The sequence below is a fragment of the Mobula hypostoma genome, chromosome 11 (assembly GCF_963921235.1).
Source record: "Mobula hypostoma chromosome 11, sMobHyp1.1, whole genome shotgun sequence".
In the NCBI taxonomy this organism is placed as follows: domain Eukaryota; kingdom Metazoa; phylum Chordata; class Chondrichthyes; order Myliobatiformes; family Myliobatidae; genus Mobula; species Mobula hypostoma.
This window is the reverse complement of record NC_086107.1, coordinates 114,014,337-114,158,515: the sequence shown is the minus strand read 5'-3', so window position 1 is coordinate 114,158,515 and position 144,179 is coordinate 114,014,337. Positions and strand designations below refer to the sequence as shown.

Genomic DNA, 144,179 nt, shown 5'->3' with positions numbered 1-144,179 from the left:
TGCCCTGACTGATTAAGAATCAATCAACCCCTGTCTTAAATATACCCAATGACATGGCCTGCCTAGCCATCTATGGCAACAAAGTCCACAGAGTCACCACCCTGTAGCCAAAGAAATTCCTCCTCATCTGCATTCTAAATGGACGTCCGTCTATTCTGAGGTTGTGTCCTCTGGTCTTAGATTCTCCCACCATAGGAAACGTCCTCTCCACATCCACTCTATCGAGGTCTTTCAAACATTTTATCAAAGGCTTCAATGTGATCATCCCTCATTATTCTGAATCCAGTGAGTAGAGACCCAGAGTCATTAAACGCTCCTCATATGACAAGCCTTTCAATCCTGGAATCATTTTTGTGAACCTCCTTTGAACCCTCTCCAATGTCAGCACATCCTTCCTTAGATAATGGGCCCAAAACTGCTGACACATACCTCGTGAGGCCTCACCAGTAATTTATTCAGTTTGAAATTTTAACAGAAGCAGAAAGAGGTGCATAAAGGGAGAGAAAAGTGAGAATTATGCAGAGGGAGAGAGAGGAAAGAGATATAGGTCGTGAGAGAGAAGGAGTAATGGAGGGAGAGGGACGGGGAGAGGAAGAGAGAATAAATATTGGATATGAGAGAGGGAGAGATGGGTGAGTTAGTGAGGCAGTGGAGTATTTTAAACATTGCTCGTCACAGTGTTTACAGCATTGACTGTGGGTCTAATGAGGAAAGGCGAGGAAGGTATTGGAAGGAGATTATTCCGGAGAGGGGAGAGAGAGGTTGAGTGATGGAGAGAAGGGGAGGGAGAGGATCGGTCCACACTAGGGTAGCATTGCCGAATGGACACCCTCCTACCCCTGAGACAGAGAAGTAGGCCTACCTGTCTCTGTTCTTCCAGGAACTTTCAGCTTCTCCCAGGTCTGCTCCAGCTGGGACCTGTCTCTGTGCCTCCCGCTGTCCCTTTGTGGCTGAGGTCTGTCTCAGCCCTGACTCCAGAGTCTGAGCTACTGAGAGAGTCACAGACCTTTTATTAAGGTTCAGAACATGTCGCCAGGAGGGGAGGGGCTGTCTTGAGGAATTCACACTCGTGGGCTACCTCAATCATGGAAGTGAGAAGTAACAATGGGAGGCTTAAAGACGAGACCTGTCCCTGTGGTGACTCTCCCCTCCCTCCTACTGTGGGTTTGGAAAGGAGAGAAAGGTGGGAACATGGGGAAGATGAGGTGTTGGATCTAAGAGTTGTTGGTTTCAAGCAGCATTTTATAAAATGGATGGAATGGTAAAATGGATGAAAGAGAGAGGGAGGGGAGTGGGAGAAAGAGGTGAGGGTGAGGGAGAGAGAGAGGGAAGGGGAGAAAGGGGGAAGAAGGGACGGGGAGAAGGAGAGGGAGAAAGGGAAGAAGGGAGACGAGGAGAGCCAGAGGGAAGGAGAGAGACAGAGGCAGAGAGAAAGGGAGAGAGAGGGAGGGACAGTGGAGGGAGAGCGAGAGAGGGATATGGAGAGGCAGGGAGACGAGAAAGGGAGGCAGTGAGAGATAGAGAGAGAGAGAATTGAGGATGAGATGCAGGAGTGTCTGGATGTTGAGGAAAGGGGAGAGGGGTCGAAATCACGGGACAGCACAAGAGATGGATGGGAGGATGTTGGTGAGTTGAGGAGTGGAGTGTGCTAGATGGAGAAGGAGGGGAGGGAAGGGATAAGGGAAGGATTGCCTAACACATCAATGCCCAAGACTGGTATCTCTCTGGATTGTGAGAGGGGGACGAGGTGTCTCCATCCAGCCCTGTCATCTGTCACTCTGGAGACTGCTTGAGATTTGAATGCTATGTCTCTACCTGATAACAAGGGAAGTCAAAGCCAACATAAAATCGAAAGAGAGAGCACATAATAGAGCAAAAATTAATGGGAAGTTAGAGGACTGGGAAGCTTTTAAAACCAACAGAAGGCAACTAAAAAGGCCATTAAGAAGATAAAGATGGAATATGAAAGTAAGCCAGCCAATAATATCAGAGAAAATACCAAAAGTTTCTTTGGACACATAAAGTGTAAAAGAGAGGTGAGAGTGAATATCGGACCGCTGGAAAACGATGCTGGAAAGTTAGTAATGGGGGATATTGAAAGGCCTGATGAACTGAATAAGAATTTTGCATCAGGCTTCACTGTGGAAGACACTAGCAGTATGATGGAAGTTCCAGGTGTCAGGGTCTTGAATGTGTGAATTTACCATAACTAGGAAAAAGGTTCTTTGGGAAACTGAAAGAACTGAAGGTAGATAAGTCACCTGGACCAGATGATATACACCCCATGGTTCTGAAAGAGGTGACTGAAGAGGTCTTGGAGGCATTAGTAATGATGTTTCAATATTTACTAGATTCTTGGAATGGTTCTGGAAGATTGGAAAGTTGCCAGTCCACTCTTCGAGAAGGGAGAGAAGCAGAAGAAAGGGAACTATAGGCCAGTTAGTCAGACCTCAGTGGCTGGGAAAATGTTGAAGTCGATTATTAATGACGGGGTCTGAGGGTCTCAGGAAATATCCGTAGTCAGCATGGTTTCCTCGAGGGAAAATCTAGCCTGACAGATTTGTGTACTTGGATTTTCAGGAGGCCTTTGACAATGTGCCGCACATGAGGCCACTTAACAAGCTCCGAGCCCATGGGATTAGAGGAAAGATTCTGGCTGACTGGCAGGAGGCAAAGACTGGGAATAAAGGGAGCCTTTTCCGGAGATTCACAAATATGATTCCAGAATTGAATGGCTTGTGATATGAAGAAAGCTTGATGTCTCTGGGCCTGTATTCACTAGAATTCAGAAGAATGAGGGGTGACCTCATTGAAACTTATAGAATGGTGAAAGAGCTTGATAGAGTGGATGTGGAGAGGACATTTCCTATGGTGGGAGAGTCTAAGACCAGAGGACACAGACTCAGAATAGAGGGATGTCCTTTTAGAATGGAGATGAAGAATTTCTTTAGCCAGAGCGTGGTGAATCTGTGGAATTCTTTGCCAAGGCAGCTGCTGAGACCAAGTCTTTATGTATATTTAATACAGAGATTGATAGATTCTTGATTCTTGGTCAGAGCCTGAAGGGATACACGGAGAAGGCAAGAGAGATTGGGGCTGAGAGGAAAATTGGATCAGACATGATGAAATGATGACAGAGACTTGATGGGGCAAATGGCCTAATTCCACTCCTATATCTTATGGTTTTATGATCTGAAAAACCTCACTGCCTCTCCCCTGCATTGTGTCTCAACTCCAGAAACAGCTTGTATATGTGAGACACAAAAACCTGGGGTCAAAGAATTATCACATCAAAAACCAGCCTTGACACTCTCCAACTGAGAATCTCATACCTTGTCTCACACCATCCTGGTGGACTGTGACCACTAAACCAGCTGAGCTTGGGCAGGAAACAGTGCAGACATCCTGTTGAAAAGGCAAGAGTAGGCCGAGGCCTACCAGGGTAGGCTTGATCTTCTCCAACCGGGTCAGGACCTGCTTGATCTGCCCTGTTACCCTGGGGCCCCAAGTCAATGTCAGTCACTCAGAGGGGCACACAGTAAGTTCATCAACATCTGGACAAACCACAGACAGATTCCACACTGGGGGTGAGATTGCTGGTGAGAGTCTAAACACAGTTCGATGAATCATGAGCCCCGGCCTTTGCAAAGAGAGTTGAGGAGGAGAACATAAACAGACTGTTCCGGCCACCCACACGTCAGTGCACAGCAAGATCAAAACACCAACTGCAAGGAACTGAGGCATGAGACACCAGTCAGTGGACCGAATATCCCTGGATGGCAGTGATATCGAGGGCCGGACAGTAGGTTTGGAGAAAGTCACAAATACAGGTCAGTTGACTGTGACTTTTGAGGTGGTTGCGATGGTGATTGTTGGCAGTGGACGTTGTCAAAATAGATTTCAGTAAGATATTTGCCAAAGTCCCTCATGATATTCAGAAGATTAAGATGTAGGTATTCTCCGGATTTATTGAGTATTCCAGTAAGAAGATGAATCTTAAGGTTGTCTATGGTGACACATATGTACTCTGATAATAAATTTACTTTGAACTTTGAGGTCTCCACTGTGACTTGGTCATTTGGATTCAGGATTAGCTTGCCCCTAGAAGGCAAAGGATGGCAATCTTTATATCTGCTCAGCTAGGACAGTACAGATGCCAGGTAGGATAGTGGAATGCTCCTCTTGCGGGAGGTGAGAAGGCAGGGAGACCTCCAGTGTCGCTGACGACTACAACTATGAGAAGAGCATCCAGCTGCAGCTTCCAACAATCCGCATTAAGGAGTTGGATCTGGAACCGGATGAACTCCGGATCATCCGGGAGGCTGAAGGGGAGATAGATAGGTAGCTACACCCAGGGTGCGGGACACAGGAAAGTGGGTGACAGTCAGGAGGAGGAAAGGGGTTAAGGGGGCCAATGCAGGGTATCCCTGTGGGCATCTCCCTCAAAAACAGGTAATACACTTTGGATACTGTCGGGGGTCAGGGGTGGTGACATATCAGAGGAAAGTCACAGTGGTCAGTTCTCTGGCACTGAGTCTGACTCTGTGACTCAGAGGGAAAAGGGGGAGAATAGGAACGCTGTGGTGAAAGGGGATTTGCTAGTTGGGGGAATGGACAGGAGGTTCCATGGGCAAGAACGAGATTCCTGGATGGTTTGTTGCCTCCCAGGTGCCAGGTTTTGGGATACTTAGATCCAGTCGTCAGTATTCTTAAGTGGGATTGTGAACAGCCAGAAGTTGTGGTTCATGTAGGTACCAATGACATGATTAGGACGAGTGATGAGGTTCTGCACAGATACTCAGGGAGTTAGGTGCGAAGTTGAAAGGCAGGTCCTCTAGAGTTGTGATCTTAGGATTGCTACCCATAACACGTGCTACTGAAGCCAGAACGAGGAAGATTATACAGTTTAATACATGGCTAAGGAGTTGGTTTAAGAGCGAGGGGGTAAGATTTTTGGATCATTGGTTTTTCTTCCAGTGAAGGTGGGATCTGTACGGAAGGGATGGTTTTCAAATGAACTGGAGGGGGTCTAATATTCTAGTAGGAAGGTTTGTTAATGCTACGTGGTGTGGTTTAAACTAGAGTTGCAGGGGGATGGGAACCAGAGGGCCAGAACAGTTAGTGGAGAGGTTTTGAAAGCAGATGTTGGTAAGACCTCAGGCAAAGTTATGATCAAAAGGTTGTGCACAGTGTGACTAGTATTCTGAGCTGCCTATTTTTCAATGCAAAAAGTATCGTAGGAAAGGCAGATGATAGTGCTGAAGATGAGGTAGCTGGTTTACAAACAGTGGCGATGTGTAGTGAGGAGGGGCTGTTGATAGGGCAACATTGCAGACAACAGGATGAGTTGCAACATAAAAGGTGGACAAAATCAAAAAGGATGAATACAGGACTGAAGGTGTTATATTTGAATTGCACAGTATACGGAATAAGCTGGATGAACTTGCAGCACAACTGCAGATTGGTGGTTATGATGTTGTAGGCTCGCTGAATCAAGGCTGAAAGAAGATTACAGCTGGGAGCTTAAGCTTCAAGGACACACATTGTGTCAAAAGAACAGGCAGGAAGGCAGAGAGGGTGACATTGCTCTGTTGGTGAAAAATGAAATCAAATCATTAGAAAGAGGTGACGTAGGGTCGGAAGGTATTAATTCATTGTGGATAGAGCTAAGGGACTGTAAGGATAAAGAGACCTTCATGGGAATTGTATACAGGCCCCCAAACAGTAGTATGGATGTGGCCTACAGATTACAATGGGAGATTGAAAATGCACGCCAAAAGGGCAATGTTACAATAGTCATGGGGGATTTCAATATGCAGGTAGATTGGGAAAATCAGGTTGGTGCTGGATTCCAGGAGGGGGTAGATGTTGGAGTTGATCATTAAGGATGAGGTCTGAGGGTACTTGGAGGCACATGACAAAATAGGCAGCAGTCAGCATGGTTTCCTCAAGGGAAAATCTTGTATGGCAAATCTCTTGGAATTCTTTGAAAAAATAACATGCAAGATAGACAAAGGAGAATCAGTTGTTGTCATGTACTTGGATTAACAGGAGGTAAAGAGTAGGAATAAAGGAAGCATTTTTGGTTGGCTGCCAGTGAGTCGTAGTGTTTCACAGGGGTCTGTGTTGGGACCGGTTCTTTTTCTGTTATATATCAATGATTTGAATAATGGAATTAATGTTTTTTTTGCACAATTTGCAGATGATATGAAGATAGATATGAAGGCAGGTAGTTCTGAGGAAGTAGAATGGCTACTGAAGGACTTAGACAGATTAAGAGAATGGACAAAGAAATGGCAGATGGAATACAGTGTCGGGAAATATACGATCATGCACTTTGGTAGAAGAAGTGAAAGAGTTGACTTTTTTCTCAATGGGGAGAAAATACAAACATCTGAGGTGCAAAGGGTTTGGGAGTCCCTAAAGGTTAATTTGCAGGTTGAGCCTGTGGTGAGGAAGGCAAGTGCAATGTTAGCATTCATTTGAAGAGGACTAGAATATAAAAGCAAGGATGTATTGTGAAACTTTATAAAGCACTAGTGAGGCCTCACTTGGTGTATTGTGAGCAATTTTTGGCCCATTGGCTTAGAAAGGATGTGCTAAAATTGGAGAGGGTTCAAATGAGGTTCATAAAAATGATTCCAGGTTTGAATGGCTTGTCATTTGAAGAGCGATGGATGGCTCTGGGCCTGTATTCGCTGGAATTCAGAAGAATGGGGGGTGACCTAAATGAAACCTATTGAATGGTGAAAGACCATCACAGAGTAAATATAAGACCAGAGATGAGGAGGAATTTCTGCCATCGGAGAGTGGTGAATCTGTGGAATTCTTTGCCACAGGCAGATGTGGAGTTCAGGTCTGTATGTATATTTAAGACAGAGGTTGATAGATTCTTGATTGGTCAGGGCATGAAGGAACACAGGGAGAAGGCAGGAGATTGGGGATGAGTGGAAAATTGGATCAGACACGATGGACCGGTGGAATAGAGTCGATGAGCCAAATAGCCTAATAGGGTCAAATTTTCCTGCAGAGGGTGGTGGAACGAGCTGCAAAGGAAGTGGTCGAGGTGGTACAATTATAACAAATAAGGATATTTGAACAGGAATAAGGATCCAAAAACTTTAGAGGGACATGGGCCAATTGAGGGGAAATGGGATTAAGTTGTGCAGGTAACTTGGTTAGGAACGATGTGCTGGGCTGAATGGCCTGTTTTAGTACTGTATAACATACTCCACATATCTATGATGTTGATGGGAAAAGGTTCTCCAAGCCCAGTGGTCCATTCAAGCGGACCACAACCACGTTGTAGGGTTTGGAGGATGCATGCCTCAATGATCGAGAGGGCTATGTTGGCTGGGGTCAGGGCTGGATGCTTTGATCTTGATAGGGTCGCCCATGCCAAACAGGTCAAAGGGTAGAGACCAGATGAAGAGTGGTCCACAGCTCCTCCTGGTTCGGGGGTTCAGCTCAGGGCTAACAACCCTGATGGGCAAAACAAAATTGTTGCAGAAACAGCAATGAAGAATCCTTCTACATCTGAGTGCGACGGTATTCCTGAGTCTCCACCCAGGGACTTGCATGAGTGACAGTAGTGAAAACCGAGAGGAAGCCACCGGCATGATGAAGGAAGCCCTGAACACCACCAGAGATGGAGAATCTTCATTGCTGCCTGAAACACCAGTGGTGTAACGGGCAGTCGGTAAGTAAGAAAGACTCTGACCATGTATCCCACCTACTCTTCCGATGATTTTATATATTTCTATCAGGTCACCTGTCAGCCTGTTACACTCCATAGAAGACAACTCAGTTTGTCTAACCTGATCTCGCCAACCCAGGCTGCATTCTGGGGAACCTCTTCAGCGACCTCTCCAAAATCTCCACACACTTCCTGAAAATTGGGGCACCAGCACAGCACACCAAATGTGGCCAAACCAAGGCTTTCTATATTTCCTCTGGTGTTTGAGTGTAAGATCAGAGGATGCAGTCTTAGAATTGAGGGACATCCATTTAGAATGCAGATGAAGAGGAATTTCTTTAGCCAGAGAGTGAGTGAAACAGTGGAATTTGTTGGCACAGGCAGCGGTGGAAGCCAAGTCTTTATGTATATCAAAGGCAGAGGTTGACAGAGTCCTGACTGGTCAGGGCATGAATTGATACGGAGAGAAGGCAGGAGATTGGGGCTGAGAGGGAAAATGGATGAGCCATGAAGAAAAGGTGGAGGCGACTCAATAGGCCAAATGGCCTAATTCTGCTCCTATATCTTATGTTCTTATTATATTCCATCTGCCAATTCTCTGCCCATTCTCCCAATCAGTCTAAGACCTTTTTCAGACACCCTGCTTCCTTCACACTACCTGCCCTTCCACCTGTCTTCATATCATCTGCAGACTGGGCCACAAAGCCATCAATTCCTTCATCCAAATCATTGCCATAACATGTGAAAAGTAGCTGTCCCAACACTGACCCCTGTGGAACATCATCAGTTACCAGCAGCCAACCAGAAAAGGCTCCCTTTATTCTAACTCTTTGCCTCCTGCCAGGCAGCCAATGTTCTATCCATGCTAATATCTTACGGGTAATACCATGGGCTCTTACCTTGTTAAGCAGCCTCATGTGTGGAACCTTGGGCACAGGCCTCCGTGGTATCGAGGTGCGGTGTCCATTATTAAGGACCCCCATCACCCAACACATTTCCTCTTCTCATTGTTACTGTCAGGAAGGAGATACAGAAGCCTGAAGCAGACACTCAGAGTTTCAGGGACAACTTCTTCCCCTCTGCTCTCTGATTCCTAAATGGACATTGAACCCATGAACAGTTCCTCACTGCTTAAAATACATATTATTTCTGTTTTTGCACTATTTTAAATTTAAATTTTAAATTTGTTTAATATACATCTATACACGATCCACCCAGCCAACACACTTTTCGTCCCTCTTCCCTCCAGGAGAAGGCTCAGGAGCTTGAAGACTCATACGGCCAGATTTGGGAAAAGATATTTTCCAACTGTGATAAGACTGCTGAATGGATCCTGACCCGGATCTGGGCCGTACCTTCGAAATATCTGGACCTGCCTCTCAGTTTTTTTGCACTACCTTACTTCCCATTTTTCTATTTTCTATTTATGATTTATAATTTAAATTTTTATTATTTACTATCGATTTGTACTCCAGGGAGTGAGAAGCACCAAATCAAATATTGCTGTGATGATTTTACGTTCTAGTATCAATTGTTTGGCGACAATAAAGTATAAAGTATAAATTATATACTTACTGTCATTGATGTACTTATTTTTCTCTGAATTGTCATGTTTTACATTGTACTGTTGCTGCTAAGTTAAAAAATTTTGTGACATATACCAGTGATAATAAACCTGATTCTCCTTTGTCTATCCTGCCTGTTATATCCTGAAGGAATTCTAATGGAATTGTCAGACAAGATTTCCCCTTAAGGAAACCATGCTGTCTTTGGTCTATTTTATCATGTGCCTCCAAGTACCTCGAAACCTCGCCCTGAATAACAGACTCAAATATCTTACCAACCACTGAAGTCAGGCTAACGGGCCTATAATTTCCTTTCTTCTGCCTCTCTCCCTTCTTGAAGAGTGAAGTGACATTTGCAATTTTCATGTCCTCCAGAACCATTCCAGATGCCAGTGGTCTTTGAAAGATCATTATTAATGCCTGCACAAACTTTTCACTAAATTCTTTCAGAACCCTAGGATGAAGTCCATCTGGTCCAGGTGACTTACCTACCTTCAGAACTTTCAGCTTCGCAAGCACTCTCTTCTGTCCCTTGACACTTGCATTTTTGGCATTCTGCTAGTGTTTGCCACAGTGAAGACTGATGCAAAATCCTTATTAAGTTTGTCAGCCATTTCTTTGTCTCTCATTACCAATATTCCAGCATTATTTTCCGGTGGTCCAATATCTGCTCTTTCACTCTTTATATGTATGAAAAATGCTACAAGCCTTTTCTATTTCCTGTTGAATTTTGTATTTCCTGTTGAATTTTGAAGATTGCAGAGTAAATATAACGTACAGAGTGTTGATGGGGACGTGGTAGCAGCAGTCGTCACAGCCCAGAGTTGTACTTTGTGATGAGCTGCTTCTCATCACCTTCACTGTGTGTGTGTGTGTGTGTGTGTGTGTGTGTGTCTGTGTCAGTGTGTTTGAACATCTACACACATTTCTCTGCCAATGTTTGAGTTTGTATACCCAGGTCTCTCTGGAGCTCTCAATCTGAGTGAATGTGTACTTTTTGGGTCCTTATGAAAATTATATTTCAATGTTCAATTCAAAAAACATTCTAGGGAAGAGATGTGCTCCTGTTACCAAGAGCAGTGTTAGACCACAGAGAGTGAGCGATAGAGATTGTGATGAGATATCACACTTGCCTGGACTCTGTACAGACTGGGTTCTTGTATCACAACACTCAAAGTATCACACATCAGTGTCCTGGCTGAAAGATCAGAAAACTCTTGATTGAAACAATCTCCACATCAAACCCCTTGCACAGAGGTTTAAACTCAGTAACAAACCCTGTTTAGCCGGGGCTTCACATCAGAAGATATCCCGATTAAAGATGAGAACTCTCATTAACAGAGACCCCATTTAAAGAGACGCCTCCCACATTAAGAATCCCAATGAAAGAAGACATTGTTCTATCCGGAACTCCTACAGAATCCACCTCTACCCATCCAGAAACTGTGAGCCTGCTTTAAAGATGAAATGGCTCCACATGAGACACCAATTTTAAAGACAAAGCCTTTCAAAAATGAAAAGTGATGGAGAAATCCCAGCGGCGACTGGCAGCACTTAGACTACCAAACATTCACCAGTGTCTCTCAGTCTCTCTCTCAGGGGGAGATCTGTACACTGACCGGTGTCTCTCAGTCCCTCTCTCTCAGGGGGAGATCTGTACACTGACCGGTGTCTCTCAGTCCCTCTCTCTCAGGGGAGATCTGTACACTGACCGGTGTCTCTCAGTCCCTCTCTCTCAGGGGGAGATCTGTACACTGACCGGTGTCTCTCAGTCCCTCTCTCTCAGGGGGAGATCTGTACACTGACCAGTGTCTCTCAATCCCTCTCTCTTGGGGGGAGTTCTGTACACTGACCGGTGTCTCTCAGTCCCTCTCTCTCAGGGGAGATCTGTACACTGACCGGTGTCTCTCAGTCCCTCTCTCTCAGGGGGAGATCTGTACACTGACCGGTGTCTCTCAGTCCCTCTCTCTCAGGGGAGATCTGTACACTGACCGGTGTCTCTCAGTCCCTCTCTCTCAGGGGGAGATCTGTACACTGACCGGTGTCTCTCAGTCCCTCTCTCTCAGGGGGAGATCTGTACACTGACCAGTGTCTCTCAATCCCTCTCTCTTGGGGGGAGTTCTGTACACTGACCGGTGTCTCTCAGTCCCTCTCTCTCAGGGGAGATCTGTACACTGACCGGTGTCTCTCAGTCCCTCTCTCTCAGGGGGAGATCTGTACACTGACAGGTGTCTCTCAGTCCCTCTCTCTCAGGGGGAGTTCTGTACACTGACCGGTGTCTCTCAGTCCCTCTCTCTCAGGGGGAGATCTGTACATTGACCAGTGTCTCTCAGTCTCTCTCTCAGGGGGAGATCTGTACACTGACCGGTGTCTCTCAGTCCCTCTCTCTCAGGGGGAGATCTGTACACTGACCGGTGTCTCTCAGTCCCTCTCTCTCAGGGGAGATCTGTACACTGACCGGTGTCTCTCAGTCCCTCTCTCTCAGGGGGAGATCTGTACACTGACCGGTGTCTCTCAGTCCCTCTCTCTCAGGGGGAGATCTGTACACTGACCGGTGTCTCTCAGTCCCTCTCTCTCAGGGGAGATCTGTACACTGACCGGTGTCTCTCAGTCCCTCTCTCTCAGGGGGAGATCTGTACACTGACCAGTGTCTCTCAATCCCTCTCTCTTGGGGGGAGTTCTGTACACTGACCGGTGTCTCTCAGTCCCTCTCTCTCAGGGGGAGATCTGTACACTGACCAGTGTCTCTCAGTCCCTCTCTCTTGGGGGGAGTTCTGTACACTGACCGGTGTCTCTCAGTCCCTCTCTCTCAGGGGGAGATCTGTACACTGACCAGTGTCTCTCAGTCCCTCGCTCTCAGGGGGAGATCTGTACACTGACCGGTGTCTCTCAGTCCCTCTCTCTCAGGGGGAGATCTGTACACTGACCGGTGTCTCTCAGTCCCTCTCTCTCAGGGGAGATCTGTACACTGACCGGTGTCTCTCAGTCCCTCTCTCTCAGGGGGAGATCTGTACACTGACCAGTGTCTCTCAATCCCTCTCTCTTGGGGGGAGTTCTGTACACTGACCGGTGTCTCTCAGTCCCTCTCTCTCAGGGGGAGATCTGTACACTGACCAGTGTCTCTCAGTCCCTCTCTCTTGGGGGGAGTTCTGTACACTGACCGGTGTCTCTCAGTCCCTCTCTCTCAGGGGGAGATCTGTACATTGACCAGTGTCTCTCAGTCTCTCTCTCAGGGGGAGATCTGTACACTGACCGGTGTCTCTCAGTCCCTCTCTCTCAGGGGGAGATCTGTACACTGACCGGTGTCTCTCAGTCCCTCTCTCTCAGGGGAGATCTGTACACTGACCGGTGTCTCTCAGTCCCTCTCTCTCAGGGGGAGATCTGTACACTGACCGGTGTCTCTCAGTCCCTCTCTCTCAGGGGGAGATCTGTACACTGACCGGTGTCTCTCAGTCCCTCTCTCTCAGGGGAGATCTGTACACTGACCGGTGTCTCTCAGTCCCTCTCTCTCAGGGGGAGATCTGTACACTGACCAGTGTCTCTCAATCCCTCTCTCTTGGGGGGAGTTCTGTACACTGACCGGTGTCTCTCAGGGGGAGATCTGTACACTGACCAGTGTCTCTCAGTCCCTCTCTCTTGGGGGGAGTTCTGTACACTGACCGGTGTCTCTCAGTCCCTCTCTCTCAGGGGGAGATCTGTACACTGACCAGTGTCTCTCAGTCCCTCGCTCTCAGGGGGAGATCTGTACACTGACCGGTGTCTCTCAGTCCCTCTCTCTCAGGGGGAGATCTGTACACTGACCGGTGTCTCTCAGTCCCTCTCTCTCAGGGGAGATCTGTACACTGACCGGTGTCTCTCAGTCCCTCTCTCTCAGGGGGAGATCTGTACACTGACCAGTGTCTCTCAATCCCTCTCTCTTGGGGGGAGTTCTGTACACTGACCGGTGTCTCTCAGTCCCTCTCTCTCAGGGGGAGATCTGTACACTGACCAGTGTCTCTCAGTCCCTCTCTCTTGGGGGGAGTTCTGTACACTGACCGGTGTCTCTCAGTCCCTCTCTCTTAGGGGGAGATCTGTACACTGACCAGTGTCTCTCAGTCCCTCGCTCTCAGAGGGAGATCTGTACACTGACCGGTGTCTCTCAGTCCCTCTCCCTCAGAGGGAGATCTGTACACTAACCAGTGTCCATAGAACCATAGAACCATAGAAACTACAGCACAGAAACAGGCCCTTTGGCCCTTCTTGGCTGTGCCGAACCATTTTCTGCCTCGTCCCACCGACCTGCACACGGACCATATCCCTCCATACACCTCCCATCCATGTATCTGTCCAATTTATTCTTAAATGTTAAAAAAGAACCCACATTTACCACCTCGTCTGGCAGCTCATTCCATACTCCCACCACTCTCTGTGTGAAGAAGCCCCCACTAATGTTCCCTTTAAACTTTTCCCCCCTCACCCTTAACCCATGTCCTCTGGTTTTTTTCTCCCCTTGCCTCAGTGGAAAAAGCCTGCTTGCATTCACTCTATCTATACCCATCATAATTTTATATACCTCTATCAAATCTCCCCTCATTCTTCTACGCTCCAGGGAATAAGGTCCTAACCTATTCAACCTTTCTCTGTAACTGAGTTTCTCAAGTCCCGGCAACATCCTTGTAAACCTTCTCTGCACTCTTTCAACCTTATTTATATCCTTCCTGTAATTTGGTGACCAAAACTGAACACAATACTCCAGATTCGGCCTCACCAATGCCTTATACAACCTCATCATAACATTCCAGCTCTTATACTTAATACTTCGATTAATAAAGATCAACGTACCAAAAGCTCTCTTTACGACCCTATCTACCTGTGACGCTACTTTTAGGGAATTTTGTATCTGTATTCCCAGATCCCTCTGTTCCATTGCACTCCTCAGTGCCTTACCATTAACCCTGTATGTTCTACGTTGGTTTGTCCTTCCAATGTGCAATACCTCACACTTGTCAGTATTAAACTCCATCTGCCATCTTTCAGCCCATTTTTCCAGCTGGTCCAAGTCTCTCTGCAGGCTCTGAAAACCTTCCTCACTGTCTACTACACCTCCAATCTTTGTATCATCAGCAAACTTGCTGATCCAATTTACCACATTATCATCCAGATCATTGATATAGATGACAAATAACAATGGACCCAGCACTGATCCCTGTGGCACACCACTAGTCACAGGTCTCCACTCAGAGAAGCAATTTCTACCACCACTCTCTGGCTTCTTCCATCCAGCCAATGTCCAATCCAATTTACCACCTCTCCATGTATACCTAGCGACTGAATTTTCCTAACTAACCTCCCATGCGGGACCTTGTCAAAGGCCTTACTGAAGTCCATGTAGACAATATCCACTGTCTTCCCTTCATCCACTTTCCTGGTAACCTCCTCGAAAAACTCCAACAGATTGGTCAGACATGACCTACCACGCACAAAGCCATGTTGACTCTCTCTAATAAGCCCCTGTCTATCCAAATGCTTGTAGATTCTGTCTCTTAGTACTCCCTCCAATAGCTTACCTACTACTGACGTTAAACTCACCGGCCTATAATTTCCCGGATTACTTTTCGATCCTTTTTTAAACAACGGAACAACATGAGCCACTCTCGAATCCTCCGGCACTTCACCCGTAGACAGCGACATTTTAAATATTTCTGCCAGGGCCCCCGCAATTTCAACACTAGTCTCCTTCAAGGTCCGAGGGAACACCCTGTCAGGTCCCGGGGATTTATCCACTTTAATTTTCCTCAAGACAGCAAGCACCTCCTCCTTTTCAATCTGTACAGTTGCCATGGTCTCACTACTTGATTCCCTCAATTCCATAGATTTCATGCCAGCTTCCTTAGTAAATACAGACGCAAAAAACCTATTTAAGATCTCCCCCATTTCCTTTGGTTCCACACAAAGCCAACCACTCTGATCTTCAAGAGGACCAATTTTATCCCTTACAATCCTTTTGCTCTTAATATACTTGTAAAAGCTCTTTGGATTATCCTTCACTTTGACTGCCAAGGCAACCTCATGTCTTCTTTTAGCCTCCTGATTTCTTTCTTAAGTATTTTCTTGCACTTCTTATACTCCTCAAGCACCTGATTTACCCCCTGTTTCCTATACATTTCATACAACTCCCTCTTCTTCTTTATCAGAGTTGCAATATCCCTTGAGAACCAAGGTTCCTTATTCCTATTCAATTTGCCTTTAATCCTGACAGGAACATACAAACTCTGCACTCTCAAAATTTCCCCTTTGAAGGCTTCCCACCTACCAATCACATCTTTGCCAGAACAACCTGTCCCAATCCACGCTTTTTAGATCCTTTCTCATTTCTTCAAATTTGGCCTTCTTCCAGTTCAGAAACTCAACCCTAGGACCAGATCTATCCTTGTCCATGATCAAATTGAAACTAATGGCGTTATGATCCCTGGAACCAAAGTGCTCCCCTACACAGACTTCCGTCACTTGCCCTAATTCGTTTCCTAACAGGAGATCCAATATTGCATCCCCTCTAGTTGGTCACTCTCAGTCTCTCTCTCTCAGGGGGAGATCTGTACACTGACCAGTGTGTCTCAGTCCCTCTCTCTCAGGGGAGATCTGTACACTGACCGGTGTCTCTCAGTCCCTCTCTGCCTCATGGGCAGACCTGTGCCCTCACTGCTGTCTATGTTACTCTGCAGTGGGCTATTTTGATTTTTCTGTGCCCTGGTTAGTGTTGTGGCCTGGGCTGTTTCGCCCCACACTCTCTCCTCTCCCCCTTGCTCGTTTTTGTTTATTTATAACTTTTCTGGTGTCACGCTGTAGTTTTTGTGACTTCAGACGTGCTAACTACTCCCTGTGAATTATTGCACCCCTCAGCACTGCCACTGATGCTGGTAGAGATTAGTTTGAGGCTGAGCAAATAACTTGTTTTATTTTGAATTTTGCTTTTAAGTCAAACATTGACTACAAGCTGGTTCTGGGCCCAGGTCACAGGCTTCGGCCTTCTTTGCTGCTCATTCTCTGCACCCAAGTACACCAGTTGGCAGAACGATCTCCCCTTGAGACTGCTCAGAGCTCTTGTTCTACTCTCAGCCTGACAATCTCCAACATAATCACCTCTTGGCAGTCTCATGTCTGGGCTCACAGCCGTTGTTCTACCCTGAAGCTGACTGTCTCCAGCTCAGCCCAAGTGCTGTTGGGCTGCTCTACCCAGCTCTCAGTTTTCACTTTATTCGCTTAGAACCCAAAACCTGGATTGGCCGTTGCTGTCTCTGCTGGCCTCGGGACACAGGACTGAAAGTTCCAGTACTGATCTCCGGCTTGATCCCCAGTTTGGTCATCAGCCAGCTTTGGGCCTAGTGTCCAACACGAGACCTCAGGCACAGGTCACCTTCAGCCAGGTGTCTGTCTTGTTTCCAGACCGAGCTGAGCCCACCTGCTCGAGCGTCAAGTCCTCAGTGAGAGAGTGTGTAGTGGGGTCTGGGCTGTCCATTCATGGTGCTAATTTCCGAACCCCAGCCCGTTTCCCCACACTCAGAAGGTCAGAAACATTGGGAAAGTCAGAGTCCTCTGGAACCCAGTGGGCAATGCGTCGGGGTGGGGTTGCTCTGTTGGTATAAAATGAAATCAAAGTCTTAGAAAGAGGTGACTTAAGATCGGAAGATGTAGACTTGTTGTGGGTAGAGTTAAGAAACTGCAACGGTGAAAAGACCCTGATGGGATTTATACATATATAGGCCTCGAACAATAGCAATAAAATTCAACAGGAAATAGAAAAGGCTTGTAGGAGCACCTTGAGGGAGGAGTTGGCCACATTTGTCTGGAAGGGGACATTAGCAGGGATGATGCCAGAACAACAATGTCTGGAGTTTCTGGGGGCAATTTGGAAGGAGCAGATCAATCACAAAGGTGAAGAAGTATTCTGAACGGAATATAATGCAACCATGGCTGACAAGGGAAGTCAAAGCCAAAAAGAGGACATATAATATAATAAAAAACAGTGGGAAGCTTTTCTGAGGATTTGGAAGATTTTAAAACCAATAGAAAGCAACTAAAAGAAAGTATATATATGGAGCAAAAAGATTAAATATGAAAGCAAGCTAGACAATAACATCAAAGAGGATACAAAGGTTTTTCATACACATAAAGAGTAAAAGAGCAGATATTGGACCACTGGAAAATAATGCTGGAGTAGTGGTAATGAGAGACAAAGAAATGGCGAACGAACTTAGTAAATATTTTGCATCAGTCTTCACTGTGGAAAACACTAGCAGAATGCCAAAAATGTGAGTGTCAAGGGACAGAAGAGAGTGCTTGCGAAGCTGGAAGTTCTGAAGGTGGCTAAGTCACCTGGACCAGATGGACTTCATCCCAGGGTTCTGAAAGAATTTAGTGAAAAGATTGAGGAGGCATTAGTAATGATCTTACAAAAACCACTGGAATCTGGAATGGTTCTGGAGGACAGGAAAATTGCAAATGTCACTCCACTCTTTAAGAAGGGAGAGAGGCAGAAGAAAGGAAATTATAGGCTTGTCAGCCTGACCTCAGTAGTTGGTAAGTTATTTGAGTCTGTTACTAAACATAGAACATAGAACATAGAACATAGAATAGTACAGCACAATACAGGCCCTTTGGCCCACAATGTTGTGCTGACCCTCAAACCCTGCCTCCCAAATAAGCCCCCACCTTAAATTCCTCCATATACCTGTCTAGTAGTCTCTTAAACTTCACTAGTGTATCTGCCTCCACCACTGACTCAGGCAGTGCATTCCACGCACCAACCACTCTCTGAGTAAAAAACCTTCCTCTAATTTCCCCCTTGAACTTCCCACCCCTTACCTTAAAGCCATGTCCTCTTGTATTGAGCAGTGGTGCCCTGGGGAAGAGGCGCTGGCTATCCACTCTATCTATTCCTCTTATTATCTTGTACACCTCTATCATATCTCCTCTCATCCTCCTTCTCTCCAAAGAGTAAAGCCCTAGCTCCCTTAATCTCTGATCATAATGCATACTCTCTAAACCAGGCAGCATCCTGGTAAATCTCCTCTGTACCCTTTCCAATGTTTCCACATCCTTCCTATAGTGAGGCGACCAGAACTGGACACAGTACTCCAAGTGTGGCCTAACCAGAGTTTTACAGAGCTGCATCAGTACATCGTGACTCTTAAACTCTATACCTCGACTTATGAAAGCTAACACCCCATAAGCTTTCTTAACTACCCTATCCACCTGTGAGGCAACTTTCAGGGATCTGTGGACATGTACCCTGAGATCCCTCTGCTCCTCCACACTACCAAGTATCCTGCCATTTAGTTTGTACTCTGCCTTGGAGTTTGTCCTTCCAAAGTGTACCACCTCACACTTCTCCGGGTTGAACTCCATCTACCACTTCACAGCCCATTTCTGCATCCTATCAACGTCTCTCTCGATCTTTGACAATCTTCTACACTATCTACAACACTACCAACCTTTGTGTCGTCTGCAAACTTGCCAGCCCAACCTTCTGCCCCCACATCCAGGTCGTTAATAAAAAACACGAAAAGTAGAGGTCTCAGAACAGATCCTTGTGGGACATCACTAGTCACAATCCTCCAATCTGAATGTACTCCCTCCACCACCACCCTCTGCCTTCTGCAGGCAAGCCAATTCTGAATCCACCTGGCCAAACTTCCCTGGATCCCATGCCTTCTGACTTTCTGAATAAGCCTACCGTGTGGAACCTTGTCAAATGCCTTACTAAAATCCATATAGATCACATCCACTGCACTACCCTCATCTATATGCCTGGTCACCTCCTCAAAGAACTCTATTAGGCTTGTTAGGCACAATCTGCCCTTCACAAAGCCATGCTGACTGTCCCTGATCAGACCATGATTCTCTAAATGCCTATAGATCCTATCTCTAAGAATCTTTCTTTCTTTTTCAATCTTTTTATTAATTTTGAAATATAGAAACGAAACAGCAATAATACAAATAGTAGGAGATATATTGTTACAGTTAAGAAAAGTAATTGTAAAATCAAATAGTGTAAGTTAACAAAGCTCCCAATCATGTAGAACTAACAACGGATAATACAAATCAAAAAAAAACTGAAAAAAAATCATGAAAAAGAAAAAAAAACAAAACCAAAAAAAAACAAACCCCATCCCCCCCCAAAAAAAACAAAATTAATCAACTAAACTAAAAGACTTGGGCAAAACTAACAACTTAAAAATGGAAAGGAAGAAAACCTTAGTGTCGACGACTCCATTCCCCTCCAACAACAGTACAGAGAGATAAAACAAGTTTGGAAATGATCAAATTACATCAAGTGAAAATGCTGAATGAATGGCCTCCAAGTTTTTTCAAACTTAATGGAAGGGTCATAAACTGCACTTCTAATTTTCTCCAAATTCAAATACACCATAGTTTGTGAAAACCAATGAAATACCTTAGGAGGGTTGATCTCTTTTCAATTCAACAAAATGGACCTTCTAGCCATTAAAGTAAGAAATGCAATCATCCTTCATGATGAAGAGGTTAAATTATTTCAGTCTATCATTGGTAGTCCAAAGATAGCAGTAATTGGATGAGGTTGTAAGTCTATATTTAAGACCGTTGAAATAATATCAAAAATATCTTTCCAATATTTCTCCACCAGAGGACATGACCAAAACATGTGGGTTAAAGAAGCTATCTCGGAGTGACATCTGTCACATATTGGATTAATATAAGAGTAATAACGAGATAGTTTATCTTTGGACATATGAGGCCTGTGCACTACTTTAAACTGTATCAACCTATGCTTAGCACATACAGAGGATGAATTCACCAACTGAAGAATTTCTTCCCATTTATCAGTCGGTATATTAATCTCAAGTTCTCTTTCCCAGTCAGCTTTAATTTTATTAGAAGCATCAGGACATAAATTCATAATTATATTATATATAATTGCTACTACACTTTTCTGAGAGAGATTTAAATCTAAGATTTTTTCCAAAATGTCCATTGGATATGGGTGTGGAAAATTAGGGGAAACAGTAATTAAAAAGTTTCTAATCTGTAAATATCTAAAAAAGTGAGATCTGGGTAAGTTATATTTATTAGAGAGTTGATCAAAAGACATAAAACAATTATCCAAAAATAAATCGTGAAAAGATATTATACCTTTGGTTTTCCAATCAAAGTAAGCTTGATCCATCGTGGAAGGTTGAAAAAGAAAATTTGATATAATGGGGCTTGCTACAATAAATTGATTAAACCCAAAAAATCTTCGGAATTGAAACCATATATGTAAAGTATGCTTAACTATTGGGTTATTCATTTGTTTATATAATGTAAAAGAGTAAAAGGAAGTGAAGTTCCTAAAACCGAACCCAAGGAAAACTCTTGTAATGAATTAGATTCAAGATTTACCCAATGAGGGTTTAAAGATACTTCCAGATCTCGTAACCAAAATTTTAAATATCGAATATTAATTGCCCAGTAATAAAATCTAAAATTCGGGAGGGCGAGCTCCCGCTCCTTTTTAGATTTCTGTAGATACCTTTTACCTAACCTAGGATTTTTATTCTGCCAAATATATGAGGAAATTTGTGAATCTACATTATCAAAAAAAGATTTTGGGATGAAAATTGGAACCGATTGGAATATATACAAAAATTTGGGCAAAATGATCATCTTAGTAGCATTAATCCGACCAATCAAAGATAAAGAGATTGGCGACCATTTGGTAAATAAAAGTTTAATCTGATCAATTAAAGGTAAAAAATTAGCTTTAAATAAATCTTTATATTTTTTCGTAATTGTTATCCCTAAATATATAAATGAATCAGTAACCAATTTAAATGGTAAACGTCCATAAGTAGGTACATGCTTATTTAAAGGGAATAATTCACTCTTATTAAGATTCAATTTGTAACCAGAGAAGTTACTAAATTGAGCTAACAGATCTAAGATAGCAGGAATTGACTTCTCCGGGTTAGAGATGTATAACAACAAATCATCTGCATATAATGATAATTTATGTATTTCGTTTCCACGGGTAATACCAACAATATTTGGCGAGTCACGAATAGCAATTGCTAAAGGTTCAAGAGCAATATTGAATAGTAAAGGACTAAGAGGGCAATCTTGCCTAGTGCCATGAAAAAGACGAAAAAAAGATCTATAATTATTTGTACAAACCGAGGCTACCGGGGAGTAATATAACAATTTAATCCAAGATATAAATGTCAAATTAAAATTAAATTTCTCAAGAACATTAAATAAATAAGGCCATTCAACTCTGTCAAAGGCTTTCTCAGCATCTAAAGAGATAATACATTCCGGGGTAGTAAATGAGGGGGTATAAACAATATTCATTAACCTCCTAATATTAAAGGATGAATAGCGATTTTTAATAAATCCAGTTTGATCCATAGAAATAATTTGAGGTAACACCTTCTCCAATCTAGTTGCTAGAATTTTTGAAAAAATTTTAGAATCTACATTCAGAAGAGATATCGGTCTGTATGATGCACAATCAGTAGGATCTTTATTCTTTTTAAGAACTAAGGAAATAGAGGCTTCGTAAAACGATTGTGGTAATTTACCTAAACTGATTGCTTCCTTGAATACTCTAGACAACTTAGAAGAAAGAATGGAGGAAAAAATTTTTAAAAATTCCACTGTAAACCCATCCGGACCGGGTGCTTTACCGGAATTCAATGATGAGATTGCAGTTATTATTTCTTCCTCTGAAATGGAAGTTTCTAATGATAGGGACTCTTCAGGTGATAATTTCGGAAAACTCAATTTACTTAAAAAATCATGCATGAAATTAGAATCATGAGGAAAATCAGAGTGATATAAAGAGGTATAAAATTCTTGAAAGGTTTGGTTTATCCCAGCATGATCAACTGTGAAAGTATCATCCTGTTTGCGAATCTTAGTAATTTGATGTTTAACCGAATCAAATTTCAATTGGTTAGCCAGTAATTTACCCGATTTATCGCTATGAATATAAAAATCACTTCTAGTTCTCATTAATTGATTTTCGATGGAGGATGTTAATAATAAGCTATGTTCCAATTGGAGTTCAACTCTGTGTTTGTACAGCTCCTTACTGGGAGAAATAGCATATTTTTTATCGACTTCTTTAATTTTATCAACCAACAAAAGTATTTCATTGTTAACACGTCTTTTCAAACCAGCCGAATAGGAAATAATCTGACCTTGGATATAAGCTTTAAAGGTGTCCCAAACAGTTCCATTGGAAACTTCTTCCGTAGCATTAGTTGAAAAGAAGAAATCAATCTGCTCCTTTATAAATTTGACAAAGTCCTGATCGTGAAGCAAAATAGGGTTAAATCGCCATTGTCTGCTAGTACAAGAGGTGTCCATTAACTTGATGGAAAGTTTCATTGGAGCATGATCTGAAATAACAATACTGTCATAATTACAATCAACTACATATGGAATCAAACGAGAGTCAATCAAGAAATAATCAATTCGGGAAAAAGAATGATGAACATGTGAAAAAAAGGAGAATTCCTTATCATTTGGATGTAGAAATCTCCAAATTTCTGAAATCCCAGAATCCAACATAAAAGAGTTAATAATAGTAGCCGACTTATTCGGTAAAGCCGGACTAGCTATGGATCTGTCCAACATGGGATTCAAACATAAATTAAAATCACCGCCCATTATCAACATATGCTCGTTTAAGTTAGGAAAGGAAGTGAATCAGTGTTTAAAAAATTCAGGATAATCCACATTCGGAGCGTAAACATTAACCATAGCGACCTTTTTATTAAAAAGTACCCCAGTAATGAACAGAAATCTGCCATTAGGATCCGAAATAATGTCTTGATGAATAAATGTAATTGAAGGATCAATAAAAATTGAAACGCCTTTAATTTTGGCTTGAGCATTTGAGTGGTATTGTTATGCTTTCCAAAACTTAAAGAAGCGTTGATTGTCCTCTTTCCTTACATGAGTCTCTTGTGCAAAAATAATATGAGCATTCAGTCTTTGGAACACATTGAAAACCTTTTTCCGTTTTATTGGATGGTTTAAACCATTTGTATTCCAAGAGACAAAATTAATAGTATGAGCTATAATTGAGAATTAACCCTTTGGTGAGTAAGGGGTTAACCATAATGTGTTCTCATGAAATCGGAAGAGGAATACATGATTAGAGAGGAACCGAAAATCTTGACGCTGTGGACATCTTTGTAGTTCTAAATCAGCCCAACAGAAAAAATTAGAAAAGAAAAAGACTATCCCATCCCCCAACCCCAAGAACCCCAAATAAGCCAAAGAAGGCTGAAGAAAGCTCTAACTAAAACTAACTCTAACCCCATTTCTTCAGGGGGCAACTCCAAAAATAAATGTTAAATAGGTGACCTCCCAGAGACTAATATATGTAAAAAATAACCAGTATATTAATTAGTCTACATAGTAAAAATTACTAAAATATATGAAATAAAAAAAACTTAGTCAATACGTATAATTAGTTATAGACGAGTAAATAAAAAATCGCTTCTAAAAGGGAAAAAGGACTATGGGAAGAAGAAGCATAAGAACATGGCGTCCCGAAAAAAAACAAAGGAGGTTATACAAAAAGAAAGACAAGTGGCCATTTTAATTATGCGAAAACCAAAAATAGGAAACATACAACCAAAAATGATCGTCAGATCAGATCATTAATGATAATGAAAAAGGAAAAGTTAAAACAAAAGGTTAACTAAAGGAAAATGATGTTATTCACAGGAGATAAGTATTCTATACAAGTAATAGAATAACAACTACAGTAATAAACAAAGAACAAAAATCTTGGACTTATAAAAAACCTTCATCGCACGATAGTAAAAGGTTTATTTTAAAAAAAAACACCAGAAAGAAAAAAAAAATTGGTGCTGGAAGCACCCGACACAGATTAAGAGAGGGTGTCTGTATCAGATGGGAAATTATCATCCAAAAAGCTTCGAGCGGCAGTTGTAGAGTGGAAGACACGACGATTTCCATCGGGAAGAGAGATTCTGAGTCGTGCAGGGTACAATAGTGCCGGTTTGAGATTTTTTTGATAGCATTCCGACATTAGAGGTTTAAAAGTCAGTCGTTCCTTCATCACTTCGGGACTGTAATCTTGAACTATCCTGAAGGAATGTTGGTGATACTTGATCATCCCTTGTCGACGAGCAGTCTGGAGAAGTTGTTCTTTAACATTGACATAATGGAACCGAAGAATAACTGGTCTGGGTTTAGAAACAGCCGCTGTGGACTTTATCCACGGTATACGATGGGCGCGGTCGAGTAATGGAGGATCGTTGGGAAAAACTGAACCGAACGAACCTTTTAAAAGTTGAGCAAAGAATATTGCAGGGTCTCCAACCTCAACATCCTCGGGTAAGCCAATTGCTGACTGTCCCTGATCAGACCATGATTCTCTAAATGCCCAGAGATCCTATCTCTAAGAATCTTATCCAACAGCTTTCCCACCACAGACGTAAGGCTCCCTGGTCTATAATTACTCAGACTATCCCTACTATCTTTTTTGAACAAAGGGGCAACATTGGCCTCCCTCCAATCCTCCGGTACCATTCCCGTGGACAACGAGGATATAAAGATCCTAGCCAGAGGTTCAGCAATCTCTTCCCTCGCCTCGTGGAGCAGCCTGGGGAATATTCCGTCAGGGCCAGGTTTCGAGGTACTTGGAAGCACATGATAAAATAGGCAAAAGACAGCATGGTTTCCTTAAGGGGAAATCTTGTCTGACAATTCCATTAGAATTCCTTAAGGGAATAACTGGTAGGATAGACAAAGGAGAGTCAGGTTTATTATCACTGGTGTATGTCACGGAACTTGTTAACTTAGCAGCAGCAGTACAATGCAATACATGACAATTCAGAGAAAAATAAGTACATCAATGACAGTAAGTATATAAAAGTATATTAAATAGTTAACTTTAAAATAGTGCAAAAACAGAAATAATATGTATTTTAAAGAGTGAGGAACTGTTCATGGGTTCGATGTCTAGTTAGGAATCAGAGAGCAGAGGGGAAGAAGTTGTCCCTGAAACTCTGAGTGTCTGCTTCAGGCTTCTGTATCTCCTTCCTGACAGTAACAATGAGAAGAGGAAATGTTTTGGGTGATGGGGGTCCTTAATAATGGACACCGCACCTCGATACCACGGAGGCCTGTGCCCAAGGTTCCACACATGAGGCTTCTTTACAAGGTAAGAGCCCATGGTATTACAGGAAAGATATTAGCATGGATAGAACATTGGCTACCTGGCAGGAGGCAAAGAGTTAGAATAAAGGGAGCCTTTTCTTAAAGGGTGCTGAAGAGGTTCCCCAGAATGCAGCTTAGATTGGTGAGGAAGACAAACTTGGGTTGTTTTCTACCGAGTGTCAGAGGCTGACAGGTGACCTGATAGAAATATATAAAATCATCGGAAGAGTAAATGGGATACATGGTCAGAGTCTTTCTTACTTACTGACTGCCCGTTACACCACTGGTGTTCCAGGCAACAATGAAGGTTCCCCATCTCTGGTGGTGTTCAGGGCTTCCTTCATCATGCCGGTGGCTTCCTCTCGGTTTTCACTACTGTCACTCATGTAAGTCTCGGGGTGGAGACTCAGGAATACCGTCACAGTCAGATGTAGAAAGGCTCTTCACTGCTGTTTCTGTAACAGTTCTGTTTGATCAGCCAGGGTTGTCAGTGGACCACTCTTAGTCTGGCCTCTACCCTTTGACCTGTTTGCTATGGGTGACCCCACCAAGAGCCAAAGCATAAAGCCCTGACTCCAGCCAGCGTAGCTCTCTGGGTCATTAGGGCACGCAAGCTACCAAACCCTTCCACAGGGTCGTGGTCGTCTTGGAGGAGAGTCTTTCTTCCCCTTGATGGAAATGTCAGGTACTAGAGGGCATAGGTTTAGGGTGAGCGGGCAAAACTGATGGATCGAAGCACCTGTTCCTTCTGTGTTCTTAAGAAACTCTCTCAATCGGGAGAGTGGAACAGAGATAATGCTTCAGACCAGGTACTGAAGGGCCTTTAACCGGTAATATTACTTCTGTTACTTCGATGGGGGCACTGAACTTGTGAAATTCAGTCTAGATTGCAGAGTAAATATAACGTACAGAGTGTTGATGGGGACGTGGTAGCAGCAGTCGTCACAGCCCAGAGTTGTACTTTGTGATGAGCTGCTTCATATCACCTTCACTGTGTGTGTGTGTGTGTGTGTGTGTGTGTGTGTATGTGTGTGTGTGTGTGTGTGTGTCTGTGTCTGTCTGTGTGTTTGAACATCTACACACATTTCTCTGCCAGTGTTTGAGTGTGTACACCCAGGTCTCTCTGGAGCTCTTAATCTGAGTGACTGTGTAAATTTTGGGTCTTTATGGGTCCTTATGAAAATTATATTTCAATGTTCAATTCAAAGAACATTCTAGAGAAGAGATGTGCTCCTGGTAGCAAGAACAGTGTTACACCACAGAGAGCGAGCGATGGAGATTGTGATGAGATATCACACTTGCCTGGACTCTGTACAGACTGGGTTTCTTGTATCACAAGACCCAAATTATCACACATCAGTGTCCTGGCTGAAAGATCAGAAATCTCTCATGGAAACAATCTCCACATCAAATCCCTTGCACAGAGGTTTAACCTCAGTAACAAACCCTGTTTAGGCAGGGCTTCATATCAGAAGATCATATCAGACCCCATTGAAAGAGACGCCTCCCACATTAAGAATCCCAATGAAAGAAGACATTGCTCTATCCGGAACTCCTACAGAATCCATCTCTGCCCATCCAGAAACTGTTAGCCTGTTTTGAAGATGAAATGACTCTACATGAGACACCAATTTTAAAGACAAAGCCTTTCAAAAATGAAAATTGAAGGAGAAATCCCAGTGGTGACTGGCTGCACTCAGAGTACCAAACATTCACCGGTGTCTCTCAGTCTCTCCCTCGGGGACAGATCTGTACACTGATTCTGGTGCTCCCGATGTGGCCTCTTATATATTGGCGAGACCCGACGCAGACTGGCTTTGCTAGTGACTCCCTTGTCCATTCGTCCCCCCATCCCTCCCCACTGATCTCCGTCCTTGCACTTATCTGTGTAAGCGGAACAAGTGCTACACATGCCCTTACACTTCCTCCCTTACCACCATTCAGGGCCCCAAACAGTCCTTCCAGATCAGGCAACACTTCACCTGTGAGTCGGCTGGGGTGATATACTGCGTCCAGTGCTCCCGATGTGGCCTCTTATATATTGGCGAGACCCAATGCAGACTGGGAGACCGCTTTGCTGAACACCTATGCTCTGTCCACCAGAGAAAGCAGGATCTCCCAGTGGCCACACATTTTAATTCCACATCCCATTCCCATTCTGACATGTCTATCCACGGCCTCCTCTACTGTAAAGATGAAGCCACACTCAGGTTGGAGGAACAACACCTTATATTCCACCTGGATAGCCTCCAACCTGATGGCATGAACATCGACTTCTCTAACTTCCGCTAATGCCCCACCTCCCCCTCGTACTCCATCTGTTACTTATTTTTATACACACATTCTTTCTCTCTCTCTCCTTTTTCTCCCTCTGTCCCTCTGACTATACCCCTTGCCCATCCTCTGGGTTCCCCCCGCACCTGTCTTTCTTCCCGGACCTCCTGTCCCATGATCTCCTGGTATCCCTTTTACCTATCACCTGTCCAGCTCTGGCTCCATCCCTCCCCCTCCTGTCTTCTCCTATCATTTTGGATCTCCCCCTCCCACTCCCACTTTCAAATCTCTTACTCACTCTTCCTTCAGTTAGTCCTGACGAAGGGTCTCGGCCTGAAACGTCGACTGCACCTTTTCCTAGAGATGCTGCCTGGCCTACTGCGTTCACCAGCAACTTTGATGTGTGTTGTCTGTACACTGACTAGTGTCTCTCAGTCCCTCTCTCTCAGGGGGAGATCTGTACACTGACTAGTGTCTCTCAGTCCCTCTCTCTCAGGGGGAGATCTGTACATTGACCGGTGTCTCTCAGTCCCTCTCTCAGGGGGAGATCTGTACACTGACCGGTGTCTCTCAGTCCCTCTCTCTCAGGGGGAGATCTGTACACTGACTAGTGTCTCTCAGTCTCTCTCTCTCAGGGGGAGATCTGTACACTGACTAGTGTCTCTCAGTCCCTCTCTCAGGGGGAGATCTGTACACTGACCGGTGTCTCTCAGTCCCTCTCTCTCAGGGGGAGATCTGTACACTGACTAGTGTCTCTCGGTCCCTCTCTCTCAGGGGGAGATCTGTACACTGACTGGTGTCTCTCAGTCCCTTTCTCTCAGGGGAGATCTGTACACTGACCGGTAATGTTCCGTCTAATTTTTAGTAGTCAGTGTGCACAAAAATATTATGTTTTGCAAATGTTTTTCCTGTGACAACAGTATGTGCGCACTGAATGCACACATGGTACAGTTTATGCAGGTTTACAAAATATTTGACATAAAACTGCACGGAATAACTACAAAATAACTTACATATTTAAGTCACTCAGTTACTTTTTCTCTCTCCTGTCTTTGGCATTTACCCATTCTTTGTAAACTCTATCTCGACTAATCGAAATTCCAACCAATTGATAGCTTTTGATTGTCATTAACATATCCAAATGACATTCACCTAAACGGTTTCTCAGCTTGTTTTTGAGTTGATTCATTAGGCTGAAACCAGGCTCACAGTCAGCACGAGACGTAAATAAGGTTCCCCCAATGTCCATCAGCTGTGCAAGGTCACAAAACTGTTCATTTTACAGTACAAATGCCACTATTTGAGCAAAGTTTGAAATCGGTGTGGATTTAATTTTTTCTTGCACGGAAAAGTTGAAATCATTAAACTGTCTAACTATTACAATATTTTTAGCTAGAAAATCATGATGTTTTAGACATAAGGCATTAACTTGTTCATCGCCAAATGTGAAGTCACAATCTGCAATTGTGAAGAAATCAAAAGCTGACCATTCTTATACCTCAACTGTGATCTCCTCTGGGTTTCATCGTTTTCGCTCTCGCTCATCTGCACTCAACCGTAACATGCGTAGCACTCCAGTAACGGGTAATGACAGGTTCTGTTGCCTGAGCTTTTGTACACCGTCCAAATGCGATTTACTTGCCAAATGATGCTTCAAAAAGTCAACTTTCCAAATAACATCCCACTTCTTTCCACTAGCAAATTCCCAGCAACTTTCACATCACGATAATACAAACAGATAACTCCAGTTTCAGAACTATACGTAAATATTTCTCGTAGCTGAATGTTCATGACCTCATGAGCTTTTGGAGTAGCAGTTTCTACTATTTTGTGAAGCCATTCAACTTTAAATAAATTTGCGGTTCTTTTGCGCTTCACTCCCTTTGCTTCTTTTGCATTCGACTTTGTGAATCAATATTTTTTCAGGTAAAGACTTAGTAAGCTATCTACAGGATTTGAAACAGACCTTTGTAAACTTTACAATATGAACACTGTCCGCCAAACATGGCTGCCGCCGTGATGCAGCTGTACAAACCAGAACAGGAAAGGTAAGGTGACGTAAATTAGTGACGCACATTGTGGTATTTGAAAAACCAACTAACTACCTAACAGAAACAGTCATCTAAAAGATTATTCTAAATAAGTATAATTATTAATTACGACATTATTTTAGGTAACAAACCTTTTGTGCGCACATTAATTTCCTTTCTGCGCTGGTTGAAAAACGTGTGTGCGTGCGCACAGCTTGGAGGGAAATATGCTGACCGGTGTCTCTCAGTCCCTGTCTCTCAGGGGGAGATCTGTACACTGACCGGTGTCTCTCACTCCCTCTCGCTCAGGGGGAGATCTGTACACTGACCGGTGTCTCTCACTCCCTCTCTCTCAGGGGGAGATCTGTACACTGACCGGTGTCTCTCAGTCCCTCTCTCTCAGGGACAGATCAGTACACTGACCGCTGTCTCTCAGTCCCTCTGTCTCAGGGGAGATCAGTACACTGACCGCTGTCTCTCAGTCCCTCTCTCTCAGGGGGAGATCTGTACACTGACTGGTGTCTCTCAGTCCCTCTCTGCCTCATGGGGAGATCTGTACACTGACCATGTCTCCCAGTCCCTCTCTCTCAGAGGAGATCTGTACACTGACCGGTGTCTCTCAGTTCCCCTCTCTCTCAGGGGGAGATTTGTACACTGACCGGTGTCTCTCAATCCCTCTCTCTCAGGGGAGATCTGTACACTGACCGGTGTCTCTCAGTCCCTCTCTCTCAGGGGAGATTTGTACACTGACCAGTGTCTCTCAGTCCCTCTCTCTCAGGGGGAGATCTGTACACTGACCGGTGTCTCTCAATCCCTCTCTCTTAGAGGAGATCTGTACACTGACCGGTGTCTCTCAGTTCCCCCCTCTCTCAGGGGGAGATCTGTACACTGACCGGTGTCTCTCAGTCCCTCTCTCTCAGGGGGAGATTTGTACACTGACCGGTGTCTCTCAATCCCTCTCTCTCAGGGGAGATTTGTACACTGACTGGTGTCTCTCAATCCCTCTCTCTCAGGGGAGATCTGTACACTGACCGGTGTCTCTCAGTCCCTCTCTCTTAGGGGAGATCTGTACACTGACCAGTGTCTCTCAGTCCCTCTCTCTCAGGGGAGATGTGTACACTGACCAGTGTCTCTCAGTCCCTCTCTCTCAGGGGGAGATTTGTACACTGACCGGTGTCTCTCAATCCCTCTCTCTTAGGGGAGATCAGTACACTGACCACTGTCTCTCAGTCCCTCTCTCTCAGGGGGAGATCTGTACACTGACTGGTGTCTCTCAGTCCCTCTCTGCCTCATGGGGAGATGTGTACACTGACCATGTCTCCCAGTCCCTCTCTCTCAGAGGAGATCTGTACACTGACCGGTGTCTCTCAGTTCCCCCCTCTCTCAGTGGGAGATCTGTACACTGACTGGTGTCTCTCAGTTCCCCCCTCTCTCAGGGGGAGATATGTACACTGACCGGTGTCTCTCAGTCCCTCTCTCTCAGGGGGAGATCTGTACACTGACCGGTATCTCTCAGTCCCTCTCTCTTAGGGGAGATCTGTACACTGACCGGTGTCTCTCAGTCCCTGTCTCTCAGGGGAGATCTGTACACTGACCGGTGTCTCTCATTCCCTCTCTCTCAGGGGAGATCTGTACACTGACCGGTGTCTCTCAGTCCCTCTCTCTCAGGGGGAGATCTGTACACTGACCAGTGTCCCTCAGTCCCTCTCTCTCAGGGGGAGATCTGTACACTGACCAGTGTCTCTCAGTCCCTCTCTGCCTCATGGGCAGACCTGTGCCCTCACTGCTGTCTATGTTACTCTGCAGTGGGCTATTTTGATTTTTCTGTGCCCTGGTTATTGTTGTGGCCTGGGCTGTTTTGCCCCACACTCTCTCCTCTCCCCTCCTGCTCGTTTTTGTTTATTTACAGCTCTTCTGGTGTTACGCTGTAGTTTTTGTGACTTCAGACCTGCTAACCACTGCCTCTGAATTATCGCGCCCCTCAGCACTGCCGCTGATGCTGGTAGAGATTAGTTTGAGGCTGTGCAAATAACTTGTTTTATTTTGAATTTTGCTTTTAAGTCAAACATTGACTACAAGCTGGTTCTGGGCCCAGGTCACAGGCTTCGGCCTTCTTTATTGCTCATCCTCTGCACCCAAGTACACCAGTTGGCAGAACGATCTCCCCTTGAGACTGCTCAGAGCTCTTGTTCTACTCTCAGCCTGACAATCTCCAACATAATCACCTCTTGGCAGTCTCCTGTCTGGGCTCACAGCCGTTGTTCTACCCTGAAGCTGACTGTCTCCAGCTCAGCACAAGTGCTGTTGGGCTGCTCTACCCAGCTCTCAGTTTTCACTTCAGTCGCTCAGAACCTAAAACCTGGATTGGCCGTTGCTGTCTCTGCTGGCCTCGGGACACAGGACTGAAAGCTCCAGTACTGATCTCCGGCTTGATCCCCAGTTTGGTCATCAGCAAGCTTTGGGCCTGGTGTCCAACATGAAACCTCAGGCCCAGGTCACCTTCAGCCAGGTGTCTGTCTTGTTTCCAGGCCGAGCTGAGCCCACCTGCTCGGGCGTCAAGTCCTCAGTGAGGGAGTGTGTGGTGGGGTCTGGGCTGTCCATTCATGGTGCTAATTTCCCAGCCCCAGGCGTTTCCCCAGACTCACAGGCTGTTTCTGGGGGTAAAGGCACATTGGGAAAGTCAGAGCCCTCTGGAACCCAGTGGGCAATGGGTGGGGGTGGGGGGGTTGCTCTGTTGGTCAAAAATGAAATCAAAGTCTTAGAAAGAGGTGACATAAGATCGTAAGATGTAGAATTGTTGTGGTAGAGTTAAGAAACTGCAACGGGGAAAAGACCCTGATGGGATTTATAGGCCTCGAACAATAGCCAGGTTGTGGGATATAAAATTCAACAGGAAATAGAAAAGGCTTGTAACAGCGCCTTGAGGGAGGAGTTGGCCACATTTGTCTGGAAGGGGACATTAGCAGGGATGATGCCAGAACAACAATGCCAGAACAAATACTGGGAAGCTTTTCTGAGATTTGAAAGATTTTAAAACCTATAGAATGCAACAAAAAAAATATATGTATATGGAGCAAAAAGATTAAATATGAAAGCAAGCTGGACAATAACATCAAAGAGGATACAAAGGTTTTTCATACATATTAAGAGTAAAAGAGCAGATATTGGACTACTGGAAAATAATGCTGGAGTTGTGGTAATGAGAGACAAAGAAATGTCCAATGAACTTAATAAGTATTTTTCATCAGTCTTCACTGTGGAAAACACTAGCAGAATGCCAAAAATACAAGTGTCAAGGGACAGAAGAGAGTGCTTGCGAAGCTGGAAGTTTTGAAGGTGGATAAGTCACCTGGACCAGATGGACTTCATCCCAGGGTTCTGAAAGAATTTAGTGAAAAGATTGAGGAGGCATTAGTAATGATTTTTCAAAAACCACTGGAATCTGGAATGGTTCTGGAGGGCAGGAAAATTGCAAATGTCATTCCACTCTTCAAGAAGGGAGAGAGGCAGAAGATAGGAAATTATATGCCTGTTAGCCTGACCTCAGTGGCTGGTACGTTATTTGAGTCTGTTATTAAACATAGAACATAGAACATAGAATAGTACAGCACAGTACAGGCCCTTCGGCCCACAACGTTGTTCCGACCCTCAAATTCTGCCTCCCATATAAGCCCCACACCTTAAATTCCTCCATATACCTGTCCAGTAGTCTCTTAAATTTCACGAGTGTATCTGCCTCCACCACTGACTCAGGCAGTGCATTCCACGCACCAACCACTCTCTGAGTAAAAAACCTTCCTCTAATTTCCCCCTTGAACTTCCCACCCCTTACCTTAAAGCCATGTCCTCTTGTATTGAGCAGTGGTGCCCTGGGGATGAGGCACTGGCTATCCACTCTATCTATTCTTCTTATTATCTTGTACACCTCTATCATGTCTCCTCTCATCCTCCTTCTCTCCAAAGAGTAAAGCCCTAGCTCCCTTAATCTCTGATCATAATGCATACTCTCTAAACCAGGTAGCATCCTGGTAAATCTCCTCTGTATCCTTTCCAATGCTTCCACATCCTTCCTATAGTGAGGCGACCAGAACTGGACACAGTACATAGAAACACATAAACATAGATAATAGGTGCAGGAGTAGGCCATTCGGCCCTTCGAGCCTGCACTGCCATTCAGTATGATCATGGCTGATCATCCAACTCAGAACCCTGTACCAGCCTTACCTCCATACCCTCTGATCCCTTTAGCCACAAGGGCCATATCTAACTCCCTCTTAAATATAGCCAATGAACTGGCCTCAACTGTTTCCTGTGGCAGAGAATTCCACAGATTCACCACTCTCTGTGTGAAGAAGTTTTTCCTAATCTCGGTCCTAAAAGGCTTCCCCTTTATCCTCAAACTGTGACCCCTCGCTCTAGACTTCCCCAACATCGGGAACAATCTTCCTGCATCTAGCCTGTCCAATCCCTTTAGGATTTTATACGTTTCAATCAGATCCCCCCTCAATCTTCTATATTCCAACGAGGATAAGCCTAGTTCATCCAGTCTTTCATCATATGAAAGTCCTGCCATCCCAGGAATCAATCTGGTTAATCTTCTTTGTACTCCCTCTATGGCAAGGATGTCTTTCCTCAGATTAGGGGACCAAAACTGCACACAATACTCCAGGTGTGGTCTCACCAAGGCCTTGTACAACTGCAGTAGTACCTCCCTGCGCCTGTACTCGAATCCTCTCGCTATTAATGCCAGCATGCCATTCGCCTTTTTCACCGCCTGCTGTACCTGCATGCCCACTTTCAATGACTGGTGTATAATGACACCCAGGTCTCATTGCACCTCCCCTTTTCCTAATCGGCCACTATTCAGATAATAATCTGTTTTCCTGTTTTTGCCACCAAAGTGGATAATTTCTCATTTATCCACATTAAATTGCATCTGCCATGAATCTGCCCACTCACCTAACCTATCCAAGTCACCCTGCATCCTCTTAGCATCCTCCTCACAGTTAACACTGCTGCCCAGCTTCGTGTCATCCGCAAACTTGGAGATGCTGCATTTAATTCCCTGATCCAAGTCATTAATATATATAGTAAACAACTGGGGTCCCAGCACTGAGCCTTGCGGTACCCCACTAGTCACTGCCTGCCATTCTGAAAAGGTCCCGTTTATTCCCACTCTTTGCTTCCTGTCTGCCAACCAATTCTCCATCCACATCAATACCTTTCCCCCAATACCGGGTGCTTTAAGTTTGCACACTAATCTCCTGTGTGGGACCTTGTCAAAAGCCTTTTGAAGATCCAAATATACCAGATCCACTGGTTCTCCCCTATCCACTCTACTAGTTACATCCTCAAAAAATTCTATGAGATTCGTCAGACATGATTTTCCTTTCACAAATCCATGCTGACTTTGTCCGATGATTTCACCGCTTTCCAAATGTGCTGTTATCACATCTTTGATAACTGACTCTAGCAGTTTCCCCACCACCGATGTTAGGCTAACTGGTCTATAATTCCCTGGTTTCTCTCTCCCTCATTTTTTAAAAAGTGGGGTTATATTAGCCACCCTCCAATCCTCAGGAACTAGTCCCGAATCTAAAGAGTTTTGAAAAATTATCACTAATGCATCCACTATTTCTTGGGCTACTTCCTTAAGCACTCTGGGATGCAGACCATCTGGCCCTGGGGATTTATCTGCCTTTAATCCCTTCAATTTACCTAATACCACTTCCCTACTAACATGTATTTCCCTCAGTTCCTCCATCTCACTGGACCGTCTGTCCCCTACTATTTCCGGAAGATTATTTATGTCCTCCTTAGTGAAGACAGAACCAGAGTAATTATTCAATTGGTCTGCCATGTCCTTGCTTCACCTGTTTCTGTCTGTAGGGGACCTACATTTGTCTTAACCAATCTTCTTCTTTTCACATATCTATAAAAGCTTTTACAGTCTGTTTTTATGTTCCCTGTCAGTTTTCTCTCATAATCTTTTTCCCCCTTCCTAATTAAGCCCTTTGTCCTCCTCTGCTGAACTCTGAATTTCTCCCAGTCCTCAGGTGAGCCACTTTTTCTGGCTAATTTGTATGCTTCTTCTTTGGAATTGATACTATCCCTAATTTCCCTTGTCAGCCACGAGTGCACTACCTTCCTTGATTTATTCTTTTGCCAAACTGGGATGAACAATTGTTGTACTCCAAGTGTGGCCTAACCAGAGTTTTATAGAGCTGCATCAGTACATCGCAACTCTTAAACTCTATACCTTGACTTCTGAAAGCTCACACCCCATAAGCTTTCTTAACTACCCTATCCACCTGTGAGGCAACTTTCAGGGATCTGTTGACATATACCCCCAGATCCCTCTGCTTCTCCACACTACCAAGTATCCTGCCATTTAGTTTGTACTCTGCTTTGGAGTTTGTCCTTCCAAAGTGTACCACCTATCACTTCTCCGGGTTGAACTCCATCTGCCACTTCACAGCCCATTTCTGCATCCTATTAATGTCTCTCTCAATATTTGACAATCTTCTACACTATCTACAACACCACCAACCTTTGTGTCGTCTGCAAACTCGCCAACCCACCCTTCTACGCCGACATCCAGGTCGTTAATAAAAATCACGAAAAGTGGAGGTCCCAGAACAGATCCTTGTTGGACACCACTAGTCACAGTAATCCAATCCGAATGTACTCCCTCTACCACGACCCTCTGCCTTCTGCAGGCAAGCCAATTCTGAATCCACCTGGCCAAACTTCCCTGGATCCCATGCCTTCTGACTTTCTGAATAAGCCTACCGTGTGGAACCTTGTCAAATGCCTTACTAAATTCCATATAGATCACATCCACTGCACTACCCTCATCTATATGCCTGGTCACCGCCTCAAAGAACTCTATCAGGCTTGTTAGACACGATCTGCCCTTCACAAAGCCATGCTGACTGTCCCTGATCAGACCATGTTTCCCTAAATGCCCATAGATCCCATCTCTAAGAATCTTTTCCAACAGCTTTCCCACCACAGACGTAAGGCTCACAGGTCTATAATTACCCGGACTATCCCTACTACCTTTTTTGAGCAAGGGGACGACATTCACCTCCCTCCAGTCCTCCGGTACCATTCCCGTGGACAACGAGGACATAACGATCCTAGCCAGACGTTCAGCAATCTCTTCCTTCGCCTCATGGAGCAGCCTGGGGAATATTCTGTCAGGGCTAGGTTTCAAGGTAATTGGAAGCACATGATAAAATAGGCCTAAGACAGCGTGGTTTCCTTAAGGGGAAATCTTGTCTGACAATTCCATTAAAATTCCTTCAGGAAATAACAGGCAGGATAGACAAAGGAGAGTCAGGTTTATTATCACTGGTATATGTCACGAAACTTGTTAACTTAGCAGCAGCAGTACAATGCAATACTTGACAATTCAGAGAAAAATAAGTAGATTAATGACAGTAAGTATATAGTTGTATATTAAATAGTTAACTTTAAAATAGTGCAACAAACAAAAATAATATATATTTTAAAGAGTGAGGAACTGTTCATTGGTTCAATGTCCATTTAGGAATCAGAGAGCAGAGGGGAAGAAGTTGTCCCTGAAACTCTGAGTGTCTGCTTCAGGCTTCTGTATCTCCTTCCTGACAGTAACAATGAGAAGAGGAAATGTGTTGGGTGATGGGGGTCCTTAATAATGGACACCGCACCTCGATACCACGGAGGCCTGTGCCCAAGGTTCCACACATGAGGCTGCTTAACAAGGTAAGAGCCCATGGTATTACAGGAAAGGTATTAGCATGAATAGAACATTGGCTGCCTGGCAGGAGGCAAAGAGTTAGAATAAAGGGAGCCTTTTCTGGTTTGCTGCTGGTAACTGATGGTGTTCCGCAGGGGTCAGTGTTGGGACAGCTACTTTTCACACGTTATGGCAATGATTTAGATGAAGCAATTGATGGCTTTGTTGCCCAGCCTGTGGACGATATGAAGACAGGTGGAAGGGCAGGTAGTGTGAAGGAAGCAGGGTGTCTGAAAAAGGTCTTAGACTGATTGGGAGAATGGGCAAAGAATTGGCAGATGGAATATAATAAGAACATGAGATATAGGAGCAGAATTAGGCCATTCGGCCTATTGAGTCAACTCCACCTTTTCTTCATGGCTCATCCATTTTCCCTCTCAGCCCCAATCTCCTGCCTTCTCTCCCTATCAATTCATGCCCTGACCAGTCAGGACTCTGTCAACCTCTGCCTTTGATATACATAAAGACTTGGCCTCCACAGCTGCCTGTGCCAACAAATTCCACAGTTTCACTCACTCTCGGGCTAAAGAAATTCCTCTTCATCTGCATTCTAAATGGATGTCCCTCAATTCTAAGGCTGCATCCTCTGATCTTACACTCAAACACCAGAGGAAATATCGAAAGCTTTGGTTTGGCCACATTTGGTGTGCTGTGCTGGTGCCCTGATTTGCAAGAAGGGTGTGGAGATTTTGGAGAGGTCGCTGAAGAGGTTCCCTAGAATGCAGCCCGGGTTGGCGAGATCAGGTTAGACAAACTTGGGTTGTTTTCTACGGAGTGTCAGAGGCTGACAGGTGACCTGATAGAAATATATAAAATCATCGGAAGAGTAGGTGGGATACATGGTCAGAGTCTTTCTTACTTACTGACTGCCCGTTACACCACTGGTGTTCCAGGCAGCAATGAAGGTTCTCCATCTCTGGTGGTGTTCAGGGCTTCCTTCATCATGCCGGTGGCTTCCTCTCGGTTTTCACTACTGTCACTCATGCGAGTCTCGGGGTGGAGACTCAGGAATACCGTCACAGTCAGATGTAGAAAGGCTCTTCACTGCTGTTTCTGTAACAGTTCTGTTTGATCAGCCAGGGTTGTCAGTGGACCACTCTTAGTCTGGCCTCTACCCTTTGACCTGTTTGCTATTGGTGACCCCACCAAGAGCCAAAGCATAAAGCCCTGACTCCAGCCAGCGTAGCTCTCTGGGTCATTAGGGCACGCAAGCTACCAAACCCTTCGACAGGGTCGTGGTTGGCTTGGAGGTGAGTCTTTCTTCCCCTTGATGGAAATGTCAGGTACTAGAGGGCATAGGTTTAGGGTGAGCGGGCAAAGCTGATGGATCGAAGCACCTGTTCCTTCTGTGTTCTAAAGAAACTCTCTCAATCGGGAGAGTGGAACAGAGATAATGTTTCAGACCAGGTACTGAAGGGCCTTTAACTGGGAATATTACTTCTGTTACTTCGATGGGGGCACTGAACTTGTGAAATTCAGTCTAGATTGCAGAGTAAATATAACGTACAGAGTGTTGATGGGGACGTGGTAGCAGCAGTAGTCACAGCCCAGAGTTGTACTTTGTGATGAGCTGCTTCGCATCACCTTCACAGTGTGAGTGTGTGTGTGTGTGAGTGTGTGTGTGTGTGTGTGTGTGTGTGTGTGTCTGTGTGTCTGTGTGTGTTTGAACATCTACACACATTTCTCTGCCAGTGTTTGAGTGTGTACACCCAGGTCTCTCTGGAGCTCTCAATCTGAGTGACTGCGTACATTTCAGGTCCTTATGAAAATTCTATTTCAATGTTCAATTCAAAGAACATTCTAGAGAAGAGATGTGCTCCTGGTACCAAGAACAGTATTAGACCACAGAGAGTGAGCGATGGAGATTGTGATGAGATATCACACTTGCCTGGACTCTGCACTGACTGGGTTCTCGTATCACAACACTCAAAGTATCACATATCAGTGTCCTGGGCTGAAAGATCAGAAAACTCTTGATTGAAACAATCTCCACATCAAACCCCTTGTACTCAGTAACAAACCCTGTTTAGGCGGGGCTTCACATCAGAAGATATCCCGATTAAAGATGGGAACTCTCATTAACAGAGACCCCATTGAAAGAGACGCGTCCCACATTAAGAATCTCAATGAAAGAAGACATTGCTCTATCTGGAATTCCTACAGAATCCATCCCTCCCCATCCAGAAACTGTTAGCCTGTTTTAAAGGTGAAATGACTCAACATGAGACACCAATTTTAAAGACAAAGCCTTTCAAAAATAAAAAGTGACGGAGAAATCCCAGTGGCAACTGGCAGCCAAATATTCACCGGTGTCTCTGAGTCCCTCTCTCTCAGGGGAGATCTGTACACTGACCATGTCTCAGTCCCTCTCTCTCAGAGACAGATCTGTACACTGTCCGGTGTCTCTCAGTCCCTCTCTCTCAGGGGAGATCTGTACACTGACCGGTGTCTCTCAGTCCCTCTCTCTCAGGGGGAGATCTGTACACTGACCGGTGTCTCTCAGTCCCTCTCTCTCAGGGGAGATCTGTGCACTGACCGGTGTTTCTCAGTCCCTCTCTCTCAGGGGGAGATCTGTACACTGACCGGTGTCTCTCAGTCCCTCTCTCTCAGGGGAGATCTGTACACTGACCGGTGTCTCTCAGTCCCTCTCTCTCAGGGGGAGATCTGTACACTGACCGGCAATGTTCACTCTAATTTTTAGTAGTCAGTGTGCGCAAAAATATTATGTTTTGCAAATGTTTTTCCTGTGACAACAGTATGTGCGCACTGAATGCACACATGGTACAGTTTATGCAGGTTTACAAAATATTTGACATAAAACTGCACAGAATAACAAGAAAATAACTTACATATTTAAGTAACTGAGTTACTTTATCTCTCTCCTGTCTTTGGCATTTACCCATTCTTTGTAAACTCAATCTCGACTAATAGAACTTCCATCCAGTTGATAGCTTTTGATTGTCATTAACATATCCAAATGACATTCACCTAAAAGGTTTCTCAGCTTGTTTTTGAGTTGATTCATTAGGCTATAAACTCGCTCACAGTCAGCACTAGACGTAAAAAAGGTTCCCCCAATGACCATCAGCTGTGCATGGTCGCAAAACTGTTCATTTTGAAGTACAAATGCCACCATTTGAGCATAGTTTGAAATTGGTTTGGATTTAATTTTTTCTTGCACGGAAAAGTTGAAATCATTAAACTATATAACTATTACAGTATTTTTAGCTAGAAAATCATGATATTTTAGAAATAAGGCATTAACTGGTTCATCGCCAAATGTGAAGTCACAATCTGCAATTGCGAAGGAATCAAAAGCTGACCATTCTTGAACGTCAACTTTGACCTCCTCTAGGTTTTCGCTCTCGCTCATCTGCACTCAACTGTAACATGCGTAGCACTCCAGTAAGGGGTAATGACAGGTTCTGTTGCCTGAGCTTTTGTACACCGTCCAAATGCGATTTACTTGCCAAATGATGCTTCAAAAAGTCAAGTTTCCAAATATCATCCCACTTCTTTCCACTAGCAAATTCCCAGCAACTTTCACATCATGATAATACAAACAGATAACTCCAGTTTCAGAATCACACATAAATATTTCTTGTAGCTGAATGTTCATGACCTCATGAGCTTTCGGTGTAGCAGTTTCTACTATTTTGTGAAGCCATTCAACTTTAAACAAATTTGCGGTTCTTTTGCGCTTCATGCCCTTCGCTTCTTTTGCATTCGACTTTGTGAATCAGTATTTTTTCTGATAATGAGCTATCGACAGGATTTGAAACAGATCTTTGTAAACTTTACAATATGAACACTGTCCGCCAAACATGGCTGCCGCCGTGATGCAGCTGTACAAACCAGAACAGGAAAGGTAAGGCGACGTAAATTAGTGACGCACATTGTGGTATTTGAAAAACCAACTAACTACCTAACAGAAACAGTCAGCTAAAAGATTATTCTCAATAAGTATAATTATTAATTACGACATTATTTTAGGTAACAAACCTTTTGTGCGCACATTAATTTCTTTTCTGCGTTGGTTGAAAAACGTGTGTGTGACGCAGAGCTTAGAGGGAAATATGCTGACCGGTGTTTCTCAGTCCCTCTCTCTCAGGGGGAAATCTGTACACTGACTGGTGTCACTCAGTCCCTCTCTCTCAAGGGGAGATCTGTACACTGACTGTGTCTCTCAGTCCATCTCTCTCAGGGGGAGAACTGTACACTGACCGGTGTCTCTCAGTCCCTCTCTCTCAGGGGGAGATCTGTACACTGACTGGTGTCTCTCAGTCCCTCTCTCTCAGGGGGAGATCTGTACACTGACCAGTGTCTCTCAGTCCCTCGTTCACGGGGGAGATCTGTACACTGACTAGTGTCTCTCAGTCTCTCTCTCTCAGTGGGAGATCTGTACACTGACTGGTGTCTCTCAGTCCCTCTCTCTCAGGGGGAGATCTGTACACTGACCCGTGTCTCTCAGTCCCTCTCTCTCAGAGACAGATCTGTACACTGACCATGTCTCTCAGTCCCTCTCTCTCAGGGGGAGATCTGTACACTGACCGGTGTCTCTCAGTCCTTCTCTCTCAGGGGGAGATCTGTACACTGACCCGTGCCTCTCAGTCCCTCTCTCTTAGGGGAGATCTGTACACTGACCGGTGTCTCTCAGTCCCTCACTCTCAGGGGGAGATCTGTACTCTCACCAGTGTCTCTCAGTCCCTTTCTCTCAGGGGGAGATCTGTACACTGACCGGTGTCTCTCAGTCCCTCACTCTCAGGGGGAGATCTGTACTCTCACCAGTGTCTCTCAGTCCCTTTCTCTCAGGGGGAGATCTGTACACTGACCATGTCTCTCAGTCCCTCTCTCTCAGGGGGAGATCTGTACACTGACCGGTGTCTCTCAGTCCCTCTCTCTCAGGGGGAGACCTGTACACTGACTGGTGTCTCTCAGTCCCTCTCTCTCAGGGGGAGATCTGTACACTGACCCGTGTCTCTCAGTCCCTCTCTCTCAGAGACAGATCTGTACACTGACCATGTCTCTCAGTCCCTCTCTCTCAGGGGGAGATCTGTACACTCACCGGTGTCTCTCAGTCCCTGTCTCTCAGGGGGAGATCTGTACACTGACCATGTCTCTCAGTCCCTCTCTCTCAGAGACAGATCTGTACACTGACCGGTGTCTCTCAGTCCCTCTCTCTCAGGGGGAGATCTGTACACTCACTGGTGTCTCTCAGTCCCTCTCTCTCAGGGGGAGATCTGTACACTGACCATGTCTCTCAGTCCCTCTCTCTCAGGGGAGATCTGTACACTGACCGGTGTCTCTCAGTCCCTCTCTCTCAGCAGGAGATCTGTACACTGACCGGTGTCTCTCAGTCCCTCTCTCTCAGAGACAGATCTGTACACTGACCATGTCTCTCAGTCCCTCTCTCTCAGGGGGAGATCTGTACACTGACCGGTGTCTCTCAGTCCTTCTCTCTCAGGGGGAGACCTGTACACTGACCGGTGTCTCTCAGTCCCTCTCTCTCAGGGGGAGATCTGTACACTGACTGGTGTCTCCCAGTCCCTCTCTCTCAGGGGGAGATCTGTACACTGACCGGTGTCTCTCAGTCCCTCTCTGCCTCATGGGGAGACCTGTGCCCTCACTGCTGTCTATGTTGCTCTGCAGTGGGCTATTTTGATCTTTCTGTGCCCTGGTTATTTTTGTGTCCAGGTGCTGTTTCGCCCCACACTATCTCCTCTCCCCCTTGCTCGTTTTTGTTTGTTTATAACTTTTCTGGTGTCATGCTGCAGTTTTTGAGACTTCAGACCTGCTAACCACTGCCTCTAAATTATCGCGCCCCTCAGCACCAACACTGATGCTGGTCGAGATTAGTTTGAGGCTGTGCAAATAACTTGTTTTATTTTGAATTTTATTTTTAAGTCAAACTTTGACTACAAGCTGATTTTGGGCCCAGGTCACAGGCTTCGGCCTTCTTTACTGCTCATTCTCTGCACCCAAGTACACCAGTTGGCAGAACGATCTCCCCTTGAGACTGCTCAGAGCTCTTGTTCTACTGTCAGCCTGACAATCTCCAACATAATCACCTCTTGGCAGTCTCATGTCTGGGCTCACAGCCGTTGTTCTACCCTGAAGCTGACTGTCTCCAGCTCAGCCCAAGTGCTGTTGGGCTGCTCTACCCAGCTCTCAGTTTTCACTTTATTCGCTCAGAACCCAAAACTTGGATTGGCCGTTGCTGTCTCTGCTGGCCTCGGGACACAGGACTGAAAGCTCCAGTACTGATCTCCGGCTTGATCCCCAGTTTGGTCATCAGCCAGGTTTGGGCCTAGTGTCCAACATGAGAGCTTAGGCCCAGGTCACCTTCAGCCAGGTGTCTGTCTTGTTTCCAGGCCGAGCTGAGCCCACCTGCTCGAGCGTCAAGTCCTCAGTGAGGGAGTGTGTGGTGGGGTCCGGGCTGTCCATTCATGGTGCTAATTTTCCAGCCCCAGGCCGTTTCCCCAGACTCACAGGCTGTTTCTGGAGGTCAGAAACATTGGGAAAGTCAGACACCTCTGGAACCCAGTGGGTAATACGTCGGGGTGGGGTTGTTCTGTTGGTATAAAATGAAATCAAAGTCTTAGAAAGAGGTGACATAAGATCGGAAGATGTAGAATCGTTATGGGTAGAGTTAAGAAAGTGCAACGGGGAAAAGACCCTGATGGGATTTATACGTATAAGCCTCGAACAATAGCCGGGTTTTGGGATATAAAATTCAACAGGAAATAGAAAAGGCTTGTAACAGCGCCTGGAGAGAGGAGTTGGCCACATTTGTCTGGAAGGGGACATTAGCAGGGATGATGCCAGAACAACAATGTCTGGAGTTTCTGGGGGCAATTCGGAAGGAGCAGATCGATTACAAAGACGAAGAAGTATTCTAAAAAGAATATAATGCAACCATGGCTGACAAGGGATGTCAAAGTCAAAAAGAGGACACATAACGTAACAAGAAATAGTGGGAAGCTTTTCTGAGGATTTGGAAGTTTTGAAAACCAATAGAATGCAACGAAAAACAAATATATATATGGAGCAAAAAGATTAAATATGAAAGCAAGCTAGACAATAACATCAAAGAGGATACAAAGATTTTTCATACATATGAAGAGTAAAAGAGCAGATATTGGACTACTGGAAAATAATGCTGGAGTAGTGGTAATGAGAGACAAAGAAAAGGCGAACGAATTTAATAAATATTTTGCATCAGTCTTCACTGTGGAAAACTCTAGCAGAATGCCAAAAATACAAGTGTCAAGGGACAGAAGAGAGTGCTTGCGAAGCTGAAAGTTCTGAAGGTAGATAAGTCACCTGGACCAGATGGACTTCATCCCAGGGTTCTGAAAGAATTTAGTGAAAAGATTGAGGAGGCATTAGTAATGATCTTACAAAAACCACTGGAATCTGGAATGGTTCTGGAGGACAGGAAAATTGCAAATGTCACTTCACTCTTTAAGAAGGGAGAGAGGCAGAAGAAAGGAAATTATAGGCTTGTCAGCCTGACCTCAGTAGTTGGTAAGTTATTTGAGTCTGTTATTAAACATAGAACATAGAACATAGAACATAGAATAGTACAGCACAGTACTGGCCTTTCGGCCCACAAATGTTGTGCTGACCCTCAAACCCTGCCTCCCATATAAGCCCCCACCTTAAATCCTCCATATACCGGTCTAGTAGTCTCTTAAACTTCACTAGTGTATCTGCCTCCACCACTGACTCAGGCAGTGCATTCCACGCACCAACCTATCTCTGAGTAAAAAACCTTCCTCTAATATCCCTTGAACTTCCCACCCCTTACCTTAAAGCCATATTCTCTTGTATTGAGCAGTGGTGCCCTGGGGAAGAGGTGCTGGCTATCCACTCTATCTATTCCTCTTATTATCTTGTATACGTCTATCATGTCTCCTCTCATCCTCCTTCTCTCCAAAGAGTAAAGCCCTAGCTCCCTTAATCTCTGATCAGCATGCATACTCTCTAAACCAGGCAGCATCCTGGTAAATCTCCTCTGTACCCTTTCCAATGCTTCCACATCCTTCCTATAGTGTGGTGACCAGAACTGGACACAGTACTCCAAGTGTGGCCTAACCAGAGTTTTATAGAGCTGCATCATTACATCGCGACTCTTAAACTCTATCCCTCTACTTATGAAAGCTAACGCCCCATAAGCTTTCTTAACTACCCTGTCCACCTGTGAGGCAACTTTCAGGAATCTGTGGATATGTATCCCCAGATCCCTCTGCTCCTCCACACTACCAAATATCCTGCCATTTAGTTTGTACTCTGCCTTGGAGTTTGTCCTTCCAAAGTGTACCACCTCACACTTCTCCGGGTTGAACTCCATCTGCCACTTTTGCATCCTATCAATGTCTCTCTGTAATCTTCGACAATCCTCTACACTATCTGCAACACCACCAACCTTTGTGTCATCTGCAAACTTGCCAACCCACCCTTCTACCTCCACATCCAGGACGTTAATAAAAATCACAAAAAGTAGAGGTCCCAGAACCAATCCTTGTGCGACACAACTAGTCACAATCCTCCAAACCGAATGTACTCCCTCCACCACCACCCTCTGCCTTCTGCAGGCAAGCCAATTCTGAATCCACCTGGCCAAACTTCCCTGGATCCCATGCCTTCTAACTTTCTGAATAAGCCTACCGTGTGGAACCTTGTCAAATGCCTTACTAAAATCCATATAGATCACATCCACTGCACTACCCTCATCTATATGCCTGGTCACCTCCTCAAAGAACTCTATCAGGCTTGTTAGACATGATCTGCCCTTCACAAAGCCATGCTGACTGTCCCTGATCAGACCATGATTCTCTAAATGCCCAGAGATCCTATCTCTAAGAATCTTATCCAACAGCTTTCCCACCACAGACGTAAGGCTCACTGGTCTATAATTACTCAGACTATCCCTACTACCTTTTTTGAACAAAGGGGCAACATTGGCCTCCCTCCAATCCTCCGGTACCATTCCCGTGGACAACGAGGACATAAAGATCCTAGCCAGAGGTTCAGCAATCTCTTCCCTCGCCTCGTGGAGCAGCCTGGGGAATATTCTGTCAGGGCTAGGTTTCGAGGTACTTGGAAGCACATGATAAAATAGGCCAAAGACAGCATGGTTTCCTTAAGGGGAAATCTTGTCTGACAATTCCATTAGAATTCCTTAAGGGAATAACAGGCAGGATAGACAAAGGAGAGTCAGGTTTATTATCACTGGTATATGTCACGAAACTTGTTAACTTAGCAGCAGCAGTACAATGCAATACATGACAATTCAGAGAAAAATAAGTACATCACTGACAGTAAGTATATAGAAGTATATTAAACAGTTAAATTTAAAATAGTGCAAAAACAGAAATAATATGTATTTTAAAGAGTGAGGAACTGTTCATGGGTTCAATGCCCATTTAGGAATCAGATAGCAGAGGGGAAGAAGTTGTCCCTGAAACTCTGAGTGTCTGCTTCAGGCTTCTGTATCTCCTTCCTGACAGTAACAATGAGAAGAGGAAATGTGTTGGGTGATGGGGGTCCTTAATAATGGACACCGCACCTCGATACCACGGAGGCCTGTGCCCAAGGTTCCACACATGAGGCTGCTTAACAAGGTAAGAGCCCATGGTATTACAGGAAAGATATTAGCATGGATAGAACATTGGCTGCCTGGCAGGAGGCAAAGAGTTAGAATAAAGGGAGCCTTTTCTGGTTTGCTGCTGGTAACTGATGGTGTTCTGCAGGGGTCAGTGTTGGGACAGCTACTTTTCACATGTTATGGCAATGATTTAGATGAAGCAATTGATGGCTTTGTTGCCCAGCCTGTGGACGATATGAAGACAGGTGGAAGGGCAGGTAGTGTGAAGGAAGCAGGGTGTCTGAAAAAGGTCTTAGACTGATTGGGAGAATGGACAGAGAATTGGCAGATGGAATATAATAAGAACATAAGATATAGGAGCAGAATTAGGCCATTTGGCCTATTGAGTCAACTCCACCTTTTCTTCATGGCTCATCCATTTTCCCTCTCAGCCCCAATCTCCTGCCTTCTCTCCCTATCAATTCATGCCCTGACCAATAAGGACTTTGTAAACCTCTGCCTTAAATATACATAAAGACTTGGCCTCCACAGCTGCCTGTGCCAACAAATTCCACAGTTTCACTCACTCTCTGGCTAAAGAAATTCCTTTTCATCTGCATTCTAAATGGATGTCCCTCAATTCTAAGGCTGCATCCTCTGATCTTACACTCAAACACCAGAGGAAATATCGAAAGCTTTGGTTTGGCCACATTTGGTGTGCTGTGCTGGTGCCCTGATTTGCAAGAAGGGTGTGAAGATTTTGGAGAGGTCGCTGAAGAGGTTCCCTAGAATGCAGCCTGGGTTGGCAGGATCAGGTTAGACAAACTTGGGTTGTTTTCTACGGAGTGTCAGAGGCTGACAGGTGACCTGATAGAAATATATAAAATCATCGGAAGAGTAGATGGGATACATGGTCAGAGTCTTTCTTACTTACTGACTGCCCGTTACACCACTGGTGTTTCAGGCAGCAATGAAGGTTCCCCATCTCTGGTGGTGTTCAGGGCTTCCTTCATCATGCCGGTGGCTTCCTCTCGGTTTTCACTACTGTCACTCATGCGAGTCTCGGGGTGGAGACTCAGGAATACCGTCACACTCAGATGTAGAAAGGCTCTTCACTGCTGTTTCTGTAACAGTTCTGTTTGATCAGCCAGGGTTGTCAGTGGACCACTCTTAGTCTGGCCTCTACCCTTTGACCTGTTTGCTATGGGTGACCCCACCAAGAGCCAAAGCATAAAGCCCTGACTCCAGCCAGAGTAGCTCTCTGGGTCATTAGGGCACGCAAGCTACCAAACCCTTCGACAGGGTCGTGGTTGGCTTGGAGGTGAGTCTTTCTTCCCCTTGATGGAAATGTCAGGTACTAGAGGGCATAGGTTTAGGGTGAGTGGGCAAAGCTGATGGATCGAAGCACCTGTTCCTTCTGTGTTCTAAAGAAACTCTCTCAATCGGGAGAGTGGAACAGAGGTAATGTTTCAGACCAGGTACTGAAGGGCCTTTAACTGGGAATATTACTTCTGTTACTATGATGGGGGCACTGAACTTGTGAAATTCAGTCTAGACTGCAGAGTAAATATAACGTACAGAGTGTTGATGGGGACGTGGTAGCAGCAGTCGTCACAGCCCAGAGTTGTACTTTGTGATGAGCTGCTTCACATCACCTTCACAGTGTGAGTGTGAGTGTGTGTGTGTGTGTGTGTGTGTGTGTGTGTGTGTGTATGATGTGTGAGTGTGAGTGTGTGTGTGTATGTGTGTGTGTGTCTGTCTGTTTGTACGCGCGTGTGTGTGTGTGTCTGTCTGTTTGTACGCGTGTGTGTGTGTGTGTGTGTGTGTGTGTGTGTGTGTGTGTCTGTGTCTGTGTCTGTGTGTTTGAACATCTCACACATTTCTCTGCCAGTGTATGAGTGTGTACACCCAGGTCTCTCTGGAGCTCGCAATCTGAGTGACTGTGTACATTTTGGGTCCTTATGCGTCCTTATGAAAATTCTATTTCAATGTTCAATTCAAAAAACATTTTAGAGAAGGGATGCGCTCCTGGTACCAAAAACAGTGTTAGATCACAGAGAGTGAGCGATGGAGATTGTGTTGAGATATCACACTTGCCTGGACTCTGCACAGACTGGGTTTCTTGTATCACAAGACCCAAATTATCACACATCAGTGTCCTGGCTGAAAGATCAGAAAGCTCTTCATGGTAGCAATCTCCACATCAAACCCCTTGTACAGAGGTTTAACCTCAGTAACAAAATGAAATCACAGCCTTAGAAAGAGGTGACATAAGGTCAGAAGATGTAAAATTGTAGTGGGTAGAGTTAACCAATTTCACCCAGGATTAATAAATTATGACTATGACTATGACTAAGAAACTCCAACGGTGACAAAACCCTAATGGGATTTATACATTCAGGCCTCAAACAATAGCCAGGTTGTGGGATATAAAATTCAACAGGAAATAGAAAAGGTTTGCAACAGCGCCTTGAGGGAGGAGTTGGCCACATTTGACTGGAAAGGGACATTAGCAGGGATGACGCCAGAACAACAATATCTGGAGTTTCTGGGGGCAATTCGGAAGGAGCAGATCAATCACAATGATGAAGAAGTGTTCTAAGCAGAAGATAATGCAACCATTGCTGACAAGGAAACTCAAAGCCAAAAAGAGGACATATAACAAAAAATGGTGAAAAGCTTTTAAAACCAACAGAAGGCAACTAAAAATATTTATATAGAGAATAAAAAGATTGAATATGAAAGCAAGCTAGACAATAACATCAAAGAGGATACAAAAGCTTTTCATACATATAAAGAGTGAAAGAGCAGATATTGGACCACTGGAAAATAATGCTGGAGTAGTGGTAATGAGAGACAAAGAAATGGCCAATGAACTTAATAAATATTTTTCATCAGTCTTCACTGTGGAAAACACTTGCTGAATGCCAAAAATGCAAGTGTCAAGGGACAGAAGAGAGTGCTTGGGAGCTGAAAGTTCTGAAGGTGGATAAGTCACCTGGACCAGATGGACTTCATCCCAGGGTTCTGAAGGAATTTAGTGAAAAGATTGTGGAGGCATTAGTAATGATCTTTCAAAAACCACTAGAATCTGGAATGGTTCTGGAGAACTGGAAAATTGCAAATGTCACTCCACTCTTTAAGAAGGGAGAGAGGCAGAAGAAAGGAAATTATAGTCCTGTTAGCCTGACTTCAGTGGTTGGTAAGATATTTGAGTCTATTATTAAGGGTAGGTTTTGAGGTACTTGGAAGCACATGATAAAATAGGCCAAAGACAGCATGTTTTCCTTAAGGGGAAATCTTGTCTGACAATTCCATTAGAATTCCTTCAGGAAATAACAGGCAGGATAGACAAAGGAGAATCAGGTTTATTATCACTGGTATATGTCACGAAATTTGTTAACTTAGCAGCAGCTGTACAATGCAATACATGAGAATTCAGAGAAAAATAAGTACATCAATGGCACTAAGTATATAGATGTATATTAAACAGTTAAATTTAAAATAGCGCAAAAACAGAAATAATATGTATTTTAAAGAGTGAGGAACTGTTCATGGGTTCAATGCCCATTTAGGAATCAGATAGCAGAGGGGAAGAAGTTGTCCCTGAAACTCTGGGTGTCTGCTTCAGGCTTCTGTATCTCCTTCCTGACAGTAACAATGAGAAGAGGAAATGTGTTGGGTGATGGGGGTCCTTAATAATGGACACCGCTCCTTGATACCACGGAGGCCTGTGTCCAAGGTTCCACACATGAGGCTGCTTAACAAGGTAAGAGCCCATGGTATTACAGGAAAGATATTAGCATGAATAGAACATTGGCTGCCTGGCAGGAGGCAAAGAGTTAGAATAAAGGGAGCCTTTTCTGGTTGGCTGCTGGTAACTGATGATGTTCCACAGGGGTCAGTGTTGGGACAGCTACTTTTCACATGTTATGGCAATGATTTAGATGAAGCAATTGATGGCTTTGTGGCCCAGTTTGCGGACGATATGAAGACAGGTGAAAGGGCAGGTAGTGTGAAGGAAGCAGGGTGTCTGAAAAAGTTCTTAGACTGATTGGGAGAATGGGCAGAGAATTGGCAGATGGAATATACTAAGAACATAAGATATAGGAGCAGAATTAGGCCATTTGGCCTATTGAGTCGCCTCCACCTTTTCTTCATGGCTCATCCATTTTCCCTCTCAGCCCCAATCTCCTACCTTCTCCCCGTATCAATTCATGCCCTGACCAGTCAGGACTCTGTCAACCTCTGCCTTTGATATACATAAAGACTTGGCCTCCACCGCTGCCTGTGCCAACAAATTCCACAGTTTCTCTTACTTTCTGGCTAAAGAAATTCCTCTTCATCTGCATTCTAAATGGATGTCCCTCAATTCTAAGACTGCATCCTCTGATCTTACACTCAAACACCAGAGGAAATATAGAAAGCCTTGGTTTGGCCACATTTGGTGTGCTGTGCTGGTGCCCTGATTTGCAAGAAGGGTGTGGAGATTTTGGAGAGGGTGCTGAAGAGGTTTTCCAGAATGCAGCCTGGGTTGGCGAGATCACGGAAAAGGCGAGGTTATACTTTATACTTTATTGTCACCAAAAAATTGATACTAGAATTGAGCGTGTGGTGTCAAGTGAGTCCAAGGATGGAAGATTGGTTTGTGTGATGTGTTGCGCCGTGTTCACGATCTTCTGCAGCTTCTTCTGGTCTTGGACAAGGCAACTTCCATACCAGGTTGTGATGCACCCTAGAAGAAGGCTTTCTACGGTGCATTTATAAAAATTAGTGAGGGTTTTAGAGGACAGGCTAAATTTCTTCACTTTCCTCAGGAAATAAAGGCGCTGGTGGGCCTTCTTGGCAGTGGACTCCGCTTGGTTGGACCAAGTCAGGTCATTTGTGATATTGACCCCGAGGAACTTAAAGCTTTTGACCTGTTCCACTTGCGCACCACCGATGTAAATTGGGTTTTGTGGTCCGCTATTCCTTCTGAAGTCAACAACCAGTTCCTTTGTCTTGCTGACATTGAGAGATAGGTTATTGTCTTCGCACCATGCCACCAGGTGCTTAATTTTCTGTCTGTACCCAAATTCATCATTACCCGAGATACGGCCTGCAATTGTTGTGTCATCAGCAAAGTTATATTTTGAGTTTGATGGAAGCTTGGCTACACAATCATGGGTGTACAGTGAGTACAGCAGGGGGCCGAGTACACAGCCTTGTGGGGCGCCGGTGCTCAGAGTGATTGTAGAGGAGAGCTTGTCCCCTATTTTTACAGCCTGGGTCCTGTGTGTGAGGAAGTTGAAGATCCAGCTGCAGATCTGAGTGCTAAGGCCCAGGTTCCAGAGGTTAGGAATCAGTTTATTTTGAATGATGGTATTAAAGGCAGAGCTGTAGTCAATGAAAAGGAGCCTTATGTATGCGTCTTTATTCTCCAGGTGTTCTAAGGAGGAATGTAGGGCCAGAGAGATGGCATCTGCCGTTGACCCATTGCTCCGGTAGGCGAATTGCAAAGCGTCGAGGTTGACTGGTTGGCTGTGGTTGATATGTGCCATAACCAGTCTCTCGAAGCATTTCATAGCAATTGATGTCAGAGTCACAGGTCGATAGTCATTCAGGCATGCCACCTTGCTCTTCTTCGGCACTGGGATTATCGTTGCCTTCTTAAAACACGAGGGGATCTTAGACTGAAGCAAGGAGCAGTTGAAGATGTCAGCAAACACTCCAGCTAGCTTGCTTGCACAGGCCCGGAGAACCCGTCCCGGGACGCCATCTGGGCCCGTCGCCTTCCTTGGATTTATCTTCAGGAAGGTCCCTCTAACGTCCTCCTCGGTGACGATGAATCTCGATGCCACCAGGTCCTGTTCATCTGGAGGGAGGGGAACGCTCCTCTTCTGTTCAAATCTTGCGTAGAATACGTTAAGTTAATTAGACATCCTTGGGTTGTTTTCTACGGAGTGTCAGAGGCTGACAGGTGACCTGATAGAAATATATAAAATCATCGGAAGAGTAGATGGGATACATGGTCAGAGTCTTTCTTACTTACTGACTGCCCATTACACCACTGGTGTTCCAGGCCGCAATGAAGGTTCCCCATCTCTGGTGGTGTTCAGGGCTTCCTTCATCATGCCGGTGGCTTCCTCTCGGTTTTCACTACTGTCACTCATGCGAGTCTCGGGGTGGAGACTCAGGAATACCGTCGCACTCAGATGTAGAAAGGCTCTTCACTGCTGTTTCTGTAACAGTTCTGTTTGATCAGCAGGGTTGTCAGTGGACCACTCTTAGTCTGGCCTCTACCCTTTGACCTGTTTGCTATGGGTGACCCCACCAAGAGCCAAAGCATAAAGCCCTGACTCCAGCCAGCGTAGCTCTCTCGGTCATTAGAGCACGCAAGCTACCAAACCCTTCAACAGGGTCGTGGTCATCTTGGAGGTGAGTCTTTCTTCCCCTTGATGGAAATGTCAGGTACTAGAGGGCATAGGTTTAGGGTGAGCGGGCAAAGCTGATGGATCGAAGCGCCTGTTCCTTCTGTGTTCTAAAGAAACTCTCTCAATTGGGAGAGTGGAACAGAGATAATGTTTCAGACCAGGTACTGAAGGGCCTTTAACTGGGAATATTAATTCTGTTACTTCGATGGGGACACTGGACTTGCGAAATTCAGTCCAGATTGCAGAGTAAATATAACGTACAGAGTGTTGATGGGGACGTGGTAGCAGCAGTCGTCACAGCCCAGAGTTGTACTTTGTGATGAGCTGCTTCACATCACCTTCACAGTGTGAGTGTGTGTGTGTGTGTGTGTGTGTCTGTCTGTCTGTCTGTGTGTTTGAACATCTACACATATTTCTCTGCCAGTGTTTGAGTGTGTACACCCAGGTCTCTCTGGAGCTCTCAATCTGAGTGACAGTGTACATTTTGGGTCCTTGTGCGTCCTTATGAAAATTATATTCCAATCTTCAATTCAAAGAAGATTTTAGAGAAGGGATGCGCTCCTGGTACCAAGAACAGTGTTAGATCACAGAGAGTGAGCGATGGAGATTGTGTTGAGATATCACACTTGCCTGGACTCTGCACAGACTGGGTTTCTTGTATCACTAGACCCAAAGTATCACACATCAGTGTCCTGGCTGAAAGATCAGAAAGCTCTTCATGGAAGCAATCTCCACATCAAACCCCTTGTACAGAGGTTTAACCTCAGTAACAAAATGAAATCACAGCCTTAGAAAGAGGTGACATAAGGTCAGAAGATGTAAAATTGTTGTGGGTAGAGTTAACCAATTTCCTCCGGGATTAATAAATTATGACTATGACTATGACTATGACTAAGAAACTCCAACGGTACTAGAGGGCATAGGTTTAGGGTGTGTTCTTGTGTGTGTGTGTGTGTGTGTGTGTGTGTGTGTGTGTATGTTTGTGTGTGTGTGTGTGTGTGTGTGTGTGTGTGTGTGTGTGTGTATGTGTGAGTGTGAGTGTGAGTACGTGTGTGAGTGTATGTGCGCATGTGTTGTGTGTATTTGTGTAAGTGTGTGTGCATATGTGGTCTGGATGTGTATGTATGTGTCGGGCTCTCAGTAATACCAGATGGACTGTTAACTATTAATCACTTATTACCAAAATGGCTTCTCTGAGGTGTTATATTAAAATGGCTTCTCGTACTGTTAACTGCTGAGCAAGGGGTTCTCTGTAACAGCAATGTTTGGGTTATAGAGGAAGATAATGGAAATTGTATTCATTTGTTAGCCAATGGAAGTCATGTTCTGTTATCTTGTATGTGTGTGCTGAGTTGAGGAGCGTGGGCTTTTTCGGGAGGCGAGCGGAGAGGACGGATGTGTGAGGAACGGACAGCGGTTCCAGGGCAGCAGATACCGGACCTCGGGGTTTCGGAGGGTGGCCGGAGTCTCGGAAGGACATTGTGGACGGAATTGGAGGTGTGAGCTCCAATGTATTAAAATATTATGTGCACAAGACTGATAAGTTACTTTCGTGGTGCCTTTTCTTTTAGTTGTTGCTACTAACCCATCACCAAAAATTTGCTATAAAGTATAATTCTTTACTCGCACTTTGTATATTGTTTCATATTTGTGTCGTGGCTGATCATTGGGCGACTCACACCTTATCCGCACCAAAGCATTTGCACTGTTTGGTGGGGTCGACAGCTGTTCACCCTAGGCAACAGGAGTCAGTGGGGCAAAGACCGTGTGGTAAACCATATATGTATGTTGTAACTGTGTTACCTGTCTGGACACGCCCCTCTGCTGACTGCTCCTGTGGCTCCTCGCACAGAGCCCTGAATAAAGGCGATTGTACCACTGCTCCTCCCTCAGTCCAGGACAGATACTCAGCATGGACGTTGGTCCATTTACTGCTAATAAAAGCCTTTCAGTATTTACTCTACTTCCAGTCTTTTGGAGTAATTGATAATGCATCAGACCGTTACATATGTTTGTCTGTGAACAACAGGAATTCTGCAGATGATGGAAATTCAAGCAACACACATCAAAGTTGCTGGTGAACGCAGCAGGCCAAGCAGCATCTATAGGAAGAGGCGCAGTCGACGTTTCAGGCCGAGACCCTTCGTCAGGACTAACTGAAGGAAGAGTGAGTAAGGGATATGAAAGCTGGAGGGGGAGGGGGAGATGCAAAATGATAGGAGAAGACAGGAGGGGGAGGGATAGAGCCGAGAGCTGGACAGGTGATAGGCAGAAGGGGATACGAGAGGATCATGGGACAGGAGGTCCGGGAAGAAAGACGGGGGGGGGGGTGACCCAGAGGATGGGCAAGAGGTATATTCAGAGGGACAGAGGGAGAAAAAGGAGAGTGAGAGAAAGAATGTGTGCATAAAAAAGAGTAACAGATGGGGTACGAGGGGAAGGTGGGGCCTAGCGGAAGTTAGAGAAGTCAATGTTCATGCCATCAGGTTGGAGGCTACCCATACGGAATATAAGGTGTTGTTCCTCCAACCTGAGTGTGGCTTCATCTTTACAGTAGAGGAGGCCGTGGATAGACATGTCAGAATGGGAATGGGATGTGGAATTAAAATGTGTGGCCACTGGGAGATCCTGCTTTCTCTGGCGGACAGAGCGTAGATGTTCAGCAAAGCGGTCTCCCAGTCTGCGTCGGGTCTCACCAATATATAAAAGGCCACATCGGGAGCACCGGACGCAGTATATCACCCCAGTCGACTCACAGGTGAAGTGATGCCTCACCTGGAAGGACTGTTTGGGGCCCTGAATGGTGGTAAGGGAGGAAGTGTAAGGGCATGTGTAGCACTTGTTCCGCTTACACGGATAAGTGCCAGGAGGGAGATCAGTGGGGAGGGATGGGGGGGACGAATGGACAAGGGAGTTGTGTAGGGAGCGATCCCTGCGGAATGCAGAGAGAGGGGGAGGGAAAGATATGCTTAGTGGTGGGATCCCGTTGGAGGTGGCGGAAGTTACGGAGAATAATATGTGGACCCGGAGGCTGGTGGGGTGGTAGGTGAGGACCAGGGGAACCCTATTCCTAGTGGGGTGGTGGGAGGATGGAGTGAGAGCAGATGTACGTGAAATGGGGGAGATGCGTTTAAGAGCAGAGTTGATAGTGGAGGAAGGGAAGCCCCTTTCTTTAAAAAATGAAGACATCTCCCTCGTCCTAGAATGAAAAGCCTCATCCTGAGAGCAGATGCGGCGGAGACGGAGGAATTGCGAGAAGGAGATGGCGTTTTTGCAAGAGACAGGGTGAGAAGAGGAATAGTCCAGATAGCTGTGAGAGTCAGTAGGCTTATAGTAGACATCAGTGGATAAGCTGTCTCCAGAGACAGAGACAGAAAGATCTAGAAAGGGGAGGGAGGTGTCGGAAATGGACCAGGTAAACTTGAGGGCAGGGTGAAAGTTGGAGGCAAAGTTAATAAAGTCAACGAGTTCTGCATGCGTGCAGGAAGCAGCGCCAATGCAGTCGTCGATGTAGCGAAGGAAAAGTGGGGGACAGATACCAGAATAGGCACGGAACATAGATTGTTCCACAAACCCAACAAAAAGGCAGGCATAGCTAGGACCCATACGGGTGCCCATAGCTACACCTTTAGTTTGGAGGAAATGGGAGGAGCAAAAAGGAGAAATTATTAAGAGTAAGGACTAATTCTGCTAGACGGAGCAGAGTGGTGGTTTGTCTGTGTCTGTGTGTGTATGTTTTGTGTGTATTTGTGTGTGTGCATGTATGTGGTCTGTGTGTGTGTCTGTGTGTATCTGAGTTTGGGTCTCTGTATATGTATGAGACTCTATGTGTGTGTATGTGTTGTGTGCATTTGTGTAAGTGTGTGCATGTGTGTGCCTGTGTGACTGTTGTGTGTGTGTGTGTGTGTGTGTGTGTGAGACTGTGTGTATATGTGTTTGTGTGTGTTTGCGTGTGTCTGTCTGTGTGTGTGTCTGGGTCTGTGTGTGTGTGTGTTGTATGTGTGTGTGTGTGTGTGTGTGTGTGTGTGTGTGTGTGAGTGTGTGTGTGTGTGTGAGTGTGTGTGTGGTGTGTGTGAGTGTGTCTGTGTTGTGTGTGTGTGTGAGTGTGTGTGTTGTGTGTGTCTGTGTGTGTGTGTGTGTGTGTGTGTGTGTGTGTGTGTGTGTGTGTTGTGTCTGTCTGTCTGTCTGTCTGTGTGTGTGTTTGAACATCTACACACATTTCTCTGCCAGTGTTTGAGTGTGTACACCCAGGTCTCTCTGGAGCTCTCAATCTGAGTGACTGTGTACATTTTGGGTCCTTATGGGTCCTCACAAACATTTCACTCCCTGACGCCCAAGCAGGTGGGCTCAGCTCAGCCAGGAAACAGGACAGACACCTGGCTGAATGTGACCAGGGCCTGAGGTCTCATGTTGGACACTAGGCCCAAACCTGTCTGATGACCAAACTGGGGATCAAGCCAGAGATCAGTACTGGAGCTTTCAGTCCTGTGTCCCGAGGCCAGCAGAGACAGCAACGGCCAATCCAGGTTTTGGGTTCTGAGCGAATAAAGTGAAAACTGAGAGGTGGGTAGAGCAGCCCAACAGCACTTGGGCTGAGCTGGAGACAGTCAGCTTCAGGGTAGAACAACGGCTGTGAGCCCAGACATGAGACTGCCAAGAAGTGATTATGTTGGAGATTGTCAGGCTGAGAGTAGAACAAGAGCTCTGAGCAGTCTCAAGGGGAGATCGTTCTGCCAACTGGTGTACTTGGGTGCAGAGAATGAGCAGCAAAGAAGGCCGAAGCCTGTGACCTGGGCCCAGAACCAGCTTGTAGTCAACGTTAGACTTAAAAACAAAATTCAAAATAAAACAAGTTATTTGCACAGCCTCAAACTAATCTCTACCAGCATCAATGGCAGTGCTGAGGGGCGCGATAATTCAGAGGCAGTGGTTAGCAGGTCTGAAGTCTCAAAAACTACAGCGTGACACCGGAAAAGTTAAAAGTAAACAAAATTGAGCAACAGGAGAGAGGAGATAGTGTGGGGCGAAACAGCCCAGGCCACAACACTAACCAGGGCACAGAAAAATTAAAATAGCCCACTGCAGAGTGACATAGACAGCAGTGAGGGCACAGGTCTGCCCATGAGGCAGAGAGGGACTGAGAGACACCGGTCAGTGTACAGATCTGCCCCTGAGAGAGAGGGACTGAGAGACACCGGTCAGTGTACAGATCTGTCTCTGAGAGAGCGAGACTGAGAGACACCGGTCAGTGTACAGATCTCCCCCTGAGAGAGAGGGACTGAGAGACACTGGTCAGTGTACAGAAACTGCCCTTCCACCTGTCTTCATATCATCTGCAGACTGGGCCACAAAGCCATCAACTCCTTCATCCAAATCATTGCCATAACATGTGAAAAGTAGCTGTCACAACACTGACCCCTGTGGAACACCATCAGTTACCAGCAGCAAACCAGAAAAGGCTCCCTTTATTCTAACTCTTTGCCTCCTGCCAGGCAGCCAATGTTCTATCCATGCTAATATCTTTCCTGTAATACCATGGGCTCTTACCTTGTTAAGCAGCCTCATGTGTGGAACCTTGGGCACAGGCCTCTGTGGTATCGAGGAGCGGTGTCCATTATTAAGGACCCCCATCACCCAACACATTTCCTCTTCTCATTGTTACTGTCAGGAAGGAGATACAGAAGCCTGAAGCAGACACTCAGAGTTTCAGGGACAACTTCTTCCCCTCTGCTATCTGATTCCTAAATGGACATTGAACCCATGAACAGTTCCTCACTCTTTAAAATACATATTATTTCTGTTTTTGCACTATTTTAAATTTAACTGTTTAATATACTTCTATATACTTACTGTCAGTGATGTACTTATTTTTCTCTGAATTGTCATGTATTGCATTGTACTGCTGCTGCTAAGTTAACAAATTTTGTGACATATACCAGTGTTAATAAACTTGATTCTGCTTTGTCTATCCTGCCTGTTATTTCCTGAAGGAATTCTAATGGAATTGTCAGACAAGATTTCCCCTTAAGGAAACCATGCTGTCTTTGGCCTATTTTATCATGTGCTTCCAAGTACCTCGAAACCTACCCTTAATAATAGACTCAAATATCTTACCAACCACTGAAGTCAGGCTAACAGGACTATAATTTCCTTTCTTCTGCCTCTCTCCCTTCTTGAAGAGTGGAGTGACATTTGCAATTTTCCTGTCCTCCAGAACCATTCCAGATTCTAGTGGTTTTTAGAAACATAGAAACATAGAAAATAGGTGCAGGAGTAGGCCATTCGGCCCTTCGAGCCTGCACCGCCATTTATTATGATCATGGCTGATCCTCCAACTCAGAACCTCGCCCCAGCCTTCCCTCTATACCCCCTGACCCCCGTAGCCACAAGGGCCATATCTAACTCCCTCTTAAATATAGCCAATGAACTGGCCTCAACTGTTTCCTGTGGCAGAGAATTCCACAGATTCACCACTCTCTGTGTGAAGAAGTTTTTCCTAATCTCGGTCCTAAAAGGCTTCCCCTCTATCCTCAAACTGTGACCCCTCGTTCTGGACTTCCCCAACATCGGGAACAATGTTCCTGCATCTAGCCTGTCCAATCCCTTTAGGATCTTATACGTTTCAATCAGATCCCCCCTCAATCTTCTAAATTCCAACGAGTACAAGCCCAGTTCATCCAGTCTTTCATCATATGAAAGTCCTGCCATCCCAGGAATCAATCTGGTGAACCTTCTTTGTACTCCCTCTATGGCAAGGATGTCTTTCCTCAGATTAGGGGACCAAAACTGCACACAATACTCCAGGTGTGGTCTCACCAAGGCCTTGTACAACTGCAGTAGTACCTCCCTGCTCCTGTACTCGAATCGTCTCGCTATAAATGCCAGCATACCATTTGCCTTTTTCACCGCCTGCTGTACTTGCATGCCCACTTTCAATGACTGGTGTATAATGACACCCAGGTCTCGTTGCACCTCCCCTTTTCCTAATCGGCCACCATTCAGATAATAATCTGTTTTCCTATTTTTGCCACCAAAGTGGATAACTTCACATTTATCCACATTAAATTGCATCTGCCATGAATTTGCCCACTCACCCAACCTATCCAAGTCACCCTGCATCCTCTTAGCATCCTCCTCACAGCTAACACTGCTGCCCAGCTTCGTGTCATCCGCAAACTTGGAGATGCTGCATTTAATTCCCTGATCCAAGTCATTAATATATATTGTAAACAACTGGGGTCCCAGCACTGAGCCTTGCGGTACCCCACTAGTCACCGCTTGCCATTCTGAAAAGGTCCCGTTTATTCCCACTCTTTGCTTCCTGTCTGCTAACCAATTCTCCACCCACACCAATACCTTACCCCCAATACCGTATGCTTTAAGTTTGCACACTAATCTCCTGTGTGGGACCTTGTCAAAAGCCTTTTGAAAATCCAAATATACCACATCCACTGGTTCTCCCCTATCCACTCTACTAGTTACATCCTCAAAAAATTCTATGAGATTCGTCAGACATGATTTTCCTTTCACAAATCCATGCTGACTTTGTCCGATGATTTCACCGCTTTCCAAATGTGCTGTTATCTCATCCTTGATAACTGACTCCAGCAGTTTCCCCACCACTGACGTTAGGCTAACCGGTCTATAATTCCCCGGTTTCTCTCTCCCTCCTTTTTTAAAAAGTGGAGTTACATTAGCCACCCTCCAATCCTCAGGAACTAGTCCAGAATCTAACGAGTTTTGAAAAATTATCACTAATGCATCCACTATTTCTTGGGCTACTTCCTTAAGCACTCTAGGATGTAGACCATCTGGCCCTGGGGATTTATCTGCCTTCAATCCCTTCAATTTACCTAACACCACTTCCCTACTAACATGTATTTCGCTCAGTTCCTCCATCTCACTGGACCCTCTGTCCCCTACTATTTCTTGAAGATTATTTATGTCCTCCTTAGTGAAGACAGAACCAAAGTAATTATTCAATTGGTCTGCCATGTCCTTGCTCCCCATAATCAATTCACCTGTTTCTGTCTGCAGGGGACCTACATTTGTCTTTACCAGTCTTTTCCTTTTTACATATCTATAAAAGCTTTTACAGTCCGTTTTTATGTTCCCTGCCAGTTTTCTCTCATAATCTTTTTTCCCCTTCCTAATTAAGCCCTTTGTCCTCCTCTGCTGAACTCTGAATTTCTCCCAGTCGTCAGGTGAGCCACTTTCTCTGGCTAATTTGTATGCTTCTTCTTTGGAATTGATACTATCCCTAATTTCTCTTGTCAGCCACGGGTGCACTACCTTCCTTGATTTATTCTTTTGCCAAACTGGGATGAACAATTGTTGTAGTTCATCCATGCAACCTTTAAATGCTTGCCATTGCATATCCACCGTCAATCCTTTAAGGGTCATTTGCCAGTCTATCTTAGCTAATTCACGTCTCATACCTTCAAAGTTACCCCTCTTTAAGTTCAGAACCTTTGTTTCTGAATTAACTATGTCACTCTCCATCTTAAGGAAGAATTCCACCATATTATGGTCACTCTTACCCAAGGGGCCTCTCACGACAAGATTGCTAATTAACCCTTCCTCATTGCTCAATACCCAGTCCAGAATAGCCTGCTCTCTAGTTGGTTCCTCGACATGTTGGTTCAAAAAACTATCCCGCATACTTTCCAAGAAATCCTCTTCCTCAGCACATTTACCAATTTGGTTCACCCAATCTACATGTAGATTGAAGTCACCCATTATAACTGCTGTTCCTTTATTGCACACATTTCTAATTTCCTGTTTAATACCATCTCCGACCTCACTACTACTGTTAGGTGGCCTGTACACAACTCCCACCAGCGTCTTCTGCCCCTTAGTGTTACGCAGCTCTACCCATATCGATTCCACGTCTTCCCGGCTAATGTCCTTCCTTTCTATTGCGTTAATCTCTTCTTTAACCAGCAACGGCACCCCACCTCCCCTTCCTTCATGTCTATCCCTCCTGAATATTGAATAGCCCTGAACGTTGAGCTCCCATCCTTAGTCACCCTGGAGCCTTGTCTCTGTGATCCCAACTATATCATAATCATTAATAACAATCTGCACTTTCAATTCATCCACCTTATTACGAATGCTCCTTGAAAGATCATTACTAATGCCTCCACAATCTTTTCACTAAATTCTTTCAGAACCCTGGGATGAAGTCCATCTGCTCCAGGTGACTTATCTGCCTTCAGAACTTCCAGCTTCGCAAGCACTCTCTTCTGTCCCTTGACACTCGCATTTTTGGCATTCTGCTAGTGTTTTCCACAGTGAAGACTGATGAAAAATATTTATTAAGTTTGTCAGCCCTTTCTTTGTCTCTCATTATCACTTCTCCAGCATTATTTTCCAGTGGTCCAATATCTGCTCTTTTATTCTTTATATGTATGAAAAACCTTTGTATCCTCTTTGGTTTCATATTTAATCTTTTTGCTCCATATATATACTTTTTTTTAGTTGCTTTCTATTGGTTTTAAAATCTTCCAAATCCTCAGAAAAGCTTCCCACTTTTTTTATTATATTATATGTCCTCTTTTTGGCTTTGACTTCCCTTGTCAGCCATGGTTGCATTATATTCCGTTCAGAATACTTCTTCGTCATTGTGATTGATCTGCTCCTTCCAAATTGCCCCCAGAAACTCCAGACATTGTTGTTCTGGCATCATCCCTGCTAATATCCCCTTCCAGTCAAATGTGGCCAACTCCTCTCTCCAGGCGCTGTTACAAGCCTTTTCTATTTCCTGTTGAATTTTATATCCCACAACCCGGCTATTGTTTGAGGCCTGAATGTATAAATCCCATTAGGGTCTTTTCACCGTTGGAGTTTCTTAGTCATAGTCATAGTCATAGTCATAATTTATCAATCCTGGGGGAAATTGGTTAACTCTACCCACAACAATTCTACATCTTCTGACCTTATGTCACCTCTTTCTAAGGCTGTGATTTCATTTTGTTACTGAGGTTAAACCTCTGTACAAGGGGTTTGATGGGGAGATTGCTACCATGAGAGTTTTCTGATCTTTCAGCCAGGACACTGATATGTGATACTTTGAGTGTTGTGATACAAGAACCCAGTCTGTACAGAGTCCAGGCAAGTGTGATATCTCATCACAATCTCCATCACTCACTCTCTGTGGTGTAACACTGTTCTTGCTACCAGGAGCACATCTCTTCTCTAGAATGTTCTTTTAATTGAACAGTGAAATATAATTTTCATAAGGATGTTTAAGGACCCGAAATGTACACAGTCACTCAGATTGAGAGCTCCAGAGAGACCTGGGTGTACACACTCAAACACTGGCAGAGAAATGTGTGTAGATGTTCAAACACACAGACAGACCGACAGACACACACACACACACGCACACACGTACAAACAGACAGACAGACAGACACACACACACACACACACACACACACACACACACACTCACACACACACACACACTCACACTGTGAAGGTGATGTGAAGCAGCTCTTCACAAAGTACAACTCTGGGCTGTGACGACTGCTGCTACCACGTCCCCATCAACACTCTGTACATTATATTTACTCTGCAATCTAGACTGAATTTCTCAAGTCTAGTGCCCCCATCGAAGGTACAGAAGTAATATTACCAGTTAAAGGCCCTTCAGTACCTGGTCTGAAACATTATCTCTGTTCCACTCTCCCAATTGAGAGAGTTTCTTTAGAACACAGAAGGAACAGGCGCTTCGATCCATCAGCTTTGCCCGCTTACCCTAAACCTATGCCCTCTAGTACCTGACATTTCCATCAAGGGGAAGAAAGACTCTCCTCCAAGACGACCACGACCCTGTCGAAGGCTTCAAAGAGATTCCCCCTCATTCTTCTAAACTCCAGCAAGTACAGGCCCATATCTATGAAATGCTCCTCATCTGGTAACCCTTTCCTTTCTGAGATCATTCTCACGAACCTCCTCCTGAACCTCTCCAATGCCAGCAAATGTTTTCTTGGATATGGGGGCTGAAACTGCTCACAGTATTCCAAGTGTGGTCTGACCAATGCCTTATAAAGCCTCAACATTACATCCTTGCTTTTATATTCCAGTCCACTCAAAATGAATGCTAACATTGCATTTGCCTTCCTCACCACTGACTCAACCTGCAAGTTAACCTTTAGGGAACCCTACACGACGACTCCCGAGTTCCTTTGCAATTCTGAGTTTGGAATTTTCTCTCCATTTTGCCTTTATTCCTTATGCCAAAGTGAATGACCACGCACTTCCCTACGTTATATTCCATCTCTCACTTCTTTGTGTATTCATCCAAGCTGTTTGACACTGAGATACATCCTGGGATGTGCTGGGACCTATCAACAGTGATGTAATCTGGGGTTATCATTTGTGTTGGGTCTTTCAACATCAGACACCCCTGCCCAGGTGACCCAGACAGGGGTGATCAGACCTGGCTTGTGTCCCAGTGGCACTGGTCCACGGATCTTACCTCTTGATCCATAGACACCTGGAGGCTTGCTCAGCAGTCTCTGTGACCATTTTGATGGCTCTTTTTAAAGTCCGTATGCAGACATTCATCACCTTCGGTACCTGTCTTTCAAATTCCATCATCCAAATTGTTGGCAAGTAACCTGAAAAGAAGCAGTCCCAACACTGATCAATTCAGCAGCCAACCAGAAAAGGTTCTCTTTATCCCCACTATTTGTCCCCTGCCAGTCAGCCAATCTTCCATCCATGCTAGTACTACGGGCTCTTATCTCGTTAAGCAACTTCATGTGCAGTACGTTGTCAAAGGCCTTGTGAAAATCTTTCTTTTCAAATCTTTTTATTGTATATAGGAAAAATAACATGAGTACATCGAGTAACAACACTTACAATGCCTCAAAAAACCCATCATCTTAAAGATTGAAAACAAAATTTTGTGATAACAAAAAAAACTTACTAAGCAGAAAAGTGAGGAAAAAAGAGAACCCATTAGGTGTACAACCCCGGAGCCATGCGTCATACAAAAAGCTTCTAAAAATAAACATCAAACCGCCAGCAAGAAAAGAAAATATACTAAAAAAATTTACAATTAGATCGTGGAAAAATTATATCAATTAACTCAAATGATAATAACAAGCAAATGAGCCCCATCTTTTCTCAAAATCAAATAAAGTTTGAAAGGTTCGACTTCTAATTTTCTCCAAACTAAGACATAGCATCACTTGAGAGAACCATTGTGACAAAGTGGGAGCTGATGTATCCTTCCACTTCAACAAAATGGCCCTCCTAGCTATCAATGTAACAAATGCAATAACATGTTGGTCAGACACAGAAATACCATGAATATTTTGAGGAACTAATCCAAAAAGCACAGTTAATTTATTAGGTTGTAAATTAATTTTAAGTGCTTTAGAAATTGTTGAGAAAACCGACTTCCAGAACTGTTCCAATATAGAACAAGACCAAAACATATGTGTCAGTGTAGCTATCTCAGTTTTACATCTATCACAATGACTATCAACATTAGGAAAGATTTTAGAAAATCTCTCCTTTGTCAAATGATAACGATGTACAATTTTAAATTGAATCAATGAATGGCTGGCAGAAATTGAAGAAGAGTTAACCAACTTCAATATCCGCATCCAATCCTCCGTCACAAAAGTCAAATTAAGTTCCTTTTCCCAATCCTGTTTAATCTTAGCCAAAGGATGCTTATCCCATTGTAATAGTAAATTATAAATTCTTCCAATAGAACCCTTAATCAAAGGATTCATACTCATAAATAGTATCTAACAGGTCAGCCTCCAATATGTAAGGGGAATTACTTAAATATTTTTGTAAAAATGATCTAACTTGAAGGTATTGCAGAAAGTGTGAGTATGAAAGAGAATATTTATCAATTAATTGTTCAAAGGACATCAATCTATCTTCTTTAAATAAATCCAAAAAAGAATTAATACCTTTATTTTTCCAAAGTAAAAAAATTGGATCACTCAAAGAAGGCTTAAAAAAGTAATTTCGGTAAATTAAACACCAAAGTTTAAATGTTTTAAGATTAAAAAATTTGCGCAACTGGAGCCAAATTTGTAAAGAATACTTAATCACAGGATATAGGCTTAAATTAACAACTTTACCTAATTGCATAGGTAAAGGAACTCCCAATAAGGAGGTTAAATAAAACTGTTTTACAACTTTTAGTTCCTGGTCTACTCAAATTGGCTGATCACTCTTATCAACCCAGTATAACCAAAAAGACATATATCGCAGATTAACAGCCCAATAATACATTCTAAAATTAGACAAAGCAAGACCTCCATCCTTTTTCAATTTTTGTAAATGACATTTACTAATTCTTGGTCTTTTATTATTCCAAATAAAATATAAAATAATAGAATCAATCCGATCAAAAAACTTCCTAGTCAAAAACAGGAATAATCTGAAATAAATATAAAAATTTCAGTAAAATCATCATTTTAACTATATGAATACGACCAACAAGTGAAAATGTAAGTGGACTCCATCTACTAAATAAATACTTCATAGAGTCTACTAAGGGAACAAAATTAGCTTTATAAAGATCCTTATATTTTTTAGTAATTATAATACCTAAATATCTAAAAGAATCTGAAACTTTAAAAGGAGTATTATCATATATAGAAACAGAATCATTTAAAGGAAACAATTCACTTTTACTAAAATTCATTTTATATCCTGAGAAACCTCCGAGTTCATTAAATAATTTTAGCAGGGCAGGAATGGATTCGTCAGGGTTAGATATATAAACCAATAAATCATCAGTGTAAAGAGAGATCTTATGCATGGTCTCATTCACAAATATCCCATGGATATTTTTAGCCTCACGAAGAGCAATAGCAAGGGGTTCTAATATTAAATTAAGCAACAAAGGACTTAATTGATAGCCTTGCCTTGTCCCCCGTGAAAGCTGGAAAAAAAGGAGACCTACGATTGTTAGTGACAATAGTAGCAATAAGGGCTTTATATATCATTTTAATCCAATTATTAAAATTAACACCAAAGCCAAATTTCTCTAAAACATTGAATAAATATTTCCATTCGACTCGGTTGAACGCTTTTTCAGCATCCAAAGATACAACACATTGTGGAATTTTACATGAGGATGAATATATAATGTTAAATAGTCTCCGAACATTTGAAAAGGAAAAGGAATAGCAACCCTTTATAAAGCCTATTTGATCTTTACAAATAATTTTACCCAAAATATTCTCCAACCAATCGGCCATTATCTTTGTCAAGAGCTTAGCATCAACATTCATTAATGAAATAGGTCTATATGAAGCACAGTCAGTAGGATCTTTATCTTTTTTAAGAATTAAAGAAATAGAGGCCTCATTAAAAGTAGAGGGTAAGTCACCTTTCACAAAAGAATCTTTAAACATTTCCAACATATACAGAGAGAGCAACTTTCCAAATTTTTTATAAAATTCTACGGGATAGCCATCAAGTCCTGGGGACTTACCAGATTGCATTGAAAAAATAGCTTCATGAATTTTGGCTTCAGTAATTTGAGCATCGAGAATCTTTTGATCCTCAGCCGAGATTTTAGGAAAAACAATCTTTCGTAAAAAAGCATTCATTTTAGAGGAATCTAACGGACATTGAGATTTATATAGCTCAGCATAAAAATCTTGAAAAATCTTATTAATTTCCTCATATTCCTGAGCTAAGGTACCATCTTTCCTATGAATTTTCATGATTTGCCTTTTGGCTGCAGCCATTTTTAATTGAGACACAAGCAGTTTATTATTTTTATCTCTAGACATATAAAATTGGCTCTTTAACTTAAGCAAATAACCTTCAATGGGATGAGTTGATAGCAGGTTATATTGTGATTGAAGTTCCACCCTTTGTTTAAATAAATCAGTATTGAGGGAAATTGCATAAATATTATCTAAATCTTTAATTTGTTTTGAAATTCTATCTAATTCTGCTTTAGTTTGTTTTTTAAGTTTAGCTGAATAAGAAATAATCTGACCACGTAAAAATGCTTTAAATGCATCCTGTATAACTAATTTAGACATGCTCCCTATATCATTAAAAAGAAAAAATTCTTTTATCTGAGTTTCAATGAAAGTGACAAAGTCAGAGTTTTGCAATAATGTCTGAGACATGAGCCAAGGTGGGCGGGCAAGAGTGACATCATCAAATTCAAAAGACAAACTCAGAGGCGCATGATCAGATGTAGCAATAGCGTCATATTCGCAAGTTTTAACACTAGGCAAGAAGCGGGGATTGATTATAATATAATCGATCCTCGAATATTTTTTATAAACGTGTGAGAAGAAAGAATATTCTCTATTATCGGGATGAAGATACCTCCACAAATCAATCAACCCAAAATCAATCAAAAAGGAATTAATAAATGACACGGATCGATTTGGAAGTCGCTGATTGGTTGAGCTCTTATCAATCATATGATTTAAACAACAATTAAAATCCCCAGCCATTATGAGCATATATTCATTTAAGTCAGGCAGTAAAGCAAATACCTTTTTTAAAAAAGAAGGATCATCTAAGTTAGGACCATACAAATTATCCAAAACAACTTTTCTGTTACAGATTGTTCCTTTAACAATTAAAAATCTACCATTAGAATCTGATTCAATATCATCTTGAATAAATATATTAGGTTTAATGAAAATAGACACGCTTTTTGTTTTACTCTGAGAAGTAGAGTGGAATTGCAAGCCATTCCTCCATCTAAAAAATCTATTTTGATCTCCCGCTCTGATATGTGACTCTTGAGCAAAAATTATGTCAGGTTGGAATTGTTTAATAATTTTAAAAGTCTTCTTTCATTTACTGGGATGATTCTAACCACGTACATTCCAACTTATTGTGTTAATCCATTTGAACAGCATACTATAATTTCATTCTACTTTATACATGCACAAAGCACATACCAATGCAGGATGATCAAAGATGGCGGTGATGAAGAATACAACCAAATAAAAATCATGCATGCTCCAGAACCACCCAATGGGAAAAAACTAACTCTAAACCCACCCACCCACACCCCGAAACCTGAAAGAGGCAAGCGAACTACGATAGAATTCAAAGCTGCTGACTGCTCTGTCTGTGTTTTCTTTCCCTCCCCCCAGTTAGTAAAAAAGTGGAGTGACCTTGTGAAAAAGACAATAAAGTCTCAGCAAAAAAGGTATTTACATTCCATCGACTGATAAACAAGAAAGAACCAAAATAATGTTATCTCTTAGCGAGAAAAAACAGCGCCATGTTTAAGTTTAATATTAATTCCCTAAAAAAGCTTTAAATTCAATCATAAAATGTTATAATAAAACAGAAAAAAATATATAAAAAGCCCTATTAGTAGGAAAAAATCTACCAATTAGCTACTAAGTATTAAATTAAAGGAACAAATCGCCTTATCTTCTTCCCTCAGTCATAAAATGTCCATGGGATCTTTGTGAATGAGACCATGCATAAGGTCTCTCTTTATGCTGATGATTTATTGGTTTATATATCTAACCCTGATGAATCCATTCCTGCCTTGCTAAAATTTTTTAATGAATTTGGAGGTTTTTCAGGGTAGAAAAAATTTTAGTAAAAGTGAATTGTTTCCTTTAAATGATTCTGTCTCTATATATGATAATACTCCTTTTAAAGTTTCAGACTCTTTTAGATATTTAGGTATTACAATTACTAAAAAATATAAGGATCTTTATAAAGCTAATTTTGTTCCCTTAATAGACTCTATGAAGTAATTATTTAGTAGATAGAGTCCACTTACATTTTCACTTGTCGGTCGTATTCATATAGTTAAAATGATGATTCTACCGAAATTTTTATATTTATTTCAGAATATCCCTGTTTTTTTGACTAGGAAGTTTTTTGATCAGATTGATTCTATTATTTTATCTTTTGTTTGGAATAATAAAAGACCAAGAATTAGTAAATGTCATTTACAAAAATTGAAAAAGGATGGAGGTCTTGATTTGCCTAATTTTAGAATGTATTATTGGGCTGTTAATCTGCGATATATGTCTTTTTGGCTATACTGGGTTGATAAGAGTGATCAGCCAATTTGGGGGACCTGGAACTAAAAGTTGTAAAACAGTTTTATTTAACCTCGTTAATGGGAGCTCCTTTACCTATGCAATTAGGTAATGTTGTTAATTTAAAGCTATATCCTGTGATTAAGTATTCTTTACAAATTTGGCTCCAGTTCTGCAATTTTTTTAATCTTAAAACATTTAAACTTTGCAGTTTAATTTACCGAAATTACTTTTTTAGGCCTTCTTTGAGTGATCCAATTTTTTTACTTTGGAAAAATAAAGGTATTAATTCTTTTTTGGATTTATTTAAAGCAGATAGATTGATATCCTTTGAACAATTAATTGATAAATATTCTCTTTCATACTCACACTTTCTGCAATACCTTCAAGTTAGATATTTTTTACAAAAATATTTAAGTAATTTCCCTTACATATTGGAGGCTGACCTGTTAGATACTATTTATGAGTATGAATCCTTAGATTAAGGGTTCTATTGGAAGAATTTATAATTTGCTATTACAATGGGATAAGTGTCCTTTATCTAAGATTAAACAGGATTGGGAAAAGGAACTTAATTTGACTTTTATGATGGAGGAATGGATGCGGATATTGAAGTTGGTTAACTCTTCTTCAATTTGTGCTAGTCATTCATTGATTCAATTTAAAATTGTACATCGTTATCATTTGACAAATGAGAGACTTTCTAAAATCTTTGCTAATGTTGATAGTCATTGTGATAGATGTAAAACTGAGATAGCTACACTGACACATATGTTTTGGTCTTGTTCTATATTGGAACAGTTCTGGAAGTCGGTTTTCTCAACAATTTCTAAAGCACTTAAAATTAATTTACAACCTAATAAATTAACTGTGCTTTTTGGAATAGTTCCTCAGAATATTCATGGTATTTCTGTGTCTGACTAACATGTTATTGCATTTGTTACATTGATAGCTTGGAGGGCCATTTTGTTGAAGTGGAAGGATACATCAGCTCCCACTTTGTCACAATGGTTCTCTCAAGTGATGCTATGTCTTAGTTTGGAGAAAATTAGAAGTCAAACCTTTGAACCTTTATTTGATTTTGAGAAAAGATGGGGCTCATTTGCTCGTTATTATCATTTGAGTTAATTGATATAATTTTTCCACGATCTAATTGTAGATTCTTTTAGTATATTTTCTTTTCTTGCTGGTGGTTTGATGTTTATTTTTAGAAGCTTTTTGTATGACGCATGGCTCCGGGGTTGTACACCTAATGGGTTCTTTTCTTTCCTCACTTTTCTGCTTAGTAGGTTTTTTTTGTTATCACAAAATTTTGTTTTCAATCTTTAAGATGATGGGTTTTTTGAGGCATTGTAAGTGTTGTTACTCGATGTACTCATGTTATTTTTCCTATATAGAATAAAAAGATTTGAAAAGAAAAAAAAAAGGGATGTGAGGGGTAAGTTTTTACTCAGAGAGAGGTGGATGCCTGGAATGTGCTGCCTGGTGTGGTGGTAGAGGCAAATACATTAGAGGCTTTTAAGAGACGTTTAGAGAGGCACATGGATGTGAGGAACACTGGTGGATATGGATAGTGTAGGTAGGAGGGATTCATTTTGGGGTTTGTTTTAAATTACCTTTTAGCTGGTTCAGCACAAATGTGGGCCGAATGGCCTGTTCCTGTGCTGTAGTATTCTATGTTCCATGCTCTATGTTTAATCAGAGAGACAGAAAGAGCTGGAGAGAAATCCAGCCAGAAAGAGTGAGACAATGAGAGAGGGAAAGAGAGAGACATAAAGAGGGAGATGAAGAGACAGAAAGAAAGAAAGACAGAGAGAGAGACTGAACGGGAGAGAGAAACAGAAAGGGAGAGTCAGAGAGAGGGACAGAAAGAAAGAGGAAGGGACAGAAAGAGACCTCACCCGTAACTAATGATGCTTTAAAAACCTCTTCCAAGTCCCTCGTAATTTCTGCACTTGCCTCCCGCGCAGTCCGAGGGAACACCTGGCCAGGCCCTGGGGATTTATCCACCCTCATTTGCCTCAAGACAACAGGCTCCTCCTCCTCTGTATTCTGTATGTGGTCCATGACCCCACTAGTGTTTTGGCTCAGTTCTATAAACTCTGTGTCCACCTACTTGAGTAAATACAGAAGCAAAAATCCATTTAAAATCTCTCCTCTGTCTTTATTTTGTCCTTCCATGTTGTGGTTCCATCTGTTTCTCTGTCTGGTCGTTGGGCAGCCGGAGGGCTCCCCTCACTGGCGAGGGTTAACTGAACTGGAGGCAACTCAGTCCCTCTCTGAAAAGCACCTGCCATTCAAGCAGGTCACCACTGAGTGGCAGTGTTGCCTGCAAAATAAAACTGCCTCTCATTGTGGCAAAACCCCACAGGGTGCGAGTGACAAAACAGCTGGAAGAACTCAATGGGTCAGGCAGCATCTGTGGAAGGAATTGGACAGTAGATGTATTAGGCAGAGACCCTTCATCGGGATGGAAAGATGAGGAGAAGTTAGCTGTATAAAACAGTGGAGGGAAGGGATGGACATGAGTTTGTTGACCAATCATCAACTGGTCTAGGTTTGACAATTCACTACACAACTCTCAATGAATTGAAGCTCACACTTTATCGTCTCTGCATAAACATCAACGAGCCCATCTTGTTACCAGGTTCAGATTTGGCCCAAGTACGGAGTGAGAGACACTGAAGCAGGTCGATAGTTCACAGACTTTAATGTGAACAGTGTTAAAGAGAAAATAAAACAATAAATGCGAGGCCAAACAAGGCCGTTAACTAAAACTCTCAAATGGAAAACGAAGCCTACACTGCGGCTGAAAAGAACCTCTAAACATTAAACGAATACCGCTAACCTTCAGGGTCAGTTGAATCAACAGTCCAATTTCTCAAGGAAGGCCGAATGCAAACAGGCAGCGAAGCGTTGCTGTGCTCTGTCCAAGTTTCGACAAGCACCATGACAAGTATGGAGTTAAATACTATCACGATTAAATAATAATTAGCTGACACGTGCATATTCACAAGAGCAATTGCCGTATCTACGGTGCTGCCGAATCTGTGGTTGTGACACATCTATGCTGATCCCATTTGGTCCATGACCTTCCATGCCTTGGTGATTCAAGTGTTTGTCCAGATCCTGTCTCGTGTACTGGGTGGAAACCAACTAAAACCAGGAAGAATTGATTTGAATCAGTTAGAACAACATCTGTGTCAGGGTGGATGGGAAATTGGTTGACGGTTGAGAGAGAGAGAAAGAAAGGAGACACTAGAATTTAAAAATAATTTAAAAATTATTTCTGTTTTTACACTATTTTTAATTTAACTATTCAATATATATATAAATATGAATAAACTAGAAGAATAAAACCAAAATAAACATAAAACCAAAAATGAAGACAAAAACAAAGGTTCTACGTAATAACTGGAATTTGATTGTAAATAAGATGAGAGAGCGGAAACCTGATTAGATGAGGACTAACCAATCGGGAGGGACAGACAAGGGGGTATAAATACCATCTGACTAGACATGCCCAGGCATCATCCCTGATGAAGATGGCAGAGTTTGTCATTGAAATGTTGGTTACAGTCGATACCTGTACCCAACTGGAAGCCCAACAAGAGTTTATTCATAATATATGCCGGAAAAGCATTGGTCCTTTTTTTGCATACTTACTGTAATTGATTGACATTTATTTTTTTCTCTATTTTATCATATATTGCGTTGTACTGCTGTCGCTAAGTTAACAAATTTCACTACATATGCCGGTTATATTAAACTTGATTTTGATTGTGAGAGGCGAACGCATTGATAGATTTAGTGACACAGAAGGGAGGTGGGGATACCATGGGTATCCATGAGGCAGACAATCAGCCATGATTGTATGAATTGCTGGAGCAGAACTGAAAGGGCTGACAGTCTGCTTCCCTGTCTATTTCTGCATATTTGTACATTCTCAATGTAAATGATAAACCTTTGGTTCTCACTTGAAGCAGTTACAATAACACAGTTTAATTTGGTTCTTACGTCAGGTAAGTTTGATCAACGTCACCGGCCAGTTTCAATGTCACCCTTCTGGCATAATTTGACATCCTGACTGATGTATCCTTTATGTATTGAGCCTTTCCCAGTGCCCAGGCTCGCAATAAAACAGAAGTGAAAGGGACACAGAGAAAGACAAAAAAAATTTATTATCCCCTCAGTATTAATCAACAAGCTTTACAACCAGGGCCTGTGTACCTTGTAATGTAGAAGATTGAGAGTAACTTTGATAGAGGTATACAAAATTATGAGGGGTATAGATTGTGTGTGTGTGTCACCAGTTAAAGAGGGAATCTGACCCCCATCAGGAACCTCTGAGAAAGAAAGGATCTTCCTCCCATTAAAGACCCCAATTAAGGGGCGGCCGTGGCTGACAAGAGAAGTAACAACAGTATAAAAATAAAAAGAGAAGAAGTATAACATAGCAAAGATGAGTGGGAAGCCAGAGGATTGGGAAACTTTTAAAGAGCAACAGAAGGTAACTAAAAAGGCAATACGCGGAGAAAAAATGAGGTACAAAGATAAACTAGCCAAGAATATAAAGGAGGATAGTAAAAGCTTCTTTAGGTATGTGAAAAGGAAAAAAATAGTTAAGACCAAAACTGGGCCCTTGAAGACAGAAACGGCTGAATTTATTATGGGGAACAAGGAAATAGCAGAGCAGTTGAACAGGTACTTTCGATCTGTCTTCACTAGGGAAGACACAAACAATCTCCCAGATATAATAGTGGCCAAAGGACCTAGGGTAATGGATGAACTGAAGGATATTTATATTAGGCAGGAAATGGTGTTGGATAGACTGTTGGGTCTGAAGGCTGCTAAGTCACAGGGACCTGATGGTCTGCATCCCAGGGTACTTAAGGAGGTGGGTTTAGAAATCGTGGACCCATTGGTAATCATTTTCCAATGTTCTATAGATTCAGGATCAGTTCCTGTGGATTGGAGCGTGGATTGGAGATGTTGTCCCTCTCTTCAAGAAGGGAGGAAGAGAGAAAACAGGGAAATATAGACCGGTTAGCCTGATGTTGGTGGTGGGAAAGATGCTGGAGTCAATTATAAAAGATGAAATTACGACACATCTGGATAGCAGTAACAGGATCGGTCCGAGACAGCATGGATTTACGAAGGAGAAATCGTGCTTGACTAATCTTCTGGAATTTTTTGAGGATGTAACTGTGAAAATGGACAAGGGAGAGCCAGTGTATGTAGTGTACCTGGACTTTCAGAAAGCCTTTGATAAAGTCCCACATAGGAGATTAGTGGGCAACATTAGGGCACATGGTATTGGGGGCAGAGTACCGACCTGGACTGAAAATTGGCTGGCTGACAGAAAACAAAGAGTAGTGATTAACGGGTCCCTTTCGGAATGGCAGGTGATGACCAGTGGGGTACTGCAGGGTTCAGTGCTGGGACCGCAGCTGTTTACAATATATATTAGTGATTTAGATGAGGGAATTAAAAGTAACATTAGCAAATTTGCCGATGACACAAAGCTGGGTGGCAGTGTGAAATGTGAGGAGGATGTTATGAGAATGCAGGGTGACTTGGAGAGGCTGGGTGAGTGGGCAGATGCAGTTTAATGTGGATAAATGTGAGGTTATCCACTTTGGTGGTAAGAACAGGAAGGCAGATTATTATCTAAATGGAGTCAAGTTAGGAAAAGGGGAAGTACAATGAGATCCAGGTGTTCTTGTACATCAGTCGCTGAAAGCAAGCATGCAAGTACAGCAGGCAGTGAAGAAAGCTAATGGCATGCTGGCCTTCATAACAAGGGGAATTGAATGAGATCACACCTGGAGTACTGTGTGCAGTTTTGGTCTCCAAATTTGAGGAAGGACATTCTTCCTATTGAGGGAGTGCAGGGTAGGTTCACAAGGTTAATTCCCGGGATAGTGGGACTGTCATATGTTGAAAGGTTGGAGTGACTGGGCTTGTATACTCTGGAACTTAGAAGGCTGAGCGGGGATCTTATTGAAACATATAAGATTATTAAGGGATTGGACATGCTGGAGGCAGGAAGCATGTTCCCGCCGATGGGTGAGTCTAGAACCAGAGGTCACAGTTTAAGAATAAGGGGTAGGCCATTTAGAACGGAGTTGAGGAAAAATTTTTTCACCCAGAGAGTGGTGGATATATGGAATGCTCTGCCCCTGAAGGCTGTGGAGGCCAAGTCTCTGGATGCTTTCAAGAAAGAGACGGATAGAGCTCTTAAAGATAGCGGAATCAAAGGTTATGGGGATAAGGCAGGAAATGGATACTGATAGTGGATGATCAGCCATGATCACAGTGAATGGCAGTGCTGACTCGAAGGGCCGAATGGCCTACTCCTGCACCTATTGTTTATAAAGGGGAGGTCTGTGTCTGATCGACTGTTCCTAAAGAGGGAGTGCTTTTCTCACCACTTACCCTTGTCAAAGTGGGGGTGTCCACCAGCCCAATCCAGGAACATCAGTGTTATTGGTTAAAGACGGTGTCTCTCCCCGACGGTCTCTGTGGTGTGTGTTGTGGTGCTGATCTCTGTCCCTGCAGATTCCTGCTTCTCCAATCTCCCGTGTTCCTCCCATCAAACCGCACTGGGGACAATACCCTTCCTCCCCCTCACCCTCTCCCCCCTCCCTGTCCCACGTTCCTGTCCTCACCACCCCGGAACGCCACATCCCAGATCACCACGGTAACCATTCACACCCAAAAGCTAAATGATGCTCAGTGATGTTTATTGCAAAAACACAAGTGGTACAAAGAAGGCAAGAGGCAATCAAACAATCTCTTCTGTCTCCAAAGCAGCTCTTTGCAAAGCTTCTCGTGCACAGGGAGGCGTACGATGTTCCTGTGATGATGCTCGTGCTCCGACACAATCCACCCGTCCTGGGACACAGGTCAGCCGGAGACTCTCCAGTTGGTCCCTGTCAGCAACCGGATTGTGGGAAATGGAGCCTATGAGTCACCTCCCGCACGGGCCAAGTGGATCTGTAAATGACGTTACGCTCAAGCCGTTAAGCTGCCTGCAGTTTGGCAAGCTGGTTGGGCACCTTCTCTCCAACACAGGTCTTTGTTCGGGTGAGGGGGGTTTCCACTGGGGTGATACAGTAGCGATATGACAAATACAGAGTGGTTGGTTCCTCAATGGCCTTCCCACCCTGTACCCTTCCCCAGCCCCCAAACACCAGTGACTGAAAGCTTGGTGCAGTCAGGCAAGCCGGGACTCCCATTCCCACTGGGAATTCCTGGTGCCCAGAGAATCCGAGGAATTGGGAAAGTGTCAGTGTTATGTGGGGTCTCTCACTGAGAGGCTGAGCCTGGGACTGGTGGGAGTGTGGGATATTGTGACCTGGACTATTAAGGGTGATAGTGCAAAGGTCGGGAGATTGGACTGAAGACAAGGTGACCTTGGCAACAGAGGATCATGGGAATGGATGTGAGGAAGGAGTCCTGGAGAGAATTGTTCCTTGGGCCAGAGTGGGCGAGAGGGGAAAGGTCAGGGCAATGGGACTGATGAGACACAGAGGATGATGGGTACAGGGTCATGGAGAATAGGGGGGAAAATATCTGGGCAATGGGAATGATGAACGGGGGAGAGGGAAAGAGGGGAGGGGTGGTATGATAGCAGGACCGGGGGGATGGAAAGCAGCGTTGGGCCTGGGAGTGAGGTTGGTGAGAGGTCAAGGGTTAGGGGTTGATAACTTTGAGGAGGGCATTCCCTGAAGGAAGGGCGGTGGGGGAGTCAGACGAGTGGGAGGAGTGGTTGGTCCTCAGGAGCCCGGTGAACCCACGGGTTCCTGGACTCCGGCGACACTGGTGGCAGGTGCGACCAGACAAGTTGCGGCCACAGGTGAAGGAAATTTGGTAGGTGACCATGCCATGCTTAAGGTGGCAGGAACGATCATTGACACCAGAGATCAGAGGCACCTTGCAGGTCCCCAGACGCTCGTTCCTTAAAATATCTTCATCATAGACGTCCAGGGTGAGTTTCACATTGCTGCGGGCAACCACCACCCCCAGGTCCAGTCTGGTGTTCCAGGTAGGGTTGTTGTTGTTATTTATCACCCTGGTCCGACCTTTGGCATTACCGTAAGAGACCACCACAAAACCGTCAGTGCCAGATAAATAGTCGCCCCAGAGACCTAAGCCGCTCTTGATAGTGACAAACAGGTGCCCTGTGCCCTTCCACGTGTGGCACCAGTGACTGTCTACCTGGAAGCTCTCCTGACATTGGCTGGAACAGGGATCGGATCTGCTTCTGCTCCCAGGAGTGGGGCAGGTGGTTTTGGAGCAGTCCCGTTTCATGGCGTTGGCCAAAATGTACTCGCTGAGGTAGAGCCTTAGTTGTTCCCGGCGGCGGTCAGTGCTAGGTAGCAGGAGATGGAGAGGGGCCAGGTGGTATTTTATGATACCTGGTGAGACCTCAAGGCTCTTCAGCCATCGGGTGAAGCTGGCAGGGTCAGAGGAAAAGGGGATGTCTGTGTCACCACTGGCATGGCCTCCTGCGGCTTCTGTCAGCCTCTCGTTGAAGGCCTGGTGGAAAGTTTTGGCCTGGTTCAGGGACCAAGCCTTCTTCTTACAGAATCCTGTGCCAGCTCTGCCCTTGCCCACCGCCACCACCTGATAACTGGCCTCTATCCCCAGGCAGTCCTTCACCTGCTCAGGGGTGATGCCCTCCACAGCAGCTTGGCAGGTGTGAATGGCTGTCACACCCTGGAAGGAGCCACCCAAATCAACCGAGTGAATGAAGTGAGTTCCAAAAGTCTGCACTAGTTGGCGGTAGTGGTGCCGGGCTCCCTCGTAGGAGGTGTTGGTGATCTGGTCCAGACGGGCAGAGAACTGGGGTGCCAGGGGGGGTTGGTCCTTCAGGCGGTAGCGGTAAAGACGGCAACGGAACTCATGTTTAGCAAAGCTGTAGCAGCCTGATTTGGCCTTCCGCATGGCAAAATTCATGAGCTTGGATTTGGAACCGATTGACTGCGAGTGCTGGGTGGGTAGATTTAGGCCAGTGCTCCAGCTGTTGTCCACACTGGAGCCGATTGACTTTATGAGCTCAGAGAGCGAGTGGAAGAGCTGACTGGAAACAGCCCGGGGACAATTACGCAGAGCCCGCCAGTCTACTGAGGCCAGGGGAAGCCGCTGCCGCCTACCCCCCATCAGTGAGTTCCTACAGAGGGTGCAGGCCCCATCCCGACGACTCCAACTCTCCACGTTCACCACGTACGCCCCCTTGCGTGACAGTGTCACCACATCGAAACCCTCTCCAGCCAGACTGGACCCTGGTACCGGGGGCGCACTTTGGCATTCGCTGGCACTGCCCGTCTCACAGATGGCTCCCACCCCCCCCAGGAACAGCAGCGCCCAGAGCAAAATCCCCACTCTCTCTCCCATCCTGGGATCCATCACAGCATGGACAGGGCTCCCCTCGGCCAGTGAAGGGTAGTCGGTCTGTAATGAGAATAGGAAATGATGTTACACATGGTTTGCGCCCTACGTCCACACCCAACCCTTCGCAGAGCATCCTTCTGTTGGACATTAGACATGACGACATCTAACACGAATGTGTCAAAGAAATTGGAAGTAGACAAAGCAAGTGTCTTTGTCTTTGCTGTGTGACATTTGGATAAGTATGTGGTGGGTAGGAAAGGCTGAGAGGGATATGGACCAAATGCAGGAGAATGGGACCGTGGACAACTTTGGCCAAATGACCTGTTTCTGTGCTGATTCATTCAGTGACTTTATTAACAAAAGCAGCAGACCAGATCTTGACCCAAGTGGACTGTGGTCAGTGGTGTGCTCTAGGGGTCAGGGGTCAGTATTGTTTGTGATTTGTACCATCAGCTTGGATGAGAATATTCCACTGAGATGCAACACAGAGCGTCATAGGAAGTCATTCCTGCCTGTGGCCATCAAACTTTACAACTCCTCCCTTGGAGGGTCAGACACCCTGAGCCAATAGGCTGGTCCTGGACTTACTTCCTGGCATAATTTACATATCACTATCTAATTATTTATGGTTTTATATTGCTATATTTGTACTCTATTCTTGATTGGGGCAAATGTAATGAAAATCAATTTCCCTCGGGATCAGTAAAGTATGACTATGTACAATAAATCAGTGGGTGACACGAAAATTGGTGCTGTGGTGGGCAGTAAAGAAGGTTAGTGTAAGATTATAACAGGATCCAGATGGAGCAAAGACCGGATGGTTCGACCGGAGAGGGAGAGTGTTAAAGACTGGGAAAGAGATGGACTGAATGATTGAGCATAAACGACGGGGAGAGATACAATTACAGAGAGGGAGGGAGAGAGAGAGGAGGGGGAGAAAGAGAAGGTGAGGGAAAGACAGAGGGCGGGTGAGAGAGGGGCAGGGAGACAAATGAAAAATAGAGAGAGCGAGAGAAAGTAATAGATCCAGTCCTGTCCATCACAGGCAAATCGCTCCCCACCACTGTGTACATTTACATGGAGCGCTGCTGCATCCATCATCAAAGACCCCCTCCATCTGGACCATACTCTCTCTTCACCTCTGTCATCAGGCAGGAGATACAGAAACCTCAGGTCCCACACCACCAGGTTCAGGAACAGTTATACTCCTCAATTATCAGGCTCTCTCACTCACAGGTTCACTCACCTCTACGCTGAACAGTTTGACTTTGTTTTGCACATCGGTTGTTCTTTAATCTTTGTTTAATTCAATTTAAACTTAATTATATTTTATTATATAATTTATTTGTAATTTTTAAATATATATTTCTCACTGTAATTTACAGTATATTTTATGTCTTGTACTGTACTGCAGCCAGAAACAACAAGTTTCATGACACACTCTACGTCGACGATAACAAACCTGATTCTGAGTTTCTGAGTCTGAGAATCTTCATGTAAAATGTTTTTTTGGTAAAATTCTGTTGTATTTCTTTTTCCCTATAAGTGCCTGCAGGAAAATAAATCTCAAGGGAGTATATGGTAACACATATGCACTGTTATGATAAATTTATACAATTTAAGATCATATGATATGGGAGCAGAACGAAGCCATTTGGTCCATCGAGTCTGCTCCACCATTTCATCATGGCTGATCCGATTTTCCTCTCAGCCCCAATCTCCTGCCTTCTTCTCATATCCCTTCATGCCCTGACCGATCAAGAATCAATCAACCCCTGTCTTAAATATACCCAATGACATGGCCTGCCTAGCCATCTATGGCATCAAATTCCACAGAGTCACCACTCTCTGGCTAAAGAAATTCCTCCTCATCTGCATTCTAAATGGACGTCCGTCTATTCTGAGGTTGTGTCCTCTGGTCTTAGATTCTCCCACCATAGGAAACGTCCTCTCCACATCCACTCTATTGAGGTCTTTCAAACATTTTATCAAAGGCTTCAATGTGATCATCCCTCATTATTCCAAAACTGCTGACACATACCCCGTGAGGCCTCACCAGTGATTTATTCAGTTTGAAATTTGAACAGAAGCAGAAAAAGGTGCATAAAGGGAGAGAAAAGTGAGAATTATGCAGAGGGAGAGAGAGGAAAGAGATATGGAAACATAGAAACATAGAAAATAGGTGCAGGAGTAGGCCATTCGGCCCTTCGAGCCTGCACCACCATTTATTATGATCATGGCTGATCATCCAACTCAGAACCCCGCCCCAGCCTTCCCTCCATACCCCCTGACCCCCGTAGCCACAAGGACCATATCTAACTCCCTCTTAAATATAGCCAATGAACTGGCCTCAACAGTTTCCTGTGGCAGAGAATTCCACAGATTCACCACTCTCTGTGTGTATAGGTCGTGAGAGAGAAGGAGTAATGGAGGGAGAGGGACGGGGAGAGGAAGAGAGAATAAATATTGGATATGAGAGAGGGAGAGATGGGTGAGTTAGTGAGGCAGTGGAGCATTTTAAACATTGCTCGTCACAGTGTTTACAGCATTGACTGTGGGTCTAATGAGGAAAGGCGAGGAAGGTATTGGAAGGAGATTATTCCGGAGAGGGGAGAGAGAGGTTGAGTGATGGAGAGAAGGGGAGGGAGAGGATCGGTCCACACTAGGGTAGCATTGCCAAATGGACACCCTCCTACCCCTGAGACAGAGAAGTGGGCCTACCTGTCTCTGTTCTTCCAGGAACTTTCAGCTTCTCCCAGGTCTGCTCCAGCTGGGACCTGTCTCTGTGCCTCCCGCTGTCCCTTTGTGGCTGAGGTCTGTCTCAGCCCTGACTCCAGAGTCTGAGCTACTGAGAGAGTCACAGACCTTTTATTAAGGTTCAGAACATGTCGCCAGGAGGGGAGGGCTGTCTTGAGGAATTCACACTCGTGGGCTGCCTCAATCATGGAAGTGAGAAGTAACAATGGGAGGCTTAAAGACGAGACCTGTCCCTGTGGTGACTCTCCCCTCCCTCCTACTGTGGGTTTGGAAAGGAGAGAAAGGTAGGAACATGGGGAAGATGAGGTGCTGGATCTAAGAGTTGTTGGTTTCAAGCAGCATTTTATAAAATGGATGGAATGGTAAAATGGATGAAAGAGAGAGGGAGGGGAGTGGGAGAAAGAGGTGAGGGTGGGGTGAGGGAGAGAGAGAGGGAAGGGGAGAAAGGACGGGGAGAAGGAGAGGGAGAAAGGGAGGAAGGGAGACGAGGAGAGCCAGAGGGAAGGTGAGAGACAGAGGCAGAGAGAAAGGGAGAGAGAGGGAGGGACAGAGAAGGGAGAGCGAGAGAGGGATATGGAGAGGCAGGGAGACGAGAAAGGGAGGCAGTGAGAGATAGAGAGAGAGAGAATTGAGGATGAGATGCAGGAGTGTCTAGATGTTGAGGAAAGGGGAGAGGGGTCGAAATCACGGGACAGCACAAGAGATGGATGGGAGGGTGTTGGTAAGTTGAGGAATGGAGTATGGTAGATGGAGAAGGAGGAGAGGGAAGGGATAAGGGAAGGAATGCCTAACACATCCAGGCCCGATACTGGTAGCTCTCTGGATTGTGAGAGGGGGACGAGGTGTCTCCATCCAGCCCTGTCATCTGTCAGTCTGGAGACTGCTTGAGATTTGAATGCTATGTCTCTACCTGATAACAAGGGAAGTCAAAGCCAACATAAAATCGAAAGAGAGAGCACATAATAGAGCAAAAATTAATGGGAAGTTAGAGGATTGGGAAGCTTTTAAAACCAACAGAAGGCAACTAAAAAGGCCATTAAGAAGATAAAGATGGAATATGAAAGTAAGCCAGCCAATAATATCAGAGAAAATACCAAAAGTTTCTTCAGATACATAAAGTGTAAAAGAGAGGTGAGAGTGAATATCGGACCGCTGGAAAACGATGCTGGAGAGGTAGTAATGACGGACATTGAAAGGGTGCTCGAATTGAATAAGAATTTTGCATCAGTCTTCACTGTGGAAGACACTAGCAGTATGATGGAAGTTCCAGGTGTCAGGGTCTTGAATGTGTGAATTTACCATAACTAGGAAGAAGGTTCTTTGGGAAACTGAAAGAACTGAAGGTAGATAAGTCACCTGGACCAGATGATATACACCCCATGGTTCTGAAAGAGGTGACTGAAGAGGTCTTGGAGGCATTAGTAATGATGTTTCAATATTTACTAGATTCTTGGAATGGTTCCGGAAGATTGGAAAGTTGCCAGTCCACTCTTCGAGAAGGGAGAGAAGCAGAAGAAAGGGAACTATAGGCCAGTTAGTCAGACCTCAGTGGCTGGGAAAATGTTGAAGTCGATTATTAATTAAGGGGTCTGAGGGTCTCAGGAAATATCCGTAGTCAGCATGGTTTCCTCGAGGGAAAATCTAGCCTGACAGATTTGTGTACTTGGATTTTCAGGAGGCCTTTGACAATGTGCCGCACATGAAGCCACTTAACAAGCTCCGAGCCCATGGGATTAGAGGAAAGATTCTGGCTGACTGGCAGGAGGCAAAGACTGGGAATAAAGGGAGCCTTTTCCGGAGGTTCACAAATATGATTCCAGGATTGAATGGCTTGTGATATGAAGAAAGCTTGATGGCTCTGGGCCTGTATTCACTAGAATTCAGAAGAATGAGGGGTGACCTCATTGAAACTTATAGAATGGTGAAAGAGCTTGATAGAGTGGATGTGGAGAGGACATTTCCTATGGTGGGAGAGTCTAAGACCAGAGGACACAGACTCAGAATAGAGGGATGTCCTTTTAGAATGGAGATGAAGAATTTCTTTAGCCAGAGCGTGGTGAATCTGTGGAATTCTTTGCCAAGGCAGCTGCTGAGACCAAGTCTTTATGTATATTTAATACAGAGATTGATAGATTCTTGATTCTTGGTCAGAGCATGAAGGGATACACGGAGAAGGCAAGAGAGATTGGGGCTGAGAGGAAAATTGGATCAGACATGATGAAATGATGACAGAGACTTGATGGGGCAAATGGCCTAATTCCACTCCTATATCTTATGGTTTTATGATCTGAAAAACCTCACTGCCTCTCCCCTGCATTGTGTCTCAACTCCAGAAACAGCTTGTATATGTGAGACACAAAAACCTGGGGTCAAAGAATTATCACATCAAAAACCAGCCTTGACACTCTCCAACTGAGAATCTCATACCTTGTCTCACACCATCCTGGTGGACTGTGACCACTAAACCAGCTGAGCTTGGGCAGGAAACAGTGCAGACATCCTGTTGAAAAGGCAAGAGTAGGCCGAGGCCTACCAGGGTAGGCTTGATCTTCTCCAACCGGGACAGGACCTGCCTGATCTGCCCTGTTACCCTGGGACCCCCAAGTCAATGTCAGTCACTCAGAGGGGCACACAGTAAGTTCATCAACATTTGGACAAACCACAGACAGATTCCACACTGGGGGTGAGATTGCTGGTGAGAGTCTAAACACAGTTCAATGAATCATGAGACCCGGCCTTTGCAAAGAGAGTTGAGGAGGAGAACATAAACAGACTGTGCCGGCCACCCACACGTCAGTGCACAGCAAGATCAAAACACCAACTGCAAGGAACTGAGGCATGAGACACCAGTCAGTGGACCGAATATCCCTGGATGGCAGTGATATCGAGGGCCGGACAGTAGGTTTGGAGAAAGTCACAAATACAGGTCAGTTGACTGTGACTTTTGAGGTGGTTGCGATGGTGATTGTTGGCAGTGGACGTTGTCAAAATAGATTTCAGTAAGATATTTGCCAAAGTCCCTCATGATATTCAGAAGATTAAGATGTAGGTATTCTCCGGATTTATTGAGTATTCCAGTAAGAAGATGAATCTTAAGGTTGTCTATGGTGACACATATGTACTCTGATAATAAATTTACTTTGAACTTTGAGGTCTCCACTGTGACTTGGTCATTTGGATTCAGGATTAGCTTGCCCCTAGAAGGCAAAGGATGGCAATCTTTATATCTGCTCAGCTAGGACAGTACAGATGCCAGGTAGGATAGTGGAATGCTCCTCTTGCGGGAGGTGAGAAGGCAGGGAGACCTCCAGTGTCGCTGACGACTACAACTGTGAGAAGAGCATCCAGCTGCAGCTTCCAACAATCCGCATTAAGGAGTTGGATCTGGAACCGGATGAACTCCGGATCATCCGGGAGGCTGAAGGGGAGATAGATAGGTAGCTACACCCAGGGTGCGGGACACAGGAAAGTGGGTGACAGTCAGGAGGAGGAAAGGGGTTAAGGGGGCCAATGCAGGGTATCCCTGTGGGCATCTCCCTCAAAAACAGGTAATACACTTTGGATACTGTCGGGGGTCAGGGGTGGTGACATATCAGAGGAAAGTCACAGTGGTCAGTTCTCTGGCACTGAGTCTGACTCTGTGACTCAGAGGGAAAAGGGGGAGAATAGGAACGCTGTGGTGAAAGAGGATTTGCTAGTTGGGGGAATGGACAGGAGGTTCCATGGGCAAGAACGAGATTCCTGGATGGTTTGTTGCCTCCCAGGTGCCAGGTTTTGGGATACTTAGATCCAGTCGTCAGTATTCTTAAGTGGGATTGTGAACAGCCAGAAGTTGTGGTTCATGTAGGTACCAATGACATGATTAGGACGAGTGATGAGGTTCTGCACAGATACTCAGGGAGTTAGGTGCGAAGTTGAAAGGCAGGTCCTCTAGAGTTGTGATCTTAGGATTGCTACCCATAACACGTGCTACTGAAGCCAGAACGAGGAAGATTATACAGTTTAATACATGGCTAAGGAGTTGGTTTAAGAGCGAGGGGGTAAGATTTTTGGATCATTGGTTTTTCTTCCAGTGAAGGTGGGATCTGTACGGAAGGGATGGTTTTCAAATGAACTGGAGGGGGTCTAATATTCTAGTAGGAAGGTTTGTTAATGCTACGTGGTGTGGTTTAAACTAGAGTTGCAGGGGGATGGGAACCAGAGGGCCAGAACAGTTAGTGGAGAGGTTTTGAAAGCAGATGTTGGTAAGACCTCAGGCAAAGTTATGATCAAAAGGTTGTGCACAGTGTGACTAGTATTCTGAGCTGCCTATTTTTCAATGCAAAAAGTATCGTAGGAAAGGCAGATGATAGTGCTGAAGATGAGGTAGCTGGTTTACAAACAGTGGCGATGTGTAGTGAGGAGGGGCTGTTGATAGGGCAACATTGCAGACAACAGGATGAGTTGCAACATAAAAGGTGGACAAAATCAAAAAGGATGAATACAGGACTGAAGGTGTTATATTTGAATTGCACAGTATACGGAATAAGCTGGATGAACTTGCAGCACAACTGCAGATTGGTGGTTATGATGTTGTAGGCTCGCTGAATCAAGGCTGAAAGAAGATTACAGCTGGGAGCTTAAGCTTCAAGGACACACATTGTGTCAAAAGAACAGGCAGGAAGGCAGAGAGGGTGACATTGCTCTGTTGGTGAAAAATGAAATCAAATCATTAGAAAGAGGTGACGTAGGGTCGGAAGGTATTAATTCATTGTGGATAGAGCTAAGGGACTGTAAGGATAAAGAGACCCTCATGGGAATTGTATACAGGCCCCCAAACAGTAGTATGGATGTGGCCTACAGATTACAATGGGAGATTGAAAATGCATGCCAAAAGGGCAATGTTACAATAGTCATGGGGGATTTCAATATGCAGGTAGATTGGGAAAATCAGGTTGGTGCTGGATTCCAGGAGGGGGTAGATGTTGGAGTTGATCATTAAGGATGAGGTCTGAGGGTACTTGGAGGCACATGACAAAATAGGCAGCAGTCAGCATGGTTTCCTCAAGGGAAAATCTTGTATGGCAAATCTCTTGGAATTCTTTGAAAAAATAACATGCAAGATAGACAAAGGAGAATCAGTTGTTGTCATGTACTTGGATTAACAGGAGGTAAAGAGTAGGAATAAAGGAAGCCTTTTTGGTTGGCTGCCAGTGAGTCGTAGTGTTCCACAGGGGTCTGTGTTGGGACCAGTTCTTTTTCTGTTATATATCAATGATTTGAATAATGGAATTAATGTTTTTTTTGCACAATTTGCAGATGATATGAAGATAGATATGAAGGCAGGTAGTTCTGAGGAAGTAGAATGGCTACTGAAGGACTTAGACAGATTAAGAGAATGGACAAAGAAATGGCAGATGGAATACAGTGTCGGGAAATATACGATCATGCACTTTGGTAGAAGAAGTGAAAGAGTTGACTTTTTTCTCAATGGGGAGAAAATACAAACATCTGAGGTGCAAAGGGTTTGGGAGTCCCTAAAGGTTAATTTGCAGGTTGAGCCTGTGGTGAGGAAGGCAAGTGCAATGTTAGCATTCATTTGAAGAGGACTAGAATATAAAAGCAAGGATGTATTGTGAAACTTTATAAAGCACTAGTGAGGCCTCACTTGGTGTATTGTGAGCAATTTTTGGCCCATTGGCTTAGAAAGGATGTGCTAAAATTGGAGAGGGTTCAAATGAGGTTCATAAAAATGATTCCAGGATTGAATGGCTTGTCATTTGAAGAGCGATGGATGGCTCTGGGCCTGTATTCGCTGGAATTCAGAAGAATAGGGGGTGACCTAAATGAAACCTATTGAATGGTGAAAGACCATCACAGAGTAAATATAAGACCAGAGATGAGGAGGAATTTCTGCCATCGGAGAGTGGTGAATCTGTGGAATTCTTTGCCACAGGCAGATGTGGAGTTCAGGTCTGTATGTATATTTAAGACAGAGGTTGATAGATTCTTGATTGGTCAGGGCATGAAGGAACACAGGGAGAAGGCAGGAGATTGGGGATGAGTGGAAAATTGGATCAGACACGATGGACCGGTGGAATAGAGTCGATGAGCCAAATAGCCTAATTCTGCTCCTATATCTTATGGTCTTATGGAAGGTGTTTATTCTGGTCATAGGTCTGTGACCAATGGTGTTCCACAGGGATCAGTGTTGGGACCTCTTTTGTTTGTATTATATATAAATAACATGGAGACAAAAGTAGATAGGTTGGTGAGTAAGGTTGCAAAGACAAAAGATGTTGTGTTGCAGGGGTGATCTCTCTCTCTCTCTCTTTCTTGCAGACTGGAATTTCATGTCACAGCCACACAGGCGTTGTTCCCTTGAATTTGTAATGCCTAGTGTGTGCAAAAATCTTGTGCTCTGCCATTCTTTGCCCAATGACAACAATGTGCACACACTGAATTTTTAAGTGGAAACAGACCTGAAACTATTCTGACGATAACAAACCTTTCTGTTTTAAATGAACTCGCCATTCTTTTCCCTTTCACACCCTTTGCTTCTTTGGAATTCGACATAGTGAATCAATAATTTCTTCGATAAAAACAGTATAAATAAAGGAGGGGAGTCATAGTCATACTTTATTGATCCCGGGGGAAATTGGTTTTCGTTACAGTTGCACCATAAATAATAAATAGTAATAAAACCATAAATAGTTAAAGAGGAGAAGATGGCGGCGTGATGCAGCGCGCGCGGCCGCTCCAAAATGATATGGTATTTGTTAAATAGAGGCCGTACACAATCCTGATTTGATGGAGACAGATGTGAGAGGCACGGTGGAACATCTGGAGAAACTTCTGAAATGCCCACTTCGCTGCTGCTGCTACTGTGCAATCAAGAATCTCCGGAGGTAAGGCCCCAAATCCTCGGCTTTGCCTATTGCCTGTTGCCGGTGTTGGGGTCGAAGCGTTCGGCAGAGATGGTGCTTGGTGCTCGGTGTCGGAGAGCTGGTCGGAGGCTCAAAGTTTTTGGACGGACTCAAGAGTCGGACTGTGGTCGGGTGCTTCCAGGGTGCTGCATTGGCAAGTTTGTGGCGCTGAAAGCTCATGGCAGGGAGAGAGTTTCTCTTCCTTCTACCGTCTGCGTGAGATGATGGGACCTCGAGAGACTTTGAGACTTTTTTTTTACCGTGCCCATGGTCTGTTCTTTATCAAATTACGGTATTGCTTTGCACTGTTGTAACTATATGTTATAATTATGTGGTTTTTGTCGGTTTTTTTAGTCTTGGTTTGTTTTGTGTTTCATGATATCATTCTGGAGGAACATTGTATCATTTCTTAATGCATGCATTACTAAATGACAATAAAAGAGGACTGCGTGTCCTCATTATCTAATCTAATCTAAATAAGCCAGTTCTAAAATCTGCAGACAAATCATCACAAACTCCACGTTTTCAACACTGTCCGCATCAGAAACCGGAAAAGGAAATGTGATCGTGTACAATCGTGAAATGTACTTTACATGCCAACGAGGTAGAGGGGGACAACTTTTGTGCGCAGTTTAAATTCCTTTGAGCGCTAGTAGCAAAAGATGTGTGCGTGCACACACCTCAGAGGGAACGTTGCCCTCAAGTCGTTGTTGAGGCTGCACTTTGAGTATTGTGCTCAGTTCTGGTTACCCAGCTATAGGAAGGGTGTAATTAAGCAGAAGAGAGAGCAGGAAAGATTCACCGGGATGTTGTTGGGACTGGAGGACTTGCGTTAAAGGGAGGGACTGTTCAGGCTGGCAGTGTTTTCCCTGGAGCAAAAGAGGCTGAGGGGTGACTTTATAAAATCACAAGGGGAATGGTTAGGATAGATAGTCATGGTATTCTTCCCAGGGTTGTGGAGTTTCAAACTCAACACCATGGGTTTATTTACTGATTGAGCTCCAGCACAGAATAGGTCCTTCCAGACCTTCGAGTCAAACCACCTGGCAATACCCCAATTTGAATCCTAGCCTAATCAGGGGACAGTTAACTTACCAACTGGTACTTCTTTAGACTGTGGGAGGAAACCCACATGGTAATGGGGAGAACGTACAAGCTCCTGACAAGTAGCGATGGGCATTGAACCCAGGTTGCAGGAGCTGTAAAGTGTTGTTGTAACAACTACGCTACTGTCAGGTGAGAGTGGAACGGTTGAAAGGGGATAGGAGGGTCAAATTTTCCTGCAGAGGGTGGTGGAACGAACTGCAAAGGAAGTGGTCGAGGTGGTACAATTATAACAAATAAGGATATTTGGACAGGAACAAGGATCCAAAAGCTTTAGAGGGACATGGGCCAATTGAGGGGAAATGGGATTAAGTTGTGCAGATAGCTTGGTTAGCAATGATGTATTGGGCTGAATGGCCTGTTTTAGTACTGTATAACATACTCCATATATCTATGATGTTGATGGGAAAAGATTCTCCAAGCCCAGTTGTCCATTCAAGCGGACCACAACCACGTTGTAGGGTTTGGAGGATGCATGCCTCAATGATCGAGAGGGCTATGTTGGCTGGGGTCAGGGCTGGATGCTTTGATCTTGATAGGGTCGCCCATGCCAAACAGGTCAAAGGGTAGAGACCAGATGAAGAGTGGTCCACAGGTCCTCCTGGTTCGGGGGGTCAGCTCAGGGCTAACATCCCTGATGGGCAAAACAAAATTGTTACGGAAACAGCAACGAAGAATCCTTTCATCTGAGTGTGACGGTATTCCTGAGTCTCCACCCCGAGACTTGCATGAGTGACAGTAGTGAAAACCGAGAGGAAGCCACCGGCATGATGAAGGAAGCCCTGAACACCACCAGAGATGGAGGACCTTCATTGCTGCCCTAAACGCCAGAGGCATAACGGGAGGTAAGTCAGTAAGCCCAGTTGTCCTTGGGACCCAAGCCAAGGTCAGTCACCCAGTGTGACAAGCAACAAGTTTGCTGACTCTGGGACAAACCCAGAACTATCTCCATACCAGGGAGGTATGATTGCTCATGAGAATGCATCTCCGATGCGAAGCCTTGGTGTTAAGACCCAAACCGTGAAAAGCAAAGTGAGGATGAGGTAACAGACGGGACAGCCACAGAGCTGTCAGTACACCACATAGTTAAACCCCAAAAGAAAGGGTGAGGAAAACAAAAGCAGCTATGGTACAACAACTTGAGAGAGATAGATAGCCAGTGGTCAGTGTATAGATCTCTGAGAGAGAGGGACTGAGAGACACCAGTCAGTGTACAGATCTCCCCTGAGAGAGAGGGACTGAGACACCGGTCAGTGTACAGATCTCCCCATGAGAGAGAGGGACTGAGAGACACCGGTCAGTGTACAGATCTGTCCCTGAGAGAGAGACTGAGAGACACCGGTCAGTGTACAGATCTCCCCTTGACAGAGAGGGACTGAGAGACACCGGTCAGTGTACAGATCTCCCCCAGAGAGAGAGGGATTGAGAGACACCGGTCAGTGTACAGATCTCCCCCTGAGAGAGAGGGACTGAGAGACACCGGTCAGTGTACAGATCTGTCCCTGAGGGAGAGACTGAGAGACATTGGTCAGTTTACGGATCTCCCCCTGAGAGAGAGGGACTGAGAGACACTGGTGAATGTTTGGTAGTCTAACTGCTACGAGTCACCGTTGGGATTTCTCTGTCACTTTTCATTTTCAAATGGCTTCAGCATAAAATTTGGTGTCTCATGTGGAGGCATTTCATCTTTAAAACAGGCTCACAATTTATGGGAGGTGTCTCTAAATGGGGTCTCTGTTAATGAGTGTTGTCATCTTTAATTGGGATGTCTTCTGATGTGAAGCCCCGCCTAAAAAGGGTTTGTTACTGAGGATAACCTTCTGAACAAGGGGTTTGATGGGGAAATTGCATCCATAAAGCATTTTCTGTTCTTTCAGCCAGGACACTGATGTGTGATAATTTGAGTCTTGTGATATGAGAACCCAGTCTGTACAGAGTCCAGGCAAGTGTGATATCTGATCACAATCTCCATCGCTCACTCTCTGTGGTGTAACACTGTTCTTGGTACCAGGTGTTAAACTCTTCTCTAGAATGTTCTTTGAATTGAACATTGAAATATAATTTTCATAAGGACCCATAAGGACCTGAAATGTACACAGTCACTCAGATTGAGAGCTCCAGAGAGACCTGGGTGTACACACTCAAACACTGGCAGAGAAATGTGTGTAGATGTTCAAACACACAGACAGAGAGACAGATAGACATATACACACACACACACACACACACACACACACACACACAGTGAAGGTGATGTGAAGCCTCCCGGGACCTGACAGGGTGTACCCTCGGACCTTGAAGGAGACTAGTGTTGAAATTGCAGGGGCCCTGGCAGAAATATTTAAAATGTCATTGTCTACAGGTGAGGTGCCGGAGGATTGGAGAGTGGCTCATGTTGTTCCGTTGTTTAAAAAAGGATCGAAAAGTAATCTGGGAAATTCTAGGCCAGTAAGTTTAACGTCGGTAGTAGGTAAGTTATTGGAGGGAGTACTAAGAGACAGAATCTACAAGCATTTGGATAGACAGGGACTATTAGGGAGAGTCAACATGGCTTTGTGCGTGGTAGGTCATGTTTGACCAATCTATTTGAGTTTTTCGCGGAGGTTACCAGGAAAATGGATGAAGGGAAGGCAGTGGATATTGTCTACATGGACTTCAGTAAAGCCTTTGACAAGGTCCCGCATGGGAGGTTAGTTCGGAAAATTCAGTCGCTAGGTATACATGGAGAGGTGGTAAATTGGATTAGACATTGGCTCAATGGAAGAAGCCAAAGAGTGGTAGTGGAGGATTGCTTCTCAGAGTGGAGGCCTGTGACTAGTGGTGTGCCACAGGGATCAGTGCTGGGTCCATTGTTATTTGTCATCTATATCAATGATCTGGATGATAATGTGGTAAATTGGATCAGCAAATTTGCTGATGATACAAAGATTGGAGGTGTAGTAGACAGCGAGGAAGGTTTTCAGAGCCTGCAGAGGAAATTGGACCAGCTGGAAAAATGGGCTGAAAAATGGCAGATGGAGTTTAATACAGACAAGTGTGAGGTATTGCACGTTGGAAGGACAAACCAAGGTAGAACATACAGGGTTAATGGTAAGGCACTGAGGAGTGCAGTGGAACGGAGTGATCTGGGAATACAGATACAAAATTCCCTAAAAGTAGCTTCACAGGTAGATAGGGTCGTAAAGAGAGCTTTTGGTACATTGGCCTTTATTAATCATAGTATTGAGTATAAGAGCTGGAATGTTATGATGAGGTTGTATAAGGCATTGGTGAGGCTGAATCTGGAGTATTGTGTTCAGTTTTGGTCACCAAATTACAGGAAGGATATAAATAAGGTTGAAAGAGTGCAGAGAAGTTTTACAAGGATGGTGCCGGGACTTGAGAAACTCAGTTACAGAGAAAGGTTGAATAGGTTAGGACTTTATTCCCTGGAGCGTAGAAGAATGAAGGGGGATTTGACAGAGGTATATAAAATTATGATGAGTATAGATAGAGTGAATGAAAGCAGGCTTTTTCCACTGAGGCAAGGGGAGAAAAAAACCAGAGGACATGGGTTAAGGGTGAGAGGGGAAAAGTTTAAAGGGAACATTAGGGGGGGCTTCTTCACACAGAGAGTGGTGGAAGTATGGAATGAGCTGCCAGACGAGGTGGTAAATGCGGGTTCCTTTTTAACATTTAAGAATAAATTGGACAGATACATGGATGGGAGGTGTATGGAGGGATATGGTCCGTGTGCAGGTCAGTGGGATTGGGCAGAAAATGGTTCGGCACAGCCAAGAAGGGCCAAAAGGCCTGTTTTTGTGCTGTAGTTTCTATGGTTTTCTATCACAAAGTACAACTCTGGGCTGTGATGACTGCTGCTACCACGTCACCATCAACACTCTGTACATTATATTTACTCTGCAATCTAGACTGAATTTCGCAGTCCAGTGCCCCTATCGAAGTAACAGAAGTAATATTCCCAGTTAAAGGCCCTTCCGTTCCTGGTCTAAAACATTATCTCTGTTCCACTCTCCCGATTGAGGGAGTTTCTTTAGAACACAGAAGGAACAGGTGCTTCGATCCATCAGCTTTGCCCACTCACCCTAAACCTATGCCCTCTAGTACCTGACATTTCCATCAAGGGGAAGAAAGACTCTCCTCCAAGACGACCATGACCCTGTCGAAGGGTTTGGTAGCTTGCGTGCCCTAATGACCCAGAGAGCTACTCTGGCTGGAGTCAGGGCTTTATGCTTTGGCTTTTGGTGGGGTCACCCATAGCAAACAGGTCAAAGGGTAGAGGCCAGACTAAGAGTGGTCCACTGACAACCCTGGCTGATCAAACAGAACTGTTACAGAAACAGCAGTGAAGAGCCTTTCTACATCTGACTGTGACGGTATTCCTGAGTCTCCACCCCGAGACTTACATGAGTGACAGTAGTGAAAACCGAGAGGAAGCCACCGGCATGATGAAGGAAGCCCTGAACACCACCAGAGATGGGGAACCTTCATTGCTGCCTGAAACACCAGTGGTGTAACGGGCAGTCAGTAAGTAAGAAAGACTCTGACCATGTATCCCATCTATTCTTCCGATGATTTTATATATTTCTATCAGGTCACCTGTCAGCCTCTGACACTCCATAGAAAACAACCCAAGTTTGTCTTCCTCGCCAATCCAGGCTGCATTCTGGGGAACCTCTTCAGCACCCTCTCCAAAATCTCCACACCCTTCTTGCAAATCGGGGCACCAGCACAGCACACCAAATGTGGCCAAACCAAGGCTTTCTATATTTCCTCTGGTGTTTGAGTCTAAAATCAGAGGATGCAGCCTTAGAATGGAGGGACATCCATTTAGAATGCAGATGAAGAGGAATTTCTTTAGCCCGAGAGTGAGTGAAACTGTGGAATTTGTTGGCACAGGCAGCTGTGGATGCCAAGTCTTTATGTATATTTAAGGCAGAGGTTTACAGAGTCCTTATTGGTCAGGGCATGAATTGATACGGGGAGAAGGTAGGAGATTGGGGCTGAGAGGGAAAATGGATGAGCCATGATGAAAAGGTGGAGTTGACTCAATAGGCCGAATGGCCCAATTGTGCTCCTATATCTCATGTTCTTATTATATTCCATCTGCCAATTCTTTGCCCATTCTCCCAATCAGTCTAAGACCTTTTTCAGACACCCTGCTTCCTTCACACTACCTGCCTTTCCACCTGTCTTCATATCGTCCGCAGACTGGGCCACAAAGCCATCAATTGCTTCATCTAAATCATTGCCATAACATGTGAAAAGTAGCTGTCACAACACTGACCCCCGTGGAATACCATCAATTACCAGCAGCCAACCAGAAAAGGCTCCCTTTATTCTAACTCTTTGCCTCCTGCCAGGCAGCCAATGTTCTATCCATGCTAATATCTTTCCTGTAATACCATGGGCTCTTACCTTGTTAAGCAGCCTCATGTGTGGAACCTTGGACACAGGCCTCCGTGGTATCGAGGAGCGGTGTCCATTATTAAGGACCCCCATCACCCAACACATTTCCTCTTCTCATTGTTACTGTCAGGAAGGAGATACAGAAGCCTGAAGCAGACACTCAGAGTTTCAGGGACAACTTCTTCCCCTCTGCTATCTGATTCCTAAATGGGCATTGAACCCATGAACAGTTCCTCACTCTTTAAAATACATATTATTTCTGTTTTTGCACTATTTTAAATTTAACTGTTTAATATACTTTTATATACTTACTGTCATTGATGTACTTATTTTTCTCTGAATTGTCATGTATTGCATTGTACTGCTGCTGCTAAGTTAACAAATTTCGTGACATATACCAGTGATAATAAACCTGACCCTCCTTTGTCTATCCTGCCTGTTATTTCCTGAAGGAATTCTAATGGAATTGTCAGACAAGATTTCCCCTTAAGGAAACCATGCTGTCTTTGGTCTATTTTATCATGTGCTTCCAAGTACGTCGAAACCTCGCCCTGAATAATAGACTCAAATATCTTACCAACCACTGAAGTCAGGCTAACAGGACTATAATTTCCTTTCTTCTGCCTCTCTCCCTTCTTAAAGTGTGGAGTGACATTTGCAATTTTCCTGTCCTCCAGAACCATTCCAGATTCTAGTGGTTTTTGAAAGATCATTACTAATGCCTCCACAATCTTTTCACTAAATTCCTTCAGAACCCTGGGATGAAGTCCATCTGGTCCAGGTGACTTATCTACCTTCAGAACTTTCAGCTTCGCAAGCACTCTCTTCTGTCCCTTGACACTTGCATTTTTGGCATTCTGCTAGTGTTTGCCACAGTGAAGACTGATGCAAAATATTTATTAAATTCGTTCGCCATTTCTTTGTCTCTCATTACCACTACTCCAGCATTATTTTCCAGTAGTCCAATATCTGCTCTTTTACTCTTCATATGTATGAAAAATCTTTGTATCCTCTTTGATGTTATTGCCTAGCTTGCTTTCATATTTAATCTTTTTGCTCCATATATATATTTGTTTTTCGTTGCATTCTATTGGTTTTCAAAACTTCCAAATCCTCAGAAAAGCTTCCCACTATTTCTTGTTACATTATGTGTCCTCTTTTTGACTTTGACATCCCTTGTCAGCCATGGTTGCATTATATTCTTTTTAGAATACTTCTTCGTCATTGTGATTGATCTGCTCCTTCCAAATTGCCCCCAGAAACTCCAGACATTGTTGTTCTGGCATCATCCCTGCTAATGTCCCCTTCCAGACAAATGTGGCCAACTCCTCTCTCCAGGCGCTGTTACAAGCCTTTTCTATTTCCTGTTGAATTTTATATCCCACAACCCGGCTATTGTTCGAGGCCTATATGTATAAATCCTATCAGGGTCTTTCCACCGTTGCACTTTCTTAACTCTACCCACAACGATTCTACAACTTCCGATCCTATGTCACCTCTTTCTAAGACTTTGATTTCATTTTTTACCAACAGAGCAACCCCACCCCCACCCATTGCCCACTGGGTGCCAGAGGACTCTCACTTTCCCAATGTGCCTCATCTCTAGAAACAGCCTGTGAGTCTGGGAAACGGCCTGGGATTGCGAAATTAGCACCATGAATGGACAGCCCAGACCCCACCACACACTCCCTCACTCAGGAATTGGCGCCCGAGCAGGTGGGCTCAGCTCGGCCTGGAAACAGGACAGACATCTGGCTGAAGGTGACCTGGGCTTAGATGAGGGAATTAAATGCAGCATCTCCAAGTTTGTGGATGACACGAAGCTGGGCGGCAGTGTTAGCTGTGAGGAGGATGCTAAGAGGATGCAGGGTGACTTGGATAGGTTAGGTGATTGGGCAAATTCATGGCAGATGCAATTTAATGTGGATAAATGTGAAGTTATCCACTTTGGTGGCAAAAACAGGAAAACAGATTATTATCTGAATGGTGGCCGATTAGGAAAAGGGGAGGTGCAACGAGACCTGGGTGTCATTATACACCAGTCTTTGAAAGTGGGCATGTAGGTACAGCAGGCGGTGAAAAAGGCGAATGGTATGCTAGCATTCATAGCAAATATTTTTTTTTAGATAGTTTAGAGTAGAGAGAATGCCAGGCAGGAAGTTGGAATGCTCCTCTTGCAGGATGTGGGAAGTCAGGGAGCCCTCCGGTGTCCCTGACAACGACACCTGCAAGAAGTACATCCAGCTGCAGCTCCTAACAAACTGCGTTAGGGAACTGGAGCAGGAGCTGGATGACCTGCGGATCATTCGGGAGAATGAGGAGATTATAGATAGTAGCTACAGGGAGGTAGTTACGCCAAAGGAGCAGAGGACAGGAAATTGGGTCACTGTCAGGCGAGGGAAGAGGAAAGGGCAGGCAGAGCAGGGTTCCCCTGTGGCCATTCCCCTCAACAACAAGTATACCGCATTGGATACTGTTGGGGGGGATGACTTACCTGGGACTAGCTGCAGTAGCCGGATCTCTGGCACTGAGTCTGGCTCTGCAGTGCAGAAGGGAGGGGAGAAAGAGGAGAGCGGTAGTGATAGGGGACTCGATAGTTAGAGGTGCAGATAGGAGGTTCTGTGGTCGTGACAGAGAATCCAGGATGGTTTGTTGCCTCCCGGATGCCAGGGTCAAGGATGTCTCTGAACAATTGCATGACATTCTGAAGTGGGAGGGTGATCAGCCAGATGTTGTGGTGCACATCGGTACCAATGACATAGCAAGGAAGAGTGAGGAGGTCCTGGAGAGTGAGTATAGAGAGCTTGGTAGGAAGTTGAAAAGCAAGACCTCGAGGGTGGTAATCTCAGGATTGCTACCTGTGGTAGGTGCCAGTGAGGGTAGGAATAGGATGCTCTGGAGGATGAACAAGTGCTGAGGAACTGGTGTAGGGGGCAGGGTTTCAGATTTCAGGATAATTGGGACCTCTTCTGGGGCAGGTGGGACCTGTACAAGAGAGACGGGTTACACTTGAACTACAGGGGGACCAATATCCTTTCAGGGAGGTTTGTTAGTGCTGTTGGGGAGGCTTTAAACTAGATTTGCAGGGGGATGGGAACCAGAGTGCCAGAGCTGACAGTGTGGCTGGGGTGAAAATAAATGATGTTAAAAGTTCAAGCAAATTCGCTAATAGAAAGGTTGTGAGTGGTGGTAAAAATCTCCTGAGGTGTATATATTTCAATGCTAGGAGTATTGCGGGGAAGGTGGATGAGTTGAGGGCGTGGATTGACACGTGGAATTATGACGTTATAGCAATTAGTGAAACTTGGCTACAGGAGGGGCAGGACTGGCAGCTTAATATTCCAGGGTTCCGATGTTTCAGATGTGATCGAGGCAGAAGAATGAAAGGTGGGGGAGTAGCATTGCTTGTTAGGGAAAATATTACAGCAGTGCTCAGGCAGGACAGATTAAAGGGCTTGTCTACTGAGTCCTTATGGGTGGAGCTGAGAAACAGGAAAGGTATGGCCACATTAGTGGGATTGTATTACAGACCACCCAATAGTCAACGAGAATTGGAAGAGCAAATCTGCAGGGAGATAGCAAGCAACTGCAGGAAACATAAAGTTGTGGTGGTAGGGGATTTTAATTTTCCATATATTGATTGGAACTCCCATACTGTTAGGGGTCTAGATGGTTTAGAGTTTGTAAAATGTGTTCAGGAAAGTTTTCTACATCAATATATAGAGGGACCAACTAGAGGGGATGCAATATTGGATCTCCTGTTAGGAAACGAGTTAGGACAAGTGACGGAAGTCTGTGTAGGGGAGCACTTTGGTTCCAGTGATCATAACACCATTAGTTTCAACTTGATCATGGACAAGGATAGATCTGGTCCTAGGGTTGAGGTTCTTAACTGGAAGAAGGCCAAATTTGAAGAAATGAGAAAGGATCTAAAAAGCGTGGATTGGGACAGGTTGTTCTCTGGCAAAGATGTGATCGGTAGGTGGGAAGCCTTCAAAGGAGAAATTTTGAGAGCGCAGAATTTGTATGTTCCTGTCAGGATTAAAGGCAAAGTGAATAGGAATAAGGAACCTTGGTTCTCAAGGGATATTGCAACTCTGATAAAGAAGAAGAGGGAATTGTATGACATGTATAGGAAGCAGGGAGTAAATAAGGTGCTTGAGAAGTATAAGAAGTGCAAGAAAATACTTAAGAAAGAAATCAGGAGTGCTAAAAGAAGACATGAGGTTGCATTGGCAGTCAAAGTGAAGGATAATCCAAACAGCTTTTACAGGTATGTTAAGAGCAAAAGGATTGTAAGGGATAAAATTGGTCCTCTTAAAGATCAGAGTGGTCGCCTATGTGTGGAACCAAAGGAAATGGGGGAGATCTTAAATAGGTTTTTTGCGTCTGTATTTACTAAGGAAACTGGCATGAAGTCTATGGAAGTAGGGGAAACAAGTAGTGAGATCATGGAAACTGTATAGTTCGAAAAGGAGGAGGTCCTTGCTGTCTTGAGGAAAATTAAAGTGGATAAATCCCCGGGACCTGACAGGGTGTTCCCTCGGACTTTGAAGGAGACTGGTGTTGAAATTGCAGGGGCCCTGGCAGAAATATTTAAAATGTCGCTGTCTACAGGTGAGGTGCTAGAGGACTGGAGAGTGGCTCATGTTGTTCCGTTGTTTAAAAAAGGATCGAACAGTAATCCAGGAAATTATAGGCCGGTAAGTTTAACGTTGGTGGTAGGTAAGTAATTGGAGGGAGTACTAAGAGACAGAATCTACAAGCATTTGGATAGACAGGGACTATTAGGGAGAGTCAACATGGCTTTGTGCGTGGCAGGTCATGTTTGACCAATCTATTGGAGTTTTTTGAGGAGGTTACCAGGAAAGTGGATGAAGGGAAGGCAGTGGATATTGTCTACATGGATTTCAGTAAGGCCTTTGACAAGGTCCCGCATGGGAGGTTAGTTAGGAAAATTCAGTCGCTAGGTATACATGGAGAGGTGGTAAATTGGATCAGACATTGGCTCAATGGAAGAAGCCAAAGAGTGGTAGTAGAGAATTGTTTCTCCGAGTGGAGGCCTGTGACTAGTGGTGTGCCACAGGAATCAGTGCTGGGTCCATTGTTATTTGTCATCTATATCAATGATCTGGATGATAATGTGGTAAATTGGATCAGCAAATTTGCTGATGATACAAAGATTGGAGGTGTAGTAGACAGCGAGGAAGGTTTTCAGAGCCTGCAGAGGGACTTGGACCAGCTGGAAAAATGGGCTGAAAAATGGCAGATGGAGTTTAATGCAGACAAGTGTAAGGTATTGCACGTTGGAAGGACAAACCAAGGTAGAACATACAGGGTTAATGGTAAGGCACTGAGGAGTGCAGTGGAACGGAGGGATCTGGGAATACAGATACAAAATTCCCTAAAAGTGGCGCCACAGGTAGATAGGGTCGTAAAGAGAGCTTTTGGTACATTGGCCTTTATTAATCATAGTATTGAGTATAAGAGCTGGAATGTTATGATGAGGTTGTATAAGGCATTGGTGATGCCGAATCTGGAGTATTGTGTTCAGTTATTACAGGAAATTACAGGAAGGATATAAATAAGGTTGAAAGAGTGCAGAGAAGGTTTACAAGGATGTGGCCAGGACTTGAGAAGCTCAGTTACAGAGAAAGGTTGAATAGGTTAGGACTTTATACCCTGGAGCGTAGAAGAATGAGGGGAGATTTGATAGAGGTATATAAAATTATGATGGGTATAGATAGAGTGAATGCAAGCAGGCTTTTTCCACTGAGGCAAGGGGAGAAAAAAACCAGAGGACATGGGTTAAGGGTGAGGGGGGAAAAGTTTAAAGGGAACATTAGTGGGGGCTTCTTCACACAGAGAGTGGTGGGAGTATGGAATGAGCTGCCAGACGAGGTGGTAAATGCGGGTTCTTTTTTAACATTTAAGAATAAATTGGACAGATACATGGATGGGAGGTGTATGGAGGGATATGGTCCGTGTGCAGGTCAGTGGGACTAGGCAGAAAATGGTTCGGCACAGCCAAGAAGGGCCATAAGGCCTGTTTCTGTGCTGTAGTTTCTATGGTTCTATGGCTCTATGGTAAGCGGATTCGAGTACAGGAGCAGGGAGGTACTACTGCAGTTGTACAAGGCCTTGGTGAGACCACACCTGGAGTATTGTGTGCAGTTTTGGTCCCCTAATCTGAGGAAAGACATCCTTGCCATAGAGGGAGTACAAAGAAGGTTCACCAGGTTGATTCCTGGGATGGCAGGACTTTAATATGATGAAAGACTGGATCGACTAGGCTTATACTCGTTGGAATTTAGAAGATTGAGGGGGGATCTTATTGAAATGTATATAATTCTAAAGGGATTGGACAGGCTAGATGCAGGAAGATTGTTCCCGATGTTGGGGAAGTCCAGAACGAGGGGTCACAGTTTGAGGATAAAGGGGAAGCCTTTTAGGGCCGAGATTAGGAAAAACTTGTTCACACAGAGAGTGGTGAATCTGTGGAATTCTCTGCCACAGGAAACAGTTGAGGCCAGTTCATTGGCTATATTTAAGAGGGAGTTAGATATGGCCCTTGTAGCTAAAGGGATCAGTGGGTATGGAGGGAAGGCTGGTACAGGGTTCTGAGTTGGATGATCAGCCATGATCATACTGAATGGCGGTGCAGGCTCGAAGAGCCGAATGGCCTACTCCTGCACCTATTTTCTATGTTTCTATGTTTCTAATGAATCAACTCAAAAACAAGCTGAGAAACCGTTTTGGTGAATGTCATTTGGATATGTTAATAAGAATCAAAAGCTATCAATTGGATGGAAGTTCTATTAGTTGAGATAGAGTTTACAAAGAATGGGTAAATGCCAAAGACAGGAGAGAGAAAAAATAACTGAGTGACTTAAATATGTAAGTTATTTTGTTGTTATTCCGTGCAGTATTATGTCAAATATTTTGTAAGTCTGCATAAACTGTGCCAAGTGTGCATTCAGCGCGCACATACTTTTGTCACAGGAAAAAAATTTGCACAACATAGTATTTTTGCGCACACTGACTACTAAAAATTAGAGGGAACATTGCCGGTCAGTGTACAGCTCTCCCCTGAGAGAGAGGGACTGAGAGACACCGGTCAGTGTACAGATCTGTCCCTGAGGGAGAGACTGAGAGACACTGGTGAATATTTGGTACTCTAAGTGCTGCCAGTCACCACTGGGATTTCTCCATCACTTTTCATTTTTGAAGGGCTTTGTCTTTAAAATTGGTGTCTCATGTGGAGTCATTTCATCTTTAAAACAGGCTCACAGTTTCTGGATGGGGAGAGATGGATTCTGTAGGAATTCCAGATAGAGCAATATCTTCTTTCATTGGGATTCTTAATGTGGGAGGCGTCTCTTTAAATGGGGTCTCTGTTAATGAGAGTTCTCATCTTTAATCAGGATATCTTCTGTTTAGCCCTGCCTAAACAGGATTTGTTACTGAGGTTAAACCTCTGTACAAGGGGTTTGATGTGGAGATTGTTTCCATGAAGAGTTTTCTGATCTTTCAGCCAGGACACTGATGTGCGATACTTTGAGTGTTGTGATACGAGAACCCAGTCTGTACAGAGTCCACCAAGTGAGGCCTCACCAGTGCTTCATAAAGTTTCACAATACATCCTTGCTTTTATATTCTAGTCCTCCTGAAATGAATGCTAACATTGCACTTGCCTTCCTCACCACAGGCTCAACCTGCAAATTAACCTTTAGGGACTCCCAAACCCTTTGCACCTCAGAGGTTTGTATTTTCTCCCCATTGAGAAAAAAGTCAACTCCTTCACTTCTTCTACCAAAGTGCATGATCATATATTTCCCAACACTGTATTCCATCTGCCATTTCTTTGTCCATTCTATTAATCTGTCTAAGTCCTTCAGTAGCCACTCTACTTCCTCAAAACTACCCGCCACTCTATCTATCTTCATATCATCTGCAAATTTTGCAGAGTTGTAGTTTGTGATGAGCTGCTTCACATCACCTTCACAGTGTGTGTGTGTGTGTGTGTGTGTGTGTGTGTGTGTGAGTGTGTATGTGTGAGTGTGTATGTGTGAGTGTGTGTGTGTGAGTGTGTATGTCTGAGTGTGTTTGTGAGTACGTGTGTGAGTGTATGAGCGTGTGTGTTGTGTATATTTGTGTAAGTGTGTGTGTATGTGTGGTCAGGTTGTGTATCTATGTATTTCTATGTCTGTGTTTGTATGTGTGTCTATGTTTTGTGTGTATTTGTGTGTGTGCATGTGTGTGGTCTGTTGTATGTCTGTGTGTATGTGTGTGTTGTGTGTGTGTCTCTGTATGAGTGTTTGTATCACACATCAGTGTCCTGGCTGAAAAATCAGAAAAATCTTCATGGAAGCAATCTCCCCATCAAACCCCTTGTACGCCAGAGGTTTAACCTCAGTAACAAACCCTGTTTAGGCGGGGCTTCACATCAGAAGATATCCCAATTAAAGACGGGAACTCTCATTAACAGAGACCCCATTTAAAGAGACGTCTCCCCACATTAAGCATCCGAATGAAAGAAGACATTGCTCTATCCGGAACTCCTACAGAATCCATCTCTCCCCATCCAGAAACTGTGAGACTGTTTTAAAGATGAAATGACTCCAGATGAGACACCAATTTTAAAGACAAAGCCCTTCAAATATTAAAAGTGAGGGCGAAATCCCAATGGCGACTGGCAGCACTTAGGCTACCAAACATTCACCAGTGTCTCTCAGTCCCTCTCCCTCAGGGGAGATCTGTACACTGACTGGTGTCTCTCAGTCCTTCTCTCTCAGGGGGAGATCTGTACACTGACCGCTGTCTCTCAGTCCCTCTCTCTCAGGGACAGATCTGTACACTGACTGGTGTCTCTCAGTCCCTCTCTCTCAGGGGGAGATCTGTACACTGACCGGTGTCTCTCAGTCCCTCTCTCTCAGGGACAGATCTGTACACTGACTGGTGTCTCTCAGTCCCTCTCTCTCAGGGGGAGATCTGTACACTGACCGGTGTCTCTCAGTCCCTCTCTGCCTCATGGGAGACCTGTGCCCTCACTGCTGCTACGTTACTCTGCAGTGGGCTGTTTTGATTTTTCTGTGCCCTGGTTATTGTTGTGGCCTGGGCTGTTTCGCCCCACACTATCTCCTCTCCCCTCTTGATCGTTTTTGTTTATTTATAAATTTTCTGGTGTCATGCTGTAGTTTTTGAGACTTCAGATCTGCTAACCACTGCCTCTGAATTATCGCGCCCCTCAGCACTGACGCTGATGCTGGTAGAGTTTAGTTTGAGGCTGTGCAAATAAATCGTTTTATTTTGAATTTTGTTTTTAAGTCAAACTTTGACTACAAGTTGGTTCTGGGCCCAGGTCACAGGCTTCGGCCTTCTTTGCTGCTCATTCTCTGCACCCAAGTACACCAGTTGGCAGAACGATCTCCCCTTGAGACTGCTCAGAGCTCTTGTTCTACTCTCAGCCTGACAATCTCCAACATAATCACCTCTTGGCAGTCTCCTGTCTGGGCTCACAGCCGTTGTTCTACCCTGAAGCTGACTGTCTCCAGCTCAGCACAAGTGCTGTTGGGCTGCTCTACCCAGCTCTCAGTTTTCATTTTATTCGCTCAGAACCCAAAACCTGGATTGGCCGTTGCTGTCTCTGCTGGCCTCGGGACACAGGACTGAAAGCTCCAGTACTGATCTCCGGCTTGATCCCCAGTTTGGTCATCAGCCAGCTTTGGGCCTAGTGTCCAACATGAGAGCTTAGGCCCAGGTCACCTTCAGCCAGGTGTCTGTCTTGTTTCCAGGCCGAGCTGAGCCCACCTGCTCGGGCGTCAAGTCCTCAGTGAGGGAGTTTGTGGTGGGTTCTGGGCTATCCATTCATGGTGCTAATTTCCCAGCCCCAGGCCGTTTCCCCAGACTCACAGGCTGTTTCTGGAGGTGAGAAACATTGGGAAAGTCAGAGCTCTCTGGCACCCAGTGGGCAATGGGCGGGGGGGGGGGGTTGCTCTGTTGGTAAAAAATGAAATCAAACTCTTAGAAAGAGGTGACATAAGATCGGAAGATGTAGAATCGTTATGGGTAGAGTTAAGAAAGTGCAACGGTGGAAAGACCCTGATAGGATTTATACATATAGGCCTCGAACAATAGCCGGGTTGTGGGATATAAAATTCAACAGGAAATGGAAAAGGCTGGTAGGAGTGCCTTGAGGGAGGAGTTGGCCACATTTGTCTGGAAGGGGACATTAGCAGGGATGATGCCAGAACAACAATATCTGGAGTTTCTGGGGGCAATTTGGAAGGAGCAGATCAATCACAAAGGTGAAGAAGTATTCTAAAAAGAAGATAATGCAACCATGGCTGACAAGGGAAGTCAAAGCCAAAAAGAGGACATATAATATAATAAAAAATACTGGGAAGCTTTTCTGAGGATTTGGAAGCTTTTAAAACCAATAGAAAGCAACAAAAAAAAAATATATGGAGCGAAAAGATTAAATATGAAACCAAGCTAGGCAATAACATCAAACAGGATACAAAGATTTTTCACACATATAAAGAGTAAAAGAACAGATATTGGACCACTGGAAAATGTTGCTGGAGTAGTGGTAATGAGAGACAAAGAAATGGCCGACGAACTTAATAAATATTTTTCATCAGTCTTCACTGTGGAAAACACTAGCAGAATGCCAAAAATGCGAGTGTCAAGGGACAGAAGAGAGTGCTTGCGAAGCTGGAAGTTCTGAAGGCAGATAAGTCACCTGGACCAGATGGACTTCATCCCAGGGTTCTGAAAGAATTTAGTGAAAAGATTGTGGAGGCAGCAGTAATGATCTTTCAAAAACCACTAGAATCTGGAATGCTTCTGGAGGACAGGAAAATTGCAAATGTCACTCCACTCTTTAAGAAGGGAGAGAGGCAGAAGAAAGGAAATTATAGGCCTGTCAGCCTGACTTCAGTGGTTGGTAAGATATTTGAGTCTAATATTCGGGGCGAGGTTTCGAGGTACTTGGAGGCACATGATAAAATAGGCCAAAGACAGCATGGTTTCCTTAAGAGGAAATCTTGTCTAACAATTCCATTAGAATTCCTTAAGGGAATAACAGGTAGGATAGACAAAGGAGAATCAGGTTTATTATCACTGGTATATGTCACGAAATTTGTTAACTTAGCAGCAGCAGTATAATGTAATGCATGACAATTCAAAGAAAAATAAGTACATTAATGACAGTAAGTATATAGATGTATATTAAACTGTTCAATTTAAAATAGTGCAAAAACAGAAATAATATGTATTTTAAAGAGTGAGGAACTGTTCATGGGTTCAATGTCCATTTAGGAATCAGAGAGCAGAGGGGAATAGCTAACGTTATTTAAACTAGCTGGCTAGCTGCTCAGGAGCTACTCTATTGCAGACGTCCCACCTCTCCCGGAAATTGATGGTGCTACCTCCCTGAAATGAGTTTTTGCAGGGTGGGATGTCTGGTCTGTGTGTGTGTGTAAGAGACTGTATGTGTGTGTAGTGTTATGTGCATTTGCGTAAGTGTGTGCATGTGTGTGCCTGTGTGTATGTTGTGTGTGTGTGTGTGTCTCTGTGTGAGTGTATGTATATGTGTTTGTGTATGTGTGCGTGTCTGTGTCTCTTTGTCTGTTGTGTGTGTGTCTGTGTGTGTGTGTGTCTGTGTCTGTGTGTGAGTGTGTGTGTTGTGTGCGTCTGTGTGTGTGTGTGAGTGTGTGTGTTGTGTGCGTCTATGTGTGTGTGTGTGAGTGTGTGTTGTGTGCGTGTGTGTGTGTGTGTGAGTGTGTGTGTTGTGTGCGTGTGTGTGTGTGAGTGTGTGTTGTGTGCGTCTGTGTGTGTGTGCGTCTGTGTGTGTGTGTTGTGTGCGTCTGTGTGTGTGTGTGTGTGTGAGAGTCTGTGTGTGTGTGTGTGTGTGTGTGTGTGTGTGTGTGAGTGTGTGTGAGTGTGTGTGTTGTGTGTGTGAGTGTGTGTGTTGTGTGTGTGTGTGTGTGTGTGTGTGTTGTGTGTTGTGTGTGTGTGTGTGTGTGTGTCTGGTCTGTGTGTGTGTGTAAGAGACTGTATGTGTGTGTATGTGTTATGTGCATTTGCGTAAGTGTGTGCATGTGTGTGCCTGTGTGTATGTTGTGTGCGTGTGTGTTGTGTGAGTGTGTGTTTGTGTGAGTGTGTGTGTTGTGTCTGTCTGTCTGTCTGTGTGTGTGTCTGAACATCTACACACATTTCTCTGCCAGTGTTTGAGTGTGTACACCCAGGTCTCTCTGGAGCTCTGAATCTGAGTGACTGTGTACATTTCAGGTCCTTATGGGTCCTTACAAACATTTCACTCCCTGACGCCCAAGCAGGTGGGCTCAGCTCGGCCAGGAAACAGGACAGACATCTGGCTGAAGGTGACCTGGGTCTGAGGTCTCACGTTGGACACTAGGCCCAAAGCTGGCTGATGACCAATCTGGGGATCAAGCCGGAGATCAGTACTGGAGCTTTCAGTCCTGTGTCCCGAGGCCAGCAGAGACAGCAACGGCCAATCCAGGTTTTGGGTTCTGAGCGAATAAAGTGAAAACTGAGAGCTGGGTAGAGCAGCCCAACAGCACTTGGGCTGAGCTGGAGACAGTCAGCTTCAGGGTAGAACAATGGCTGTGAGCCCAGACAGGAGACTGCCAAGAGGTTGAAAAACAAGTTATTTGCACAGCCTCAAACTAATCTCTACCAGCATCAATGGCAGTGCTGAGGGGTGCGATAATTCACAGGGAGTAGTTAGCACGTCTGAAGTCACAAAAACTACAGCGTGACACCAGAAAAGTTATAAATAAACAAAAACGAGCAAGAGGGGAGAGGAGAGAGTGTGGGGCAAAACAGCCCTGGCCACAACACTAACCAGGGCACAGAAAGATCAAAATAGCCCTCTGCAGAGTAACATAGACAGCACTGAAGGCACAGGTCTGCCCATGAGGCAGAGAGGGACTGAGAGACACTGGTCAGTGTACAGGTCTCCCCCTGAGAGAGAGGGACTGAGAGACACCGTCAGTGTACAGATCTCCCCCTGAGAGAGAGGGACTGAGAGTCACCGGTCAGTGTACAGATCTCCCCCTGAGAGAGAGGGAGTGAGAGACACTAGTCAGTGTACAGAACTCCCCCTGAGAGAGAGGGACTGAGAGACACCGGTCACTGTACAGATCTCCCCTGAAGGAGAGGGACTGAGAGACACTAGTCAGTGTACAAATCTGTCCATGAGAGAGAGAGACTGAGAGACGCCGATCAGTGTACAGATCTCCCCCTGAGAGAGAGGGACTGAGAGACACCGGTCAGTGTACAGATCTCCCCCTGAGAGAGAGGGACTGAGAGACACCGGTCAGTGCACAGATCTGCCCCTGAGGGAGAGGGACTGAGAGACACCGGTCAGTGTACAGATCTGCCCCTGAGAGAGAGAGGGACTGAGAGACACCGGTCAGTGTACAGATCTGCCCCTGAGAGAGAGGGAGTGAGAGACACCGGTCAGTGTACAGATCTGCCCCTGCGAGAGAGTGAGTGAGAGACACCGGTCAGTGCACAGATCTGCCCCTGAGAGAGAGTGAGTGAGAGACACCGGTCAGTGTACAGATCTTCCCCTGAGAAAGAGTGAGTGAGAGACACCGGTCAGTGTACAGATCTCCCCCTGAGAAAGAGGGACTGAGAGACACGGTCAGTGTACAGATCTGCCCCTGAGAGAGAGGGACTGAGAGACACCGGTCAGTGTACAGATCTCCCCCTGAGAGAGAGGGAGTGAGAGATACCGGTCAGTGTACAGATCTGCCCCTGAGAGAGTGGGAGTGAGAGACACCGGTCAGTGTACAGATCTCCCCCTGAGAGAGAGGGAGTGAGAGACAGCGGTCAGTGTACAGATCTGCCCCTGAGAGAGAGGGACTGAGAGACACCGGTCAGTGCACAGATCTGCCCCTGAGAGAGAGGGACTGATAGACACCGGTCAGTGTACAGATCTCCCCCTGAGAAAGAGGGACTGAGAGACACCGGTCAGTGTACAGATCTCCCCCTGAGAAAGAGGGACTGAGAGACACCGGTCAGTGTACAGATCTCCCCCTGAGAGAGAGGGACTGAGAGACACCGGTCAGTGTACAGATCTCCCCCTGAGAGAGAGGGACTGAGAGACACCGGTCAGTGTACAGATCTCACCCTGAGAGAGAGGGAGTGAGAGATACCGGTCAGTGTACAGATCTGCCCCTGAGAGAGAGGGAGTGAGAGACAGCGGTCAGTGTACAGATCTGCCCCTGAGAGAGTGGAAGTGAGAGACACCGGTCAGTGTACAGATCTGCCCCTGAGAGAGAGTGAGTGAGAGACACCGGTCAGTGTACAGATCTGCCCCTGAGAGAGAGGGAGTGAGAGACACCGGTCAGTGTACAGATCTTCCCCTGAGGGAGAGGGACTGAGAGACACCGGTCAGTGTACAGATCTCCCCCTGAGAGAGAGGGACTGAGAGACACTGTCAGTGTACAGATCTCCCCCTGAGAGAGAGGGACTGAGAGACACTGGTCAGTGTACAGGTCTCCCCCTGAGAGAGAGGGACTGAGAGACACCGTCAGTGTACAGATCTCCCCCTGAGAGAGAGGGACTGAGAGTCACCGGTCAGTGTACAGATCTCCCCCTGAGAGAGAGGGAGTGAGAGACACTAGTCAGTGTACAGAACTCCCCCTGAGAGAGAGGGACTGGGAGACACCGGTCACTGTACAGATCTCCCCTGAAGGAGAGGGACTGAGAGACACTAGTCAGTGTACAAATCTGTCCATGAGAGAGAGAGACTGAGAGACGCCGATCAGTGTACAGATCTCCCCCTGAGAGAGAGGGACTGAGAGACACCGGTCAGTGTACAGATCTCCCCCTGAGAGAGAGGGACTGAGAGACACCGGTCAGTGCACAGATCTGCCCCTGAGAGAGAGGGACTGAGAGACACCGGTCAGTGTACAGATCTGCCCCTGAGAGAGAGGGACTGAGAGACACCAGTCAGTGTACAGATCTGCCCCTGAGAGAGAGGGAGTGAGAGACACCGGTCACTGTACAGATCTCCCCTGAAGGAGAGGGACTGAGAGACACTAGTCAGTGTACAAATCTGTCCATGAGAGAGAGAGACTGAGAGACGCCGATCAGTGTACAGATCTCCCCCTGAGAGACACCGGTCAGTGTACAGATCTCCCCCTGAGAGAGAGGGACTGAGAGACACCGGTCAGTGCACAGATCTGCCCCTGAGAGAGAGGGACTGAGAGACACCGGTCAGTGTACAGATCTGCCCCTGAGAGAGAGAGGGACTGAGAGACACCGGTCAGTGTACAGATCTGCCCCTGAGAGAGAGGGAGTGAGAGACACCGGTCAGTGTACAGATCTGCCCCTGCGAGAGAGTGAGTGAGAGACACCGGTCAGTGCACAGATCTGCCCCTGAGAGAGAGTGAGTGAGAGACACCGGTCAGTGTACAGATCTACCCCTGAGAAAGAGTGAGTGAGAGACACCGGTCAGTGTACAGATCTCCCCCTGAGAAAGAGGGACTGAGAGACACGGTCACTGTACAGATCTGCCCCTGAGAGAGAGGGACTGAGAGACACCGGTCAGTGTACAGATCTCCCCCTGAGAGAGAGGGAGTGAGAGATACCGGTCAGTGTACAGATCTGCCCCTGAGAGAGTGGGAGTGAGAGACACCGGTCAGTGTACAGATCTGCCCCTGAGAGAGAGGGAGTGAGAGACACCGGTCAGTGTACAGATCTCCCCCTGAGAGAGAGGGAGTGAGAGACAGCGGTCAGTGTACAGATCTGCCCCTGAGAGAGAGGGACTGAGAGACACCGGTCAGTGCACAGATCTGCCCCTGAGAGAGAGGGACTGATAGACACCGGTCAGTGTACAGATCTCCCCCTGAGAAAGAGGGACTGAGAGACACCGGTCAGTGTACAGATCTCCCCCTGAGAAAGAGGGACTGAGAGACACCGGTCAGTGTACAGATCTCCCCCTGAGAGAGAGGGACTGAGAGACACCGGTCAGTGTACAGATCTCCCCCTGAGAGAGAGGGACTGAGAGACACCGGTCAGTGTACAGATCTCACCCTGAGAGAGAGGGAGTGAGAGATACCGGTCAGTGTACAGATCTGCCCCTGAGAGAGAGGGAGTGAGAGACAGCGGTCAGTGTACAGATCTGCCCCTGAGAGAGTGGAAGTGAGAGACACCGGTCAGTGTACAGATCTGCCCCTGAGAGAGAGTGAGTGAGAGACACCGGTCAGTGTACAGATCTGCCCCTGAGAGAGAGGGAGTGAGAGACACCGGTCAGTGTACAGATCTTCCCCTGAGGGAGAGGGACTGAGAGACACCGGTCAGTGTACAGATCTCCCCCTGAGAGAGAGGGACTGAGAGACACCGTCAGTGTACAGATCTCCCCCTGAGAGAGAGGGACTGAGAGACACCGTCAGTGTACAGATCTCCCCCTGAGAGAGAGGGACTGAGAGACACCGGTCAGTGTACAGATCTCCCCCTGAGAGAGAGTGAGTGAGAGACACCGGTCAGTGTACAGATCTCCCCCTGAGAAAGAGGGACTGAGAGACACCGGTCAGTGTACAGATCTCCCCCTGAGAAAGAGGGACTGAGAGACACCAGTCAGTGTACAGATCTCCCCCTGAGAGAGAGGGACTGAGAGACACCGTTCAGTGCACAGATCTCCCCCTGAGAGAGAGGGACTGAGAGACACCGGTCAGTGTACAGATCTCCCCCTGAGAGAGAGGAAGTGAGAGATACCGGTCAGTGTACAGATCTGCCCCTGAGAGAGAGGGAGTGAGAGACAGCGGTCAGTGTACAGATCTGCCCCTGAGAGAGTGGGAGTGAGAGACACCGGTCAGTGTACAGATCTGCCCCTGAGAGAGAGTGAGTGAGAGGCACCGGTCAGTGTACAGATCTTCCCCTGAGAGAGAGGGACTGAGAGACACCGGTCAGTGTACAGATCTCCCCCTGAGAGAGAGGGACTGAGAGACACCGTCAGTGTACAGATCTCCCCCTGAGAGAGAGGGACTGAGAGACACCAGTCAGTGTACAGATCTCCCCCTGAGAGAGAGGGACTGAGAGACACCGTCAGTGTACAGATCTCCCCCTGAGAGAGAGGGACTGAGAGACACTAGTCAGTGTACAGAACTCCCCCTGAGAGAGAGGGACTGAGAGACACCGGTCACTGTACAGATCTCCCCTGAAGGAGAGGGACTGAGAGACAGCGGTCAGTGTACAGATCTGCCCCTGAGAGAGAGGGAGTGAGAGACACCTGTTAGTGTACAGATCTCCCCCTGAGAGAGAGTGACTGTGAGACACCGGTCAGTGTACAGATCTGCCCCTGAGAGAGTTGGACTGAGAGACACCGGTCAGTGTACAGATCTCCCCCTGAGAGAGAGGGACTGAGAGACACCGGTCAGCATATTTCCCTCCAAGCTGTGCGCACGTACACGCCGTTTTCAACCAGCGCAGAAAGGAAATTAATGTGCGCACAAAAAGTTTGTTACCTAAAATAATTTAGTAATTAATAATTATACTTATTGAAAATTACCTTTTAGCTAACTGTTTCTGTTAAGTAGTTAGTCGGTTTTTCAACTACCACAATGCACGTCACTAATTTACGTCACCTTACCTTTCCTGTTCTGGTTTGTACAGCTGCATCATGGCGGCAGCCATGTTTGGCGGACAATGTTCATATCATAAAGTTTACAAAGATCTGTTTCAAATCCTGTAGATAGCTTACTAAGTCTTTATCGGAAAAAATATTGATTTACAAAGTCGAATTCAAAAGAAGCGAAGGGCGTGAAGCGCAAACGAACCGCAAATTTATTTAAAGTTGAATGGCTTCACAAAATAGTAGAAACTGCTACACCGAAAGCTCATGAGGTCATGAACATTCAGCTACGAGAAATATTTTGTGTGATTCTGAAACTGGAGTTATCTGTTTGTATTATCGTGATGCGAAATTTACTGGCGAATTTGCTAGTGGAAAGAAGTGGGATGATATTTGGAAACTTGACTTTTTGAAGCATCATTTGGCAAGTAAATCACATTTGGACGGTTTACAAAAGCTCAGGCGACAGAACCTGTCATTACCCGTTACCGGAGTGCTACGCATGTTACGGTTGAGTGCAGATGAGCGAGAGCGAAAATGATGAAACCCAGAGGAGATCAAAGTTGAGGTATAAGAATGGTCAGCTTTTGATTTCTTCACAATTGCAGATTGTGACTTCACATTTGGCGGTGAACCAGTTAATGCCTTGTGTCTAAAACATCATGATTTTCTAGTTAAAAATATTGTGATAGTTAGACAGTTTAATGATTTCAACTTTTCCGTGCAAGAAAAAATTAAATCCAAACCGATTTCAAACTTCGCTCAAATGGTGGCATTTGTACTGCAAAATGAACAGTTTTGTGACCTTGCACAGCTGACGGACATTGGGGGAACCTTTTATGCGTCTAGTGCGGAATGTGAGCGAGGTTTTAGCCTAATGGTAGAGACCCGGATGGTAGTTTGCCTCCCTGGTGCCAGGATCCAGGATATTTCTGATCGCGTCCAAGATATCCCGAGGTGGGAGGGTGAGGAGCCAGAGGTCGTGGTACATATAGGTACCAATGACATAGGTAGGAAAAGGGAAGAGGTCCTGAAAGGAGAATATAGGGAGTTAGGGAGTTGAGAAAAAGGAGCGCAAAGGTAGTAATCTCGGGATTACTGCCTGTGCCACACGACAGTGAGAGTAGGAATGCAGTGAGGTGGAGGATAAATGCATGGCTGAGGGATTGGAGCAGTGGGCAGGGATTCACGTTTTTGGATCATTGGGACCTTTTTTGGCGCAGGTGTGACCTGTACAAAAAGGACGGGTTACACTTGAATCCTCGGGGGACCAATATCCTGGCGGGGAGATTTGTGAGGGCTACTGAGGTGACTTTAAACTACGATGGTCGGGGGGTGGGATTCAAATTAAAGCGACGAGGAGAGAAGAGGTTAGTTCACAAGAGGGGGATGGGAACAAGTGCAGAGAGACAGAGGGGTGTAAAATGAGGGTAGAAGCAAAAAGTAGTAAGGTGAAAAGTAAAAGTGGCAGGCCGGCAAATCCAGGGCAAAAATCAAAAAGGGCCACTTTTCAACATAATTGTATAAAGGCTAAGAGTGTTGTAAAAGCGAGCCTGAAGGCTTTGTGTGTCAATGCAAGGAGCATTCGTAACAAGGTGGATGAATTAAAAGTGCAGATTGTTATTAATGAATATGATATAGTTGGGATCACAGAGACATGGCTCCAGTGTGACCAAGGATGGGAGCTCAACATTCAGGGATATTCAATATTCAGGAGGGATAGACATGAAAGAAAAGGAGGTGGGATAGCATTGCTGGATAGAGAGGAGATTAACACAATAGAAAGGAAGGACATTAGCCGGGAGGATGTGAAATCGATATGGGTAGAGCTGCATAACACTAAACGGCAGAAAACGCTGGTGGGAGTTGTGTACAGGCCACCTAACAGTAGTAGTGAGGTTGGGGATGGTATTAAACAGGAAATTAGAAATGCATGCAATAAAGGAACAGCAGTTATAATGGGTGACTTCAATCTACATATAGATTGGGTGAACCAAATTGGTAAGGGTGCTGAGGAAGAGGATTTCTTGGAATGTACGCGGGATGGTTTTTTGAACCAACATGTCGAGGAACCAACTAGAGAGCAGGCCATTCTAGACTGGGTATTGAGCAATGAGGAAGGGTTAATTAGCAATCTTGTCGTGAGAGGCCCCTTGGGTAAGAGTGACCATAATACGGTGGAATTCTTCCTTAAGATGGAGAGTGACATAGTTAATTCAGGAACAAAGGTTCTGAACTTAAAGAAAGGTAACTTTGAAGGTATGAGACGTGAATTAGCTAAGATAGACTGGCAAATGACACTTAAAGGGTTGACGGTGGATATGCAATGGCAAGCATTTAAAGATCACATGGATGAACTACAACAATTGTTCATCCCAGTTTGGCAAAAGAATAAATCAGGGAAGATAGTGCACCCGTGGCTGACAAGGGAATTTAGGGATAGTATCAATTCCAAAGAAGAAGCATACAAATTAGCCAGAGAAAGTGGCTCACCTGAGGTCTGGGTGAAATTCAGAGTCCAGCAGAGGAGGACAAAGGGCTTAATTAGGAAAGGGAAAAAAGATTATGAGAGAAAATTGGCAGGGAACATAAAAACTGACTGTAAAAGCTTTTATAGATATGTGAAAAGAAAAAGATTGGTTAAGACAAATGTAGGTCCCCTACAGACAGAAACAGGTGAATTGATTATGGGGAGCAAGGACATGGCAGACCAATTGAATAACTACTTTGGTTCTGTCTTCACTAAGAAGGAGATAAATAATCTTCCGGAAATAGTAGGGGACAGAGGGTCCAGTGAGATGGAGGAACTGAGGGAAATACATGTTAGTAAGGAAGTGGTGTTAGGTAAATTGAAGGGATTAAAGGCAGATAAATCCCCAGGGCCAGATGGTCTGCATCCCAGAGTGCTTAAGGAAGTAGCCCAAGAAATAGTGGATGCATTAGTGATAATTTTTCAAAACTTTTTAGATTCTGGACTAGTTCCTGAGGATTGGAGGGTGGCTAATGTAACCCCACTTTTTAAAAAAGGAGGGAGAGAGAAACCGGGAAATTATAGACCGATTAGCCTAACATCGGTGGTGGGGAAAATGCTAGAGTCAGTTAACAAAGATGTGATAACAGCACATTTGGAAAGCAGTGAAATCATCGGACAAAGTCAGCATGGATTTGTGAAAGGAAAATCATGTCTGACGAATCTGATAGAATTTTTTGAGGATGTAACTAGTAGAGTAGAACCAGTGGATGTGGTATATTTGAATTTTCAAAAGGCTTTTGACAAGGTCCCACACAGGAGATTAGTGTGCAAACTTAAAGCACATGGTATTGGGGGTAGGGTATTGATGTGGATAGAGAATTGGTTGGCAGACAGGAAGCGAAGAGTGGGAATAAACAGGACCTTTTCAGAATGGCAGGCAGTGACTAGTGGGGTACCGCAAGGCTCAGTGCTGGGACCCCGGTTGTTTACAATATATATTAATGACTTAGATGAGGGAATTAAATGCAGCATCTCCAAGTTTGTGGATGACACGAAGCTGGGCGGCAGTGTTAGCTGTGAGGAGGATGCTAAGAGGATGCAGGGTGACTTGGATAGGTTAGGTGATTGGGCAAATTCATGGCAGATGCAATTTAATGTGGATAAATGTGAAGTTATCCACTTTGGTGGCAAAAACAGGAAAACAGATTATTATCTGAATGGTGGCCGATTAGGAAAAGGGGAGGTGCAACGAGACCTGGGTGTCATTATACACCAGTCTTTGAAAGTGGGCATGTAGGTACAGCAGGCGGTGAAAAAGGCGAATGGTATGCTAGCATTCATAGCAAATATTTTTTTTTAGATAGTTTAGAGTAGAGAGAATGCCAGGCAGGAAGTTGGAATGCTCCTCTTGCAGGATGTGGGAAGTCAGGGAGCCCTCCGGTGTCCCTGACAACGACTCCTGCAAGAAGTACATCCAGCTGCAGCTCCTAACAAACTGCGTTAGGGAACTGGAGCAGGAGCTGGATGACCTGCGGATCATTTGGGAGAATGAGGAGATTATCGATAGTAGCTACAGGGAGGAGGTTACGCCAAAGGAGCAGAGGACAGGAAATTGGGTCACTGTCAGGCGAGGGAAGAGGAAAGGGCAGGCAGAGCAGGGTTCCCCTGTGGCCATTCCCCTCAACAACAAGTATACCACATTGGATACTGTTGGGGGGGATGACTTACCTGGGACAAGCTGCAGTAGCCGGATCTCTGGCACTGAGTCTGGCTCTGCAGTGCAGAAGGGAGGGGGGAAAAGAGGAGAGCGGTAGTGATAGGGGACTCGATAGTTAGAGGTGCAGATAGGAGGTTCTGTGGTCGTGACAGAGAATCCAGGATGGTTTGTTGCCTCCCGGATGCCAGGGTCAGGATGTCTCTGAACAATTGCATGACATTCTGAAGTGGGAGGGTGATCAGCCAGATGTTGTGGTGCACATCGGTACCAATGACATAGCAAGGAAGAGTGAGGAGGTCCTGGAGAGTGAGTATAGAGAGCTTGGTAGGAAGTTGAAAAGCAAGACCTCGAGGGTGGTAATCTCAGGATTGCTACCTGTGGTAGGTGCCAGTGAGGGTAGGAATAGGATGCTCTGGAGGATGAACAAGTGCTGAGGAACTGGTGTAGGGGGCAGGGTTTCAGATTTCAGGATAATTGGGACCTCTTCTGGGGCAGGTGGGACCTGTACAAGAGAGACGGGTTACACTTGAACTACAGGGGGACCAATATCCTTTCAGGGAGGTTTGTTAGTGCTGTTGGGGAGGCTTTAAACTAGATTTGCAGGGGGATGGGAACCAGAGTGCCAGAGCTGACAGTGTGGCTGGGGTGAAAATAAATGATGTTAAAAGTTCAAGCAAATTCGCTAATAGAAAGGTTGTGAGTGGTGGTAAAAATCTCCTGAGGTGTATATATTTCAATGCTAGGAGTATTGCGGGGAAGGTGGATGAGTTGAGGGCGTGGATTGACACGTGGAATTATGACGTTATAGCAATTAGTGAAACTTGGCTACAGGAGGGGCAGGACTGGCAGCTTAATATTCCAGGGTTCCGATGTTTCAGATGTGATCGAGGCAGAAGAATGAAAGGTGGGGGAGTAGCATTGCTTGTTAGGGAAAATATTACAGCAGTGCTCAGGCAGGACAGATTAAAGGGCTTGTCTACTGAGTCCTTATGGGTGGAGCTGAGAAACAGGAAAGGTATGGCCACATTAGTGGGATTGTATTACAGACCACCCAATAGTCAACGAGAATTGGAAGAGCAAATCTGCAGGGAGATAGCAAGCAACTGCAGGAAACATAAAGTTGTGGTGGTAGGGGATTTTAATTTTCCATATATTGATTGGAACTCCCATACTGTTAGGGGTCTAGATGGTTTAGAGTTTGTAAAATGTGTTCAGGAAAGTTTTCTACATCAATATATAGAGGGACCAACTAGAGGGGATGCAATATTGGATCTCCTGTTAGGAAACGAGTTAGGACAAGTGACGGAAGTCTGTGTAGGGGAGCACTTTGGTTCCAGTGATCATAACACCATTAGTTTCAACTTGATCATGGACAAGGATAGATCTGGTCCTAGGGTTGAGGTTCTTAACTGGAAGAAGGCCAAATTTGAAGAAATGAGAAAGGATCTAAAAAGCGTGGATTGGGACAGGTTGTTCTCTGGCAAAGATGTGATCGGTAGGTGGGAAGCCTTCAAAGGAGAAATTTTGAGAGCGCAGAATTTGTATGTTCCTGTCAGGATTAAAGGCAAAGTGAATAGGAATAAGGAACCTTGGTTCTCAAGGGATATTGCAACTCTGATAAAGAAGAAGAGGGAATTGTATGACATGTATAGGAAGCAGGGAGTAAATAAGGTGCTTGAGAAGTATAAGAAGTGCAAGAAAATACTTAAGAAAGAAATCAGGAGTGCTAAAAGAAGACATGAGGTTGCATTGGCAGTCAAAGTGAAGGATAATCCAAACAGCTTTTACAGGTATGTTAAGAGCAAAAGGATTGTAAGGGATAAAATTGGTCCTCTTAAAGATCAGAGTGGTCGCCTATGTGTGGAACCAAAGGAAATGGGGGAGATCTTAAATAGGTTTTTTGCGTCTGTATTTACTAAGGAAACTGGCATGAAGTCTATGGAAGTAGGGGAAACAAGTAGTGAGATCATGGAAACTGTATAGTTCGAAAAGGAGGAGGTCCTTGCTGTCTTGAGGAAAATTAAAGTGGATAAATCCCCGGGACCTGACAGGGTGTTCCCTCGGACTTTGAAGGAGACTGGTGTTGAAATTGCAGGGGCCCTGGCAGAAATATTTAAAATGTCGCTGTCTACAGGTGAGGTGCTAGAGGACTGGAGAGTGGCTCATGTTGTTCCGTTGTTTAAAAAAGGATCGAACAGTAATCCAGGAAATTATAGGCCGGTAAGTTTAACGTTGGTGGTAGGTAAGTAATTGGAGGGAGTACTAAGAGACAGAATCTACAAGCATTTGGATAGACAGGGACTATTAGGGAGAGTCAACATGGCTTTGTGCGTGGCAGGTCATGTTTGACCAATCTATTGGAGTTTTTTGAGGAGGTTACCAGGAAAGTGGATGAAGGGAAGGCAGTGGATATTGTCTACATGGATTTCAGTAAGGCCTTTGACAAGGTCCCGCATGGGAGGTTAGTTAGGAAAATTCAGTCGCTAGGTATACATGGAGAGGTGGTAAATTGGATCAGACATTGGCTCAATGGAAGAAGCCAAAGAGTGGTAGTAGAGAATTGTTTCTCCGAGTGGAGGCCTGTGACTAGTGGTGTGCCACAGGAATCAGTGCTGGGTCCATTGTTATTTGTCATCTATATCAATGATCTGGATGATAATGTGGTAAATTGGATCAGCAAATTTGCTGATGATACAAAGATTGGAGGTGTAGTAGACAGCGAGGAAGGTTTTCAGAGCCTGCAGAGGGACTTGGACCAGCTGGAAAAATGGGCTGAAAAATGGCAGATGGAGTTTAATGCAGACAAGTGTAAGGTATTGCACGTTGGAAGGACAAACCAAGGTAGAACATACAGGGTTAATGGTAAGGCACTGAGGAGTGCAGTGGAACGGAGGGATCTGGGAATACAGATACAAAATTCCCTAAAAGTGGCGCCACAGGTAGATAGGGTCGTAAAGAGAGCTTTTGGTACATTGGCCTTTATTAATCATAGTATTGAGTATAAGAGCTGGAATGTTATGATGAGGTTGTATAAGGCATTGGTGATGCCGAATCTGGAGTATTGTGTTCAGTTATTACAGGAAATTACAGGAAGGATATAAATAAGGTTGAAAGAGTGCAGAGAAGGTTTACAAGGATGTGGCCAGGACTTGAGAAGCTCAGTTACAGAGAAAGGTTGAATAGGTTAGGACTTTATACCCTGGAGCGTAGAAGAATGAGGGGAGATTTGATAGAGGTATATAAAATTATGATGGGTATAGATAGAGTGAATGCAAGCAGGCTTTTTCCACTGAGGCAAGGGGAGAAAAAAACCAGAGGACATGGGTTAAGGGTGAGGGGGGAAAAGTTTAAAGGGAACATTAGTGGGGGCTTCTTCACACAGAGAGTGGTGGGAGTATGGAATGAGCTGCCAGACGAGGTGGTAAATGCGGGTTCTTTTTTAACATTTAAGAATAAATTGGACAGATACATGGATGGGAGGTGTATGGAGGGATATGGTCCGTGTGCAGGTCAGTGGGACTAGGCAGAAAATGGTTCGGCACAGCCAAGAAGGGCCATAAGGCCTGTTTCTGTGCTGTAGTTTCTATGGTTCTATGGCTCTATGGTAAGCGGATTCGAGTACAGGAGCAGGGAGGTACTACTGCAGTTGTACAAGGCCTTGGTGAGACCACACCTGGAGTATTGTGTGCAGTTTTGGTCCCCTAATCTGAGGAAAGACATCCTTGCCATAGAGGGAGTACAAAGAAGGTTCACCAGGTTGATTCCTGGGATGGCAGGACTTTAATATGATGAAAGACTGGATCGACTAGGCTTATACTCGTTGGAATTTAGAAGATTGAGGGGGGATCTTATTGAAATGTATATAATTCTAAAGGGATTGGACAGGCTAGATGCAGGAAGATTGTTCCCGATGTTGGGGAAGTCCAGAACGAGGGGTCACAGTTTGAGGATAAAGGGGAAGCCTTTTAGGGCCGAGATTAGGAAAAACTTGTTCACACAGAGAGTGGTGAATCTGTGGAATTCTCTGCCACAGGAAACAGTTGAGGCCAGTTCATTGGCTATATTTAAGAGGGAGTTAGATATGGCCCTTGTAGCTAAAGGGATCAGTGGGTATGGAGGGAAGGCTGGTACAGGGTTCTGAGTTGGATGATCAGCCATGATCATACTGAATGGCGGTGCAGGCTCGAAGAGCCGAATGGCCTACTCCTGCACCTATTTTCTATGTTTCTATGTTTCTAATGAATCAACTCAAAAACAAGCTGAGAAACCGTTTTGGTGAATGTCATTTGGATATGTTAATAAGAATCAAAAGCTATCAATTGGATGGAAGTTCTATTAGTTGAGATAGAGTTTACAAAGAATGGGTAAATGCCAAAGACAGGAGAGAGAAAAAATAACTGAGTGACTTAAATATGTAAGTTATTTTGTTGTTATTCCGTGCAGTATTATGTCAAATATTTTGTAAGTCTGCATAAACTGTGCCAAGTGTGCATTCAGCGCGCACATACTTTTGTCACAGGAAAAAAATTTGCACAACATAGTATTTTTGCGCACACTGACTACTAAAAATTAGAGGGAACATTGCCGGTCAGTGTACAGCTCTCCCCTGAGAGAGAGGGACTGAGAGACACCGGTCAGTGTACAGATCTGTCCCTGAGGGAGAGACTGAGAGACACTGGTGAATATTTGGTACTCTAAGTGCTGCCAGTCACCACTGGGATTTCTCCATCACTTTTCATTTTTGAAGGGCTTTGTCTTTAAAATTGGTGTCTCATGTGGAGTCATTTCATCTTTAAAACAGGCTCACAGTTTCTGGATGGGGAGAGATGGATTCTGTAGGAATTCCAGATAGAGCAATATCTTCTTTCATTGGGATTCTTAATGTGGGAGGCGTCTCTTTAAATGGGGTCTCTGTTAATGAGAGTTCTCATCTTTAATCAGGATATCTTCTGTTTAGCCCTGCCTAAACAGGATTTGTTACTGAGGTTAAACCTCTGTACAAGGGGTTTGATGTGGAGATTGTTTCCATGAAGAGTTTTCTGATCTTTCAGCCAGGACACTGATGTGCGATACTTTGAGTGTTGTGATACGAGAACCCAGTCTGTACAGAGTCCACCAAGTGAGGCCTCACCAGTGCTTCATAAAGTTTCACAATACATCCTTGCTTTTATATTCTAGTCCTCCTGAAATGAATGCTAACATTGCACTTGCCTTCCTCACCACAGGCTCAACCTGCAAATTAACCTTTAGGGACTCCCAAACCCTTTGCACCTCAGAGGTTTGTATTTTCTCCCCATTGAGAAAAAAGTCAACTCCTTCACTTCTTCTACCAAAGTGCATGATCATATATTTCCCAACACTGTATTCCATCTGCCATTTCTTTGTCCATTCTATTAATCTGTCTAAGTCCTTCAGTAGCCACTCTACTTCCTCAAAACTACCCGCCACTCTATCTATCTTCATATCATCTGCAAATTTTGCAGAGTTGTAGTTTGTGATGAGCTGCTTCACATCACCTTCACAGTGTGTGTGTGTGTGTGTGTGTGTGTGTGTGTGTGTGTGTGTGAGTGTGTGAGTGTGTATGTGTGAGTGTGTATGTGTGAGTGTGTGTGTGTGAGTGTGTATGTCTGAGTGTGTTTGTGAGTACGTGTGTGAGTGTATGAGCGTGTGTGTTGTGTATATTTGTGTAAGTGTGTGTGTATGTGTGGTCAGGTTGTGTATCTATGTATTTCTATGTCTGTGTTTGTATGTGTGTCTATGTTTTGTGTGTATTTGTGTGTGTGCATGTGTGTGGTCTGTTGTATGTCTGTGTGTATGTGTGTGTTGTGTGTGTGTCTCTGTATGAGTGTTTGTATCACACATCAGTGTCCTGGCTGAAAAATCAGAAAAATCTTCATGGAAGCAATCTCCCCATCAAACCCCTTGTACGCCAGAGGTTTAACCTCAGTAACAAACCCTGTTTAGGCGGGGCTTCACATCAGAAGATATCCCAATTAAAGACGGGAACTCTCATTAACAGAGACCCCATTTAAAGAGACGTCTCCCCACATTAAGCATCTGAATGAAAGAAGACATTGCTCTATCCGGAACTCCTACAGAATCCATCTCTCCCCATCCAGAAACTGTGAGACTGTTTTAAAGATGAAATGACTCCAGATGAGACACCAATTTTAAAGACAAAGCCCTTCAAATATTAAAAGTGAGGGCGAAATCCCAATGGCGACTGGCAGCACTTAGGCTACCAAACATTCACCAGTGTCTCTCAGTCCCTCTCCCTCAGGGGAGATCTGTACACTGACTGGTGTCTCTCAGTCCTTCTCTCTCAGGGGGAGATCTGTACACTGACCGCTGTCTCTCAGTCCCTCTCTCTCAGGGACAGATCTGTACACTGACTGGTGTCTCTCAGTCCCTCTCTCTCAGGGGGAGATCTGTACACTGACCGGTGTCTCTCAGTCCCTCTCTCTCAGGGACAGATCTGTACACTGACTGGTGTCTCTCAGTCCCTCTCTCTCAGGGGGAGATCTGTACACTGACCGGTGTCTCTCAGTCCCTCTCTGCCTCATGGGAGACCTGTGCCCTCACTGCTGCTACGTTACTCTGCAGTGGGCTGTTTTGATTTTTCTGTGCCCTGGTTATTGTTGTGGCCTGGGCTGTTTCGCCCCACACTATCTCCTCTCCCCTCTTGATCGTTTTTGTTTATTTATAAATTTTCTGGTGTCATGCTGTAGTTTTTGAGACTTCAGATCTGCTAACCACTGCCTCTGAATTATCGCGCCCCTCAGCACTGACGCTGATGCTGGTAGAGTTTAGTTTGAGGCTGTGCAAATAAATCGTTTTATTTTGAATTTTGTTTTTAAGTCAAACTTTGACTACAAGTTGGTTCTGGGCCCAGGTCACAGGCTTCGGCCTTCTTTGCTGCTCATTCTCTGCACCCAAGTACACCAGTTGGCAGAACGATCTCCCCTTGAGACTGCTCAGAGCTCTTGTTCTACTCTCAGCCTGACAATCTCCAACATAATCACCTCTTGGCAGTCTCCTGTCTGGGCTCACAGCCGTTGTTCTACCCTGAAGCTGACTGTCTCCAGCTCAGCACAAGTGCTGTTGGGCTGCTCTACCCAGCTCTCAGTTTTCATTTTATTCGCTCAGAACCCAAAACCTGGATTGGCCGTTGCTGTCTCTGCTGGCCTCGGGACACAGGACTGAAAGCTCCAGTACTGATCTCCGGCTTGATCCCCAGTTTGGTCATCAGCCAGCTTTGGGCCTAGTGTCCAACATGAGAGCTTAGGCCCAGGTCACCTTCAGCCAGGTGTCTGTCTTGTTTCCAGGCCGAGCTGAGCCCACCTGCTCGGGCGTCAAGTCCTCAGTGAGGGAGTTTGTGGTGGGTTCTGGGCTATCCATTCATGGTGCTAATTTCCCAGCCCCAGGCCGTTTCCCCAGACTCACAGGCTGTTTCTGGAGGTGAGAAACATTGGGAAAGTCAGAGCTCTCTGGCACCCAGTGGGCAATGGGCGGGGGGGGGGGTTGCTCTGTTGGTAAAAAATGAAATCAAACTCTTAGAAAGAGGTGACATAAGATCGGAAGATGTAGAATCGTTATGGGTAGAGTTAAGAAAGTGCAACGGTGGAAAGACCCTGATAGGATTTATACATATAGGCCTCGAACAATAGCCGGGTTGTGGGATATAAAATTCAACAGGAAATGGAAAAGGCTGGTAGGAGTGCCTTGAGGGAGGAGTTGGCCACATTTGTCTGGAAGGGGACATTAGCAGGGATGATGCCAGAACAACAATATCTGGAGTTTCTGGGGGCAATTTGGAAGGAGCAGATCAATCACAAAGGTGAAGAAGTATTCTAAAAAGAAGATAATGCAACCATGGCTGACAAGGGAAGTCAAAGCCAAAAAGAGGACATATAATATAATAAAAAATACTGGGAAGCTTTTCTGAGGATTTGGAAGCTTTTAAAACCAATAGAAAGCAACAAAAAAAAAATATATGGAGCGAAAAGATTAAATATGAAACCAAGCTAGGCAATAACATCAAACAGGATACAAAGATTTTTCACACATATAAAGAGTAAAAGAACAGATATTGGACCACTGGAAAATGTTGCTGGAGTAGTGGTAATGAGAGACAAAGAAATGGCCGACGAACTTAATAAATATTTTTCATCAGTCTTCACTGTGGAAAACACTAGCAGAATGCCAAAAATGCGAGTGTCAAGGGACAGAAGAGAGTGCTTGCGAAGCTGGAAGTTCTGAAGGCAGATAAGTCACCTGGACCAGATGGACTTCATCCCAGGGTTCTGAAAGAATTTAGTGAAAAGATTGTGGAGGCAGCAGTAATGATCTTTCAAAAACCACTAGAATCTGGAATGCTTCTGGAGGACAGGAAAATTGCAAATGTCACTCCACTCTTTAAGAAGGGAGAGAGGCAGAAGAAAGGAAATTATAGGCCTGTCAGCCTGACTTCAGTGGTTGGTAAGATATTTGAGTCTAATATTCGGGGCGAGGTTTCGAGGTACTTGGAGGCACATGATAAAATAGGCCAAAGACAGCATGGTTTCCTTAAGAGGAAATCTTGTCTAACAATTCCATTAGAATTCCTTAAGGGAATAACAGGTAGGATAGACAAAGGAGAATCAGGTTTATTATCACTGGTATATGTCACGAAATTTGTTAACTTAGCAGCAGCAGTATAATGTAATGCATGACAATTCAAAGAAAAATAAGTACATTAATGACAGTAAGTATATAGATGTATATTAAACTGTTCAATTTAAAATAGTGCAAAAACAGAAATAATATGTATTTTAAAGAGTGAGGAACTGTTCATGGGTTCAATGTCCATTTAGGAATCAGAGAGCAGAGGGGAATAGCTAACGTTATTTAAACTAGCTGGCTAGCTGCTCAGGAGCTACTCTATTGCAGACGTCCCACCTCTCCCGGAAATTGATGGTGCTACCTCCCTGAAATGAGTTTTTGCAGGGTGGGATGTCTGGTCTGTGTGTGTGTGTAAGAGACTGTATGTGTGTGTAGTGTTATGTGCATTTGCGTAAGTGTGTGCATGTGTGTGCCTGTGTGTATGTTGTGTGTGTGTGTGTGTCTCTGTGTGAGTGTATGTATATGTGTTTGTGTATGTGTGCGTGTCTGTGTCTCTTTGTCTGTTGTGTGTGTGTGTGTGTGTCTGTGTCTGTGTGTGTGTGTGTTGTGTGCGTCTGTGTGTGTGTGTGAGTGTGTGTGTTGTGTGCGTCTATGTGTGTGTGTGTGAGTGTGTGTGTTGTGTGCGTGTGTGTGTGTGTGAGTGTGTGTGTTGTGTGCGTGTGTGTGTGTGTGTGAGTGTGTGTGTTGTGTGCGTCTGTGTGTGTGTGCGTCTGTGTGTGTGTGTTGTGTGCGTCTGTGTGTGTGTGTGTGTGTGAGAGTCTGTGTGTGTGTGTGTGTGTGTGTGAGTGTGTGTGAGTGTGTGTGTTGTGTGTGTGAGTGTGTGTGTTGTGTGTGTGAGTGTGTGTGTTGTGTGTTGTGTGTGTGTGTGTGTGTGTCTGGTCTGTGTGTGTGTGTAAGAGACTGTATGTGTGTGTATGTGTTATGTGCATTTGCGTAAGTGTGTGCATGTGTGTGCCTGTGTGTATGTTGTGTGCGTGTGTGTTGTGTGTGTGTGTGTTTGTGTGAGTGTGTGTGTTGTGTCTGTCTGTCTGTCTGTGTGTGTGTCTGAACATCTACACACATTTCTCTGCCAGTGTTTGAGTGTGTACACCCAGGTCTCTCTGGAGCTCTGAATCTGAGTGACTGTGTACATTTCAGGTCCTTATGGGTCCTTACAAACATTTCACTCCCTGACGCCCAAGCAGGTGGGCTCAGCTCGGCCAGGAAACAGGACAGACATCTGGCTGAAGGTGACCTGGGTCTGAGGTCTCACGTTGGACACTAGGCCCAAAGCTGGCTGATGACCAATCTGGGGATCAAGCCGGAGATCAGTACTGGAGCTTTCAGTCCTGTGTCCCGAGGCCAGCAGAGACAGCAACGGCCAATCCAGGTTTTGGGTTCTGAGCGAATAAAGTGAAAACTGAGAGCTGGGTAGAGCAGCCCAACAGCACTTGTGCTGAGCTGGAGACAGTCAGCTTCAGGGTAGAACAACGGCTGTGAGCCCAGACAGGAGACTGCCAAGAGGTGATTATGTTGGAGATTGTCAGGCTGAGAGTGGAACAAGAGCTCTGAGCAGTCTCAAGGGGAGATCGTTCTGCCAACTGGTGTACTTGGGTGCAGAGAATGAGCAGCAAAGAAGGCCGAAGCCTGTGACCTGGGCCCAGAACCAGCTTGTAGTCAACGTTTGACTTAAAAACAAAATTCAAAATAAAACAAGTTATTTGCACAGCCTCAAACTAATCTCTACCAGCATCAATGGCAGTGCTGAGGGGCACGATAACTCAGAGGCAGTGGTTAGCAGGTTTGAAGTCTCAAAAACTACAGCGTGACACCGAAAAAGTTATAAATAAACAAAATTGAGCAACAGGAGAGAGGAGATAGTGTGGGGCGAAACAGCCCTGACCACAACAATAACCAGGGCGCAATAAGATCAAAATAGCCCACTGCAGAGTAACATAGACAGCAGTGAGGGCACAGGTCTGCCCATGAGGCAGAGAGGGATTGAGAGACACTGGTCAGTGTACAAATCTCCCCCTGAGAGACACTGGTCAGTGTACAGATCTCCCCCTGAGAGAGAGGGACTGAGAGACACTGGTCAGTGTTCAAATCTCGCCCTGAGAGAGAGGGACTGAGAGACACCGGTCAGTGCACAGATCTCCCCCTGAGAGAGAGGGACTGAGAGACACCGGTCAGTGTACAGATCTCCCCCTGAGAGAGAGGGACTGAGAGACACCGGTCAGTGTACAGATCTGTCCCTGAGAGAGAAACTGAGAGACACCAGTGAATGTTTGGTAGTCTAAGTGCTAGCAATCACCGCTGGGATTTCTCTGTCACTTCTCATTTTCGAAGTGCTTCAGCTTTAAATTTGGTGTCTTGTGGGGAGGCATTTCATCTTCAAAACAGGCTAACAGTTTCTGGATGGGGAGAGATGGATTTTGTAGGAGTTCCGGATAGAGCAATGTGTTCTTTCGTTGGGATTCTTAATGTGGGAGGCGTCTCTTTAAATGGGGTCTCTGTTAATGAGAGTTCCCGTCTTTAATTGGGATATCTTCTGATATGAAGCCCCGCCTGAAAAGGTTCGGTTGCTGAGGTTAAACACCTGTACAAGGGGTTTGATGTGGAGATTGTTTCCATGAAGAGTTTTCTGATCTTTCAGCCAGAACTCTGATGTGTGATACTTTGAGTGTTGTGATACGAGAACCCAGTCTGTACAGAGTCCAGGCAAGTGTGATATCTCATCACAATCTCCAATGCTCATTCTCTGTGGTCTAACACTGTTCTTGCTACCAGGAGCACATCTCTTCTCCAGAATGTTCTTTGAATTGAACATTAAAATATAATTTTCATAAGGACGCATAAGGACCCAAAATGTACACAGTCACTCAAATTGAGAGCTCCAGAGAGACCTGGGTGTACACACTCATACACTGGCAGAGAAATGTGTGTAGATGTTCAAACAGACAGACACACACACACACACACACACACGGACAGAGATGTGCAAAAGATCACAACCACACTCATCGTATCAACCTCCATCTTAAATACACCCAATAAACTGGCTCCCGTAGCTGTCAGCGGCAATGAATTCCACAGATTCGGCACCTTCTGGCTAAAGAAATTTCTCCTCATCTCTGTTGTAAATGGACATCCCTCAATTCAGAGGCTGTGCCCTCTGGTCCAGACTTTCACACAATAGGAAACACGCCCATTCTATCTAAACCTTTTAATATTTGATAGGCTTCAAAGAGATTCCCCCTCATTCTTCTAAACTCCAGCAAGTACAGGCTCAGATCTACAAAATGCTACTCATCTGTTTCATTTCTGAGATCATTCTCACGAACCTCCTCTGGACCCTCTCCAATGCCAGCAAATGTATTCTTAGATATGGGGGCTGAAACTGCTCACAGTATTCCAAGTGTGGTCTGACCAATGCCTTATAAAGCCTCAACATTACATCCTTGCTTTTATATTCCAGTCCACTCAAAATGAATGCTAACATTGCATTTGCCTTCCTCACCACTGACTCAACCTGCAAGTTAACCTTTAGGGAACCCTACACGACGACTCCCGAGTTCCTTTGCAATTCTGAGTTTGGAATTTTCTCTCCATTTTGCCTTTATTCCTTATGCCAAAGTGAATGACCACGCACTTCCCTACGTTATATTCCATCTCTCACTTCTTTGTGTATTCATCCAAGCTGTTTGACACTGAGATACATCCTGGGATGTGCTGGGACCTATCAACAGTGATGTAATCTGGGGTTATCATTTGTGTTGGGTCTTTCAACATCAGACACCCCTGCCCAGGTGACCCAGACAGGGGTGATCAGACCTGGCTTGTGTCCCAGTGGCACTGGTCCACGGATCTTACCTCTTGATCCATAGACACCTGGAGGCTTGCTCAGCAGTCTCTGTGACCATTTTGATGGCTCTTTTTAAAGTCCGTATGCAGACATTCATCACCTTCGGTACCTGTCTTTCAAATTCCATCATCCAAATTGTTGGCAAGTAACCTGAAAAGAAGCAGTCCCAACACTGATCAATTCAGCAGCCAACCAGAAAAGGTTCTCTTTATCCCCACTATTTGTCCCCTGCCAGTCAGCCAATCTTCCATCCATGCTAGTACTACGGGCTCTTATCTCGTTAAGCAACTTCATGTGCAGTACGTTGTCAAAGGCCTTGTGAAAATCAACGTACACCACATCCACTAATTTTCCTTTGTCTAACCTGCCTGTTATTTCCTCAAATTCCAACAGATTTGTCAGGCAAGATTTCCCCTTAAAGACACCATGCTGACTTTCACCTATTTTATCATGTGCCACCAAGTACACCAAAATCTCGTCCTTAATAATTGACTTCAACATCTTTCCAACCACTGAATTCAGACTAACTGCCTCCTTTTTCCTTTCTTCTGCCACCCTCTCTTTTTAAAGACTGGAGTGACATTTGCAACTTGCCCGTAATCCAGAACCATTCCAGAATCTAGTGATTCTTGAAAGATCATTATTAATGCCTCCAAAATCTTTTCAGCTACCTCTTTCAGGACCCTGGGCATAGTCCAGATGGTTTGGGTGACTTATCTACCTTCAGACATTTTAGCTTTCGAAGTACCTTTCCCTTAGTAATAGCAACTACATTGACTCCTGTCCCCTGACGTTCCATTTCTGGCATTTAGCTGGTCTGTTCCACCGTGAAGACTGATGCAAAATACTTATTCAGTTCATCCATCATTTCTTTGTCCCTGTTTCTACCTCTGCAGCGTCATTTTTCAGCGATCCAATATCCACATTCATCTGTCTTCTACAAATTATATCTCTGAAAAAAAATTATAACCTCTCTTATATTATTAGATTACCCCCATATTTAATCTTTTCTCTCTTTTTGGTTTTTTTAGTAGCCTTCTGTTGCTTTTTGAAAGCTTCCCAATCCTCTACTTTTCCACTAATTTTTACTATATTATATGCCCCCTCTTTTGCTTTTATGCTGTTTTTGGCTTTACTTCTCAGTCATGCTTGCCTCATCTTCCCTTTAGAATACTTCTTCTTCTTTAGGATGAATCTTTCCTGAGCCTTCTGAATTTCCCCTAGAAATTCCAACCATCGCTGTTCGGCCAACATCTCTGCTCGTGTCCCCTACCAAACAACTTTGGCCAGCTCCTTGCTCATAGCTCTGAAATTCCCTTTACACCGTAATTAGATTAGATTAGATTATGAGGACACTCAGTCCTCATTTATTGTAATTTAGAAATGCATGCATTAAGAAATGATGCAATGTTCCTCCAGAGTGATATCACAGAAAAACAGGACAAACCAAAGTCTAACACTGACGGAACCACATAACTATAACATATAGTTACAGCAGTGCAAAGCAATACCATAATTTGATAAAGAGCAGACCATGGGCACGGTAAAAAAAAAGTTTCAAAGTCCCGATCGACTCCGAATAGTCCCCGATAGCAGGTGGCAAAAGGGAGAAACTCTCTGCCATAAACTTCCAGACACTGACAACTTGCCGATGGCTTAGAAGCACCCGACCACAGCTGACTCTGAGTCCGTCCATCTGGAAACTTTGAGCCTCCGGCCAGCCCCTCCGATATAGCCTCCCGAGCGCCATCCTCTGCCGAGTGCCTTCGACCTCACCCCGGCTGCCGAAATAAGCAAAGCCGAAGACTTGGGGCCTTCTCTGGAGATTTTGGACCACACAGTAGCAGCGAAGTGGACATTTCAGAAGTTTCTCCAGATGTTCCTCCGTACCCTCATGTCTGTCTCCACCAAATCAGAATTGTGCACGGTACCCTACTTTACACATAATAGATATCATTCACCGGAGTGTCTGCGCACATTGCGTCTCATTGCCATCTTCTCCTCCTCCTCTGATACATCAGAATTTAGCTTCTCCTTCTCAAAGTGCAGAGTGAATTCTGTTATATAATGATCACTGACTTCTAAAGGTTCCTTTACCTTAAGCTCCCTAATTAAATCTGGGTCATCATATAACACTCAATCCAGCGTTGTCATTCTCCTAATAGGTTCAAGCACAAGCTGCTCTAAAAACCATCTCATAGGATTTCTACAAATTTCCTCTCTTGGGATCCAGCACCACCTGAATTTTCACAATTTACTTGCATATTGAAATCCCCCATGATTTCACAAGCCACAGCGATTCGCTCTGGAGAGCGTTATCACACTCCAGGTCAGACAAGAGATAATCCAGGTCAGGTTTCAGACCACAGTACCCAGGTAGATCCTTCGTATGATGGCGGTGGTGAGGAGGCAGAGAAGAAGAGGAAGGTCAAGTGGACAGCAATGGCAGATGAGAAGGCTTGGTGTGTGTTTGATGAGGATATCAGTATGATGTTGGAGAACACTCTCAGGGGAACATCGAGGAGACAGTTGGAAGTGATGGGCAATATGATTTACGATGTTGGAAAGTACAAGTTTGGCTTGGTTGAGCTGAAGAAAGCAAAGCCTACACAGTAACCAAGCAGGCACCAGAAGGAGATTAGTAGGTTGAGGAGAGAGCTTAGATCGTTGAGACAGAGGTGAAAGGTAGCAAGTGAGGGTGACAAACCAGGGCTTGCTGATCTCCGGGAGCATTGTCGAATAAAGTTAGCATCAACCAGCAGGGCTGTAGCTGAGGCAGCAGAGACAGCAGAGACAGGATCAGCATCGGTGTGACCAAGTATGTCCAGAGGGGCAGTTAGTCGGACAGTGTATCCAGCTTTTGCAAACCCTTCAGCAGTTGCATAGACACCTGAAGAGTAGACTATCTGTTGGAGGGAAGTGACCAACAACTCTGATAGAAGCAGATGCCAAGTTTTTAAGCTCACCAGTGGGAGGTGGTGCTTTAGCACTGCTGGCCCACCACCTCGAGGGAGTCTTGATCATAAGTGGGCTGAAACTCCTAAAGACAGGTGGCAGATCAACTGATGATACCATGGGTGATAGCACAGGACAGTCAACACCTTAGTCCACGTGTATTTTCAATTCAATAGCATTACTTTTTTGACATACCTTTACTATCTCCTGCTACAACTTGACGCTCATGTCCTGTCTATTGTTCAGAGGCCTGTATATAATTCCCATCAGGTTCTTTTTACCCTTGCAGTTTCTTAACTCTGCCCATAAGGATCCTACACCTTCCAATTCTATGTCACCGCTTTCCAAGGATTTGATTTCATTATTTACCAACAGGGCCACACACCCACTCTGCCTACCTGCCTGTCCTTTTGATACAAGGTGTATCCTTGGATGTTAAGCTCCCAACGATGATTTTCTTTTAGCCACAACTCAGGGATACCTAAAACATCATACTTGCCATCTCTAACTGCACTACAATATTATCTACTTTATTCTGACTATTGCGTGCATTCAAATATCACACTTTCAGGCCTGTATTCCTCACCTCTTTTGATTTTGTCCCCCTGTTGCACTTTAACTCATCCAACTGACTGCAATTTTCCCCCTATCACCTTCTTGTCCTTCCTCGCAGTCTCCCTACACACTGCATCTAATTGTATAGCAACTGCCTCATTCTCACACTTTTCACTTTGGTTCCCATCCCCTTGCTAAATTAGTTTAATCCCAACACATCACACATCCACAAAAACAGAAGAAAACCCCAAAGAATGAGTGACTGTAAAATCTGAGAGCCCCAAAGCCCCCTCTCCCCCTCCCTCACACAAACAGTGTCAAAGAATCAACCTTCCCCCTCCACCCCATCCACTTTAGCAGGAAGTATCAGCTCCCACCACCCACCAAGCAACAGCAAAGCCTCCAAAGAGAGACCAGATCTTCCTTCTCCCGGGACGCCTCAGTTGGTGACACTGGCAGGGAATCGGTTGTCCGCAGGGCCGCGCAGAATGGCGCTCAGGAGGTGCACATCTTCAGGTCGCTCCTGGGGAACGTCAGAAAACAGCTGGTCCGTGAGCTCCAGGAGCAGGACCTCGTCCGTGATGAGTGCAGCTACAGGTCACAGACTTCAACAGAATCCCGGTCACCTTGAAAAGGGGAAAAAACAAGACATTAAAGAGAACTTAAGCTGTTCCTGTAGATGAACTCGAAAAAGCTGCCATTTGGTGACATTAGTTCGGCCAGAGTGTGTGCATTGAGCTGAGAGGGGATATCATCAAAGGATATACTTTGTATTGAAAGGGCAGGCAGGAAGATATAGGTGGTGGTGTGGCTTTGTTGGTAAGAGATGGAATGACATCTTTAGAAAGAGGTGACATAGGGTTAGAGAATGTCGAATCTTTGTGGGTGGAGTTAAGAAACTGCAAGGATAAAAAGAACATTATGTGGATCATATATAGCCCTCCAAATTGTAGCCAAGACATTGGGTTGAGTTTGCAAGGGGAGCTGGAAAAGGCATGAAATAAAGGTAATGACGCAATTATAATATGCAAGGAGATTGGGAAATCAGACTGGCGTCAGATGGCAAGAGAGGGAGTTTATTGAATGCCTACGAATGGATTTTTAGAGCAGCTTGTGCTTGGGCCTACTTGGGGAAAGGCTGTCTTAGATTGGGTGTTGTGTAATAACCCAGATCTTATTAGGGACCTTCATGTAAAGGAACCCTTAGGAGGCAGTGATCATAATATGATTGCGAGGGAGAAGCATACCTCACATGTATCAATATCACAATGGAATAAAGGGAATTACAGAGGCATGAGAGAGGAGCTTGCCCAGGTGGGTTGGAGGGGGACACTGGTGGGGATGATGGCAGAGCAGAGTTGGATGAAGTTTCTGAGAATAGTTCACAAGGTGCAGGATAGATATGTCCCACAGAAGAAGTTTCTCAAATTGCAGGGCTAGGCAACTGTGGCTGAAAAGGGAAGGTGAGGACGGCATCAAAGCCAAGGAAAGGGCAAATAAGGTAGCACAAGTGAGTGGGAAGTTGGAAGCTGTTAAAATGCAATAAAAGACAACTAAAAATGTTGTAAGAAGGGAAAACATGAACTATGAGGTCTATTATTATTAAGGGCTATTATTATTATTAAATCTATTATTAAGGATGAGGTTTTGGGGGACTTGGAGGTAATGACGAAAGAAGTCAAAGTCAGCATGGTTTCTGTGAAGGGAAATCTTTCCTGACAAATCTCTTCGAGTTCTTCGAGGAAGTAACAAGCAGGGTGGACAAAGGAGAGATAGTGGATGTCATTGACTTGGATTTTCAGAAGGCCTTTTGACTAGGTGCCACACATGGGGCTGCTTAACAAGATAAAATCCTGTGGCGTTACAGGAAAGATACTGGCATGCATTGAGGAATGGCTGACAGGCAGGAGGCAGTGAGTGGGACTAAAAGGGGCCTTTTCTGTTTGACTGCCAGTGACTAGTGGTGTTCCTCAGGGATCAGTATTGGGAATGCTACTTTTCACATTATTTGTCAATGGTTTAGGTAATGGAATTGATGGCTTTGTGGTAAAGTTTGTAGATGATATGAAGATAGGTGGAGGGGTAGGTAGTGCTGAGGAGCAATGTAATTGCAGCAGGACCCTGTCAAGTTGGAAGAATGGGCAAAAACGTGACAGATGGAATACAATGTTGGGATATGTTGCGATAATGAATTTTGGTAAAAGGAACAAGAGTGCAAACTATTATATAAAAGGGGAGAAGGTTCAAACATCAGAGGTACAGAGGAACTTGGGAGTTCTCGTGCAAGACCCCCAGAAGGTTAATTTACAGGTTGAGGCTCTGGTAAATAACGCAAATGGTATGTTGGCATTCATTTCAAGGGGAATAGAATATAAAAGCAAAGAGATAATGCTGGTCGCACTTTGAGTATTGTCAACAGTTTTGGGCCCCATATCTCAGAAAGAATGTGTTGTCATTGCAGACAGTCAAGAGGAGGTTCGCGAGGACGATTCCAGGAATTAAGGGATTAACATATGAGGAGTGTTTGGCAGCTTCGGGCCTGTACTCACTGGAATTTAGAAGAATGTGGGGGGATCTCATTGAAACCTACCAAATGTTGAAAGGACTGGATAGGGTGGATGTGGAGAGGATGTTTCCTATGGTGGGGGGTATCCAGAACTAGGGGGCACGCAGCCTCAAAATTGAGGGGTGACCTTTTAGAACTGAGGCAAGGAGGAACTTTCTTAGCCAGAGAGTAGTGAACTTGTGGAATACTCTGCCACAGACTGCAGTGGAGGCCAAGTCTATGGGTGAAATTGATGGTTTCCTGGTCGGTCAGGGTATCAAAGGATAGGGCGAGAAGGCAGGTGTTATGGGATGGAGTGGGATCCGGGATCAGCCATGATGGAATGGTGGAGTGGACTCGATGGGTGGAATGGCCTAATTCTGCTCCTGTGTCTTATGGTCTTGGGATAGGTTCAAAAGGGATGTGAGGGGTAAGTTTTTACTCAGAGAGGTGGATGCCTGGAATGTGCTGCCTGGTGTGGTGGTAGAGGCAAATACATTAGAGGCTTTTAAGAGACGTTTAGAGAGGCACATGGATGTGAGGAACACTGGTGGATATGGATGGTGTAGGTAGGAGGGATTCATTTTGGGGTTTGTTTCAAATTACCTTTTAGCTGGTTCAGCACAAATGTGGGCCGAATGGCCTGTTCCTGTGCGGTAGTTTTCTATGTTCCATGCTCTATGTTTAATCAGAGAGACAGAAAGAATCAGAAAGAGCTGGAGAGAGATGCAGCCAGAAAGAGTGAGACAATGAGAGAGGGAAAGAGAGAGACATAAAGAGGGAGATGAAGAGACAGAAAGAAAGAAAGACAGAGAGAGAGACTGAACGGGAGAGAGAAACAGAAAGGGAGAGTCAGAGAGAGGGACAGAAAGAAAGAGGAAGGGACAGAAAGAGACCTCACCCGTAACTAATGATGCTTTAAAAACCTCTTCCAAGTCCCTCGAGAGACCGACCGCGAGGCGGAGTGTGCGCGCGCGCGCGCGAGAGAGAGACCGCGAGGCGGAGTGTGCGCGCGCGCGCGCGAGAGAGACCGCGAGGCGGTGTGCGCGCGCGCGAGAGAGAGACCGCGAGACGGAGAGAACGAGAGAGAGAGAGAGAGAGAGAGAGAGAGAGAGACACCGCGAGGCGGAGCGCGCGCGCGCGAGAGGGAGAGACCGCGAGACGGAGAGCGCGCGCGTGCGCGCGTGAGAGGGAGAGACCGTTACCTTTTGGTACCAGCAGCGTCGCCGAAGTTGCCAGTCAGCACGGAACTCAGTGCAGGACGGCCTTTGGGACTCCAGCTCTGGATTTTTCCCCGGGGTGTTTACTCCCGAAGCCTACCCCCATGAGTGGGTATAGCTGCAAGGCAGCCGAGGTTTGAGATAGAAGTTTACCTGCTCCCAGATGAGCCCCATCTGCTCGAAGTGAATGGATTTCAGGTGCCAGTAACCCACCTTTGCCCATTCTCCTTTCAGTCGAAACAGTTCTGTCAGGCTTAGTAGTCAAGCCACACGTGACGGCCAGGGGATGGACTTGGTTCTCAGAGGCCATTTGAGGTGCAAGCCATTGGAAGCATTTGGGGTACCGAACTGGAGGCAACTCAGTCCCTCTCTGAAAATCACCTGCCATTCAAGCAGGTCACCACTGAGTGGCAGTGTTGCCTGCAAAATAAAACTGCCTCTCATTGTGACAAAACCCCACAGGTTGTGAGTGACAAAACAGCTGGAAGAACTCAATGGGTCAGGCAGCATCTGTGGAAGGAATTGGACAGTAGATGTTTTCGGCAGAGACCCTTCATCGGGATGGAAAGATGAGGAGAAGGTAGCTGTATAAAACAGTGGAGGGAAGGGATGGAACAGGAGTCTGTTGACCAATCATCAACTGGTCTAGGTTTGACAATTCACTACACAACTCTCAATGAATTGAGCTCACAGCTTATCGTCTCTGCACAAACATCAACGAGCCCATCTTGTTACCAGGTTCAGATTTGGCCCAAGTGCGGAGTGTGAGACACTGAAGCAGGTCGATAGTTCACAGACTTTAATATGAACAGTATTAAAGAGAAAATAAAACAATAAACACTAGGCCAAACAGGGCCGTTAACTAACACTCTCAAATGGAAAACGAAGCCTACACTGCAGCTGAAAAGAACCTCTAAACATTAAACGAATACCGCTAATCTTCAGATTCAGTTGAATCGACAGTCCAATTTCTCAAGGAAGGCCGAATGCAAACAGGCAGCGAAGTGTTGCTGTGCTCTGTCCAAGTTTTGACAAGCACCATGACGACAAGTATGGAGTTAAATACTATCACGATTAAATAATAATTAGCTGACACGTGCATATTCACAAGCGCAATTGCCGTATCTACTGTGCTGCCAAATCTGTGGTTGTGACAAATCTATGCTGATCCCATTTGGTCCATGATCTTCCACGCCTTGGTGATTCAAGTGTTTGTCCAGATGCTGTCTCGTGTACTGGGTGGAAACCAACTGAAACCAGAAAGAGTTAGAAACCATACAAAAACTACAGCACAGAAACAGGCTTTTTGGCCCTTCTTGGCTGTGCCGAACTATTTTCTGCCTAGTCCCACTGACCTGCACACAGACCATATCCCTTCATACACCTCACATCCATTTATCTGTCCAATTTATTCTTAAATGTTAAAAAAGAACCCGCATTTACCTCCTCGTCTGGCAGCTCATTCCACACTCCCACCATTCTCTGTGTGAAGAAGCCCCTCTCCAAAGTTCCCTTTAAACTTTTCTCCCTTCACCCTTAACCCATGTCCTCTGGTTTTTTTCTCCCCTTGCCTTAGTGGAAAAAGCCTGCTTGCATTCACCCTATCTATACCCATCATAATTTTATATACCTCTATCAAATCTCCCCTCATTCTTCTAAGTTCCAGGGAATAAAGTCCTAACCTATTCAACCTTTCTCTGTAACTGAGTTTCTCAAGTCCTGGCAACATCCTTGTAAACCTTCTCTGCACTCTTTCAACCTTATTAATATCCTTCCTGTAATTTGGTGACCAAAACTGAACACAATACTCCAGATTCGGCCTCACCAATGCCTTATACAACCTCATCATAACATTCCAGCTCTTATACTCAATACTGTGATTAATAAAGGCCAATGTACCAAAAGCTCTCTTTACGACCCTATCTACCTGTGACGCCACTTTTAGGGAATTTTGTATCTGTATTCCCAGATCCCTCTGTTCTACTGCACTCCTCAGTGCCTTACCATTTACCCTGTATGTTCTACCTTGGTTTGTCCTTCCAAAGTGCAATACCTTACACTTGTCTGTATTAAACTCCATCTGCCATTTTACAGCCCATTTTTCCAGCTGGTCCAAATCCCTCTGCAAGCTTTGAAAACCTTCCTCATTGTCCACTACACCTCCAATCTTTGTACCATCAGCAAATTTGCTGATCCAGTTTACCACATTATCATCCAGATCATTGATATAGGTGATAAATAACAATGGACCCAGCACTGATCCCTGTGGCACACCACTAGTCACAGGCCTCCACTCTGAGAAGCAATCCTCTAATACCACTCTTTGGCTTCTTCCATTGAACCAATGTCTAATCCAATTTACCACCTCTCCATGTATACCTAGTGACTGAATTTTCCGAACTAACCTCCCATGCGGGATCTTGTCAAAGGCCTTATTGAAGTCCATGCAGACAACATCCACTGCCTTCCCTTCATCCACTTTCCTGGTAACCTCCTCGAAAAACTCCAATAGATTGATCAAACATGACCTACCACACACAAAGCCATGTTGACTTCCCTAATGAGTCCCTGGGTATCCAAATGCTTGTAGATTCTGTCTCTTAGTACTCCCTCCAATAACTTACCCACTACCGACGTCAAACTTACCGGCCTATAATTTCCCGGATTACTTTTCGATCCTTTTTTAAACAACGGAACAACATGAGCCATTCTCCAATCCTCTGGCACCTCACCCATAGACACTGACATTTTAAATATATCTGCCAGGACCCCCGCAATTTCAACACTAGTCTCCTTCAAGGTCCGAGGGAATACCCTGTCAGGTCCTGGGGATTTATCCACTTTAATTTGCCTCAAGATAGCAAGCACCTCCTCCTTTTCAATCTGTACAGTTTCCATGATATCGCTACTTGTTTCCCTTAATTCCATAGACTTATTCCATAAACGGGCATGATTTTGAGTTGATTTGAGTCAGTTAGAACAACATTTTTGTCAGGGTGGATGGGAAATTGGTTGACGGTTGAGAGAGAGAGAAAGAAAGGAGACACTTAAGAATGTAGGTCAAAAACTAAATAATGGAAGAGCTGTGAAAGGGAGGGTGAGAGGGAGGGAGAGACGCGATAAGACCGGTTCTACACAGGTGTTACACAGTCCAAACGTGGGAACATCTCAATGGATGGGCAAGTGAGTGTAGTTATCCCCCTTTGTTCAAGAGCCTGATGGTTGAGGGGAAAAGAGCATGGCCTGGGTGGTGAGAATCTATGATGATGGATGCTGCTTTTCTACGGCACTATCCTTTGACATAGTGACACCCAGGAAGTTAAACTTACTGACCCTCTCCACACCTAAACCTCCGATGATTTCTGGCTCACGGACCATTGGTTTCCCTCTCCTGAAGTCTACAGTCAGTTCCTTGGTCTTATTGACATTGAGTGAAAGGTTGTTGTTTCAACACCTGAAGGCACACACTCAGCGATTCACGAACAACTTCTTCCCCTCTACCATCAGACTTCTGAATGGACATTGAACCCATGAAAACTATCTCACTGTTTTAAAAATTATTTCTGTTTTTGCACTATTTTCAAATTAACTATTTAATATACATAGAAATATAAATAAACTAGAATAATAAAACCAAAATAAAAATAAAACCAAAGACGAAGACAAAAACAAAGGTCTGGCTCTGTGTAAGAACTGGAATTTGATTGTAAAGAAGGTGAGAGTGCAGAAACCTGATTGGATGAGGACTAACCAATCGGGAGGGACAGACGAGGGGGTATAAATACCATCCGACTAGACATGCCCAGGCATCAACCCTGATGAAGATGGCAGAGTTTGTCATTGAAATGTTGGTTACAGTCGATACCTGTACCCAGCTAGAAGACCAACAAGAGTTTATTCATAATATATGCCGGAAAAGCATTGGTCCTTTTTTTGCATACTTACTGTAATTGATTGACTTATTTATTTTTTTCTCTATTTTATCCTATATTGCGTTGTACTGCTGTTGCTAAGTTAACAAATTTCGCTACATGTGCCGGTGATATTAAACCTGATTTTGATTATGAGAGGCGAATGTATTGATAGATTTAGTGACACAAAAGGGAGGTGGGGAGACCATGGGTTTCCATGAGGCAGACAATCAGCCATGATTGTATGAATTGTTGGAGCAGAACTGAAAGGGCTGACAGTCTGCTTCCCTGTCTATTTCTGCATATTTGTATGTTCTCAATGTAAATGATAAACCTTTGGTTCTCACTTGAAGCACTTACAATAACACAGTTTAATTTGGTTCTTACATCAGGTAAATTTGATCAACGTCACCGGCCAGTTTCAACGTCACCCTTCTGGCAATAATTTGACATCCTGACTGATGTATCCTTTATGCATTGAGCCTTTCCCAGTGCCCAGGCTCGCAATAAAACAGAAGTGAAAGGGACACAGAGAAAGACAAAAAAAAATTATTATCCCTCAGTATTAAGTTACTTAGTTCCTTAGTTAGAGCCTTCAGCATTTTGGGCATCGAGGGAGAGAGGAAGAGGAGAGCCATCCGCAGTACCACCGATGCGGCAGAGAGGGCCTCAAGATGGCTGTGGCTCAAAAGAGGGGAGCCATGGAGTCATAAGTAGCTAGTCATCTGGACACAAGCTGGGGTCTGATCAGCCCCGGCTGGGTCACCTGGAGGAGGTTGTATGATGTTGAAAGACCCGAAACACCCGATGATTCCAGGAACATCACTGAAGACGTGTCCAGAAGCATCAACAGATGTATGTACACAGCTATCAACAAGCTTTAAAACCAGGGCCTGTGTACCTTGTAACGTAGAAGATCAAGAGTAATTTTGATAGAGGTATACAAAATTATGAGGGGTATAGATAGGGTAAATGCAAGCAGGCTTTTTCCACTGAGGTTGGGTGGGACTATAACCAGAGGTAATAGGTTAAGGGTGTAAGGTGACATATTCAAGAGCAACAAGAGGGGAAACATCTTCACTCAGGGGGTCATGAGAGTGTGGAATGAGCTGCCAGCTGAAATGGTGGATGTGAGTTCGATTTCAATGTTTAAGAGAGGTTTGGATACGTACATACAGGGCTGCAGTGCTAGCTGGAGTGCGTCTGGCACCTCTTTAAGAAAAAAGCCGAAATATACAAGCTAATTAATTGGGTGCCACCCAGGGTGATTTGAGTATCTCAGAAACTGCTGATCTCCTGGGAATTTTATGCACAGCAGACACTGGAGTTTACAAAGAATGGTGCCCAAAATGAAAAATATCCAGCGAGTGGATTTAACAAGATGTTTTCGCTCACAGAACAGCCACTCCCTGGATTTTGTTTTTGTTTTTAGCACCATTCTTTGCAAACACCGGAGTCTATTGTGCATAAAAATCCCAGGACATCATCAGTTTCTGAGATACTCAAATCACCCTTGGCGGCACCTAATTAATTAGCTTGTTTATTTCGGCTTATTTCTTAAAGAGGTGCCGGATGCACTCCAGCTAGCACTGCACTCCTGGGTACATGGATAGTAGGGGCGTGGAGGGCGATGGTCCCAGTGCAGGTTGATGGACGAAGGCAGTTTAAATGATTTCAGCATTGACAAGATGGGCCAAAGGGCCTGTTTCTGAGCTATACTTTTCTGAGATTCTATGCCTCTAATTTATTCTGTAATCAGGACTTAGTCTGTTACTTAATTAGTTCTTTCGGTAGCCACCATTTTGTTATCAAAATATAGTTTTACTGGAATGTAAAAGCCATACCAAATTCATGCTCAGCAGATGAGCTTTGACTGGTCTCCTGGTGCACACCAGTTTTTTAATAAATTGCCCGTTACCTCAAACATTGTGGGCACTTGGCCAAGTGGTTAAGGCATCCGACTAGCCATCTGAAGGTCGTGAGTTCGAGCCCCAGCCGAGGCAGCATGTTGTGTCTTTGAGCAAGGCACTTAATCACACATTGCTCTGTGATGACACTGGTGCCAAGCTGTATGGGTCCTAATGCCCTTCCCTTGGACTACATCAGTGTCATGGAGAGGGGAGACTTGCAGCATGGGCAACTGCTGGTCTTCCATACAACCATACCTAGGCCTGCGCCCTGGAGAGTGAAGACTTTCCAGGTGCAGATCCATGGTCTCGTAAGACCAACGCATGCCTTTAATTATCTTTCAGTTTGGTTGTACAGGTGGTGACAGGAATGTCAGGCCTGTATAGGAACTGCTTATGACCCAGTTGGCTGATGTGATCTGTTTGTGACTGGGGAGTGGGGAGAGTGGGGGGTGGGCAACCAGGGAAGGGGGAAAGTGATGGACGGGTGACCAGGGACGGGGGAGTGTGAGGGGGCAGGCGACAGTTGGGGTGAGGGGGTGAGTGATGAGGGGAGAGTGAGGGGCAGACGACGAGGGTGAGTGGGGGTGGGGAGAATGAAGGGTGGGCGATGGGGGAGGGAAAAA

At 44.8% G+C, this 144,179-nt stretch overlaps 2 protein-coding genes across 3 annotated transcripts in view; both read right to left on the bottom strand.

Moving 5' to 3' along the window:
- The window catches only part of LOC134354415 (perforin-1-like), a 4,829-nt gene extending 3,864 nt beyond the window's left edge, over positions 1 to 965 (bottom strand). Inside the window, exon 1 of the mRNA XM_063063418.1 lies at positions 863 to 965. The gene's annotated coding sequence lies outside the window, so the exon portion shown is untranslated. The remainder of the gene's footprint in view (positions 1 to 862) is intronic.
- A 76,355-nt stretch (positions 966 to 77,320) lies between these two features.
- Positions 77,321 to 134,547, bottom strand: LOC134354414 (perforin-1-like). Of its 2 annotated transcripts, XM_063063415.1 has the most exons (3): positions 134,355 to 134,547; positions 130,469 to 130,610; positions 77,321 to 80,039 (listed from the first exon to the last, which is right to left on the bottom strand). In XM_063063415.1, exons 2-3 carry the CDS (start codon positions 130,478 to 130,480, stop codon positions 78,279 to 78,281), a joined length of 1,773 nt encoding a protein of 590 aa, XP_062919485.1. In that variant the 5' UTR covers positions 130,481 to 130,610; positions 134,355 to 134,547; the 3' UTR covers positions 77,321 to 78,278. The 2 variants fall into 2 exon arrangements, with proteins under 2 accessions (XP_062919485.1, XP_062919486.1); XM_063063416.1 differs by lacking the exons at positions 130,469 to 130,610; positions 134,355 to 134,547 and adding an exon at positions 82,701 to 82,804.
- Between the last annotated feature and the right edge of the window lie 9,632 nt (positions 134,548 to 144,179).